This window comes from Pseudophryne corroboree, chromosome 3 (assembly GCF_028390025.1).
Source record: "Pseudophryne corroboree isolate aPseCor3 chromosome 3, aPseCor3.hap2, whole genome shotgun sequence".
NCBI classification, from domain to species: domain Eukaryota; kingdom Metazoa; phylum Chordata; class Amphibia; order Anura; family Myobatrachidae; genus Pseudophryne; species Pseudophryne corroboree.
Window position 1 is genome coordinate 503,207,171 of NC_086446.1, and position 144,179 is coordinate 503,351,349.

The window sequence follows — 144,179 nt, forward strand, 5'->3', positions numbered from 1 at the left end:
CAAGAATCCATAGTAAGTAAATCCTACGTGCAGTAGGCATTTTGCCTAGGGTGCACAGACACCTTGCACCAGCCCTGGATATGTGCCATGGCTATATTCAGTGTGTAATTGTAACTGTATCTAATTACTGTTGATAAAGCCTATAATTTATCCTATATTAAACACGCTAAAAGGTTAAGGGACTCAGTACGCTATTGGAGTATGTGGTACCGTAAGGGTACGCACTTAGCGTAGCGTACGCTTAGCCATGGACGAGACGCACGAGCGGCACGTTCGCTCACGGCTTAATGCGTAGAGGCAAGCACGCTATAGGCTGCCGACTAACGTAACGATACGCTATCAGCGTAGCGGACGCTCGAGACCACGAGGAGATCACAAGCGGCGCTGACACTCACAGAGTTAAACCTTTATAACTATACCATAAATAATGTACTTATACTGTAAACCTTTGTGCAGTGTTAGGGTGTAAATGCAACACAGTGTAACCTTGTTAGTTTAAAAGCTGTATGAGCGACTCTTACACTCTGAGAACCCTTTAGCAATATAATAAACACTCAAATACCGGTCTAAGGGTCTAACACCTTTTAAGGGAGAGAATGAACGTTCAATCGCAAAAGAATACACAATACAAGTTATACACTACCAAACTAACATAAAATACCTAACCGAGTTACTACACATTAAAATACAACAAAGACACAATTACATTTAAGGGGGAAGGAGAGAGAGAATGGCTTACAACAAAATAGGAGATAAATATGGTTGCAGAGAACTTACGCACAGGGGAAACAATCGCATGCGCCTTTCTGGATATCCAGCTCCCGATTATCAGTGATGAGAACCGTTGAGAAGAGTAGAGTGGGAGCTGGCCCAGGTCGGCTTGTCTTTATATACACTACACAAAGTACAGTACAATGGTCCCTACATTCTTATTGTTCATTGGACACAGGAATCCGTCTCCGCATTATAACAAAAGGTCATAGGTTGGTTCATACAGGTGGGCTGTGACTATTTCAAACTGCTCAAGTGGGAGGGAAACTCAGGTTTCCCGCCGCATGGGTAATAAACTGCGAATATAGCAAATGTCCATAAACTTCTTATGGCCATAACTATACGCACGAGCGATTAATCCGTTTCTAACCAACACCGGAATATTGCTAATTTAATACTCTTCCGATGGATACTAAACACCACTGTGTCACCCCTGTCTGACCCTTCGTATCAAACAAAGAGGGATCTCTTTGTCTCTGAACATACTACATTAACTACACTTTCAGATTCTATCAAAGGGACCATAATCTACAAAATACGTGGTATGACAGAAATATGTAATGCTCGAGTCGCCGCTAGACGCACACAAACTCTACCGTAAATGCGCATACCGTGCGCCTGCGAGTGCACGCGACTGCGAGTATACGCACACACGGGAGGGCTCATGCACGTGCAGCGGGCACACGCATGAGGTGCATATATGGCAATGTGCAGCGTGATATTTTTCTGACTTTGACAGTCCACCCTTTGGCAGTCACCAATAACTGCCACTTCCTAAAACAGTTCAAAAAGAGAAAAATACATGTCATGTATAAAACATTTCTATGATTGGGTAAGGGAGAAGAGAAGAAGGTGGGAAAAAGGTATGACCTAGTGAGATAGTAGAAGCATGTATGTATGAGTCCATGTTTGAGGGGTCATGTATCATCGTGCCGTACGTGTTTTAAATCAAGCTTCGAGGTATTGCGAAGTATACATTTGAATTCCTTCTTATCCCGTGGTACGGGTCTGTGGATGGGCTGTCAAACTTTACCGAGCTCTTTTCGGCTTTGGTTGCAACAAAATGGGGGAGCACATTTTAGTTGATTATACATGAATGGGGGGATATGTGAGTGCTGATATCTGTGCCTATATTCCCTATCGACTATGTGTGTCATTACCTGAAGGTTGTAGAGATGAAGATAAGGAGCAATTATGGTAAATGCAGTCATAAACTATGTGAGTTTAATATACATTTGTTGATTGAAGTCTTGTCTGGTGTCTTGTCTTGATGTACATGTTGACTGTAGTCTCTTTGGGCTTTTGCCAAAATTGCGAGCAAAAAGCTTTCTCAATGTCCATAGACTTACAAAAGTGTTGGGCTATCGTAAAATTTTAAAATTGCTAGGGATATTGGGGGTCTATGGCATTGTCCATCAATGGTCTGTGTAAAAGGTTGTCAAATTCTTCTTCCAAGCGGATGTCTTTGTACCTTGGAGGAAAACAAAGGAGAAACGGGTGAAAGAACTGGACCGTGGAATCACATTTTCATCACAACATTGTCTCAATGGTTGGGTCGTAAATCAAATCAGTCGTTGTTATTACAGTATCTTCACTTCTCAAACTCATCACTCGGGCGCTACGTTTACACTTTGTTAAAACCCGAACGCATCTAAATATCAGACTGACCAATATGATGACACCCAGAATACACAAAAGAAATTTCCCTACATCCTTGATAATACCTTGGGTCCATTCTCCTAAACCAGAGAACCAATTTCGTGGGTTCAACCATGACACCCAACCGGTCAGCTCATTACCCACAGCAAGGGTGAGATTGTGTTTCCTTCGGAACTCCCATTTTAATTGCAAAATGTCATCCATCTTTTGGTCTATGACCTCGGCTGGGTCCTCTGTGCTGTTTGTAATATACGTGCAGCACTTTATTCCATACTGAGTCGCTAGGGTAACACAATACCCGCCTGTCACAGCCGTGAGATAATTGAGAATCATCCTATGCTGAACCAGTTCTGTTTTGTAGGCTTGTAACTCTCTCCCAGTATACCTGAATGTGTCATCATACATTTCAGTGATATTGTCTAATAAATTTGCAAGCGCAGATATATATTTATAATTTATCACTCCTCTGGCGGTACGAGTGATATCTAACGCGATTAGGAATTGAATCCCGGTGGATTCATGGATCAGGTCAGAAGCCGGATGCTCTGTTCTTTCTATCAGGTGCCATTTAACGATGTGTTCGTAATGAGTGTGAGTATAAGGAGCTTGGGCACTGCGGTGAATATCCTTCATTTTAGTGTGGGATACGGTCATTACCTCAGGCAGTACTTTTCCAATATAACATAACCCTTCTGAGTTTGGGGCAAGCCACTTATACGCCTTCCTCCCGCATATGAAATATGCATCATCGGGGAGAACATATGGGACGGAGTAGGACATAACCATATTACACATTTTCCATATGAAATCTCCTAACCCTAATTCTCCCATCTGTTTAGTACACGTATCTGTTTGTACGATATGTGCACAGTATCCTGGTGATACTTCTCCAACTCTCATGATCCTACTTCCTAGGGTATACCTATATCGGAAATATTTTCCACTACCGGCTATGTGGCGTATAAGTTCTGTATCTGTTGGCATTCTATCGGCTCTGTATGAAAAGGTCATGGTTTGGTTATTCCATGACACTTCCCAATTTCCCGGCTTTCGGGGATTGGAAATGTTAAAACACACTAAGGACCTATCCACATGATATTGGTGGAGCTTCAAACTAGGAGGACTAGAGATATTAAACCTCTTGTCCACCGGCCTCCCACCACTTAACTCAAGTACCTCCCCTGTCGTTAAAGGAAATGGTACTAGTCATGACTTGCTGTGACCTTGAGGTACTTGAGAGCATACACAACAGTCTGTTTGGTTTAACACCTTACCCACTAATGAGTGATAGTCACCCAATGGATGCCGGTCCATGTTAATGTTAAAACTGGACTGACATTTCTTGATGCACCCATCCTCAACTAAGTTATCACAATGCCTACAGATGCAGTTTTCTTCAGCTAACAATCCTTCACAATTCCTTCTATTGTCAATGCTACCAGATCGTTTTCTGATACTCGCCTTTACTCGGTGATTATGTTGTTCTTGGAAATCTACGCCTCCATCTCTGTCATCAGAACCCATTCCAGAACCTCTCTCGACCTCCATGGTACTCTCGCCGGAACAGACTGCTCTGGTCAACATCATGGTCAACAGGAAAATCCGGATCACAGTCTCTTGGGGCAAGTCCATCTTATAGGAGGAAATGGAGAAGAATGAGAAGGGGGAAAGAAATAATTGAGGGAGGTGGGATGGGAAGTGGAGAAAAACAATAAAAGGGAACAGGGAATTGACAACTGCCTCCGATCTTATTATTCTCAATGCTCAGGTGCCGTCTCAGTCCTCCTGAAACAGACACTCCAGTGATACAACTTCCTCTACCGTCTGTTCTTTATCACGGGACCTCTCTGGATCAGCAACCTTCTTACAATGGGACGAATGAACCCAAGTCTCTCTCTCGGCAACCTTCAATGCTGTCGTGCTAATCAATAAGACTTGGTATGGTCCTTCCCATCTGTCAATAAGGCAACCTGAGCGTAGAAAATTCCGTATCATTACATAATCCCCAGGTTCAATGTCATGACAATTACTATCTGGCAGAACAGGAATCACCAACTTCAAATTGTCATTCTGATTCCTTAGCTGTTTACTCATCTTAACCAGGTATTTTACAGTCACTTCATTGTTACACTTCAAATCATCCTGAGGGTTAATCATAACATGCGGTTGTCGACCGAACAGAATTTCAAAGGGGGACAGATTAAGAGGGGACCTGGGAGTGGTTCTGATGCTGTATAATACAATGGGCAAAGCTTCTGGCCATGTCAATCCTGTTTCTGCCATAACTTTGCTCAATTTATTTTTAATAGTGCTGTTCACTCTTTCTACCTTCGCACTCGCCTGGGGGCGGTACGGAGTGTGCAGCTTACTATCAATTCCCATCAACTCACACATTCCTTGAAAGACATCACCTGTAAAATGAGTACCCCTATCACTTTCAATTATTCTAGGGATACCGTATCTACACACAAATTCCTGCACAATTTTCTTAGCAGTAAACATAGCGGTATTTGTGGCCGCAGGAAATGCTTCGACCCAATTTGAAAACACATCTATACAAACTAGTACATACTTCAAATTTCGACAAGGGGGTAATTGTATGAAATAAATTTGTATTACCTGAAAAGGGCCGCCTGTAGGTGGGATATGAGATGGTTCTGTTGGTATTGCCTTTCCGATATTCTTCCTCAAGCAGGTGAGGCATGTCATTGCCCTTTTTCCCGCATGGGAAGAGAATCCTGGGGCGCACCAATATGCTCTTACCAACTTGCACATCCCTTCCTTGCCTAGATGAGTCAGCCCATGTGCTGCTTCCGCTAAACTTTGAAGGTATGCTCTGGGTGCCACTGGTTTACCCTGCCCATCTGTCCAGAGTCCTGAGGACTCCTGGCCATATCCTTTTGCCCTCCAAACTGCCTTTTCCTGTGTGGAACACAAATTTTGCATTTCACACAATTTCTGTGTGTTGACGGTATTAAATACCATCAGTTGTGTGGTGTCTGTCTGTCTGGGGGTACCAGCTGCTAACTTAGCAGCTTCGTCTGCTCGGCTGTTACCAAGTGATACCGGGTCTTGGCTATCTGTGTGTGCTTTACACTTGATAACAGCCACTCTGTCGGGTTCCTGTATCGCTGTTAGAAGCCTTTTGATGTGAGCTGCATGCGCTACCGGTGTACCAGCTGCCGTCATGAAATTTCTGAGGCGCCATAGGGCTCCGAAATCATGGACTACCCCGAAGGCGTATCTAGAATCGGTATAGATATTGGCTGATTTGCCCTTAGCCAATTCACATGCTCTGGTTAGGGCAACCAGTTCAGCAACCTGGGCTGAGTGAGGTGGGCCTAGCGGTTCTGCTTCTATGGTGCCTTGGTCATCTACGACTGCGTATCCAGTACACAAGTCTCCCGAGTCCGTCTGTCTGTGACAACTACCATCAGTGTAGAAAGTAAGATCTACATCTTCCAGTGGGTTGTCACTGATGTCAGGCCTTGCCGTGAAATTTTGGGTCAAATATTCCATACAATCATGCATGTCTTTTCCTATACTAAATCCTCCTTCACCATTACTCTCATCCTCCACCCTTTGTGCCTGTCCAGGCACACCTGGGAGATACGTTGCAGGATTTAATGCGCTGCATCTCTTTATAGTGATGTTTACGGGGGCCATCAATGCCAATTCCCATCTTGTAAACCGCGCTGATGAGACGTGTCTGGTTTGAGCCGAATTTAGCAAGGCTGACACTGCATGCGGTGTATGGATTGTGAGGTTGTGTCCTAGCACTACATCTTCGCTTTTCGTTACTAGCAATGCTATCGCAGCGACACTTCGCAAGCATGTGGGGAGGGATCGCGTTACCGTATCTAGCTGAGCGCTGTAGTATGCTACCGGCCTGCTGGCATCACCGTGCTTTTGGGTTAGGACGCCTGCCGCGCAACCAGCACTTTCTGTTCCGTACAGCTCAAAGGGTTTCCCATAGTCTGGCATACCTAATGCTGGTGCCTGCGTTAGGCACTGTTTAAGTCTCTCAAATGCCATCTCTGATTCGTCTGTATGCGAAATCCGATCAGGTTTGTTTGATGAGACCATCTCCTGCAAAGGTAATGCTAGAATGGAAAAACCTGGGATCCAGTTACGGCAATACCCACACATTCCTAGAAACGTTCTGATCTGTTGCTGGGTTTGTGGCAGAGTCATGTCTCGAATTGCTTGAATTCTATCAGCGGTCAGGTGTCTCAGTCCTTGTGTCAGACAGTGTCCCAAATATTTTACTTTAGTCTGGCATAATTGCAACTTGTCTTTGGAAACCTTGTGTCCTGTGTCTGAAAGATGAAACAGGAGCTGTTTCGTATCTTTCAGGGACGCTTCCAGTGAATCTGAACACAGTAGTAAATCATCCACGTACTGGATCAATACTGATCCACTCTCTGGTTGGAAAGACTGTAAACAATCATGCAAAGCCTGTGAAAATATACTTGGACTGTCTATGAAACCTTGTGGTAATCGAGTCCATGTGTATTGGACTCCTCTGTATGTGAATGCAAACAAATATTGGCTGTCAGGGTGCAGAGGTACCGAGAAGAAAGCGGAGCAGAGGTCAATTACAGTGAAAAATTTCGCAGTGGGAGGGATTTGCATAAGGATGACAGCTGGATTTGGCACTACGGGGAACTGACTCTCAACTATTTTGTTAATCCCCCTTAGATCCTGCACTAGCCTGTAACCCCTCCCCCACTCTTTTTCACAGGGAAGATGGGACTATTGGCAGTGCTGGATGTTCTTACCAGAATGCCCTGTTGTAGCAAGCGCTCTATTACGGGGTATACTCCTAACTCCACCTCTGGCTTCAGAGGGTATTGTGGGATTTTTGGAGCTATCCTACCATCTTTTACTTGCACAACGACTGGAGCTACGTTTGCCATTAATCCAGTGTCTTGTCCATCTTTAGTCCAAAGTGACTCTGGTATCTGGGAAATCATTTCCTCTACCTTAGACGGACACCTATTTACAACAACAGTGTGTGACATTAATTTTGATGGGGAGTCTAGCATATCTTGTACTTCCTGGGCGTGGTTCTCAGGTATGTCTAGGAATACACCTTCAGGAGTACAATATATGATGCACCCCATTTTACACAATAAATCTCTTCCCAGGAGATTAGTCGGTGCTGTTGCAGCCAGCAAAAAGGAATGCTTGGTATGCAAAGGCCCTATTGTAATCTCTGCTGGTTTGCTAACAGGGTAGTGCTGTACTACTCCCGTTACTCCCATGGCTGGAATTGTCTTACCAGTGGTTCTCATGCCCACTGTCGAATTTATCACTGATTTGGCCGCCCCCGTATCTACAAGGAAATTTAATGATTTACCAGCTACATCAATTGTGATCTCGGGTTCACTTTCAAGACTTGCAATCAATTTCACTGGCTGCAGATTACAGGTGTGGCCACACCCCTATTGGGTATGGTGACCTCCCTGAATCGCGCTGGCAGCAATTACTTGTGGTGGGGGTAGATGGGAACTATCAGAGATTTGCCAGTCTCTTCTTGGGGGATACTTTTTTGTTTCCCCTGCATGTGGCTCATAGCTCCACTTCTGCGGTCCTTGATCCCAATGTCTCGTATCAGGTCGTTGTCTAGGGGATTGATATGAATTTTGCCTTTGTTTTGTTTTACAATCACGTGACATGTGTCCCTCTCTGTGACAACTATAACATTTTATACCTCTTGACTTACCCACAGGGGTCACAGTTCTGGGCTGAGGTGGTGGCCCAGTAGTAAGAGCTTGTATGCTTACAGCCATTAATTTATCACTCTGTGACTCCTGTGTCTGATGATATTCCGATCATGCCCAGCAGCAGCCTCTCCCAATGCATCCACCGACATACCTCTCCAATCAGGCCTAGTGGTTTGTATTCTATTCCTTAAAACCTCTTTTAGACCGTCCATTAATACTGAAACAGCTACTTCCCTGTGGTGTACATTAGTTTTAATGTCATCTATACCAGTGTACCTAGCCATATCCTGCAGAGCCCGGTGAAAATACTCTGGTGTGGATTCACCTTCTTTTTGTTTTATTGTAAAGATTTTATTCCACTTTACTACTGCAGGAAAATATACCCCTAACTGTAAGTTGATTCTCTTTACATTATCCTGATTATACTCATCTGTTAGTGGTACTTCCTCATCTAACTTGCAATCAGCGATAAACTTTAACGAATCAACATTGGGGGGTAAACATGCCCTCAAAACTGTCCTCCAATCTTTGTTATTTGGCTCTGCAGAATTTCCTAGCTCCCTAATATACTTTTGACATGCAACTAAATCTTTCCTAGGATCAGGGAACTCAGACATCATTGATCTTAATTCTGCTCGGGAAAAGGGACAGTGCATGGCGATGTTCCTGACAGGAGTTGCTCCTGAAGCTTCAGTTTTCCCATTTGGCACTGCTATTACCCTAACGGGATTAAGTCCAATAACATCATTCTGAGTAGATTCTACAACATGTGGTGAAATGGTTTCAGCATAGTGTATGGTGCCGTACTTATCAGTCGATACGACCTCACCTGTCCCTCCGCTAGGGGCCTTTGATACTAATCTTACGGGTTGGGTCGTGCCCACTGCTGTTTCTGATATGGTGGCTGCTAGGGAGAGTGCTGATATTGTTGTGGGCTCATCCTCTTGGTCACAATCCTGGGGAAAGTTCAAAACAGGGTACAACTTGCACGGATTAGTGTTAGCATTAATTACTTTGGTTACATTATCTTTAACTTCTATACATTTAACATGACCCTGAGTGCCATTCTCTGCAACCAATTTCTCTCCAGGTATGTATGGTGGTGGGGGTGCAGTGGCTATCAGTTTCCTGATAGGGTTAGATCCAGCGGCTTGCGCCAACCCCCTTTGTATTTCACCTTCCTGTTGCCACAATGTTAAATAATCATAATGTCTAATACGCCTTTTTGAAGATTTAATCAGGCAAACTCTTCTCCTTAAATTCTGTAATACTTCTGGGTTAAAACTACCTACCCGGGGAAACTTTTCCCCGTCATGCACAGTCATCCTTTCCCATTCATTGCACAACATTTCTGTGTGATGTCCATATTTCTCACACATGATATACCTTGCCGACCCGATTGGTCGGTTTACCAAATCAACCTGAACCTCGGTTGATTGCCCCTTACCTGAACAACTGGCCCCCATCTCTGCAGGTGCTGCTTTCACTACCTCTGACTTCAAATCAGGGTCTTCGGCAACCCTTACAAAAACCAAGATGCTCGGGGTAAGGCTGCGGTGGGGGTTTTGCAACGAGGTCCGCCCACTTAACTCCGCCCACGCTGGCCAATACGGCGACCAAAGTTCCCAGAGGTTCCGTACCCAACCTAGGGCACCTAAGTACGTCTACTTGCTCGGGCGTGTGGGAGTGTCTTACCCTCCCCAGCAAGTATCAGTCGCTGGAATGTCCCTGAGTGATCAGGCTACTTCCCTTAAAATAAAAAAAATTACACAAATCACGTTAACAATGTGCAAGTAGCGTTCTTCTGAATTCAAGACATGCTAATGCACACAATCACATGCGGTACAATCGTATCTGCACACAAGCAACTAATCTTATGTGCGGAACGATCAGTGGAATCGAAAATTTCGGCTGCGAATTCCTTCAGCAATGAGCTTCTTTGGCCTATATGGGTCTCGCACCAACCCTCTTCGGTTGTGCTCTCTACTTCTAGTCTGCTGTACCTGAACCTCCTGTTCTGTGACCTCCTGGTCTGTGACCTCCTGGTCTGTTATGTACAGCAGACTCTACTGCTCATTAATATGTCGAGACTAACAAGGGACGCCTCCCAAGCCACCCCACGATATCACTCTCGCTGGTGTACCTCTTTCTACTGGCCTATGGTTCCCACGTCCGTAATAAAAGAGAAATCTTATATATACACACTCTTACATTCGAACACTCTTATTTCTGTACAGAATTCCTTTCATTCAGTAATAGTCTAACCCAGAAGAATTGCAACAGAGAAAGTCTTTTCTTTTAACTTTAAACTTTTGGATTTGAGATAGATTTGTGTTATTTTCGCGTTACTTCCTTATCGCCTATTAAAACAATACTCTCGTGTGGTTTGTATTATGTGGGCGTATCCGTACGCTCCGTTGCGTAATATACGCTCCGTGCGTCGACCCTTGCGTTGCGTACGCCCTGCCCTTGTAAGGACACGTGTACGCAGACCAAGTACGTCCACAGTAACACACTACACGTTTATCAATGTGAATGATCTTTAACAGTAATCATTCACTGAACACCACCCAAATCTCCCTTGTATTTCTAGGCGAGACTGTGTGCGTGCCTTTTACAATTATTCCCTTAAATATTACTTTTTATCTTTTAACTATTAATAACAACAAATGTCTCAGCACGTTATCACTAGTGTGTGGCAATCAGGAGAATGAGGTACGGACAAATAATACTAAACAAGAAATACAGGTGTGTGTGCTTATGCGTACGTTCGCAAAACAGAAACTAAACAGGTTTTAAAAGACAATAACGTACTGTTCCTACCTTCCGGTTCCGGATTCCTTCAGCACTCCTTACTAAGCGAAGCAGACGCTTATCTGGTCAGCACTACGCTGAATATTACCTCCCGCCCTTTGCTGACCGATAATGTCTGCTGAAATTACCTAGTGCAGATATGTGAAGAGCGGGCGAGTCCCCAATTGATAAAGCCTATAATTTATCCTATATTAAACACGCTAAAAGGTTAAGGGACTCAGTACGCTATTGGAGTATGTGGTACCGTAAGGGTACGCACTTAGCGTAGCGTACGCTTAGCCGTGGACGAGACGCACGAGCGGCACGTTCGCTCACGGCTTAATGCGTAGAGGCAAGCACGCTATAGGCTGCCGACTAACGTAACGATACGCTATCAGCGTAGCGGACGCTCGAGACCACGAGGAGATCACAAGCGGCGCTGACACAGAGTTAAACCTTTATAACTATACCATAAATAATGTACTTATACTGTAAACCTTTGTGCAGTGTTAGGGTGTAAATGCAACACAGTGTAACCTTGTTAGTTTAAAAGCTGTATGAGCGACTCTTACGCTCTGAGAACCCTTTAGCAATATAATAAACACTCAAATACCGGTCTAAGGGTCTAACACCTTTTAAGGGAGAGAATGAACGTTCAATCGCAAAAGAATACACAATACAAGTTATACACTACCAAACTAACATAAAATACCTAACCGAGTTACTACACATTAAAATACAACAAAGACACAATTACATTTAAGGGGGAAGGAGAGAGAGAATGGCTTACAACAAAATAGGAGATAAATATGGTTGCAGAGAACTTACGCACAGGGGAAACAATCGCATGCGCCTTTCTGGATATCCAGCTCCCGATTATCAGTGATGAGAACCGTTGAGAAGAGTAGAGTGGGAGCTGGCCCAGGTCGGCTTGTCTTTATATACACTACACAAAGTACAGTACAATGGTCCCTACATTCTTATTGTTCATTGGACACAGGAATCCGTCTCCGCATTATAACAAAAGGTCATAGGTTGGTTCATACAGGTGGGCTGTGACTATTTCAAACTGCTCAAGTGGGAGGGAAACTCAGGTTTCCCGCCGCATGGGTAATAAACTGCGAATATAGCAAATGTCCATAAACTTCTTATGGCCATAACTATACGCACGAGCGATTAATCCGTTTCTAACCAACACCGGAATATTGCTAATTTAATACTCTTCCGATGGATACTAAACACCACTGTGTCACCCCTGTCTGACCCTTCGTATCAAACAAAGAGGGATCTCTTTGTCTCTGAACATACTACATTAACTACACTTTCAGATTCTATCAAAGGGACCATAATCTACAAAATACGTGGTATGACAGAAATATGTAATGCTCGAGTCGCCCGCTAGACGCACACAAACTCTACCGTAAATGCGCATACCGTGCGCCTGCGAGTGCACGCGACTGCGAGTATACGCACACACGGGAGGGCTCATGCACGTGCAGCGGGCACACGCATGAGGTGCATATATGGCAATGGTGCAGCGTGATATTTTTCTGACTTTGACACTGTATGTTACAGCAGTGTATGGCTGGAAAACACTGTAGCATAAAATACACTTGCTATTACACACAGAATATAGGCATGCTGCATATCATTTTAAACAGCAGATGCTGCTTGTGCGTCCTATTCGCAGTGCTTTATTTTAGAAGCAAAATTATGCGAATAGGACGCACAAGCAGCTTCTGCTGTTTAAAATGCTATGCAGCATGCTAATATTCTGTATGTAATAGCAAGTGTATTTACATACAAAATGTTATGCTACAGTGTATTCCAGCCAAACACTGTAACATAATTAGATACAGTCGCAATTACACACTGAATACAGCCATGCCACATATCATTTAAATCAAGATAAGCTGCTTGTGCATCCTAATACATCCATTTGTGTATCAGACACATTTTCCTGGGCAAAAGGTGCAAAAATGACATGTACACTACATGGACTATTTTCACAGATCAAAGTTTTTTTTTGTTTCTTTTTCTGTGTCAAAATGTATTGAAGCTTGTTTATTTATTGCAAATCTGCTTACAAAGTGTACTTAGAATTGATTTCCAATACTTTCATAACCAACTTGGCTAAAAAAAACACCTGTAAATTCTTGAGAGTTTTAGAGCTGTTTTGTGTCTGACTCGCAATATCGTCTCCATGACATTGACCGATTTGTATACTTGACGCGGCCAAAACAGCTGTTTCTGATTTTTTAGTGTGCTCTCTACTTTAGAGCCAAAAGCATCCGAAAAAGTCGCTTTGTGGCCACTAATACATTAGCCGACTATGTAAAATGCCATTATCGGCTCCCATTACATCCCGGCCCATATTTCCAGTACTGTCTTCTGAAATATGACACCAGCTTAGAAGACTCTGGCACAAAGACGCAGCGGCTGTGCTACTGTATCCTCCAAATAAGGCCCTTAGTGTAAATCCATAATACAGACGTTTCTGATTATTGTTCAACATTCTGGTGTTGACATGCTAAACTTCAACATTATGAGCATGTCAACATTTTAACCATGTAGACATTTGTCAATGTTGAGATTTTTCCTGTCGACCTAACATATATGTGCTGACATTCAGACTGTCGATATTCAGAACATGTTGACATTTTGGTGTTGACATTCTGAATGTCGATTTTTTTTATACCACACCCACAATGGAAGCTTTAATTCAGCTAGTATACCATAAAACTTGCTGGGTAACAGTTTTAAAGACTGGTGCAGAGGAAAGAGGTGGCGTAGCCCATAGCAATTCATATTCAGTTACTTTTATAACAAAGTTTAGAAAATTAAATCAATCCTGTGTTTGCTCTGAAAAATGCCACCTTTTTGAATATGTTCTGGTTTTCAGAAAAGCTGCTGATTGTAGGGAATTCATTTTGGGGGTATATTTACTACAGTGCAGGCTTGTAGAAGTGGAGATGTCGCCAATAGCAACCAAGCAGATTCTAACTATTATCTTCTAGAAGGTGCTAGATAAATAAGTAGAATCTGATTGGTTGCTATGAGCACCATCTCCACTTCTATAATCCTGCACTTTAGTATACAGTATATACCCCTTTGAGTGTACGGACTCAGTGGCAAATGCAGGATTTCTAGAGGAAGGTTTCCAAATGCAATTCACAATTTCTCATTCTGCTGAACATTGGAGTAAGTGCAGGAGACTGAGGGAGTGTTAAGGGCCCCATACACTAGAACGATAATGCCCGATTTCATCCGATTTCGGGCATTCGGCCCGATATATCAAGTGAAATCGGGCATTTTGGAGGTGTCTCTGATCCGATCTGATCTGTTGCGCGTTCCCGTGAGCATCGGATCCTCCAGATTGAACGTGCTGCACTCGTGATATGTCAGACCCCGCAGGCATGGCTGGGATGGCCCAAGATATATCGTATGCAAAAGGACAGCATACGATATATCTTTGGCGATCCTGCCGCCCGGGGGCTGCCGGGGTGATCGCCTGCAACATGTCAGACGGACATGTCGCAGTAGTGTATGGGGCCCTTTGAATATTGTAGTGACGACCCTGGACATTAATGAAAACAATGGGCTTTTTATACAATGGATACTGTATTGATATTTAACACTATAGATGGTCTCTAGTACATGCTGCATCAAACATATTTAAATGGTTTAAAAGTTAAACATACAATAATAAATAAATAAATAAATACACAAACATAATAGAACCCGTACTGCACTTTAAAAGCACACATTCTCCCACCTCATGGTAAGGCTCCTGTCTCTTCTTCCTGGTACCTACTCTCTGGTCCAGTGCACTGATTGAGGCTATTGTGCTGGAGATTTTTTATCAGTAACTCCCACAAGGAGTTTGTGGCCCTCTGTCTGGGTTTACTAAGTACGGGGACTGGAATACACTTGAGCAAGAACTGTGTATTCGCCGTGATGCATGCAGTAACGTATCTGTCAGACTGGGAAGGAACCGGATGGGAACAAGGGTACAGGAACAGAGAGGAACCAGACAGGAAGCAGAACACAGGAGATCTAGGAATCAGGAACTTAATGAGCTAGGAAATGCACTAGGAAGCCTATAATCTGAGGTGATGGGTTTGAAAAATGACAGGAGCTAGTTGGTTGTTACTTTATCACCGTGCTATTCATCACTTTTCAAGGCTTAGTACATCTGGCCCTAAGTGTACATAAAACACTTCGTGTGACTGCTGAGTAGAACTAGTCTGAGAAACGATTTGGTCACAATTATATGATATCTAATTAATGGATTTTTATGTTCGTGCTTATGGATAATACATTGAGGACACTTTGGTTGATTTGAGCTATTACGGGGAATGTTCACGTGGGACATTGTTTCCTTTTCTTACTCTACACAAGCTTTGAGATGGTTAAGTAAGGGTGCCTTTTGCCCCCTCTGCACATCCTGTTCCCTTCTGATTAGCTTCAATGGACAATAACATCATGAACACCACCGTGATGTTGCTGAGTGCCACCAACTTTATCTGATACAGAGATGATGGTTGTATAGGCCCATCCCCAGGAAGGCTCGACAGCAGGTGGGGAGAAAGGAAACACTTGTAATGGGCCAGTTCCTGTGTCCCTCTATCCCTTCTGATGTGGAAATGTGTCCCAGCACTGGGACAGCATGTGCACTCCCAGTATTAGGAATACATCGAGGATGGGTGACTGGTGCTGGGAACACCTATTGCATCGGAGAGTGCCATGGAAGCAGCGTTTTAAATTTGGCACCACAGCGGCAGCCAAGAAAAGACAGCCATGGTGAGCCAATCATAGATCGACCTGCCACTGACATGTAACATCAGATGCTGCTGGGTGGAAGAGCCAGAAGTGCGTTGGCAGGGAAAGAAGATACACAGGGAAGAGGCCATGGAAGAGGCCAGAAGATGCCAGGATCCAGAAATAAGAAGCACGGTGCCAACTGGAGGCAGAAGAGTGATGCAGTAGAGGAATGTAAAATAGCTAACAAAGCTCCCCACTACAACCTCTAAAAATGGTACAAGTAGGTCCTCTGTGAGGCCCACCTGTGTCCTACTCCCAAACACCAACCCCCTTCCCTCCCGGTCACTTTCTGCACAATTAAATAGGCTGTAAGCCTGAGCCCCATAACAAGAGTGATCTGGGCACCAGGCCCACATGACTCCAACTGGTCAACAATTAGGCCAAAAGGGTCTGAGCCTATATACAAATAAAGTGATATGGGCATAAGGCACAGATCAGCCTGTGCCCCATAGAGGCTGAGAGGTACAGGAAGGCTGGGCCACAAGAGGAAGGAGAGGATGAGAGACACAGGGGAATAGGGAGGCTGAGAGAAAGGAAGATACAGAGAGACATAGCAGGATGGGAAGGATGGTGCTGGAGAGTCACAGGTGAGAATTAGACTGTAGTGATACAGGTATGGAGTGAGGCTAAAGAGAGACAGGGGCGGGATATGCCAATGGCCGACCAGCCTGTACCTACCTCAGAGGGATAATGGGCCCCAAAATATGAGTTTACTGGGCTCTGAACTCAAGAAGTAAATTACTTTACCAACCCGCTATGAGGAGAGTGTTGAGGGATGTTGGATTAATTTAAGATGACAATCCCTGTATGTGGGTTAGATAACAGAGCATCTCAGATGGTTGCTATAGATTTTGAAACCTCAGACCAACTTCAGGAACGCAAAGCGTGAAATCTGCCAGTATACATGGAAAAGTCACATGTCTGATAAAGTGGTGTATGGAGGAGAGAATAGTAGTGTATGGATCACTAGGTAAGAACAGAGCATAGTAGTGTAGTTGTTGGTAGATAATAGCAGGGCAGTGTAGTGCAGAGGTTTCTAGGTAGGAGAAAAGTACAGTAATGAATTGATTCCTCCCCAGGTGTAGACAATCGTTGGTTCTTCAGTTGCTATACAAATGCACATCCCATCATGCATTTTAATTGCTGTGGAACTGTAAGTCTCAGCATTCCAAGCTAGTATATCACACTGCGAGTTGCAGTTCTGCAGCACCAGGTCACCTCCATGTTGCTAATGTCAGATCTATCTAAATATAATTTTATGAAACGCCTTCCATACAGAATGTTCACTTTTTAACACTTTACAGTGTTAACTAACACTGAATATTTTGACGTGGCCCTAGAATATGAATGATATTTTGTGAAACTGCTGCTGTTTGCCTGTCACTGTCTCCTTTACTGCTGTGATTGTAATGCTAACTACAAGCTGCTTTCATACATCATATTGATTATTTCTGGCTTGTGCATTTAACGTTAAATATTCAATCAGATGGCTAATTCTGCTCACAGGGAGTATCCACAGATTACCTCTCGCACACAGGAGGCATGCTCCGGCAGCGGAGATAATGCACCTTAATTACAACAACTGCTTGGGAAACACACTCTCCTTCTCTGCAGCATGTGACCTTCTACTGATTCATAATAATGAGGCACATTGCCAAGTGTCAGAACACGGTGGCACCTCTGATCTGCAAGCGACCTGCATATTAGTGGCAGTTGGAGGAGGTCATTGTAAACTGGACCTTTGCCCAATTGCGCTTGGCTTTTAGTGTTCACCTAAACCTATTGAAATAGGATAATCTATATAGCATTCTGACTTCGCTGTTCTTTGCTTCTAGTTTCATTAGGTCAATGGAGATGTGAGGTACACCAGGAATTGCGGAATTCCACATTTCTAATTAAGGCACATGTTGAATCTTAACAAACCAATTAGACTCTGCAAAAGGAGTAGCATCAATCTTTTTGCAATAAGACACGTTTCTAGTCTATGAAACTATTTCTGTGCTTTCATTAGCTTTGGACTGGAAAAAGGCAACAGTACAATAATTACATTTTCTGAATGCTTCTGACTATAAATCGTATGGGGAAAGAAGTACTGTTGTAGCACAAAACAGAAAAAGGGGGAATTAGAAAATAAGTACAAGTGTTGTCCTTGTTACAGAAGTCTGTAGAGTGGAGGTCATTTATGAAAAGCACCTAATACGCCAGTTCTCCTGCACTGTATTAGGGATGGGCATTAAAAAGATGGATTTTCACATCTGATGCATTGCGGCTCTTGGACCGATTCTGGAGATATGGGGCTAGATTTAGAGGTTGAAGCATTGGTGGTGTCAGAAGCAATTGACTGATGCTTTCAGTCTGCACATAAGTACTAGTCACCCAGCATATGTTCCACTAGTTCCTGCATATGATGCAGACTGTAATTGCACGCAGATCCATGCAATGCTGTATGGTAACAGGAGGGTGTCTAAAGATTAGGGGCGTGCACCGGGCTATTTTTCGGGTTTTGTATTTTGGTTTTGGATCTGTATTGCCTTTGTTTTTTTTGGACCTGTATTGGTTTTGCCAAAACCAGCCTTGTGGGTTTTGGTTTTGGATCTGTATCTTTTTGAAAAAAATCATAAAAATAGCTAATATAACAGAATTTGGGGGCATTTTTGTTCCTGCAGTATTATTAACCTCAATAATATTCATTTCCACTCATTTCCAGTCCATTTTGACCACCTCACAGCTCACAATATTGTTTTCATCCAGTTTAAGCAAAAGGTTGCACTGAGGTAGCTGGATGACTAAGCTAAGCGACAGCAGTAGGTGGCACAAACATTTGGCACTTACACTTCCAACATGGCACATCTAGTAAACAAAATGGCACTGCAGTGGCAGATAGGATGGCAGTTTAATAAACTATACAAATGTTTGTTGTCTACACTAGTAGACAGTCAGCATTGCTCCAAACAGCACATAATGCAAAGAAAAGAGATGCAAGTTGGAATTGTCCATGGGCCCTCTCACACTCTAGGAATAGTAATTAAACATTGTGGTTTAATTTCACCAACAGAGTCAGAAATAGGTAGAAGTATTTTTTATATCACACACCGGCAGTTACAGTGTCATACAAATGAGTCAGAAATATATATAATTACACAATGCAGTTGACCTTCACCGACAGCGTCGCACAAATGAGTTAGAAATATGTTGAAGTATTTTTTAAATCACACACCGGCTGTTACAATGTCACGCAAATGAGTCAGAAATATCTATAATTACACACTGCAGTTGACTTTCACCGACAGCATTGCAGAAATATGTAGAAGTATTTTTTATATCACACACCGGCGGTTACAGTGTTGCACAAATGAGTCAGAAATATATATAATTATATACTACGGTTGACCTTTACCAACAGCGTCACACAATATGTGTATGAGTAGGAAATAATATACTGCGGTCTTACTGGCAGTCTCACAGTACTTTTGAAAATAAAATAAAAATTGTATAGTACACTGGGGTACAGCACAAACTAAAAAAATACACATATTTACTTTTTCTAATTTTAATTTTAGGCTTTTTGTTTTTAGCTTTTATTATTTTCATTTTACACTGGGGTGGACCCCTGGATGGATGGGCAGATCACCCCTTTCAGATACAGCAGACAGAGAGAGCACCCCTTTTTCAGATACAGTATGCAGAGAGAGCACCCCTTTTTCAGATACAGCAGACAGAGAGAGCACCCCTTTTTCAGATACAGTAGACAGAGAGAGCATCCCTTTCAGATACAGCAGACAAAGAGCACCCTTTTATCAGAAACAGCAGACAGAGAGAGCACCCCTTTTTCAGATACAGCAGACAGAGAGAGCACCCCTTTTTCAGATACAGCAGACAGAGAGAGCACCCCTTTTTCAGATACAGCAGACAGAGAGAGCACCCCTTTTTCAGATACAGCAGAGAGCACCCCTTTCAGATACAGCAGACAGAGAAAGCAAAGCACCCCTTTCAGATACAGCAGACATAGAGAGCACCCCTTTAAGATACAGCAAACAGGGAGAGCACCCCTTTCAGATACAGCAGACATAGCACCTGCCCCACGCCAGACAACACAGTACTGGAGACGGACACGTCTGTCCAGTACACTCTTCACAGCTGGAGGGAAGAAGGCGCTAATGCACGGTGGCCTCACTTTGGGATCCGAGAAAGGCGGGAAATCCAGAGCTGGACTCAGATCCCGCCCCGGATCTCAATGTTCGGGGGTGGGTTCGGTTTTTCGGAGAACCGAACCCGCTCATCCCTACTAAAGATGCAGTTGTACTGACACCAGGACCACGTTCAGACAGAGAGTCTGCATCTCCATAAGACTAGAGCAGCGTAAGATGTTGCAACTGATGGCACATCTTCATATGCACAACAGCCGGTGGGCATCTCAGTAGGAAAACCGTCAGCTGTGACAATATAAAAACTCAGTAGCTGCTGCAGCAAAAGGCACATTTGCTGCTGCAACTGCGTCCACTCCTGAATCAGGCCTATAAAGTTTTAATAGAATCAATCCAAAAACCAGGTGCTGCAGCAGCGATATGCATACTGTACCTGGGCCACAGTGTTTCCTGCTCCAGTGTGCATGCATTTCTTTTTTTCTAACTGCACATGCACACACTAATCTAACTCTTAACTGCACATGCATCAAAATAATATTAATCTAGTATAACAGAATATCAGTATTAGTTTAGCAATCATTTTCTGCATTAAATGTGTACATGGCGAATCCGCATTAATCCACAAGATTGATGCGGGACCACCAATTGGCTGCTATCCCTACATTGTAATTTGCTAGGAAGATCTTCCCATATACTCCTCTTCCTGTGCAAACTACTCACCTGCAATCACCTATCGCAGCTACTTTGCTCCTTAACCACTTGCCTGGCATGATCTCATCAGATGTGACCACACCAGCAAGTGTTTTATCTGTAGAAAATAGGGTAAATATAGATACAGCACAAAGCCCTATGGAGTAAATGTCCATGATCTAAGATGCTGTCTGTAATGGCCTATTTACAATGGCCCAGTTGTAGTCAGAAAGTCCATATGAAAATGTCTTTTATCACCAGCTTTAGCCCGGAAATTCTTCTATATCCTTCAACACAACCGACTGTAACACTCTCTCCTCCCTCTGTTTCACTCTGGGACTGGGTATCTGTGATTTGGTAGTATTCATGCACTGCACAAACTCTATTATTGGTTGCACTTGTTAGGTGCACACTGGGTCTTCCTCTGATTTGTACACCTATTTAGGCTTACCACACTATCCTTTCAAACCGGGACACTCATGACTTGCACAGGTTCTGTGGCTGGCCTAAGCCTAAATAGGTGTACAAATCGGAGGAAGACCCAGTGGGCACCAAACAAGTGCAACCAATAATAGAGTTTGTTGATATTGTGTTTATTAAATTTATGTGAATAATTTTTATGAAAACACCTATTTTAGATTTATTTTTGAGCGCTGTTTTAACTTGTTATTGTTGTCGTAAATAAAAAGAGCTGTTTTGTTGAGTGAATTGTATTTGTCAATGTTGAAAATCACTTAAAAGTACACAATGGGGGTAATTCCAAGTTGATCGCAGCAGGATTTTTTTTAGCAGTTGGGCAAAACCAAGAGGGTCATTCCGAGTTGTTCGCTCGTTATATTTTTCTCGCAACGGAGCGATTAGTTGCTAATGCGCATGCGCAATGTCCGCAGTGCGACTGCGCCAAGTAAATTTGCTATGCAGTTAGGTATTTTACTCACGGCATTACGAGGTTTTTTATTCGTTCTGGTGATCATAATGTGATTGACAGGAAGTGGGTGTTTCTGGGCGGAAACTTGCCGTTTTATGGGTGTGTGCGAAAAAACGCTACCGTTTCTGGGAAAAACGCGGGAGTGGCTGAAGAAACGGAGGAGTGTCTGGCCGAACGCTGGGAGTGTTTGTGACGTCAAACCAGGAACGAAACTGACTGAACTGATCGCAGTTGCCGAGTAAGTGTGGAGCTACTCAGAAACTGCTAAGAAGTGTCTATTCGCAATTTTGCTAATCTTTCGTTCGCAATTTTGATAAGCTAAGATTCACTCCCAGTAGGTGGCGGCTTAGCGTGTGCAAAGCTGCTAAAAGCAGCTTGCGAGCGAACAACTCGGAATGAGGGCCCATGTGCACTGCAGGGGAGGCAGATATAACATGTGCAGAAAGAGTTCGATTTGGGTGGGGTGTGTTCAATCTGCAATCTAATTTGCAGTGTAAAAATAAAGCAGCCAGTATTTACCCTGCACAGAAACAAAATAACCCACCCAAATCTAACTCTTTCTGCACGTTATATCTGCCTCCCCTGCAGTGCACATGGGCCCTCATTCCGAGTTGATCGGTCGCAAGGCGAATTTAGCAGTGTTACACACGCTAAGCCGCCGCCTACTGGGAGTGAATCTTAGCTTCTTAAAATTGCGACCGATGTATGCCAATATTGCGATTACTAACTACTTAGCAGTTTCAGAGTAGCTTCAGACTTACTCTGCCTGTGCGATCAGTTCAGTGCTTGTCGTTCCTGGTTGACGTCACAAACACACCCAGCGTTCGCCCAGGCACTCCCACCGTTTCTCCGGCCACTCCTGCGTTTTTTCCGGAAACGGTAGCGTTTTCAGCCACACGCCCCTGAAACGCCGTGTTTCCGCCCAGTAACACCCATTTCCTGTCAATCACATTACGATCGCCGGAGCGAAGAAAAAGCCGTGAGTAAAAATACTTTCTTCATAGTAAAGTTACTTGGCGCAGTCGCAGTGCGAACTTTGCGCATGCGTACTAAGCGGATTTTCACTGCGATGCGATGAAAAATACCGAGCGAACAACTCGGAATGAGGGCCATGGTTTTGCCCAATTGCTAACAAAAATCCTGCTGCGATCAACTTGGAATTACCCCCAATGACAGCACATTTACGACAAATAAACATTTTTAATATTATTTATTTTCTTAAAATCAAACAAAAATACATTGATCTTTCAAAATAGTCCATGTACTGTACATGTCACTTATTCACAAAGGGATGCAATAGGACGCACAAGCAGATGCTGCTGATTAAAATGATACAGTATGTGGCATGCCTATATTCTGTGTATAATTGCGACAAGTGACCTGTACTTATGGTTTCATTCAAACTGAGTTGTAGTTGTGCGACTATTCGCACAACTACCACTCATTACACTAACATGCGGGGGGACGCGCAGCACAGGGCAAGGCCACCCCACATGCCAGATCCCCCTTCCCGCCAAGATGCAAGCACTTTGCTAAGCAGCGAAGCGCTGGCATGGTAAGGGTGGCCCCCTGCCTGCGCACAGCCGCCATGTTTCGGGTCGAAGCAGATGCGTGTGATGTCACGCAGCCGCCATGTCCCGCCCCGCAAACAGTCCGGACACACCTGCGTTGTTCGGGCTGTGGCCTTGCAATGCCACCCCCTAAACGTCATGCCGACGCTCCCTACTGCCCTGTGAGCATGTCCGCATGTCAATCAAGGCATAAGTGTGATCAGTGGCAGGATGGGCAAAGTGCCAACTGCCCCCATGGGTCAGCACATTGTAGACTGTTTGGCGCTGCAAGGGTAGTGTATAGCGCATGTACTATGGCCAGGAGCCATGCAGACTGTGCTCCCGGGTGCTCTGATTGATATTTTCTTGTCACTCACGCTGATCATAGCATAAGGGGGTAGGATTTCGTGGGACGTACCTCTATGCTCTCCTCCTACGGAGATGTCCGCTTACTCTGCCACGTACCTTGGGCCCACCTCTATCTCTAAACAAGCTGAGAAGCCGAGCCTCCAGTCCCTCCTACTATGTGCAGCACTGCCGGGGTCTACCTCTGGATCCTCCTTCCTGCACGGCACCTGTCAACTCTCAGCCAACCACTGCCACTGCCAGCTGTCTCACTGCAGCGTGGCAAGTCTCCACAGCACAGAAACACCTGGTAATGCTGATTGCGCAGTGCAGCTTTTACCTCCGCACTGTTAGGTACTGTAGCCACAGGAGACAACTGTCATTGGAGTCTCCTTTTAAACTGTCGGGGCTGAGCTCCCAGATGTCTCCCGCTCTGCTACACGGGGCTCCTGCTCCCTCACAAAGGGGCTGGTTTAGAGATGGAAGCAGCTTCGCATCCATATGCAGTGGACGCCAGTGACATGCTGTGGGGTGAAGCAGGTGAGGCAGAGCCTTTCCTGCCATACTAACGTTTGGTCCAGAGTTTTGACTGTCTAAAGTATATGAAAAATTCAAAGTATATATTGGAAATATCTTCTTTGTTTTATTCTAATTAGTTTTATAGTCAAAATTCTGGAGTAAAAAGTCTATGGCAGGAGAGGCAGAGCCTCCCCTACCTAACTTTTACGCACATCTCAGATCAAAACTCACCAAATTTCCATACGTTTATACTGCTGCACCTATGTATAATGCCCACATGCACCCTTTGGCTCATATATTGTGTGTATATCTGGCTCTGGTACTAGCCAGTGCCTCCTGATCTATTTACCTCACCATACGTCCCTGGTGGACCACAATCAGTGACGTGCGGCGGAGTGAGGCAGGTGAGGCAGAGCCTTTCCTGTCATACTAATGTTTGCGCCAGAATCTGGACTATATAAACTATATGAAAAATACAAGGAATATGTTAATAATATCTTATTTGTATTATTCTAATAATTTTTATAGTCAAAACTCTGAAGTAAAAAGTATATGGCAGGTGAGGCAGTGCCTCACTTGCTGACCTTTTCCGCACATCTCTGATTAAAACTCACCAAATTTCCAGGAGTTTATACTGCTGCACCTGTGTATAATGCCCACATGTACGCTTTGGCTCATATATTGCGTGTAACTAGCTCTGGTACTAGCCAGTGCTTCCTCAATGATTTACCTCACCCATCCCTGGGACAACTCCATCAGGACTGTGCACATGCACTGGCCACAGTGCACGTGCGCGACCATTCTCCGTGTGGCCGCATAAGGGAAGGATGCGGCAACAAGATGATTGACAGCGGTAGGCGTTCGCAGGGTGGCGATGCCATTTTCACAGTGATTTTCCTACTGCACATGAGTGAAACACTGGGAAAAAGTATTGAAAATAATGGGTGCAGGGTGTAAGATGTGGGCCACCCTGCACCATGGGGGCCCGTATGCACGGCACACACTGCACCCATTATAAATACACCAGTGACAGTGAGTAAATAAGATTCAGAGCCCATCTATACACAAACAACCACATTAGGCAGCACTCACAGTAGGGGCACATAGGGCCTGACTCTATGCAGGACGCGGTGGAGCATTGTTATTGGTGCATGCATCCCGATTTTGAACATAGTTGCAGTACAGACTTAGATGCATGATAGTGGAAACTCACTGTATGGGGCGTTCCTGGGTGGTGACAGGGAGGTGGCTAATCAGACTCAAGGAGATGTTGCACCTTATGGAAGTTGCGCATGTTTCGCTGACAGTAGTTGTGTGCTGTGATGCTGATTCATACACATAGGAGACCATATTCATACGGATAATCTGCACCTGCCATAGGGCTTCAATGGAGTAACCTATGTTGCGTCTCAAGTTGCACCAAGCTGTATTTGAGGAGCTAAAGACGCTGAGAGTGAGCATAATTTATTGCACATACGCATGCACAGACGTACACCCGGGAAGGTGTGTGTAGTGACGTTAGCATGATACTGCAGATGTGACTGCGGAAATAGACGCAAGGATAGCAGTAACTGCGCCTGACTCCGTGATTTCAGCTGAAATTGCCCTTATTTTTAAAGTGGCAATCATTTACAAAGCTAAATCAACTTGATTTGCCTTGTAAATGATTTTGCCATTTTAAAAGTATGGGCAAACTCGACTGAAATCTCGAACCTCTGCAAACTTGGACCCTATTGCATTTTCCAACTTGGATCTAGCTTTCAGAGAGGGAGGTGGTGGGGTATCAGTTCTGGATCTGAATTTTTTGTGCGTTAGGGGAGGAGGGAAGTTTTTGGCTCTGATTTTAATGTATAAAAGAAAACTAATGGTAATGATGACTTAGGGGGAAATGTAAAAGGGTGTGAGCAGTGCTTAAAGTGGTCCTAGAGAGGTGGTGAAACTCATACACTGTCCCTCCGGCGCCCATGCAATAAAGGGATTGCACGCATGTTAGGTGCGCACCCCCAAAAAGGGGTGTGGTCTCAAAAAAGAAAGAGGCGTGGCCACACAATAGTATCCCCAATTAAAATTATGCCACACAGTAGCACAATCTTATTCACATTACACCACATAGTAGTGTCCCTTATTCATGTTATAACACACATTAGTGTTCCTTAGACCCAAAGCCCACAGTAGTAGAACCCCTAATACACATAATGCCAAAAGTAGTAGCACCCCATAATACACATAATGCCCACAGCAGTAGCACCCTTTATACCATGCCCACAGTTGTAGTGCCCCTTATGCAATGTCCGCTGTACTGGTAGTGCCCCTTATATAGAGCCCATAGTAGTGGTGCCCCTTATGCAATTCCCCCAGTAGTAGTGCCCCTTATGTCCCTAGGAGTGGTGCCCCTTATGAAGTGCCCCCTTTACAATGCACTCATTAGTAGTGCCCACAGTAGTAATGCCCTTAATGATAATGCCCCCAGTAATTTAGCCCCCTGTAGTTATGCCCCCAGTAGTTATGGCCCTGTAGTTATACCCCCAGTAGTTTAGCCCCCAGTGGTAATGCCCCTGAGGTTATAACCCCAGTAGTTTACCCCCCTTTAGTTTATCTCCCAGTGGTAATGCCCCCAGTAGTTTAGCCCCTGTAGTTATGCCCCCAATATTTTAGCCCCTGTAGTTATGCCCCCAGTAGTTTAGCCTCCCTGTAGTTTAGCTCGTATAGTTTAGCCCCCAGTGGTAATGCCCCCTGTAGTTTAGCCCCTGTAGTTATAGCCCCTGCAGTTATGCCCCCTGTAGTTTAGCCTCCCTGTAGTTTAGCCCTCATGTAGTTTGCCGCATGTAGTTTGGCCCCCCTAGTAATAATACCCCCAGTAGTTTAGCCCCTGTAGTTTAGCCCCCATGTAGTTAGCCCCCTGTAGTTTAGCCTCCTGTAGTAATACCCCCAAGTAGTAATGCCTCCCCAGTAGTAATGCCCCCCAGTAGTAATGACCCCTAGTAGTTAGCCCTCTTGTAGTTTGCCCCCAGTAGTAATGCCCCCAGTAGTTATCCCCCTTGTAGTTTCACCCCAGTAGTAATGACCCCAGTAGTAATGCCCCCCAGTAGTTTGCCCCCTTGTAGTAATTCCCCCCAGTAGTAATGCCCCCCAGTAGTTAGCCCCCTTGTAGTTTGCCCCCCTGTAGTTACCCCTAGTAGTAATGCCCCCTAGTAGTAATGCTCCCCAGTAGGTAGCCCCCTTGTAGTTTGCCCCCTCCTGCAGTTTGCCCCCTCCTGCAGTTTGCCCCAGTAGTAATGCTCCCAGTAGTTAGCCCCCCTGTAGTAATGCCCCCCAATAGTAATGTACCCCAGTAGTTAGCCCCCTTGTAGCTTAACCCCTGTAGTTTGCCCCCTTGTAGTTTCCCCCAGTAGTAATTCCCCCCAGTAGTTAGCCCCCTTGTAGTTTTCCCCCCTGTAAATTGCCCCCAGTAGAATCATATGAAAAAAACAAACACAATACTCACCAAGTCCCGCATCCAACCGCTGCAGTCCTTCCGGCGTCTGCTCCTCGGCACTATGGGAGAGACATCATGACATCTCTCACATAGCGCACACTGACAGAGCCGGGAGCCAGAAGCTGGAGTTCAGTAGTGAGCTCCTGCCGCCGGCTTCCGCTGTGGAGAGAGAGCCGGGTGCCCACTGGTAACACAATCTCAGCGGGCGTCCGGCATCTCCCTGCGGCGCCGGGCACACATAGGGTTAGGTTAGCCGGAGGAGGCAGAACTGCGTTCCGTCTCAAAGTGGAACTGACGGGAACGCAGTTACACCCCGTTCCGGCTTATTTTAACCCTTGGTTGTGAGAATCAGAAAGTGAGAGATTTTGGTCAAATTCTCCTGTTTTTTTAAAGTAGCAATCATTTACATGGCAAAACCAGGCTGATTTTGCCATGTAAATGATAGCCACTTAAAAAAAAAAAAAAAAAAAAGGCGAATTTGACCAAAATCTCTCTTTCTGATTCTCACACCCTATTACATTTCCCCCTTAGTATTTATTACACCAATACAGGTTGAGTCTCCCTTATCCAAAATGCTTGGGACCAGAGTTATTTTGGATATGGGATTTTTCCGTATTTTGGAATAATTGCTTACCATAATGAGATATCATGGTGATGGGACCTAAATCTAAGCACAGAATGCATTTATGTTACATATACACCTTATACACACAGCCTGAAGGTCATTTTAGCCAATATTTTTTATAACTTTGTGCATTAAACAAAGTGTGTCTACATTCACACAATTCATTTATGTTTCACATATACCTTATACACACAGCCTGAAGGTCATTTAATACAATATTTTTAATAACTTTGTGTATTAAACAAAGTTTGTGACTGTGTACATTGAGCCATCAAAAAACAAAGGTTTCACTATCTCACTCTCACTCAAAAAAGTCCGTATTTCGGAATATTCCGTATTTCGGAATATTTGGATATGGGATACTCAACCTGTATAAGGTCATTATTATACGCATACATTATTGCTGTATTTGTAGTAGATTTTTTGTTTTTTTGTTTTCTACATATGGAGTGGAATGGTCCCTACTTTGTTTTACAGTCACTAGAGTGGTACCTGTATTGTGTATCTGCCACTAGAATAGTCCCAGCTTAGTCAGATGGGGCTCGTCATTGATGTATTTGTTTATAGCTCTTTGTTATAACAATTTTTATATACAGGTTGAGTATCCCATATCCAAATATTCCGAAATACGGAATATTCCGAAATACGGACTTTTTTGAGTGAGAGTGAGATAGCGAAACCTTTGTTTTTTGATGGCTCAATGTACACAAACTTTGTTTAATACACAAAGTTATTAAAAATATTGTATTAAATGACCTTCAGGCTGTGTGTATAAGGTGTATATGAAACATAAATGAATTGTGTGAATGTACACACACTTTGTTTAATGCACAAAGTTATAAAAAATATTGGCTAAAATGACCTGCAGGCTGTGTGTATAAGGTGTATATGTAACATAAATGCATTCTGTGCTTAGATTTAGGTCCCATCACCATCATATCTCATTGTTATATGCAATTATTCCAAAATACGGAAAAATCCCATATCCAAAATACCTCTGGTCCCAAGCATTTTGGATAAGGGATACTCAACCTGTATATATTTAAATAGCTATTTAAACTGCACTAACACTAGGCATTGGCAAACCAAACCTGCCACTTGCATGCATCTGCCCCCAGACTGAAAGTTGTTAGCTAGCCCCTGAGCAAGGTGTCGTTGCATCTCATTGTGCGGGCACGCGCAGTGCGGCTCCTGCGCGTGCACACACTGCAGAAGGGCTTCAGCATGCGATCGCATCGCAGATCCATCTCATGCTGAATTAGGCCCATAGGACCCTATTCAGCTTTCATTTGCAGTTTTGCCATCAGTCGCATGCTGGGGACAGCCCAGCATGCTAATGGCGGGCAGCGATGTGATCGCAATTCAATTGCAAAAGCATTGATTAAGGGAAGCCTGGTTGTGAAGGCAGTCAGGCTGCCACTATTTTCTCCATTGCAGTGGCCGCGTGTGATGTTGCACAGCCAATGGTGCCGAGAGAGGGGGAGGAGAGGGTACAAATTACTCGGGCCCAGGTGTGATGGAGGGGCCCAGTGAGGGCCCAGTGGGGGCCCCGGGCTTATTCCCCTTTAACTGGCAGATACAGCTCTCCTCCTAAGCCCAGCACACACTGCTGACTGCTGGGTTGGAGTGTGGCCATGGTGGTGCTTAAAATAAAATTTGGGGGGTATTTTTTCAAAAGGTGCATGACCACACTTACTGTGAATAGGCACGGCCCCTGAAAAGTACCTGGGCCCAGACATACTATCTATCTATATACAGTATATACGTGTGTGTGTGTGTGTGTGTGTGTGTGTGTGTGTGTGTGTGTGTGTGTGTATCTACCTATATATATCATGGCTGGCACTTTGTCCAAAATACTGCGCAATTTCCTGGGTGCCCTTAGTGGGATGACAGGTAGTATGAGTAGAAATACTGTGGCTCTCTAGGAACTTACTAATGTAACAGTATATTCTGGTGATGACCACTAATGTGCAAGTCAACATTTCAGTTTATTCAACTTTGATCATAGTAAGTCCTGAATTTTGTGTGGCATTTCTGCATATACTATATGTTTGTGTGTTTATATTTGTGTGTGTGTGTGTGTGTATACAGTGATTGCACTTACACGCTTTAGGGCATCTTTTATACCAAAATTACATGGAGGATCCATTTTCAGAAACTGATGGTGTTCCAGGGAATGCGCTCTGCCAGAGCCGGCCCTAGCCAATTTGATGCCCTAGGCAAAATTTTGACTGGTGCCCCCTAGCACCACCGCTAGTTCTGCATCTGACCCAGCAACACTAAGGCAGTGGGGCCCACCGGGGGGCTACCCTGTGCGCCAGTTCAACCCTGCATAATGCCCCACAGTAATGCCCATAATACACAATTCCACACAGTAATGCACCTTACACATATGCCCCACATTAGTAATGCCCATAATGCACGTAATTCCACACAGCAATTCATCTTACACATATGCCCCACATTAGTAATGCTAGCAGCTTTTTTTTTTTTTATAAAACTTACTTTTGCTTGCTGGCGTGCTTGCAGTCAGTGTGTGCGTCCATGCAGCTCCCTAGATACGTAACTGCGTTTTGTGAGATGGAGGTGGCAGAATGGCAGAGGGCACTTCTTCAAGGGATGTGACCTCACAGGTTATGCCGTCCTTTGTAAGCCTCATCCTTTATTTTAGCTTGCTGGTTGGACACAGATGGCAGCAAAGTCCAGATACTGCCATACTGGTTATACAAAAAGACCAGTATCAAACATGTAGCAACTGTCCATTCTCTTCACTGTTCAGTGTGTTTGCTGGTATCTGTTACTCCCGGCACTTGCATGCCCTTTATTTTATACTGCGGGAGCAATATGCTCTGCTCTCCAGTCTGACGCATCTGAAGGTCACGCTGCACCGACGTTTCATATAGAAATAGCACAACTTACTGACAACGTTACAGTGCTGGATGGCAGGGGAATTTTACGTCATGGACTGACTGAGAAATAAAGTGTGGGAAGAACACTGCCCATTAGAGATGGCTATTGACTCTCTGTCTCAACACAGTGACTCGAATCATCAGGAAGTATGAATGATTCGAGTCACTCACAGTTTACTGAGTCGAGACAGCTGCAGCAGTAGCCTCTCTCTGCCAGAGGGAGGAAACTCAGTGTGTCGTTGTGATTGGCCAGCGGCAATACCAGGTGACACACAGTGAGAGGGACGAGGGAGCAGTCACGGCTCACCAGTCAGTGAGTGCTGCGCTGCGCTGCTGTGCCTGATTCATTCATCCTGATTCCTGAGTCTGCCTGTGAGTCGAGACAGTTGTACACTGTGTAGACTCAGTGGATGGATCTGATTCAGGCAGCATTAGCCTGCAGGAGGTGGAGCCCCTGCGGTACAGTGCTCTCAGCTCAGTGCTCACTGTTCCTGCTCAATGTGATTGTGACTAAATTATATGTGTTTCATGGCTGTTAAACTTTCTCTCCTCAGCCAGAAGTAATGTGCATATTCAGTAACTAGTATGCAATAATTGGTTATTAATAATATATCAACATAGCACTGAATCTATGTTAAAGTTCCATTCTTTATTATGTCTATATATATATATATATATATATATATATATAGTATATATATTAGATATAGTATATATATATATATTATACAGAACTCCCCCTCAGTAAATCCTGCGTTTGCCCCTGCTTTGATGGATACAGCCCCTTAGTGGACACAGCCCCTTAGATAGATAGTATATTGTTAGAATAACTTAGAAGAAGCACACAGCCGCACAGCTGCTATAGAGTAGCTCAGCAAACAGCCAGCATGCAGTGAAATGGCGCCGAGTCCCCCAGGCTCATTATATGGAAGGATAAAAATAAGGAGATCTAGTCCCCAGTGGTATGCCAATCCCACTCTCCAGGCGCTGGTATTAGAGAAAAAATATATATACATATATATATATATATATATATATAAATAAATATATATATATATATATATATATATATATATAATATAAGTAAATAAAAATAAAAATACATATAAAATTAAAATATGAATATATTACAGGTTGAGTATCCCTTATCCAAAATGCTCGGGACCAGAAGTATTTTGGATATCGGATTTTTCCGTATTTTGGAATAATTGCATACCATAATGAGATATCATGGTGATGGGACCTAAGTCTAAGCACAGAATGTATTTATGTTTCATATACACCTTATACACACAGACTGAAGGTAATTGTAGCTAATATTTTTAATGACTTTGTGCATTAAAAAAAGTTTGTGTGCATACACACAATTCATTTATGTTTCATATACACCTTATACACACAGCCAGAAGGTAATTTAATACTATAATTTTACTAACTTTGTGCATTAAATAAAGTTTGTGTTCACTGAGCCATCAGAAACAAAATTTTCACTATCTCAGTCTCACTCAAAAAGTTCCGTATTTCGGAATATTCCGTATTTCGGAATATTTGGATATGGGATACTCAACCTGTAATAATATTTTAATAAACAGCAGCGTATGTTTTGAGACTTGGTTAGGGCCTCTAGCATAAACAAAATAGAAAAAATCTTTAAAACATCGCGCTATATGTTGGTTAAGTATAAACTGTATAAAATTAAAAATAAAGATACAAATTAAATAAAAATAAATATGGCTGTGAATTTATCAGAAATAAGGTCAGGAGACTGTCTATATATAATAAAATAACAATTATTTCATCCTAAACAATCCAGAAACTATAAAATTAAAGATAAATAATAAAACATGTATAAAAGCAGAGGAGTGTTAATATAACATCAAGCACATATTCGAATAGTATTATCATTTCAGAGAAGAAATCCCTGGTAAACGTACCAATAGATGATTAGAATAATGTAACAATTCTCTCAATATGTTGCAATAATATATGAATAGATACTTAAGTGTCCTTTTAGAGACAGTGCGCAACAAATGTTGCAGTTTCTCTTGCACGATCCACACACTTTAATACTGGCTTTAAATGCCGGCGTCCTGGCTATTATTGACAGTTCAAAATACAACTGTAGATGCAGAGCTGGCCCTAACCAATATGATGCCCTAGGCAAGATTTTGGCTAGTGCCCCCTAGCACCACCGCTGGTTCTGCCTCTGACCTTGCACCTCTTTCCCAGCACCATCACCCCTCACCCATAGCAGTCCTTGTACCCCCTATATTTTAAATAGGAACAGTTCGCACATTTGACGCACAGCCCAAAAAGGGGCATCTTCTTGCTGGGAAGGGGCATGGCCACACAATAGTAACCCCAATTCCAATTACGCCACACAGTACTGCAACTTTATTCACATTTTATCTTGCAATAGTGTCCATAATTCATATTACATAAGTATCACTTTACCTTATAAACGTTACTCCTCACAGTAGAGCCCCTTATTCACATTACATCACACTGAATTGCTCCTTATTCACATTACACCACACCTTATTGCTCTTTATTCACATTAGACGACACAGTAGTGCCCTTTCTATATGCAACGCCACATAGTAGAGCACCTTATACACATAATGCCACACATTAGTAATGCATTTATACACAATTCCACACAGTAATGCCCCTTACACATATGAGACACATTAATGTCCTTATAAACATAATACAACTTACACATTATGACAACCTTTATTAATGCCCTTTTACACATAATGTCCCTTACACATATGCAGCACATTATTAATGCCCTTATACACATAATGACACACATAGTGCCCCCTACACATTTGCTGCACATTATTAGTGCCCCTATACACATAACGACACACCTACAGTAGTACCCTGTTACACATATGCCGCACATTAAAATTGCCCTTATACACATAATGACACACATAGTGGCCCTTTACACATATGTTGCACATTATTAATGCATTTTTACATGACACACATAATGCTCCTTACACATATTCCGAACACTACTGCACAACCAACCCACTCACATGCACACAGCACTCACACTTCCACTAACACTGTGACCTCTGCCTCTGCTTGGATACAGATGTGTCCTCACAAATCTTGCATCAATGCTAAAGTCGGGCACCTTTTTTTAATGAAAATACATCTTATTTGCATTGCTATGTGGCTAAGACGCACAAGCAGCTTTTGCTGATTAAACTGATATGCAGCATGCCTATATACTGTGTGAGACTGTGGCTGTATCTGCATATGAAATGCTACATACAGAATATAGGCATGCCATATATCATTTTAATCAGCAGAAGCTGATGATGCCCCTAGGCACATCAAATGCCCTAGGCAATTGCCTAGTTTGCCTATGCCTATGGCCGGCTCTGTGTAGATGGTATAATTTATTTACCGCCAGTAGCTCCCACTGAGGTGGTGTATTTGTCCCTCCTCTCCCGGCGGTGAGGCTATCCCCCCGGGTGATGTAAATCGGATATCCGTACATGCTGGCTGCAGGCTCCCGCTGTTAATGTCATACACCATGATGGTGTCCGGCTAACAAGCTGGCGGGCGGGTAATTGGCTAGTCAGCAACAGCGGGAGAGCGGTACTGTTTGTAAAGGTGCGGCAGCGGGTTCTCGTGGATGAGCTGATTATTCCCGTGATAGTGGATCAATGCACTGCTGATTAATCAGGTGTAGCGTCAACGCGTTTCGTCCCACAATGCCTAGGGACTTCCTCAAGACTCTCGGGAGTCACGGGAATAATCAGCTGGACACCATCACGGTGTATGACATTAACAGCGGGAGCCTGCAGCCAGCACGTACGGATATCCGATTTACATCACCCGGGGCGGTGACAGCCTCACCGCCGGGATAGGAGAGATGGCAGCATCTTCACAGCGGGAGGAATCGGTGAGTTTCCCGACCTCATTCTATACTATGGATACACTGCTCAAAAAAATAAAGGGAACACTAAAATAACACATCCTAGATCTGAATGAATTAAATATTCTTATTAAATACTTTGTTCTTTACATATTTGAATGTGCTGACAACAAAATCACACAAAAATTATCAATGGAAATCAAATTTATTAACCCATGGAGGTCTGGATTTGGAGTCACACTCAAAATTAAAGTGGAAAAACACAGTACAGGCTGATCCAACTTTGATGTAATGTCCTTAAAACAAGTCAAAATGAGGCTCAGTAGTGTCTGTGGCCTCCTCGTGCCTGTATGACCTCCCTACAACGTCTGGGCATGTTCCTGATGAGGTGGCGGATGGTCTCCTGAGGGATCTCCTCCCAGACCTGGACTAAAACATCTGCTAACTCTTGGACAGTCTGTGGTGCAACGTGGCGTTGGTGGATGGAGCGAGACATGATGTCCCAGATGTGCTCAATTGGATTCAGGTCTGGGAAATGGGCGGGCCAGTCCATAGCATCAATGCCTTCGTCTTGCAGGAACTGCTGACACATTCCAGCCACATGAAGTCTAGCATTGTCTTGCATTAGGAGGAACCCAGGACCAACCGCACCAGCATATGGTCTCACAAGGGGTCTGAGGATCTCATCTCGGTACCTAATGGCAGTCAGGCTACCTCTGGCGAGCACATGGAGGGCTGTGCGGCCCCCAAACAAATGCCACCCCACACCATTACTGACCCACTGCCAAACCGTTCATGCTGGAGGATGTTACAGGCAGCAAAACATTCTCCTTGGCATCTCCAGACTCTGTCACGTCTGTCACATGTGCTCAGTGAGAACCTGCTTTCATCTGTGAAGAGCACAGGGCGCCAGTGGCGAATTTGCCAATCTTGGTGTTCTCTGGCAAATGCCAAATGTCCTGCACGGTGTTGGGCTGAAAGCACAACCCCGACCTGTGGGCGTCGGGCCCTCATTCCACCCTCATGGAGTCTGTTTCTGATCGTTTTACTAGACACATGCACATTTGTGGCTTGCTGGAGGTCATTTTGCAGGGCTCTGGAAGTGCTCCTCCTGTTCCTCCTTGCACAAAGGCGGAGGTAGCGGTCCTGCTGCTGGGTTGTTGCCCTTTTACGGCCTCCTCCATGTCTCCTGATGTACTGGCCTGTCTCCTGGTAGCGCCTCCATGCTCTGGACACTACGCTGACAGACACAGCAAACCTTCTTGCCACAGCTCGCATTGATGTGCCATCCTGGATGAGCTGCACTACCTGAGCCGCTTGTGTGGGTTGTAGGGAGGTCATACAGGCACGTGGAGGCCACAGACACTACTGAGCCTCATTTTGATTTGTTTTAAGGACATTACATCAAAGTTGGATCAGCCTGTACTGTGTTTTTCCACTTTAATTTTGAGGGTGACTCCAAATCCAGAACTCCATGGGTTAATAAATTTGATTTCCATTGATAATTTTTGTGTGATTTTGTTGTCAGCACATTCAACTATGTAAAGAACAAAGTATTTAATAAGAATATTTCATTCATTCAGATCTAGGATGTGTTATTTTAGTGTTCCCTTTATTTTTTTGAGCAGTGTACAACACCCGTTGCGGTGATAGCCTCACCACCAGGAGAGGAGGGACAAATACACCACCTCAGTGGGAGCTACTGGCGGTAAATAAATTATACCATCTACAGTTGTATTTTGAACTGTCAATAATAGCCGGGACGCCGGCATTTAAAGCCAGTATTACAGTGTGTGGATCGTGCAAGAGAAACTGCAACATTTGTTGCGCACTGACTCTAAAAGGACACTTAAGTATCTATTCATATATTATTGCAACATATTCAGAGAATTGTTACATTACTCTAATCATCTATTGAAGGGGTGGCCAGACTTTTGGAGTCGGTGATCTACTTTGAAAGCTGAAAACTTTTGTGATCTACCGAGGTGGGATAATAGCGCTCAAAAAAGGGGTGTGGCATAACAAAAAGTGGGCGTGGTATAACAAAAAAGGGACGTAGCCTTGCTGCACAGAGTGTAATGACTGTCTCGCACAAAATAACATATTGGCCCCTACAGGTAAAAACCGCAAACACATATGCCCCCACAGTGCCAGATACACATATGCCCCCACAGTGCCACGTGCCCACAGTGCCAGATATGCCCCCACAGTGCCAGATATGACTCCACAGTGCCAGATATGACCCCACAGTGCCAGATATGACCCCACAGTGCCAGATATAGATATGACCCCACAGTGCCAGATACAGATATGCCCCCACAGTGCCATGTGCCCACAGTGCCAGATATGCCCCCACAGTGCCAGATATGACCCCACAGTGCCAGATACAGATATGACCCCACAGTGCCAGATACAGATATGCCCCCACAGTGCCACATATGCCCCCACAGTGCCAGATATCCCCCACAGTCCAGATACAGATATGACCCCACAGTGCCAGATATGCCCCCACAGTGCCAGATACAGATATGCCCCCACACTGCCATGCCCCTACAGTGCCACATATGACCCCAGAGTGCCACATATGCCCCCACAGTGCCAGATACAGATATGCCCCCACAGTGCCATGCCCCCACAGTGCCACATATGACCCCACAGAGCCACATATGACCCCATAGTGCCACATATGCCCACACAGTGCCAGATATGCCCCCACAGTCCAGATACAGATATGACCCCACAGTGCCATGTGCCCACAGTGCTAGATTTGCCCCCACAGTGCCAGATATGCCCCCACAGTGCCAGATACAGATATGCCCCCACAGTGCCACATATGTCCCGACAGTGCTGCTCACCGATGTGTGTGGAGAGCTCAGCGCGCGCCTCTCCTGCCTGCCGCCATGCCTCTCAGTCTGGTCTGCGGCGGTGACGGCAGCGTGTATATCTCAAATCAGGCGAAGGTCCGCTAGCTCTCATTGGCTAACGAACCGGCGCCTGATTTGAGCTATACACTCCACCGTCACTGCCGGAGACCAGACTGAGGGGCAAGGCAGCAGGCAGGAGAAGTGCGCGCTGCGCTCTCCTCGCCTCAGGTGGATGGGCGGCAGATCGTGATCGACTGGTCGCATATCCGCAATCGACCAGTCGATCGCGATCGACTGTTTTGCCACCCCTGATCTATTGGTACGTTTACCAGGGATTTCTTCTCTGGAATGATAATACTATTCGAATATGTGCTTGATGTTATATTAACACTCCTCTGCTTTTATGCATGTTTTATTATTTATCTTTAGTTTTATAGTTTCTGGATTGTTTAGGTTGAAATAAATGTTATTTTATTATATATAGACAGTCTCCCGACCTTATTTCTGATAAATTCACAGCCATATTTATTTTTATTTTTATTTTATTTGTATCTTTATTTTTAATTTTATACTGTTTATACTTAACCAACATATAGCGCAATGTTTTAAAGATTTTTTCATTATATGGAAGCCAAGTCCCGCAAGAATCCGACACCCCAAGAAGATAACATTCGGCGCCAATGTCAGATCCGAGTCAGGCGGGAAACTCCAAGCCACGGCTCAGATGCGGCTTGGATGCCTGTGTTTGGAGTGGTCCAGAGTCTAGATAGTCCGGACCGCTCATCTCTAATTTACGCACACACAAACTTGTCTAAATACTTATAGATTTTTACATTTACCACTGTACATCATTATGCCCTAATACTGTAACTACTTAATTTACACATTTATTCTCTATTAAGCTTCAACTTTCCAATGGACAATGATCAGATAACTTTTTATACAGTACAAACGGGTATGTATTATTTTTGTTAACGTGAGATATATTTCTAGAACTCTCAGTATTGTTTACTTCCCTTTAGTGATGGTGAAGGTGTTTACATAATCTAATATGATATGTCTCCTAGGGTTTTGCATTGCCATGGTAACAAGCAGTTTTTTTAAACATCTGGCTCACATCTTGAACCATAAAAATACCATTGCAGTGTTCACATTTGCTAAGGTTCCTGAAAAGCATGTTACGGCAAAACACACAAAGAAACAGAAACTCATTAAATAGAAATGATTTTAAATAGCGTAAAATAGCATTTTAATAATTTATGTCCGAGATGTGTCCTTATTTTGCTTGGTGCCTTGGGACAAACAGACAACATGCTGCACATGGAAGTTACTTTTTAAAGACCTAAAAAATAAACAACTTCACCAATACTCTATTAAGTCATCCTCTAAGCTTAACAGACAAAATGGCACAAAGTTTAAAATACAGTGCATCCGGAAAGTATTCACAGCGCATCACTTTTTCCACATTTTGTTATGTTACAGCTTTATTCCAAAATGGAATAAATAAAGTTTTTCCTAAAAATTCTACACACAATACTCCATAATGACAACATGGAAAAAGTTGTTTTGAGATTTTTGCAAATATATTAAAAATAAAAAACTATGAAATCACATGTACATAAGTATTCACAGCCTTTGCTCAATATTTTGTTGATGCACCTTTGGCAGCAATTACAGCCTCAAGTCTTTTTGAATATGATGCCACAAGCTTGGCACACCTATCTTTGGTCAGTTTCGCCAATTCCTCTTTGCAGCACCTCTCAAGCTCCATCAGTTGGATGGGAAGTCGATACACAGCCATTTTCAGATCTCTCCAGAGATGTTCAATCGGATTCAAGTCTGGGCTCTGGCTGGGCTACTCAAGGACATTCACAGAGTTGTCCTGAACCACTCCTTTGATATCTTGGCTGTGTGCTTAGGGTCGTTGTCCTGTTAAAAGTAGTGATGAGCGGGTTCGGTTTCCGAGAAACCGAACCCCCCCGAACTTCACCCTTTTTAGACGGGTCCGAGCCATACTCGGATTCTCCCGCATGGCTCGGTTAACCCGAGCGCGCCCGAACGTCATCATCCCGCTGTCGGATTCTCGCGAGATTCGGATTCTATATAAGCAGCCGCGCATCGCCGCCATTTTCACACGTGCATTGAGATTGATAGGGAGAGGACGTGGCTGGCGTCCTCTCCGTTTATATAGTTATATACTACACAGTTGATCTGATTGCTTAGCTTATTGTGGGGAGGATTGGGGAGCAGCTGTTAGGAGGAGTACAGTGCAGAGTTTTGCTAATAGTGACCACCAGTTTTTTATCCGTTCTCTGCCTGAAAAAAACGCTCCATACCATATCTGTGCTCAGTGTGCTACATGATATATCTGTGCTGAGTGCTCACACTGCTTAATTGTGGGGACTGGGGAGCAGCTATAGCAGGAGTACAGTGCACAGTTTTGCTGACAGTGACCACCAGTATACGTTTGTCTGCCTGAAAAACACTCCTGTGGTGTCTTTTTTTTTTATACTATAAACGCAGTCTGCTGACAGTGTCCACCAGGTCCATTATATTGTATATAGCAGTACGGTAGGCCACTGCTGTACCTACCTCTGTGTCGTCACTCGTCGTCCATAAGTATACTATCCATCCATCTACATTGTATACCTGTGGTGTCTTTTTTTCTTTATACTATAAACGCAGTCTGCTGACAGTGTCCACCAGGTCCATTATACTGTATATAGCAGTACGGTAGGCCACTGCTGTACCTACCTCTGTGTCGTCACTCGTCGTCTAGTCGTCTATAAGTATACTATCCATCCATCTACATTGTATACCTGTGGTGTCTTTTTTTTATACTATAAACGCAGTCTGCTGACAGTGTCCACCAGGTCCATTATACTGTATATAGCAGTACGGTAGGCCACTGCTGTACCTACCTCTGTGTCGTCACTCGTCGTCCATAAGTATACTATCCATCCATCTACATTGTATACCTGTGGTGTCTTTTTTTTTATACTATAAACGCAGTCTGCTGACAGTGTCCACCAGGTCCATTATACTGTATATAGCAGTACAGTAGGCCACTGCTGTACCTACCTCTGTGTCGTCACTCGTCGTCCATAAGTATACTATCCATCTACATTGTATACCTGTGGTGTCTTTTTTTTATACTATAAACGCAGTCTGCTGACAGTGTCCACCAGGTCCATTATACTGTATATAGCAGTACGGTAGGCCACTGCTGTACCTACCTCTGTGTCGTCACTCGTCGTCCATAAGTATACTATCCATCCATCTACATTGTATACCTGTGGTGTCTTTTTTTTATACTATAAACGCAGTCTGCTGACAGTGTCCACCAGGTCCATTATACTGTATATAGCAGTACAGTAGGCCACTGCTGTACCTACCTCTGTGTCGTCACTCGTCGTCCATAAGTATACTATCCATCCATCTACATTGTATACCTGTGGTGTCTTTTTTTTTTAATACTATAAACGCAGTCTGCTGACAGTGTCCACCAGGTCCATTATACTGTATATAGCAGTACGGTAGGCCACTGCTGTACCTACCTCTGTGTCGTCACTCGTCGTCCATAAGTATACTATCCATCCATCTACATTGTATACCTGTGGTGTCTTTTTTTTTATACTATAAACGCAGTCTGCTGACAGTGTCCACCAGGTCCATTATACTGTATATAGCAGTACGGTAGGCCACTGCTGTACCTACCTCTGTGTCATCACTCGTCGTCCATAAGTATACTAGCCATCCATCTACATTGTATACCTGTGGTGTTTTTTTTTTTATACTATAAACGCAGTCTGCTGACAGTGTCCACCAGGTCCATTATACTGTATATAGCAGTACGGTAGGCCACTGCTGTACCTACCTCTGTTTCGTCACTCGTCGTCCATAAGTATACTATCCATCCATCTACATTGTATACCTGTGGTGTCTTTTTTTTTTATACTATAAACGCAGTCTGCTGACAGTGTCCACCAGGTCCATTATACTGTATATAGCAGTACGGAAGGCCACTGATGTACCTACTTCTGTGTCGTCACTCGTCGTCCATAAGTATACTATCCATCCATCTACATTGTATACCTGTGGTGTCTTTTTTTTTTATACTATAAACGCAGTCTGCTGACAGTGTCCACCAGGTCCATTATACTGTATATAGCAGTACGGTAGGCCACTGCTGTACCTACCTCTGTTTTGTCACTCGTCGTCCATAAGTATACTATCCATCCATCTACATTGTATACCTGTGGTGTCTTTTTTTTTTATACTATAAACGCAGTCTGCTGACAGTGTCCACCAGGTCCATTATACTGTATATAGCAGTACGGTAGGCCACTGCTGTACCTACCTCTGTGTCGTCACTCGTCGTCCATAAGTATACTAGCCATCCATCTACATTGTATACCTGTGGTGTCTTTTTTTTTAATACTATAAACGCAGTCTGCTGACAGTGTCCACCCGGTCCATTATACTGTATATAGCAGTACGGTAGGCCACTGCTGTACCTACCTCTGTGTCGTCACTCGTCGTCCATAAGTATACTAGCCATCCATCTACATTGTATACCTGTGGTGTCTTTTTTTTTTAATACTATAAACGCAGTCTGCTGACAGTGTCCACCAGGTCCATTATACTGTATATAGCAGTACGGTAGGCCACTGCTGTACCTACCTCTGTGTCGTCACTCGTCGTCCATAAGTATACTATCCATCCATCTACATTGTATACCTGTGGTGTCTTTTTTTTTTATACTATAAACGCAGTCTGCTGACAGTGTCCACCAGGTCCATTATACTGTATATAGCAGTACGGTAGGCCACTGCTGTACCTACCTCTATGTCGTTACTCGTCGTCCATAAGTATACTATCCATCCATCTACATTGTATACCTGTGGTGTCTTTTTTTTATACTATAAACGCAGTCTGCTGACAGTGTCCACCAGGTCCATTATACTGTATATAGCAGTACAGTAGGCCACTGCTGTACCTACCTCTGTGTCGTCACTCGTCGTCCATAAAGTATACTATCCATCCATCTACATTGTATACCTGTGGTGCCTTTTAGTTGTGCGCATTAAAATATGGAGAACAAAAATGTGGAGGTTAAAAAAATAGGGAAAGATCAAGATCCACTTCCACCTCGTGCTGAAGCTGCTGCCACTAGTCATGGCCGAGACGATGAAAGGCCATCAACGTCGTCTGCCAAGGCCGATGCCCAATGTCATAGTACAGAGCATGTAAAATCCAAAACACAAAAGATAAGTAAAATGACCCAAAAATCAAAATTAAAAGCGTCTGAGGAGAAGCGTAAACTTGCCAATATGCCATTTACGACACGGAGTGGCAAGGAACGGCTGAGGCCCTGGCCTATGTTCATGGCTAGTGGTTCAGCTTCACATGAGGATGGAAGCACTCATCCTCTCGCTAGAAAAAAGAAAAGACTTAAGCTGGCAAAAGCACAGCAAAGAACTGTGCGTTCTTCTAAATCACAAATCCCCAAGGAGAGTCCAATTGTGTCGGTTGCAATGCCTGACCTTCCCAACACTGGACGGGAAGAGCTTGCGCCTTCCACCATTTGCACGCCCCCTGCAAGTGCTGGAAGGAGCACCCGCAGTCCAGTTCCTGATAGTCAAATTGAAGATGTCAGTGTTGAAGTACACCAGGATGAGGATATGGGTGTTGCTGGCGCTGGGGAGGAAATTGACAAGAGGGATTCTAATGGTGAGGAGGTTTGTTTAAGTCAGGCACCCGGGGAGACACCTGTTGTCTGTGGGAGGAATATGGCCATTGACATGCCTGGTCAAAATACAAAAAAAATCAGCTCTTCGGTGTGGAATTATTTCAACACAAATGCGGACAACAGGTGTCAAGCCGTGTGTTGCCTTTGTCAAACTGTAATAAGTAGGGGTAAGGATGTTAACCACCTCGGAACATCCTCCCTTATACGTCACCTGCAGCGCATTCATCATAAGTCAGTGACAAGTTCAAAAACTTTGGGTGACAGCGGAAGCAGTCCACTGACCACTAAATCCCTTCCTCTTGTAACCAAGCTCCTGCAAACCACACCACCAACTCCCTCAGTGTTAATTTCCTCCTTACCCAGGAAAGCCAATAGTTCTGCAGGCCATGTCACTGTCAAGTCTGACGAGTCCTCTCCTGCCTGGGATTCCTCCGATACATCCTTGAGTGTAACGCCTACTGCTGCTGGCGCTGCTGTTGTTGCTGCTGGGAGTCGATCGTCATCCAAGAGGGGAAGTCGGAAGACCACTTGTACTACTTCCAGTAAGCAATTGACTGTCCAACAGTCCTTTGCGAGGAAGATGAAATATCACAGCAGTCATCCTGCTGCAAAGCAGATAACTCAGGCCTTGGCAGCCTGGGCGGTGAGAAACGTGGTTCCGGTATCCATCGTTAATTCAGAGGCAACTATAGACTTGATTGAGGTACTGTGTCCCCGGTACCAAATACCATCTAGGTTCCATTTCTCTAGGCAGGCGATACCGAAAATGTACACAGACCTCAGAAAAAGACTCACCAGTGTCCTAAAAAATGCAGTTGTACCCAATGTCCACTTAACCACGGACATGTGGACAAGTGGAGCAGGGCAGACTCAGGACTATATGACTGTGACAGCCCACTGGGTAGATGTATGCCTCCCGCAGCAAGAACAGCAGCGGCGGCACCAGTAGCAGCATCTCGCAAACGCCAAGTCGTTCCTAGGCAGGCTACGCTTTGTATCACCACTTTCCATAAGATGCACACAGCTGACAACCTCTTACGGGAACTGAGGAAGATCATCGCAGAATGGCTTACCCCAATTGGACTCTCCTGGGGATTTGTGACATCGGACAACGCCAGCAATATTGTGCGTGCATTACATCTGGGCAAATTCCAGCACGTCCCATGTTTTGCACATACATTGAATTTGGTGGTGCAGAATTATTTAAAAAACGACAGGGGCGTGCAAGAGATGCTGTCGGTGGCCCGAAGAATTGCGGGCCACTTTCGGCATTCAGGCACCGCGTACAGAAGACTGGAGCACCACCAAACATTCCTGAACCTGCCCTGCCATCATCTGAAGCAAGAGGTGGTAACGAGGTGGAATTCAACCCTCTATATGCTTCAGAGGATGGAGGAGCAGCATAAGGCCATTCAAGCCTATACATCTGCCCACGATATAGGCAAAGGAGGGGGAATGCACCTGTCTCAAGCGCAGTGGAGAATGATTTCAACGTTGTGCAAGGTTCTGCAACCCTTTGAACTTGCCACACGTGAAGTCAGTTCAGACACTGCCAGCCTGAGTCAGGTCATTCCCCTCATCAGGCTTTTGCAGAAGAAGCTGGAGACATTGAAGGAGGAGCTAAAACAGAGCGATAACACTAGGCATGTGGGACTTGTGCATGGAGCCCTTCATTCGCTTAACCAGGATTCACGGGTGGTCAATCTTTTGCAATCAGAGCACTACATTTTGGCCACCGTGCTCGATCCTAGATTTAAAACCTACGTTGTATCTCTCTTTCCGGCAGACACAAGTCTGCAGGGGTTCAAAGGCCTGCTGGTGAGAAAATTGTCAAGTCAAGCGGAACGTGACCCGTCAACAGCTCCTCCTTCACATTCTCCCGCAACTGGGGGTGCGAGGAAAAGGCTAAGAATTCCAAGCCCACCCGCTGGCGGTGATGCAGGGCAGTCTGGAGTGAGTGCTGACATCTGGTCCGGACTGAAGGACCTGCCAACGATTACTGACATGTCGTCTACTGTCACTGCATATGATTCTCTCACCATTGAAAGAATGGTGGAGGATTATATGAGTGACCGCATCCAAGTAGGCACGTCAGACAGTCCGTACGTATACTGGCAGGAAAAAGAGGCAATTTGGAGGCCCTTACAGAAACTGGCTTTATTCTACCTAAGTTGCCCTCCCTCCAGTGTGTACTCCGAAAGAGTGTTTAGTGCCGCCGCTCACCTTGTCAGCAATCGGCGTACGAGGTTACTTCCAGAAAATGTGGAGAAGATGATGTTCATTAAAATGAATTATAATCAATTCCTCCGTGGAGACATTCACCAGCAGCAATTGCCTCCAGAAAGTGCACGGGGACCTGAGATGGTGGATTTCAGTGGGGATGAATTAATAATCTGTGAGGAGGGGGATGTACACAGTGAAAGGGGTGATGAATCGGACGATGATGATGAGGTGGACATCTTGCCTCTGTAGAGCCAGTTTGTGCAAGGAGAGATTGATTGCTTCTTTTTTGGTGGGGGCCCAAACCAACCAGTCATTTCAGTCACAGTCGTGTGGCAGACCCTGTCGCTGAAATGATGGGTTCGTTAAAGTGTGCATGTCCTGTTTATACAACATAAGGGTGGGTGGGAGGGCCCAAGGACAATTCCATCTTGCACCTCTTTTTTCTTTAATTTTTCTTTGCAACATGTGCTGTTTGGGGACAATTTTTTTGAAGTGCCATCCTGTCTGACACTGCAGTGCCACTCCTAGATGGGCCAGGTGTTTGTGTCGGCCACTTGGGTCGCTTAGCTTAGTCACACAGCTACCTCATTGCGCCTCTTTTTTTCTTTGCATCATGTGCTGTTTGGGGAGTATTTTTTTGAAGGGCCATCCTGCGTGACACTGCAGTGCCACTCCTAGATGGGCCAGGTGTTTGTGTCGGCCACTAGTGTCACTTAGCTTAGTCACACAGCGACCTTGGTGCGCCTCTTTTTTTCTTTGCATCATGTGCTGTTTGGGGACAATCTTTTTGAAGTGCCATCCTGCCTGTCACTGCAGTGCCACTCCTAGACGGGCCAGGTGTTTGTGTCGGCCACTTGTGTCGCTTAGCTTAGCCATCCAGCGACCTCGGTGCAAATTTTAGGACTAAAAATAATATTGTGAGGCGTGAGGTGTTCAGAATAGACTGGAAATGAGTGGAAATTATGGTTATTGAGGTTAATAATACTATGGGATCAAAATGACCCCCAAATTCTATGATTTAAGCTGTTTTTTAGGGTTTTTTGAAAAAAAACACCCGAATCCAAAACACACCCGAATCAGACAAAAAAAATTCGGTGAGGTTTTGCCAAAACGCGTCCGAATCCAAAACACGGCCCGCGGAACCGAACCCAAAACCAAAACCCGAAAAATTTCCGATGCACATCACTAGTTAAAATATGAACCGTCGCCCCTTACTGTATAATCTGCAACTAAATTTGTACAGGCTCCATTTTTCAAGTGTGTTTTTGGCGGTGCCAACAGGGGGAATTTATCTGTAAGCTAAATAGTGTAATAAAGTTTTAACACCAGTTTAATTGTTAAAAAACAAAGCAAATACCCGTACATCAAAATAATGTAAAACTAGCTTATCTGATGTGTAGTAGATACAGTTCAGTCTCTGTTCCTCAACGCGTTTCGTCCTTATGGCATCTCAAGCCTGGACTTCATCAGGAGTATATATATATATTACACTATTTCAGCTACCTTCTTTCTTTTCATTGGTGATCATTGAGCATTAGAACTGGTGGAGGTTTTCATTTGAAGGATCCTAATATACTGCACTAGTAGGCGCTGTTTTCACCTTCTTTCTAGATCCATCAAAACAGACCGACTGAACACCGGTCACCTGGATTACGGCTGCCACCCTGTCAGAGGGAGTGTGGATTGGAGACAGAGAAATTGGACATTACCACTGTCTCTGGACTAAGACTCTTTATTTTCACTCATTTGGTGTAGCGCTAAGTACCACCTTTTCACCGATATATATATATATATATATATATATATGTGTGTATATATATATATATATATATATATATATACACACTGCTCAAAAAAATAAAGGGAACACTAAAATAACACATCCTAGATCTGAATGAATGAAATATTCTTATTAAATACTTTGTTCTTTACATAGTTGAATGTGCTGACAACAAAATCACACAAAAATTATCAGTGGAAATCAAATTTATTAATCCATGGAGGTCTGGATTTGGAGTCACACTCAAAATTAAATTGGAAAAACACACTACAGGCTGATCCAACTTTGATGTAATGTCCTTAAAACAAGTCAAAATGAGGCTCAGTAGTGTGTGTGGCCTCCACGTGCCTGTATGACCTCCCTTCAACGCCTGGGCATGCTCCTGATGAGGTGGCGAATGGTCTCCTGAGGGATCTCCTCCCAGACCTGGACTAAAGCATCCGCCAACTCCAGGACAGTCTGTGGTTCAGCGTGGCATTGGTGGATGGAGCGAGACATGATGTCCCAGATGTGCTCAATTGGATTCAGGTCTGGGGAATGGGCGGGCCAGTCCATAGCATCAATGCCTTCGTCTTGCAGGAACTGCTGGCACACTCCAGCCACATGAGGTCTAGCATTGTCTTGCATTAGGAGGAACCCAGGACCAACCGCACCAGCATATGCTCTCACAAGGGGTCTGAGGATCTCATCTCGGTACCTAATGGCAGTCAGGCTACCTCTGGCGCGCACATGGAGGGCTGTGCGGCCCCCCAAAGAAATGCCACCCCACACCATTACTGACCCACTGCCAAACCGGTCATGCTGGAGGATGTTGCAGGCAGCAGAATGTTCTCCGTGGCGTCTCCAGACTCTGTCACGTCTGTCACATGTGCTCAGTGAGAACCTGCTTTCATCTTTGAAGAGCACAGGGCGCCAGTGGCGAATTTGCCAATCTTGGTGTTCTCTGGCAAATGCCAAACGTCCTGCACGGTGTTGGGCTGTAAGCACAACCCCCACCTGTGGACGTCGGGCCCTTATACCACCCTCATGAAGTCTGTTTCTGATCGTTTGAGTAGACACATGCACATTTGTGGCTTGCTGGAGGTAATTTTGCAGGGCTCTGGCAGTGCTCCTCCTGTTCCTCCTTGTACAAAGGCGGAGGTAGCGGTCCTGCTGCTGGGTTGTTGCCCTCCTACGACTTCCTCCATGTCTCCTGATGTACTGGCCTGTCTCCTGGTAGCGCCTCCATGCTCTGGACACTACGCTGACAGACACAGCAAACCTTCTTGCCACAGCTCGCATTGATGTGCCATCCTGGATGAGCTGCACTACCTGAGCCACTTGTGTGGGTTGTAGACTCCGTCTCATGCTACCACTAGAGTGAAAGCACCGCCAGCTTTCAAAAGTGACCAAAACATCAGCCAGAAAGCATAGGAGCTGAGAAGTGTTCTGTGGTCACCACCTGCAGAACAACTCCTTGATTGGGGGTGTCTTGCTAATTGCCTATAATTTCCACCTGTATTCCATTTGCACAACAGCATGTGAAATTGATTGTCAGTGTTGCTTCCTAAGTGGACAGTTTGATTCCACAGAAGTGTGATTGACTTGGAGTTACATTGTGCTGTTTAAGTGTTCCCTTTATATTTTTGAGCAGTGTGTATATATATATATATATATATATATATATATATAGCATGATGGCGGCACTCCGGGACCGTGGTAACTTGAAAAAGTTATTTGTTCTATTAATGTTTCGGGAGTGCAGTCCTGAAAGTTGAAAGTCTAAAGCACTTAAGCACCTTTATACATTTAATCTAATAGGGAGTGAGGGATATCTGGAGAGATATATATATATATATATATATATATATATATATATATATATATATATATAGACACAGTATCCTTCCCCAAAAGTGGTTCTTTTTCACTTCGCAGCACAGGGGTCACCTTACCTGATAAAAAGTCAGCGATGCCTTGAAACGTCGTAAGATACCTGTCCCCCCTTATGGTTTTATTTGATTGACACGATGTTACCTTGATGTCACCATGTTTTGAATACAAATTATGATTCTTGCATAAGCCCATGGAGTGCCGCCTCATTTCCTTTGCTGCTAACACCTGAGCCACAGGTGGGGAAGGATACTGTGTCTGCATTATCACTAGGAAGGCACCCTGGCATTTTGTTTATTGTTTTTTCGTGAGTGCCGGATAACTTTTGTTCTATATATATAGATATATATATATTTATATTGTTTATTTACTTTTACACACACATCTGGAAAGCCCTAACACCCTGCAAATAGACTATGTACATACATACATATATACATGCACGCACACAGACAAAAAAATACATACAGTACATGCACAAGATCTTCTGCACTTGAAGCTGCTGGACGCACTCCTGTTACTGATACACACTACATCTGCACAGTTTAGTGCAGTCGACTGCCCGACGCCCTGGAGTTCAGTTCAGCCAACTGTCCGCTGCCCCCCGCAAAGCCTGCCCGCATCTACAGGCGGCCATATCAGTTACAGCCGCAGCAGGGGCGGATTGGGATGGAAAACCAGCCCGGGAAATCTCTGCAAGCAGCCCTAATGGGGGTGGGGTCTGTTGAGGGGTGGAGCCTAAGGGGGTGGACTAAACTACTGATTTCTAGTGTAAATAATAGGTGTCCCAGATTCAAGGGATTTTATGGCAAGCCTAAGCAATAAATATATATATATATATATATATATATATATATATATATATATATATATATATATATATATAGAGAGAGAGAGAGAGAGAGAGAGAGAGAGAGAGAGAGAGAGAGAGAGAGAGAGAGAGAGGAGTCTGTGTTTACAGGAGGATGCAGAGAGGCACTGGAACCAATGTCTGAGGACCAATCACTCTGCCCCATTCCTTACCCTGTGTGTCATGGGTGACAGTGGGACACATGTACGTGGGGAGACAGTGGGACACACGTAGGTGGGGTGACAGTGGGACACACATACGCGGGGAGACAGTGGGACTCATGTACGCGGGAAGACAGTGGGACACATGTCACGCGGGGAGAGAGTGGGGCACACGTCACGCGGGTAGAGAGTGGGGCACACGTACGCGGGGAGACAATGGGGCACACGCATGCGGTGAGACAGTGGGACACACATACATGAGGAGACAGTGGGGCACACGTACACGGGGAGACAGTGGGACACACGTATGCGGAGAGACAGTGGGACACACGCACACGGAGAGACAGTGGGACATTTGTATGTGGGGAGATACTGGGGCATATGTACACGGGTTGGCAGTGGGTCATGTATGCGGGGTGGCAGTGGGTCATGCACACAGTGGGACATATGTACGTGGGGTGACAGTGGGTCATGTCCGAGGGATGGCAGTGGGTCATGTACACAGTGGGACATATGTATGCGTGGTGGCAGTGGGTCATGTACGTGGGGTGGCAGTGGATCATCTATGTGGGGCGGCAGTGGGTCATACAAACAGTGGGCCATATGTACGCGGGGCGGCAGTGGGTCATGTACGCAGGGTGGCAGTGGGTCATGCACAGAGTGGGACAAATGTACTTGGGGTGGCAGTGGGTCATCTACGTGGGGCGGCAGTGGGTCATACACAGAGTAGGACATATGTACATGGGGTGGCAGTGGGTCATGCACAGGGTCTGCCAGTCACCATATTACTGTGCCCCAACCCATGCTTAGGCAATAACCTGAAAGACCTTTTGAAAGTGGAAGCGGCTGTCTCCCCACAGCATCCAGTCCTGCGGCTCACAAGGCTGTGTGTAGGAGTGAGTCGGCTCTCTAGGTGGCTGCCAGTGACTGCTGTTTTGCTATTCAGAGCAAGGCACACCGCTAGCTTATCCTGTATAGCAGTGGGTGTCCAGCACAACTTCAGACCCTCCAACATGACCCACCTCACTAGGTACAAAATGCTCTGCTCCTGGACTTTCCTCTTAATTTATGATTTCCATCACCTGTGTTGAACTAGTTAAATGATAAGAAAGCTGTTTCTTCACAGGTGATGGCAATAATAAATTAAGAGGGAAGTCCAGAAACAGAGCATTTTGTACCTAGTGGGGCGGGTCATGTTGGAGGGTATGCAACTTGCGGTAACTGGCGGCATCTGCTCACGGTGGGTGGTCTGGGGAACCAGCCATACTACTCTGAACTCTGGATGGCCCCGCCCCCATCTTTACTACAGCCGAAGCGGCCAGTGTGATACACTGAGCCCAGCGCTGGCTTTTATGCAGCCCGGCGGCCAGCCCAGGACACCGAGAGGGGAGGGAAGGTTGGCACATCAGAGCCAGCCAAGGGGAAGTGATCCGGCGTACCAACCCACCCATGCCTGAGCCGCTTGCCGCCGCTGCGGAGTCTCTGCATCCAGCTCCCCTCACCCGTCTCACTCATGCTGCTGTCAACCCCTGCCTGCAGCTCTACCGCGGCCCTCTCCTGTGAACAGAGAGCTGTCCCGAGCATAGCTACAGTTGTCACTATAGAGACAGAGCTGTCTCCGTCTCAAAGGGAAAAAAAAGACGTGGCACCTCAAGAGGGGTTTCCATGTACTCGGAAACCCCCCCTGCGTGTGCCACTGATAGTATCACTCTCAAGTGAAGAGAGGACCTGTGTGGAAGAGCACTGCAGCGCGCAGGGCCGGGTCCAGGGCTACCAGCACCTTGAGCGAGAAAATTTCGAAGTGACCCCCTCATGTGCACGTGGAAGGCACGCACGCTCCTGGAAAAGTGGGCGTGGGCTCATAACTGTATATTATCAAACTATAAATAAATATATTTTCACACCCCCTCTACACACACAATTAGCAGCCTTACACATAATGCCCACAGTAGTGTTCCTTAAACATAATGGGGGTAATTTAGACTGGATCGCTGCAGCGGCAGCTATCACAGTCTGAATCCCTTTGTGGAGTGCGCTAACAGCATCTCTGGACTGCGATCGCCTCTGCCTGAAGAGGTGTTGGCAGGGCGGGAGGGGGCATGCCAACGGTGTTAGAACGGCATTGGTGGGGCGTGGTCCGGACAACGCAGACATGTATGGACCGTTGTGAGCTGCGGTAGCTGTGTGACATCACACGCAGCCACTGGGACCCGCGACATGGCGAGTAGCGGCCTGCCAGCGCGCAGGAGCTGCACTGGCAGGGAGCTACTTGCCGGGTGCAAAAGCATCGTCGCCGTGTGTGAAGGATGAGGGGCAGATCCAGACATGCGAGAGCGGACTAGCGCTGTGCTGGGCGTCCCCCTGCATGTCTGAGAAACTGATCATAGATGTACTAAATTTAGCACATCTACGATCAGATCTGAACGATCCCCTACGTCTGCAGTATACTGTAAGATACATATAATGACCCCAGTAGTGCAGTGCCAGATATACATACGACCCCAGTAGTGCCAAATACACATTATATGTCCCCAACAGTGCCAGATATACATATGCCCCCAGTAGTGCAGTGCCAGATACACATATGCCCCCAACAGTGCCAGATACACATATGCCTCTTGCAGTGCAGTGTCAGATACACATTATATGCCCCCACAGTGCCAGATACACATGATATGCCCCCACAGTGCCAGATACACATTATATGCCCCTAGAGTGCCAGATACACATACTGTAATATGCCCCAACAGTGCCAGATACACATAATATACCCCCACAGTGCTACATACACATAATATGCCCCCACATTGTCAGATACACATTATATGCCCACACAGTGACAGATACACATTATATGCCCCCAGCAGTGCCAGATACACATATGCCCCCAGCAGTGCCAGATACACATATGCCCCCAGTAGTGCAGTGCCAGATACACATTATATGCCCTCACAGTGCCAGATACACATTATAGCCCCTACAGTGCCAGATATAGATTATATGACCCCACAATGCCAGATACACATGATATGCCCCCACAGTGCCAGATACAAATAATATGCCCCCACAATGTCAGATACACATGTGCTGCCACAGTGCCAGACACACATAATATGCCCCCAGCAGTGTCAGATACACATAATATGCCCTCACATAGTCAGATAAACATAGTATGCCCCCACAGTGCTAGATACATGTGCCCCCACAGTGCCAGATACACGTGCCCCCACAGTGCCAGATACACGTGCCCCCATAGTGTCTGATACACGTGCCCCCATAGTGTCAGATACATGTGCCCTCCACAGTGCCAGATACATATGCCACTACAGTGCCAGATACATGCGCCCCCCACAGTGCCAGATACACATGCCCCCATAGTGCCAGATACATGTGCCCTCCACAGTGCCAGATACATGTGCCCCTACAGTGCCAGATACACATGCCCCTACAGTGCCAGATACACGTTCCCCCCACAGAGCTAGATACATATGCCCCCCAGTGCCAGATATACATACCCCCCACAGTGCCAGATACACGTGCCCCCAACAGTGCCAGATACACATGTCCCCTGTAGTGCTGCTCACCTTCGCGTGCCTGTCCTGCTGCTCCCGCATCAGCCGCTGCTTCGGTGTGAGGTGAAGAGAGTGTAGCATGTGCCTCTCCTACCCCTCAGTCCCGTCTCCAGTGGCCACCTGTCTGAAATCAGCAACTAGTCTGCAGTAGCGGATCTTGCCACGGGCAAGCAGGACTTTTGCCCGGGGCGCCGCCTTCCGGAGGGTGCCGACGCCATCCAGAGGGCGCCGCACCATGGCAAGATCCGCTACTGTGCCCCCCGCTGTGTCCCGCTGTGTCCCCCGCTGTGAAGGTACTAGACGCTACGCATCTAGTTTCCCTTCGTGGAGAGGACCTTTGCTGTGTGGTGTGCGATGACGTCATCACGCACCGCACAGCATTGTGGGACTGACAGACGCTAAGGGTCATATTTGACCTCTAGTGTCTGTGTATGCTGTGCTATGGGAGAGACGTCATGATGTCTCTCCCATAGATCCGAGGAGAGGAGCGGCGCCGGCGGAGGTCTGCAGCGGTCAGGAGCGGGGTTTGTAAGTATTATTTTTTTGTGTGTGCAAGCGATGCTACGCTACAGGGGGCACAAATGGGGGCACAACTCTACAGAGGGCGTAACTGACCATGCCCCCTGTATTAAGCCACGCCCCTATTCTCCGCCCGGGGCGCCAAAAGACCTAGAACCGGCCCTGCCAGTCCGTCAGCCAGTCAAAGCTCGATGTCCGGCAGCAGCTGCCACAGACCATGAGCTCTGATTGGCTGACGGACCTGTGGCTGATTTAAAATTGTGGCTGGCTACCGGCCACCCTTAGGAGTCGGCGCCCAGTGCAGCCGCTCCTAAGGAATATGCATAGAAACGGCCCTGGCAGCGCGGGTGACCACTTGAGAGGAGAGAGAAAAAAGATGGAAAATGAGGAGAAAAGAGAACCAGAAAAATGTTGGTAAATCAAAATTCCAAATTAGAGACTATAGGCTAGATGTAATAGGGTGCGATTTTTAGGTCATTGTTTTGAGGCCAAAAGGTTGCACAGAGGTAGCTGGTTGACTAAGCTAAGCGACACAAGTGGGCGACACAAATACCTGGCCCATCTAGGAGTGACACTGCAGTGTCAAGACAGGATGGCAGATTTAAAACATAGGCTCCAAAAAGCACATAATGCAAAGAAAAAAAAAAGAGGTGCACCAAGGGCGCTAGATGACTATGCTAAGCGGCACAAGTGGGCGGCACAAACACCTGGCCCATCTAGGAGTGGTACTGCAGTGTCAGACAGGATGGCAGTTTAAATTCTAGGCCCCAAAGAGCACATAATGCAAAGAAAAAAAAAAGAGGTGCAATGAGGTGGCTGGATGACTAAGCTAAGCGGCACAAGTGGGCGGCACAAACACCTGGCCCATCTAGGAGTGGTACTGCAGTGTCAGACAGGATGGCAGTTTAAAAACTAGGCCCCAAATAGCACATAATGCAAAGAAAAAAAAGAGGTGCAATGAAGTAGCTGGATGACTAAGCTAAGCAACACAAGTGTGTGGCACAAACACCTGGCCTATTTAGGAGTGGTACTGCAGTGTCAGACAGGATGGTAGTTTTAAAAACTAGGCCCCAAAGAGCACATGATGCAAATAAAAAAAAGGTGCAAGATGGAATTGTCCTTGGGCCCTCCCACTCACCCTTATGTTGTATAAACAGAACATGCACACTTTAACAAACCAATCATTTCAGCGACATGACTGTGGCTGAAATGATTGGTTTGTTTGGGCCCATACCAGAAAAGAAGCAACTAATCTCTCCTTGCACAAACTGGCTCTACTGTGGCAAGATGTCGTCTCCATTCGCAGATTCCCCTCCCCACCCTTCAGTGTTTACATCCTCATTCTCACAGAGAAATAATATTCAAACAAAACCACATCATTTAGGTGTCAATGGACTGATTATGCTATTACCCAAAGTTTCTGAACTTGACAATGACTTATGATGAATGCGCTGTTGTCCGGATTTGTGGAGAAATAATTCCACACCAAAGAGGCGGATTTTTTGGTATTTTGCCCAGGTATGACAATGGGCTTTTTCATCCCATGGCCAACAACTGTCTCCACTGGTGCCTTATTCAAACAAACCACATAACCATCAAAATCATCATCGTCAACTTCCTCCGCAGCGCCAGCTACACCCATATCCTCCTCATCCTGATGTACTTCTACAGCATAGGTCTGCAAACTCAGTCCTCATTTCCCCACACAGTGCATGTTTTGCAGGTCTCCTCACAGAATCACAAGTGAAATAATTAACTCCACCTGCAGACCTTTTAAAATGTGTCTGTGAGTAATTAATACACCTGTGCACCTACTGGGTTACCTGCAAAACATGCACTGTGTTGGGTAGTGAGGACCGAGTTTGCAGACCTATGTTCTACAGTGACATCCTCAATCTCAATATTAGAAACTGGACTGGCGGTGCTCCTCCCAGCACTTGCAGGGGTGTGCAAATGGTGGTAGGAGCTTCCTCTTCCTATACAGTGTTATGAAAGTCAGGCCTAGACATCGCAACAGCAGACAGTGCCAGCACCCCTGTATTTTTACAACACCCCTGTAATTTTACAGCATACAAGACAGGACCAGTATACATTGATTTTCACTGCACCCTAGAATAATTACAGCATATAAAACAGGGCCAGTGTACATTGATTTTCACTGCACCCTAGAATAATTACAGCATACAAGACAGGGCCAATGTACATTGATTTTCACTGCACCCTAGAATGATTACAGCATACAAGACAGGGCCAATGTACATTGATTTTCGCTGCACCCTAGAATAATTACAGCATACAAGACAGGGCCAGTGTATATTGATTTTCACGGCACCCTAGAATAATTACAACATACAAGACAGGGCCAGTGTACATTGATTTTCACTGCACCCTAGAATTATTACAGCATACAAGACAGGGCCAGTGTACATTGATTTTCACTGCACCCCTGAATTTTTACAACATACAGGGCAAGTGTAATGTTATATGAACAGCAACACCCCTTTATTTTACAGCTTACAAGAGCAGTGTGCTTTTACTTTTTAACAACTGCACCTCTGAATTTTTACAACATATAGGGCCAGCAGCACCCCTATATTTTACAGCATACAGCCGTGTGCTTTTAATTTTTAACAACTGCACCCCTGAATTTTTAAAACATACAGGGCCAGTGTAATGTTATTTGAACAGCAACACCTCTATATTTTACAGCATACAGCAGTGTGCTTTTAACTTTTAACAACTGCACCTCTGAAGTTTTATAACATAGAGGGCCAGTGTAATGTTATTTGAACATCAACACCCCTATATTTTACAGCATACAGCAGTGTGCTTTTAACAACTGCACCTCTGAATTTGTACAACATACAGGGCCGGCAGCACCCCTATATTTTACAGCATGCAGCAGTGTGCTTTTAATTTTTAACAATTACATCCCTGAATTTTTACAACATACGGGGCCAGTGTAATGTTATTTGAACAGCAACTCTCCTATACTGTACAGCATACAGTAGTGTGCTTTTACCTTTTAATAAATGCACCTCTGAATTTTTACAACATACAGGGCCAGAAGCACCCCTATATTTTACAGCATACAGTAGTGTGCTTTTAATTTTTAACAACTGTATCCCTTAATTTTTACAACATAGAAGGCCAGTGTAATGTTATTTGAACAGCAACACCCCTATATTTTCCAGCATACAAGAACAGTGTGCTTTTAATTTTTAACTGCACCCATGAATTATTACAACATACAGGGCCAGCAGCACACCAATATTTTACAGCATACATGAGCAGTGTGCTTTTAATTTTTAACAACTGTACTTCTGAATTTTTACATCATACAGGGCCAGCAGCACCCCTATATTTTAAAGCATACAAGAGCAGTGTGCTTTTAATTTTTAACAACTGCACCCCTGAATTTTTAGAGCATACAGGTTCAGTGTAATGTTATTTGAATAGCAACACCCTTATATTTTACAGCATACAGCAGTATGCTTTTAATTTTGAACTGCACCGCTGAATATTTACAACATACAGGGCCTGTAGCACCTCAATATTTTACAGCATATAAGTACAGTGTGCTTTTAATTTTTAACAACTGCACTTTTGAGGTTCTACAACGTACAGGGAGAGCAGTACACCTATATTTTAAAGCATACAGGAGCAGTGTGCTTTTAATTTTTAACAACTGCACCCCTGAATCTTTACAACATACAGGACCAGTGTAATGTTACTTGAACAACAACACCCCTATATTTTATAGCATACAGCAGTGTACTTTTAATTTTTAACAACTGCACGCCTAAATTTTTATAAGCATACAGGGTCAGTGTAATGTTATTTGAACAGCAGCACCCCTATATTTTACAGCATACAAGAGCAGTGGGCTTTTCATTTTTAACAACTGCACTCCTGAATTTTTACAACATACAGGGCCAGTGTAATGTTATTTGAACAGCAAAACCCTATATATTACAGCATACAGCAGTGTGTTTTTAATTTTTAACTACTGCACCCCTGAAGTTTTATAGCATACAGGTTTAGTGTAATGTTATTTGAACAGCAACACCCCTATATTTTACAAAATACAGCAGTGTGCTTGTAATATTTAACTGCACCCTGAATTATTACAACATGCAGGGCAAGCAACATTTTACAGCATACAGGAGCAGTGTGCTTTTCATTTTTAACAACTGCACCTCTGAAGTTTTACAACATACAGGGCCAGCAGCACCCCTATATTTTAAAGCATACAGGAGCAGTGTGCTTTTAATTTCTAACAACTGCACCCCTGAATTTTTACAACATACAGGGCCAGCAGCACCCCTATATTTTCCAGCATACAGGAGGACAGTGGCCCTGCACCCTGTACATCACAGTGACAGCCAGGACAGCAACACCCATGTACAGCTGCAGCACATGAAACATCAGTGACAGCGAGGACAGCACCCCTAACACAGCACAGGTACATCACAGTGACTGCAGCAGCATCCCTGGAGAGCACACACTAACCCCACCCAACACCACCACCCACAGAGAGAGACAGAGGTCTGTCTCCCTTACTCTCTAAGTCCGGAGTGAAAAATGACGGCGATGCACAGCTGTTTATATTGATTCCAAAACTCATGGGATGATGACGTTTTACTTCATTCTGGTTTCAGAGTCTGGCGGGAAGTCCCGAGTCAGACTCGGATCCGGGCTTTGAGCATGAAGTTCAGTTGGGTTTGGTTCTCAGGGAACTGAGCCTGCTATCTCTAAAAAATACAGGGAAAAAATTGATTCGATGTTTCCCGTATTTAAACAACCAGCACTGGACTCTTGGAGCGGTCTTTGTTTCTAAAATACGGGGGACAAAAGAAGTAGGGGTCCGCCATATTTTTTAATCTAGCATCTGGCTCCACTAGCCATGGAGATGATGTCGCAGCCAGGGGACACTTTTGTATAGGTCCCTGTGGCCAAAGCATCACTCCCTCCAACTAGTCACCACTGGCCGGGGTTCCCTGGGGGAGTGGGGACCCCTAAAATAAAGGGGTACCCCCTCCAGGCACCCAAGGGCCAGGGATGAAGCCTGGGGCTGTCCCCAGTCTTGGAGAGAGATAAAGTGGAGAGATATTAAGGGGGAGATGTACTAAGCAGTGAAAAAAGGGAGAAGTGAGCCAGTGGAGAAGTTGCCCATGGCAACTAATCAGCAGCTCTGTATATTTTTATAGTATGCAAATTATGTTACTTCAATGCTGATAGGTTGCCATGGGCAAATTCTCCACTGGCTCACTTCTCCACTCTTATCACTGCTTCATGAATAGGCCCCTTTATCTCTGTCCACTTTACAGTATCTCTCTCAAGCAGCTGAGAGGGCCGGAGGTGCGGGAGGCCGGCTGACCGTGGAGTTTTTTTTAAAGGGGCAAACACAAGGTAAAATGATGCCTTGTAAGTGACTGCACCTTTAAAAAAATGTTGAGATTGGCCGGCATCCTGCACCTCCGGTGATCTCGGACTCCATTACATCCCGCCTGAAGTCTTAATACCTAGGGTCTAATTCAGAGTTGATCGCAGCAGCAAATTTGTTAGCAGTTGGGCAAAACCATGGGGGTAATTCAGAGATGATCATAGCAGCAAATTTGTTAGCAGTTGGGCAAAACGATGTGCACTGCAGGTGTGGCAGATATAACATTTGCAGAGAGAGTTAGATTTGGGTGGGTTATTTTGTTTCTGTGCAGGGTAAATATTGGCTGCTTTATTTGTTGTCATGTCACACACCCCCCCCCCCAGTTGACAGGCAACCCACCACACTCAGTACACTGCATTGTCCCAATTCATTCTGTTATTCTATCTCTGCAGTAAAGCAACTCTGCCATCCAGTGATGATTTATTTTATTTATTTATTTATTTATTAACAGTTTCTTATATAGCGCAGTAAATTCTGTTGCGCTTTACAATTTGAAATAACAATAACAAAATGGGTGATTAAAACAGTCAGAGGTAGGAAGGCCCTGCTCGCAAGCTTACAATCTATAGGGAAATAGGCATGTGTACATAAGGAAAGGTGCTATCTATTGCATAGAATGAGAAGACATGTGAGGATGTGTGTGGACTGTACAGAGTGGATGCAATTTGATGCAACATGATGCCATGGCTACTAGTGATGAGCGGGTTCGGATCCTCGGGATCCGAACACGCCCGAACTTCACCTTTTTTTTCACGGGTCCGAGCGACTCGGATCCTCCCGCCTTGCTCGGTTAACCCGAGCGCGCCCGAACGTCATCATCCCGCTGTCGGATTCTCGCGAGATTCGGATTCTATATAAGGAGCCGCGCGTCGCCGCCATTTTCACACGTGCATTGAGATTGATAGGGAGAGGACGTGGCTGTCGTCCTCTCCGTTATAGTAGAAGAAAAGAGTAAAGAGACTGAGTGACTTATAATTGTGGGGAGGATTGGGGACGGGGAGCAGCTGTTGGAGTACAGTGCAGGGTTTTGATTATACCACCAGTGAGTTTAATCCGTTGTTTCTCTGCCTGAAAAAAACGCTCCACCATATCTGTGCTCACTCAGTGTGCTGCACTGCTGCATGATATATCTGTGCTGAGTGCACTGCTCAGTGCTCACACTGCCTAATTGTGGGGACTGGGGAGCAGTTATAGCAGGAGTACAGTGCACAGTTTTGCTGACAGTGACCACCAGTCCAGTATACGTTTGTCTGCCTGAAAAACACTCCTGTGGTGGCTTTTTTTTTCTTCATACTAGTTTAGCAGTCTGCTGACAGTGTCCACCAGGTCCGTTATTATTATACAGTATATTTATTATATCTATTAGCAGTACGGTAGGCCACGGCTGTACCTACCTCTGTGTCGTCAGTGCACTCGTCGTCCATAAGTAATATAATACTATACTATAGAGATGAGCGGGTTCGGTTTCTCTGAATCCGAACCCGCCAGAACTTCATGTTTTTTTTCACGGGTCCGAGCGACTCGGATCTTCCCGCCTTGCTCGGTTAACCCGAGCGCGCCCGAACGTCATCATGACGCTGTCGGATTCTCGCGAGGCTCGGATTCTATCGCGAGACTCGGATTCTATATAAGGAGCCGCGCGTCGCCGCCATTTTCACACGTGCATTGAGATTGATAGGGAGAGGACGTGGCTGGCGTCCTCTCCGTTTAGAATTAGAATAGATTAGAGAGACACTTGATTTACTAATTTTGGGGAGCATTAGGAGTACTCAGTAGTGTACAGTGCAGAGTTTTGCTGATAGTGACCAGTGACCACCACTTTTATTTATAATCCGTTCTCTGCCTGAAAAAAGCGATACACAGCACACAGTGACTCAGTCACATACCATATCTGTGTGCACTGCTCAGGCTCAGGCCAGTGTGCTGCATCATCTATATATATTATATATCTGTCTGACTGCTCAGCTCACACAGCTTATAATTGTGGGGGAGACTGGGGAGCACTACTGCAGTGCCAGTTATAGGTTATAGCAGGAGCCAGGAGTACATAATATTATATTAAAATTAAACAGTGCACACTTTTGCTGCAGGAGTGCCACTGCCAGTGTGACTAGTGACCAGTGACCTGACCACCAGTATATAATATTAGTAGTATACTATCTCTTTATCAACCAGTCTATATTAGCAGCAGACACAGTACAGTGCGGTAGTTCACGGCTGTGGCTACCTCTGTGTCGGCACTCGGCAGCCCGTCCATAATTGTATATACCAGTGACCTAACCGTGGTTTTTTTTTCTTTCTTTATACATACATACTAGTTACGAGTATACTATCTCTTTATCAACCAGTCTATATATTAGCAGCAGACACAGTACAGTGCGGTAGTTCATGGCTGTGGCTACCTCTGTGTCGGCACTCGGCAGCCCGTCCATAATTGTATATACCACCTAACCGTGGTTTTTTTTTCTTTCTTTATACATACATACTAGTTACGAGTATACTATCTCTTTATCAACCAGTCTATATATTAGCAGCAGACACAGTACAGTGCGGTAGTTCACGGCTGTGGCTACCTCTGTGTCGGCACTCGGCAGCCCGTCCATAATTGTATATACCACCTAACCGTGGTTTTTTTTTCTTTCTTTATACATACATACTAGTTACGAGTATACTATCTCTTTATCAACCAGTCTATATATTAGCAGCAGACACAGTACAGTGCGGTAGTTCACGGCTGTGGCTACCTCTGTGTCGGCACTCGGCAGCCCGTCCATAATTGTATATACCACCTAACCGTGGTTTTTTTTTCTTTCATTATACATACATACTAGTTACGAGTATACTATCTCTTTATCAACCAGTCTATATATTAGCAGCAGACACAGTACAGTGCGGTAGTTCACGGCTGTGGCTACCTCTGTGTCGGCACTCGGCAGCCCGTCCATAATTGTATATACCACCTAACCGTGGTTTTTTTTCTTTCTTTATACATACATACTAGTTACGAGTATACTATCTCTTTATCAACCAGTCTATATATTAGCAGCAGACACAGTACAGTGCGGTAGTTCACGGCTGTGGCTACCTCTGTGTCGGCACTCGGCAGCCCGTCCATAATTGTATACTAGTATCCAATCCATCCATCTCCATTGTTTACCTGAGGTGCCTTTTAGTTGTGCCTATTAAAATATGGAGAACAAAAATGTTGAGGTTCCAAAATTAGGGAAAGATCAAGATCCACTTCCACCTCGTGCTGAAGCTGCTGCCACTAGTCATGGCCGAGACGATGAAATGCCAGCAACGTCGTCTGCCAAGGCCGATGCCCAATGGCATAGTACAGAGCATGTCAAAACCAAAACACCAAATATCAGTAAAAAAAGGACTCCAAAACCTAAAATAAAATTGTCGGAGGAGAAGCGTAAACTTGCCAATATGCCATTTACCACACGGAGTGGCAAGGAACGGCTGAGGCCCTGGCCTATGTTCATGGCTAGTGGTTCAGCTTCACATGAGGATGGAAGCACTCAGCCTCTCGCTAGAAAACTGAAAAGACTCAAGCTGGCAAAAGCACCGCAAAGAACTGTGCGTTCTTTGAAATCCCAAATCCACAAGGAGAGTCCAATTGTGTCGGTTGCGATGCCTGACCTTCCCAACACTGGACGTGAAGAGCATGCGCCTTCCACCATTTGCACGCCCCCTGCAAGTGCTGGAAGGAGCACCCGCAGTCCAGTTCCTGATAGTCAGATTGAAGATGTCAGTGTTGAAGTACACCAGGATGAGGAGGATATGGGTGTTGCTGGCGCTGGGGAGGAAATTGACCAGGAGGATTCTGATGGTGAGGTGGTTTGTTTAAGTCAGGCACCCGGGGAGACACCTGTTGTCCGTGGGAGGAATATGGCCGTTGACATGCCAGGTGAAAATACCAAAAAAATCAGCTCTTCGGTGTGGAGGTATTTCACCAGAAATGCGGACAACAGGTGTCAAGCCGTGTGTTCCCTTTGTCAAGCTGTAATAAGTAGGGGTAAGGACGTTAACCACCTCGGAACATCCTCCCTTATACGTCACCTGCAGCGCATTCATAATAAGTCAGTGACAAGTTCAAAAACTTTGGGTGACAGCGGAAGCAGTCCACTGACCAGTAAATCCCTTCCTCTTGTAACCAAGCTCACGCAAACCACCCCACCAACTCCCTCAGTGTCAATTTCCTCCTTCCCCAGGAATGCCAATAGTCCTGCAGGCCATGTCACTGTCAAGTCTGACGAGTCCTCTCCTGCCTGGGATTCCTCCGATGCATCCTTGCGTGTAACGCCTACTGCTGCTGGCGCTGCTGTTGTTGCCGCTGGGAGTCGATGGTCATCCCAGAGGGGAAGTCGTAAGCCCACTTGTACTACTTCCAGTAAGCAATTGACTGTTCAACAGTCCTTTGCGAGGAAGATGAAATATCACAGCAGTCATCCTACTGCAAAGCGGATAACTGAGGCCTTGGCATCCTGGGTGGTGAGAAACGTGGTTCCGGTATCCATCATTACTGCAGAGCCAACTAGAGACTTGTTGGAGGTACTGTGTCCCCGGTACCAAATACCATCTAGGTTCCATTTCTCTAGGCAGGCGATACCGAAAATGTACACAGACCTCAGAAAAAGAGTCACCAGTGTCCTAAAAAATGCAGCTGTACCCAATGTCCACTTAACCACGGACATGTGGACAAGTGGAGCAGGGCAGGGTCAGGACTATATGACTGTGACAGCCCACTGGGTAGATGTATGGACTCCCGCCGCAAGAACAGCAGCGGCGGCACCAGTAGCAGCATCTCGCAAACGCCAACTCTTTCCTAGGCAGGCTACGCTTTGTATCACCGCTTTCCAGAATACGCACACAGCTGAAAACCTCTTACGGCAACTGAGGAAGATCATCGCGGAATGGCTTACCCCAATTGGACTCTCCTGTGGATTTGTGGCATCGGACAACGCCAGCAATATTGTGTGTGCATTAAATCTGGGCCAATTCCAGCACGTCCCATGTTTTGCACATACCTTGAATTTGGTGGTGCAGAATTTTTTAAAAAACGACAGGGGCGTGCAAGAGATGCTGTCGGTGGCCAGAAGAATTGCGGGACACTTTCGGCGTACAGGCACCACGTACAGAAAACTGGAGCACCACCAAAAACTACTGAACCTGCCCTGCCATCATCTGAAGCAAGAAGTGGTAACGAGGTGGAATTCAACCCTCTATATGCTTCAGAGGTTGGAGGAGCAGCAAAAGGCCATTCAAGCCTATACAATTGAGCACGATATAGTAGGTGGAATGCACCTGTCTCAAGTGCATTGGAGAATGATTTCAACGTTGTGCAAGGTTCTGATGCCCTTTGAACTTGCCACACGTGAAGTCAGTTCAGACACTGCCAGCCTGAGTCAGGTCATTCCCCTCATCAGGCTTTTGCAGAAGAAGCTGGAGGCATTGAAGGAGGAGCTAACACGGAGCGATTCCGCTAGGCATGTGGGACTTGTGGATGCAGCCCTTAATTCGCTTAACAAGGATTCACGGGTGGTCAATCTGTTGAAATCAGAGCACTACATTTTGGCCACCGTGCTCGATCCTAGATTTAAAGCCTACCTTGGATCTCTCTTTCCGGCAGACACAGGTCTGCTGGGGTTGAAAGACCTGCTGGTGACAAAATTGTCAAGTCAAGCGGAACGCGACCTGTCAACATCTCCTCCTTCACATTCTCCCGCAACTGGGGGTGCGAGGAAAAGGCTCAGAATTCCGAGCCCACCCGCTGGCGGTGATGCAGGGCAGTCTGGAGCGACTGCTGATGCTGACATCTGGTCCGGACTGAAGGACCTGACAACGATTACGGACATGTCGTCTACTGTCACTGCATATGATTCTCTCAACATTGATAGAATGGTGGAGGATTATATGAGTGACCGCATCCAAGTAGGCACGTCACACAGTCCGTACTTATACTGGCAGGAAAAAGAGGCAATTTGGAGGCCCTTGCACAAACTGGCTTTATTCTACCTAAGTTGCCCTCCCACAAGTGTGTACTCCGAAAGAGTGTTTAGTGCCGCCGCTCACCTTGTCAGCAATCGGCGTACGAGGTTACATCCAGAAAATGTGGAGAAGATGATGTTCATTAAAATGAATTATAATCAATTCCTCCGCGGAGACATTGACCAGCAGCAATTGCCTCCACAAAGTACACAGGGAGCTGAGATGGTGGATTCCAGTGGGGACGAATTGATAATCTGTGAGGAGGGGGATGTACACGGTGATATATCGGAGGGTGAAGATGAGGTGGACATCTTGCCTCTGTAGAGCCAGTTTGTGCAAGGAGAGATTAATTGCTTCTTTTTTGGGGGGGGTCCAAACCAACCCGTCATATCAGTCACAGTCGTGTGGCAGACCCTGTCACTGAAATGATGGGTTGGTTAAAGTGTGCATGTCCTGTTTTGTTTATACAACATAAGGGTGGGTGGGAGGGCCCAAGGACAATTCCATCTTGAACCTCTTTTTTCTTTTCTTTTTCTTTGCATCATGTGCTGATTGGGGAGGGTTTTTTGGAAGGGACATCCTGCGTGACACTGCAGTGCCACTCCTAGATGGGCCCGGTGTTTGTGTCGGCCACTAGGGTCGCTAATCTTACTCACACAGTCAGCTACCTCATTGCGCCTCTTTTTTTCTTTGCGTCATGTGTTGTTTGGGGAGGGTTTTTTGGAAGGGACATCCTGCGTGACACTGCAGTGCCACTCCTAGATGGGCCCGGTGTTTGTGTCGGCCACTAGGGTCGCTAATCTTACTCACACAGTCAGCTACCTCATTGAGCCTCTTTTTTTCTTTGCGTCATGTGCTGTTTGGGGAGGGTTTATTGGAAGGGACATCCTGCGTGACACTGCAGTGCCACTCCTAGATGTGCCCGGTGTTTGTGTCGGCCACTAGGGTCGCTAATCTTACTCACACAGCTACCTCATTGCGCCTCTTTTTTTCTTTGCGTCATGTGCTGTTTGGGGAGGGTTTTTTGGAAGGGCCATCCTGCGTGACACTGCAGTGCCACTCCTAGATGGGCCCGGTGTTTGTGTCGGCCACTAGGGTCGCTAATCTTACTCACACAGCTACCTCATTGCGCCTCTTTTTTTCTTTGCGTCATGTGCTGTTTGGGGAGGGTTTTTTGGAAGGGACATCCTGCGTGACACTGCAGTGCCACTCCTAGATGGGCCCGGTGTTTGTGTCGGCCACTAGGGTCGCTAATCTTACTCACACAGTCAGCTACCTCATTGCGCCTCTTTTTTTCTTTGCGTCATGTGCTGTTTGGGGAGGGTTTTTTGGAAGGGCCATCCTGCGTGACACTGCAGTGCCACTCCTAGATGGGCCCGGTGTTTGTGTCGGCCACTAGGGTCGCTAATCTTACTCACACAGCTACCTCATTGCGCCTCTTTTTTTCTTTGCGTCATGTGCTGTTTGGGGAGGGTTTTTTGGAAGGGCCATCCTGCGTGACACTGCAGTGCCACTCCTAGATGGGCCCGGTGTTTGTGTCGGCCACTAGGGTCGCTAATCTTACTCACACAGCTACCTCATTGCGCCTCTTTTTTTCTTTGCGTCATGTGCTGTTTGGGGAGGGTTTTTTGGAAGGGACATCCTGCGTGACACTGCAGTGCCACTCCTAGATGGGCCCGGTGTTTGTGTCGGCCACTAGGGTCGCTTATCTTACTCACACAGCGACCTCGGTGCAAATTTTAGGACTAAAAATAATATTGTGAGGTGTGAGGTATTCAGAATAGACTGAAAATGAGTGTAAATTATGGTTTTTGAGGTTAATAATACTTTGGGATCAAAATGACCCCCAAATTCTATGATTTAAGCTGTTTTTTAGTGTTTTTGGAAAAAAACACCCGAATCCAAAACACACCCGAATCCGACAAAAAAAATTCGGTGAGGTTTTGCCAAAACGCGTTCGAACCCAAAACACGGCCGCGGAACCGAACCCAAAACCAAAACACAAAACCCGAAAAATTTCAGGCGCTCATCTCTACTATACTATCCATCCATCTACATTGTATACCTGTGGTGGCTTTTTTTTTTCTTCATACTAGTTTAGCAGTCTGCTGACAGTGTCCACCAGGTCCGTTATTATTAAACAGTATATTATATATATATATAACAGTACGATAGGCCACGGCTGTACCTACCTCTGTGTCGTCAGTGCACTCGTCGTCCATAAGTAATATAATACTATACTATCCATCCATCTACATTGTATACCTGTGGTGGCTTTTTTTTTCTTCATACTAGTTAAGCAGTCTGCTGACAGTGTCCACCAGGTCCGTTATTATTATACAGTATATTATATATATATATATATATATAGCAGTACGGTAGGCCACGGCTGTACCTACCTCTGTGTCGTCAGTGCACTTGTCGTCCATAAGTAATATAATACTATACTATCCATCCATCTACATTGTAAACCTGTGGTGGCTTTTTTTTCCTTCATACTAGTTTAGCAGTCTGCTGACAGTGTCCACCAGGTCCGTTATTATTATACAGTATATTATATATATATATATAGCAGTACGGTAGGCCATGGCTGTACCTACCTCTGTGTCGTCAGTGCACTCGTCTTCCATAAGTAATATAATACTATACTATCCATCCATCTACATTGTATACCTGTAGTGGCTTTTTTTTTTCTTCATACTAGTTTAGCAGTCTGCTGACAGTGTCCACCAGGTCCGTTATTATTATACAGTATATTTATTATATCTTTTAGCAGTACGGTAGGCCACGGCTGTACCTACCTCTGTGTCGTCAGTGCACTCGTCGTCCATAAGTAATATAATACTATACTATCCATCCATCTACATTGTATACCTGTGGTTGCTTTTTTTTTCTTCATACTAGTTTAGCAGTCTGCTGACAGTGTCCACCAGGTCCGTTATTATTATACAGTATATTATATATATATATATAGCAGTATGGTAGACCACGGCTGTACCTACCTCTGTGTTGTCAGTGCACTCGTCGTCCATAAGTAATATAATACTATACTATCCATCCATCTACATTGTATACCTGTGGTGGCTTTTTTTCCCTTCATACTAGTTTAGCAGTCTGCTGACAGTGTCCACCAGGTCCGTTATTATTATACAGTATATTATATATATATATATAGCAGTACGGTAGGCCACGGCTGTACCTACCTCTGTCGTCAGTGCACTCGTCGTCCATAAGTAATATAATACTATACTATCCATCCATCTACATTGTATACCTGTGGTGGCTTTCTTTTTCTTCATACTAGTTTAGCAGTCTGCTGACAGTGTCCACCAGGTCCGTTATTATTATACAGTATATTATATATATATATATATATATATATATATATATATATATATATATATATATATAGCAGTACGGTAGGCCACGGCTGTACCTACCTCTGTGTCGTCAGTGCACTCGTCGTCCATAAGTAATATAATACTATACTATCCATCCATCTACATTGTATACCTGTGGTGGCTTTTTTTTTCTTCATACTAGTTTAGCAGTCTGCTGACAGTGTCCACCAGGTCCGTTATTATTATACAGTATATTATATATATATATATATATATATATATATATAGCAGTACGGTAGTCCACGGCTGTACCTACCTCTGTGTCGTCAGTGCACGCGTCGTCCATAAGTAATATAATACTATACTATCCATCCATCTAAATTGTATACCTGTGGTGGCTTTTTTTTTCTTCATACTAGTTTAGCAGTCTGCTGACAGTGTCCACCAGGTCCATTATTATTATACAGTATATTTATTATATCTATTAGCAGTACGGTAGGCCACGGCTGTACCTACCTCTGTGTCGTCAGTGCACTCGTCGTCCATAAGTAATATAATACTATACTATCCATCCATCTACATTGTATACCTGTGGTGGCTTTTTTTTCCTTCATACTAGTTTAGCAGTCTGCTGACAGTGTCCACCAGGTCCGTTATTATTATACAGTATATTATATAAATATATAGCAGTACGGTAGGCCACGGCTGTACCTACCTCTGTGTCGTCAGTGCACTCGTCGTCCATAAGTAATATAATACTATACTATCCATCCATCTACATTGTATACCTGTGGTGGCTTTTTTTTTCTTCATACTAGTTTAGCAGTCTGCTGACAGTGTCCACCAGGTCCGTTATTATTATACAGTATATTTATTATATCTATTAGCAGTACGGTAGGCCACGGCTGTACCTACCTCTGTGTCGTCAGTGCACTCGTCGTCCATAAGTAATATAATACTATGCTATCCATCCATCTACATTGTATACCTGTGGTGGCTTTTTTTTTCTTCATACTAGTTTAGCAGTCTGCTGACAGTGTCCACCAGGTCCGTTATTATATTATACAGTATATTATATATATATAGCAGTATGGTAGGCCACGGCTGTACCTACCTCTGTGTCGTCAGTCGTCCTCCATAAGTAATATAATACTATACTATCCATCCATCTACATTGTATACCTGTGGTGGCTTTTAGTTGTGCGCATTAAAATATGAAGAACAAAAATGTGGAGGTTAAAAAAATAGGGAAAGATCAAGATCCACTTCCACCTCGTGCTGAAGCTGCTGCCACTAGTCATGGCCGAGACGATGAAATGCCATCAACGTCGTCTGCCAAGGCCGATGCCCAATGTCATAGTACAGAGCATGTAAAATCCAAAACACAAAAGATCAGTAAAATGACCCAAAAATCAAAATTAAAAGCGTCTGAGGAGAAGCGTAAACTTGCCAATATGCCATTTACGACACGTAGTGGCAAGGAACGGCTGAGGCCCTGGCCTATGTTCATGGCTAGTGGTTCAGCTTCACATGAGGATGGAAGCACTTATCCTCTCGCTAGAAAAAAGAAAAGACTTAAGCTGGCAAAAGCACAGCAAAGAACTGTGCGTTCTTCGAAATCACAAATCCCAAAGGAGAGTCCAATTGTGTCGGTTGCGATGCCTGACCTTCCCAACACTGGACGGGAAGAGCTTGCGCCTTCCACCATTTGCACGCCCCCTGCAAGTGCTGGAAGGAGCACCCGCAGTCCAGTTCCTGATAGTCAAATTGAAGATGTCAGTGTTGAAGTACACCAGGATGAGGATATGGGTGTTGCTGGCGCTGGGGAGGAAATTGACAAGGAGGATTCTGATGGTGAGGTGGTTTGTTTAAGTCAGGCACCCGGGGAGACACCTGTTGTCCGTGGGAGGAATATAGCCATTGACATGCCTGGTGAAAATACCAAAAAAATCAGCTCTTCAGTGTGGAAGTATTTCAACAGAAATGCGGACAACTGGTGTCAAGCTGTGTGTTGCCTTTGTCAAGCTGTAATAAGTAGGGGTAAGGACGTTAACCACCTCGGAACATCCTCCCTTATACGTCACCTGCAGCGCATTCATAATAAGTCAGTGACAAGTTCAAAAACTTTGGGCGACAGCGGAAGCAGTCCACTGACCAGTAAATCCCTTCCTCTTGTAACCAAGCTCGCGCAAACCACACCACCAACTCCCTCAGTGTCAATTTCCTCCTTACCCAGGAAAGCCAATAGTCCTGCAGGCCATGTCACTGGCAAGTCTGACGAGTCCTCTCCTGCCTGGGATTCCTCCGATGCATCCTTGAGTGTAACGCCTACTGCTGCTGGCGCTGCTGTTGTTGCTGCTGGGAGTCGATCGTCATCCCAGAGGGGAAGTCGGAAGACCACTTGTACTACTTCCAGTAAGCAATTGACTGTCCAACAGTCCTTTGCGAGGAAGATGAAATATCACAGCAGTCATCCTGTTGCAAAGCGGATAACTCAGGCCTTGACAACTATGTTGGTGTTAGACGTGCGTCCAGTATCCGCCGTTAGTTCACGGGGAACTAGACAATTGCTTGAGGTAGTGTGCCCCCGTTACCAAATACCATCTAGGTTCCACTTCTCTAGGCAGGCGATACCGAGAATGTACACGGACGTCAGAAAAAGACTCACCAGTGTCCTAAAAAATGCAGTTGTACCCAATGTCCACTTAACCACGGACATGTGGACAAGTGGAGCAGGGCAGACTCAGGACTACATGACTGTGACAGCCCACTGGGTAGATGTATTGCCTCCCGCTGCAAGAACAGCAGCGGCGGCACCAGTAGCAGCATCTCGCAAACGCCAACTCGTTCCTAGGCAGGCTACGCTTTGTATCACCGCTTTCCAGAATACGCACACAGCTGAAAACCTCTTACGGCAACTGAGGAAGATCATTGCAGAATGGCTTACCCCAATTGGACTCTCCTGGGGATTTGTGGCATTGGACAACGCCAGCAATATTGTGCGTGCATTACATCTGGGCAAATTCCAGCACGTCCCATGTTTTGCACATACCTTGAATTTGGTGGTGCAGAATTATTTAAAAAACGACAGGGGCGTGCAAGAGATGCTGTCGGTGGCCAGAAGAATTGCGGGCCACTTTCGGCGTACAGGCACCGCGTACAGAAGACTGGAGCATCACCAAAAACACCTGAACCTGCCCTGCCATCATCTGAAGCAAGAGGTGGTAACGAGGTGGAATTCAACCCTCTATATGCTTCAGAGGATGGAGGAGCAGCAAAAGGCCATTCAAGCCTATACATCTGCCCACGATATAGGCAAAGGAGGTGGAATGCACCTGTCTCAAGCGCAGTGGAGAATGATTTCAACGTTGTGCAAGGTTCTGCAACCTTTTGAACTTGCCACACGTGAAGTCAGTTCAGACACTGCCAGCCTGAGTCAGGTCATTCCCCTCATCAGGCTTTTGCAGAAGAAGCTGGAGGCATTGAAGGAGGAGCTAAAACAGAGCGATTCCGCTAGGCATGTGGGACTTGTGGATGGAGCCCTTCATTCGCTTAACCAGGATTCACGTGTGGTCAATCTGTTGAAATCAGAGCACTACATTTTGGCCACCGTGCTCGATCCTAGATTTAAAACCTACCTTGGATCTCTCTTTACGGCAGACACAAGTCTGCAGAGGTTCAAAGACCTGCTGGTGAGAAAATTGTCAAGTCAAGCGGAACGCGACCCGTCAACATCTCCTCCTTCACATTCTCCCGCAACTGGGGGTGCGAGGAAAAGGCTACGAATTCCGAGCCCACCCGCTGGCGGTGATGCAGGGCAGTCTGGAGCGACTGCTGATGCTGACATCTGGTCCGGACTGAAGGACCTGCCAACGATTACTGACATGTCGTCTACTGTCACTGCATATGATTCTCTCACCATTGAAAGAATGGTGGAGGATTATATGAGTGATCGCATCCAAGTAGGCACGTCAGACAGTCCGTACGTATACTGGCAGGAAAAAGAGGCAATTTGGAGGCCCTTGCACAAACTGGCTTTATTCTACCTAAGTTGCCCTCCCTCCAGTGTGTACTCCGAAAGAGTGTTTAGTGCCGCCGCTCACCTTGTCAGCAATCGGCGTACGAGGTTACTTCCAGAAAATGTGGAGAAGATGATGTTCATTAAAATTAATTATAATCAATTCCTCCATGGAGACATTCACCAGCAGCAATTGCCTCCAGAAAGTACACGGGGACCTGAGATGGTGGATTCCAGTGGGGACAAATTAATAATCTGTGAGGAGGGGGATGTACACAGTGAAAGGGGTGATGAATCGGACGATCATGATGAGGTGGACATCTTGCCTCCGTAGAGCCAGTTTGTGCAAGGAGAGATTGATTGCTTCTTTTTTGGTTGGGGCCCAAACCAACCAGTCATTTCAGTCACAGTCGTGTGGCACACCCTGTCGCTGAAATGATGGGTTCATTAAAGTGTGCATGTCCTGTTTTTACAACATAAGGGTGGGTGGGAGGACAATTCCATCTTGCACCTCTTTTTTCTTTCATTTTTCTTTGCGTCATGTGCTGTTTGGGGAGTATTTTTTTGAAGGGCCATCCTGCGTGACACTGCAGTGCCACTCCTAGATGGGCCAGGTGTTTGTGTCGGCCACTAGGGTCGCTTAGCTTAGTCACACAGCTACCTCATTGCGCCTCTTTTTTTCTTTGCGTCATGTGCTGTTTGGGGAGTATTTTTTTGAAGGGCCATCCTGCGTGACACTGCAGTGCCACTCCTAGATGGGCCAGGTGTTTGTGTCGGCCACTAGGGTCGCTTAGCTTAGTCACACAGCTACCTCATTGCACCTCTTTTTTTCTTTGCGTCATGTGCTGTTTGGGGAGTATTTTTTTGAAGGGCCATCCTGCGTGACACTGCAGTGCCACTCCTAGATGGGCCAGGTGTTTGTGTCGGCCACTAGGGTCGCTTAGCTTAGTCCCACAGCTACCTCATTGCGCCTCTTTTTTTCTTTGCGTCATGTGCTGTTTGGGGAGTATTTTTTTGAAGGGCCATCCTGCGTGACACTGCAGTGCCACTCCTAGATGGGCCAGGTGTTTGTGTCGGCCACTAGGGTCGCTTAGCTTAGTCACACAGCTACCTCATTGCGCCTCTTTTTTTCTTTGCGTCATGTGCTGTTTGGGGAGTATTTTTTTGAAGGGCCATCCTGCGTGACACTGCAGTTCCACTCCTAGATGGGCCAGGTGTTTGTGTCGGCCACTAGGGTCGCTTAGCTTAGTCACACAGCTACCTCATTGCGCCTCTTTTTTTCTTTGCGTCATGTGCTGTTTGGGGAGTATTTTTTTGAAGGGCCATCCTGCGTGACACTGCAGTGCCACTCCTAGATGGGCCAGGTGTTTGTGTCGGCCACTAGGGTCGCTTAGCTTAGTCACACAGCTACCTCATTGCGCCTCTTTTTTTCTTTGCGTCATGTGCTGTTTGGGGAGTATTTTTTTGAAGGGCCATCCTGCGTGACACTGCAGTGCCACTCCTAGATGGGCCAGGTGTTTGTGTCGGCCACTAGGGTCGCTTAGCTTAGTCACACAGCTACCTCATTGCGCCTCTTTTTTTCTTTGCGTCATGTGCTGTTTGGGGAGTATTTTTTTGAAGGGCCATCCTGCGTGACACTGCAGTGCCACTCCTAGATGGGCCAGGTGTTTGTGTCGGCCACTAGGGTCGCTTAGCTTAGTCACACAGCGACCTTGGTGTGCCTCTTTTTTTCTTTGCATCATTTGCTGTTTGGGGACAATTTTTTGGAAGTGCCATCCTGCCTGACACTGCAGTGCCACTCCTAGATGGGCCAGGTGTTTGTGTCGGCCACTTGTGTCGCTTAGCTTAGCCATCCAGCGACCTCGGTGCAAATTTTAGGACTAAAAATAATATTGTGAGGTGTGAGGTGTTCAGAATAGACTGAAAATTAGTGGAAATTATGGTTATTGAGGTTAATAATACTATGGGATCAAAATGACCCCCAAATTCTATGATTTAAGCTGTTTTTTTAGGGTTTTTTGAAAAAAACACCCGAATCCAAAACACACCCGAATCCGTCAAAAAAAATTCGGTGAGGTTTTGCCAAAACGCGTTCGAACCCAAAACACAGCAGCGGAACCGAACCCAAAACCAAAACACAAAACCCGAAAAATTTCCGGTGCACATCACTATTTTACATACAGCAGATTGCCAGGCCTCCACTCAAACACAATGCTCAATAAAGGCTCTCAAACACAGTGTTAACATCTAACGCTCAATAAAAAAAAAAAAGTGCTAACGATTCTACTGTATGTGCATGAAATGGAATCCTCTTACTGTGGTCAGCTTTGGTATAAGGAGATCGAGGTTGTTGTAGTGATATACCTTACATTGCATTTTAAGAGGATGTAACTACTGGTGTCCAGTGCCCTATATGTGCCTAGGGATTTCAGGGCACACAGTTCTTCTGACAGATCATGGGATGCTAAACTTCTGAGTATACTGCCGGAAATTATAGTGTGCCTTTGCTAAAGTTTGCTTTCAGCACTGAGTATAAGGCCTTCCTGTCTGTGGCTGTTTCCACCCTATATTTACATATGGCAACTTATTTTATTCCACCGATGTAAAATGTAAGATCTCCAGAAATTGTGTGTACGTTTCTAACAAAAAGTGACAATAAAGTAACCTTGCAGTGTGCAAATATTTTTACACAACCACCCACATTTTTCTTTATTACCTGTATATACTATATTGCCATCTGCATCTTCTAAGCCAATAAAAAAAAGTTAATTTCGCAGGCCATTTAGAAAATAAAAGTTGGCAGGAGGTTAGTTAGGGAGTAACCAAACAAAGCAGGATATGGTAAATATGGTGAACCTTTTGGCATATCTCCCAACTTTCTTCTTTATGAAAGAGGGACAAAAGGGGACATGACCTATAAAAAGGGGGCGTGGCTTAGCGGAGGAGCTTAGCCGAGCAGCGAGTGCAGGAGCCTCCCATCTGCCCCCCCCCCCACCACCGCGGGACACTGCGGCCCGCGTGTGGGACAGTCCCAAAAAAAGGGACTGTGCCGCGAAAATCGGGACAATTGGGAGGTATGCTTTTGGCCTAAACTGGATGAAAACAATATGAGCTGTAAGGCAGTCAAAATGGACAGGAAATGACTGGTAATGAATGTTGTTGAAGTTAATAATACTGTAGGAACAAAAACAGGCCCAAATTGTGTGATTTTAGCAGTTTTTATGATTTTTTGAAAAAAATACAGATCCCAAACCAAAACCATAACACACAAGGGCAGCTTTGGCAAAACCAAATACAGTACCAAAGCACGAAGGAGATACAGATCCAAAACCAAAACACGGAGGTCGGCGCACATCTCTACATTTACTGCACGATAAAAATGGGCTATGGGGCGTGGCCTGGAAGTCCTGGAGAGTGCATGTGGTTTTCAGAGCTCCTGATCAAATAACTCTCCTTTCAAGCTTTATACCCTCCAAGTCAACGCCAGACTGCCCTATATTACTTATAAGGAGCCTTAATAAGCTCTGGTAACTGCTGCAGGGGACCCGCGGAATCGGGGAGTGCTTTTAAGCACTCCCGCGGATTGCGGCCTCCCCCTCGGCCTAAAGCCTGGAGCTCGATTTTGGGGCTGGATCGCCGGAACGGGACGGACGGCCCACAAGCGCCCATCGCCTCACTACCTTCCTATTAGAGATCCCCAGCACACCCGGAGCCGCACCAGAGGAAGACACGCGCTACAGAGACCTTCTGCTCCCCCGCACGGCGGACGGCTCGTGACCTGACGGATGCGCCCGGAGCTCAGACCGCGGACCCGCCAGCCGGAAGGAGACGGGATCGGACGTGGGCGACGGGGTAAGGCGAGAGGTTGACTCTCCCTGCACCCCTAGCCCTAAGACCCGCTCTCCGGAGCCGCAAAAAGTTGAAGCCTAACCGCTAGGCCGGAGCCGGGACCTCGAGTGGGACGCCAGCCCGCCCACAGACCACAGACCCAACCAGCCCACCTGGGAGCCCCCTAACAAGCCCAAGAAAGGCCCCTCTCTTCTGCTCTCTCAGCAAAGGCACATTCCCAGGCCAGCTTTATCGCTGCTGACTGCTGCAGCCTATCCGGAGGGGCACTGAGGCTGCACGCTGTCCTCCCTCTATTGCTATCCCCACAGAGGTCGGAAATATTGCTAACACCAGAGCCTGCTGGAGACCCGCTCCGCCTCTACATAAGTGCTCACCGGAGCGAGCTCCGAATCCACCCGCTGACCCCCCCCTCCTCCGCTCCCAGCTGCAGCCCTCATCCACAGCTGAGTGGAGCTGCCCCGGTCACTGGCTGGTCCGTGCCCGGGACGCGCTTCCACGTTGATGAACGGGGGTCAATGTTATAAACGGCCTCCTCAGGCCATATTACACCCCCAGCCGGTGCAGGGATATCGTGGTCGCTTTCGCCTTCTTCCTCCAGCCAAATTTCTCCGCACCCGCAGAGCTCCGCCAGCCTCTAAGCTTCTTCTGCTTGCTGCCTGACACCCACACATCGCCATGTATCGCCCTGGACCTTTGTTTCCTACTACTCTACCAGAAGCCACCTGATGGTCATCTGATACCAGGCCACGGGGGATGACCGCGTCCTAAGAGCCATGTCGCCTTATGTATCCTGCTGATCCTGACACACCTTGAGCTACTTGCAAACACCCTCCCTAGTGTCCCCCTTCCGGAATATGAGACGCACCTCGAGATACTCTAGACGGAACAAAAACAACCAACCACGAAAAGTCACGAGATCTCAAACTGACCTGAGGCCCTTCCTCCACCCCACGATATCCCCGCAGATTGAGAGCCGCTCCTCCCCCCGCTCCCCTCCCTCTCCCTCAGCTTCTTCGACCTCGAATCCAGCTGATGAGATGGCTGACCTCACGGCAGCTAGCAGTCTTGAGCTCCGAGATATCCTGACCTTCATGAAGTCCCTTCCTACGAAGCAAGACCTTCAAGACACCATCAGGAACGAGCTCGCCTCCATCAAAAGCGATATAACACACTTATCTGACCGGGTGGTTACCCTAGAGGTTGACCAAGAAGCAAACGCTTCCTGTGTATCCCAGCTGAGAGACTCTGTCCTTGCCCAGTCCAAAGAAATCCGAGCTTTACAATCCAGAATGACGGATATCGACAACAGGGGCAGACGAAACAACATCCGAGTCCGGGGTCTCCCGGAGGAGGTTCCCCAATCTGGATTAGTGGACGCCCTGTCCAAGATATTTAACGAACTTTTGGGAACAAACTCGGATAATGTCATCACTTTCGACAGAGCCCACAGGGCCCTTAAACCAAGAGGCCTCGCCACTGACCGGCCTCGTGATGTTATCTGCCGGCTCCATTACTTCGCCCAGAAGGAGAAAATCATGTTTAAAGCCAGACAGCTCGATGGTATTGATTTCAATGGCAGCTCCATAAGCCTCTATCAAGACCTTTCCTGGTACACACTCCAACAGCGGAAATCCCTGAAACCCCTGACAGACGAACTGCGGAAACGTCAGATTCGCTACCGCTGGGGATTTCCCTTTCACCTTCAAGCCTGTTCCTCGGGGAAATGGTACACCATGTCCTCCCACACAGGCCTCATCCCCTTCTGCACCACCCTAGGCCTCCCTCCACTGTCCATTCCGGACTGGGAATTCCCTCTTTCAGATATACCTCCTCCTAAACGGGCTTCTAACGCGGAACCATGGCAAGAGGTTCGAGGCACTGGGAGGAGATCCCAGTCTACTACATCTCCTTCCAAAACCAACTAGCTGTAAAAGACCCTTCTGACTGATATTGCCATTCTTTCCAACAGACATGCTTGCTGCTAAAGCAATGTGGGAGGGTAGTTTTCATTCTTGAATGGGACACGACGGAGTTACATGTAATTTCCCAGTTATTTAAGGAGGTCGTTGATAAATGGCTAACATTCCTGCATATGCCGACCGGCGAGGGGAGGGGGCAGCGGACTTGTTCTCTGCCCTTGTCCCCCCTCTGGCCACCCCCTTTTTATCCCATTCCCCTCCCCCTTCTCTTGTGTCAGTTTAAATATGTTATTGCTGTTATCAGGGTTCAGGTCGCGGTTCACCCCCATTCCCCCTACAATACCCGCCTCTGACTATTTGTCGGTAGGGAGACTGACGAGATTACGGTTCAGTCTCTCTCCTGCGGGTCTTTTGCTGATGTTATTACATTGTTGTTATATTCCTTTCTCTTTTATTTCTTTTTCCACGCCTGCTCTTCCTTCTCATCCCTCCTCCTCCCTCCACTTTAAGGTTCCTACGAACAGGTTCTACTTCTTTCCGCCATGAGCACCCCGGGAAAGATTAAAGTACTATCCCTCAATGCACGTGGTCTCAACTCTCCGGAGAAGAGATCCAGTCTTTTACGTCTGTTAAGGTCTGAAAGAGCAGACGTTGCATTAGTGCAGGAGACCCATTTCAAGGTCGGGATTCGTAACCCCTCTATCACCAATCGCTACTTTCCAATAGCGTTCTACAGTAACACCCCCGGTAGCAAATCCATGGGAGTGGCTATTGTTTTCTCCAGGGACCTACATGTCTCGGACGTAGCCGTACACAGGGTGGTTCCGGGAAGGTTCCTTATCTTGACTTGCAAGATCTCCGAGCAAATATTCACCTTTGCGGTGATGTACGCCCCTAACCAGGCCCATTTATCCTTCTTTAACTCCCACCTCCCGAAATTAGATTCCTTGATGCAAGGTGTCACGATTTTAGGTGGTGATTTCAACTGGACATTGGACCCCAATAACAACACCTCATCCCAAACCTCTAGATTTGTAGCATCTAAATACCGCCGCGTTAAACACCTCTTCCACACGCAACAATTAGCCGACTCCTGGAGAACCCTTAACCCCTCAGGACGTGACTATTCCTATTACTCCCATCCCCATAGGGTTTATTCCCGCATTGATTATTTATTCCTCAGCCACAGACACCTCCTGCTTCTTCTAGATGCCACTATTGGCTCGATCACATGATCTGATCACGCCCCGGTGACCCTAACCCTGACCCTCCCTCACGGCTCTCACAAGCAATGGACCTGGAGACTCAATGAGTCCCTCCTATATGACACACTCTGTAAAGAAACCTTAGACAAAACTCTAGATGATTATATTGCCACGAACGTCACAGATGACGTCTCTCATCTTACCGTGTGGGAGGCGCATAAATGTGTCCTTCGAGGTAAGTTGATACAACTGGGCACCCACAAAAAGAAACAGAGACAGTCACTGATCACAGGTCTTTTACATAAAATCCACACCCTCGAGACATCCCACAAAGTATCCCTGTCAAATGTGACCCTGGTAGAACTGTCAGAAGCCCGCTCCCAGCTGAATAAGCTCCTCTCTAACAACATAATCCATTCCATCCGTAAATGTAAACAGAAATACTACCAGTGGGGCAACAAGCCTGGCCGAGTCCTAGCCCATGCTATACGAGCCCAACACTCTGCCTCTTTTATTGGCTCAGTGAAAGACGCCGGGGGGACTCCTAAATTTAAGTCACCCGAGATTGGGGCCTGTTTCGCACACTTCTACACCTTGCTCTATAATCTAGAGAACACATCCCCTGATACAGATCCCCGACTTCTACACCAAAACATAAAGGACTATCTGAAGTCCATCGACTACCCTGTTCTTCCACCTTCGAAGCTTAATACATTAGAAGCCCCCTTCACTACCCAAGAGATAGACCGAGCCATCTCCTCTATGGCGTCGGGGAAAAGCCCTGGCCCCGACGGCTTCACTATCGCATACTACAAGGTGTTTAAAGATAGATTGCTCCCTCTCCTGCTCCGTGCATTTAACTCAATTTCATCTGGCTCCCACTTATCCCGTGACTCACTTGAGGCCAACGTATCGGTGATACCAAAACAGGGCAAAGACCCTTCGGCCTGCTCCAGCTACAGACCCATCTCCCTCCTCAACGTAGACCTGAAAATCTATGCGAAGATTCTGGCAAACAGACTTAACGTACTGATCCCTCTCCTGGTCCATAGTGACCAGGTAGGTTTTGTGATGGGCCGAGAGGCCAAAGACAACACCACCAAACTCCTCAATCTTATTCACCTAGCGTCCCACAGTTCTATCCCCACCATTCTGCTCTCTACCGACGCCGAAAAGGCATTCGACAGGGTCAGTTGGAAATTTATGGCAACCATCTTAGAACACATAGGTTTAGGTCCAAATGCACTCACATGGATAATGGCCCTATATGACTCCCCGACGGCAAGGGTTCGCGTAAACGGCACCCTGTCGGACCCATTTACCATAACCAATGGCACCAGGCAGGGCTGCCCACTATCCCCCTTAATTTTCGTGCTATGTATTGAGGCTTTGGCCAGGTCCATTCGGGCTAACCAGGCTATCAAAGGTCTCACCGTAGGCGATGACGAATACAAACTAGCCTTATTTGCCGACGACCTCTTGGCCATAATATCACATCCCACTGACTCTCTCCCGCACCTAATGAAAGAACTAGACCTATTTGGACTCCTCTCTAATTTCAAAATTAATTATAATAAGTCTAGTGCTCTTAACATTTCCGCTCCTGCAGACTCCGTTACAGCCCTTAAACGCTCTTTTCCTTTCTCGTGGCAGCCTTCCCACATAACATACCTAGGTGTTAAGTTGAGCGCTAAAGAGTCCCAGTTATTCTCACTGAACTATCTACCCCTGGTGCAAACAATTCGGAATGACTACTCCAGATGGAATATGAAATTCCTATCCTGGTTCGGGAGGATAAACGTAGTTAAGATGAACACCCTCCCTAAATTATTATATGTAATGCAAACCCTCCCGATTCAAATCCCGGAGACCTGGTTTCGAACTATTTCATTCCTGATCCAACAATTTGTCTGGCAACGGAGGAGACCAAGGATGAGTCGCTCCCAATTGTCAAAACCGATTGTAAGGGGAGGCCTTCAGCTTCCCGACATAAAAAATTACTACCATGCCATCCTTTTGAATAGAATTATAGATTGGACGAGATACCGAGAGATTAAACAATGGGTGAAGCTGGAGGGTCTGTACGTACACCAATTCCCAGAAATATTCCCCTGGCTACCCTCCCCCACCAAACTGCTCAAGCCTCATCCCACCATTACTCCTACACTTGCTAAGTGGAAGTCAATGCGCACACTACCTTACATCTCTTCTAAATTCAGTCCCCTGACGTCCTTCCTGGCCAACCCTGAATTTGCCCCGGGACTCAACCCAGCCCACTTCTCACACTGGGCATCAACAGGTTTGTTCAGGGTCGGCCAGATGGTGTCATCAACTGGAGTTAAGCAGTTCTCGGACCTTAGGGCAAAATGGGACATCCCCCAACAGGACTTTTGGAAATTCCTGCAAATAAGACACTTCTTGATATCTAACTCTAGACTCCAGAAAGCCGCCAGAGAGATGATCCTTTTCGAGAAACTTTGTGTCGCCGTCCAGGACCCGACTCATACCATCTCCGCTCTTTACAGGATTGTCTGCAATGCCCAACCTTCTGATGCTACATCCTATGCTGTGGCATGGGAAAGAGACTTGGGCATCTCTCTATCGTGTAGAGACTGGGAAAAAATATGCTTAAAAACCCATACAAGCTCTGTTTGTGTCCAAGTAAGAGAGACTCAATATAAAGTCATGACAAGATGGTATAGACCCCCCTCCCTCCTCCATGCTATATACCCCTCCTCATCGGCACTCTGCTGGCGCTGCTCCTCCCCTTCAGGCACCCTTCTACATATTTGGTGGACATGCCCTCTAATACAGCCCTTCTGGCAGGAAGTTATACACATCTCACAGTTCATCCTTAAGACCCAAATTCCACATGACCCAGCATTCTGGCTTATCAATCATTCTACAATTCCAGTGTCTCAACACAAGCACTCCCTACTACGACACCTAAGCAATGCAGCACGTGCTGTGATCCCAGCCAAGTGGAGAGCCCACATTCCATCCACGAGTCGTGCATGGTTCACCAAATTGAACTATTTTATGAGAATGGAGGATCTGTTCCTATCATCGATAGGCAAATCTAGTGAATTCGACACCACATGGGCCCCCTGGTTGGAATACAAGACCTCCCAGGCTTACTTGGCCACTCCCTTGGATGGTAACAGATTTTTCTTCGCTACATTCCATAACCTTATTAAGTGGTAACTCCCCCCTCCCCCCCTCCCCTCTACGTTCCTAACTCCCTCCGACCTTCTCTTACCCTCTTCCTTTCTTACCCCACCCATCTTTCTACTTCTATCTTAACGCCTTCGGGCGCCCCTATTCTTTAACTCTTCTTATTCTATTATTCTACATATTCAAGAGTTGTGGGAACGCCCTCACGGATGCAGGCTAAATTTATCTCCTACATCACTAAGTAAACGCCACCCCTAACACACCTATGCTCCCACAGGGTTGTTTACTCTTCTCTTTGACATCTGTTTAACTCGACTTATATTTAATGCATCTGCACTGTTGATGTTGAGGTTTTCCTGCCTGTATTTGTGTGGGAACTTTCCCACTATCTGTTGATGCATCTAAAACCCTTGAATAAAAACTGATTAAACAAAAAATAAATAAAAATGGGCTATAATTGGATAGCCCGATATACTATTGCCCAATTTTACTCCGTTCTTGATGTGCAGTAAATTACCACATGCAATTGGATACTGGCCATAGATTGCTACTTTCAAAAAACTAACTACCAACATATTTAAAGCTGTAAGCATAAAAAGCGTGTGTTGGCAAAACTTAAACTCATCCTAAATAATAAAAGGCTAACACTGTTCCTCACCACTATAGGGAATTCAAGTGTTTTGCTCATAGGCGGTCAGAACATGGCGCCCAACGGAGCAATTCAAGTGTTGCTCCGTTTGGGTGCGCACAGCGGCCGGTGCCGACATTACTGTTAATGTTAATCCATCATTTTGACCGGCTGGCAACTAGTTTACATATAAATAGGAACTTTGGGGCAGATGTATTAAGCTTGGAGAAGTGATAAAGTGGAAGGTGATAATGCACCAACCATTCAGCTCCTGTCATTTTTCAAATCCAGCCTGTGACTTGAGAGTTAGGAGCCAATTGGCTGGTGCATTATCACCTTCCACTTTATCACTTCTCCAGGTATATAAGTGTAGAAATGAGCTGCGCAGCTCATTTCTACATGTTATACTCCATCGCTTACTGGAGGCACCGAGTAGGCAGCACTCTCAGTACAAATGTATAAATCCGGTTCCGTCCGTGGGGGTCCCATTGGCCTTGCTCACTACCATTGTGACTAATGCTAACAATTTGCAAACCCCATATTTGTGTTGGGCCCCGCTTAAAGCTGACTTACTAAAACCTACATGAGGCCACTCTGCATATTTTTCAAGGGCCACTTTAAGTTCCCAATCTGCCCCTGTCTGGCATAGAAGAAACGTGAATGATAAAGTAAAGTAAATGTACCAGGAGGGTATTGACAAGCCATTAGAAAGTTATTGGAAGATGGAAACCCTTTTTAACATTATCTTATACTGTGAATTTCTTAACCTGTTTCCTAGACAAAGAAATTGTCAATCATTAATTTAACTTGTTAATTAAGTGAAAGGGTGATATTATATTTTCCAGGAGATGTAGCAAGCCGCAGAGAGAAATAATGTTGGGTATTTACCCAAAGCAAATGATGCTTCTAACTACAGGATCATTTCATGTACTGTGCTTGATAAGTGACAGAAGATGATTGGGTGCTTTGAACATTTCCACTTTTTCAAGAGTGCTGTGTATAAAATATACAGTATGTCCAGCTGCTATACAGCAGGTCAGGAGCACCAGCAGGACAGTAGCGTAACAGTCATATCAGTAATAATTTGCGGACCCTGTGAAATTAGCATTCAGTAAAGACGGGAGACTCAGTCAATGAATACATAAAACATTTTTTAGTTTATGCTAAAATATAAAAATGTTATTATGAAGAATATTTAACAAATAATATCTGCGAGACATCTCCATAAACAGTCGGATTTGGAGGCTGCCCACAAATATTAACCAGCCCCTGAATGTATGTATTGGGAACTGCAATAGATATTGAAGATATCTGCTGTGTTCCTTCTATTGTGATCACAAAAGCAGCCACCAAAAGTTTTTATGGCAGTTGGTAAACTGCGAAACTTGCCAACCTCCAGAATGCAAAGCATTTCTGAGCTTGGTCCGGCAGCTAATGCCATTTCTAAATGACGTCTGTAGCCTGTGGGCTACATTATACAATTCTTTCCAGAAGAAGGATTCTTGGGATCCCTCTGCATTACTGTCTGCTCTCACATATGCAGTTTGATGAATGCACATGTGATGTAGCGCAGCTGGGGTCTAAACCCAGAAGTGATCGCATTAGCGATTATTTTACTTCTTATACATTGTAGGGACAAGCATGAGATTGATTATGGCATACAAGCTACACCTCTGAACTCACGAAGAGTCATCCTTCTGCACTCAGGAGAGGAAAACCCACCTTGGGAGGAAACCTCTGGGAAACCATGGCTTCAGGATTGCTCTTCCCTCTGGGCATTAAGAGGTGTACTAATAGAGGGATCAGAATGATATCCCGGCGCACGGGATCCTGGTGGTCGTAATACCAACGCCGGGTTCCCGGTGCAAAAAAGACTGACAGGGGGGAGTAAGGGGTGTTTTCCTCTCTCCTCACCTCCTTAACCCTCCCTGTCTATAGCCTAACACCTCCCCCCTTTAGGCCTAACCCTAACCCTCCTGTGGAGGTGCCCAATCCTAACCTCTGTCCCCGCTGCCTAAACCTAACCCTCCCTCCCCCACAGCCTAACCACCCCTGGGGGTGCCTAACCCACCCTGCCTGCAGCCTAACCCTAACCTCTCCCCACCTGCAGCCTAGATCTAACCCCCCTCCCCCATCCCCCAGGAGCTATGGGTAATAGAAGGTGTACAAGACTTACCTATACCTGCCAAAGGTCAGTAGCTTTGGCAAGTATAGGTTCTTTGATCAATTAGCATTTCAATCAGGTGACCAAATGTTCAGAGGTAGGCTTATATCTTATTCAGACATAGTATTTCTTAAGATTCAGTCAAGGCGGCACCTAGCATGGAATTAACTAAGTGTGGATTAACAGAGTGTGCTATCTGAACAGTAAAAAAAAAACAGTTGAACAAACATTGAGCAACATCAAGGAAAGGTAACTTTAAATTGAAACAATTTATTCCTACACCACTTAATCCAAAATTAACTCACAAACTACCACAGTATGTTCACCATACTACTGTTTCTTATTTCAATTCATGGAATTCTTACCAAATTTAACACATTCTACACTCACCCTACAACTCACCCCTCTGTGCACATTACAGCTTCTATTATCCACTCCCCTCTTCTACACACTCATGAACTTTATACTTACTTCTCTAGAAGTACTTTGACAACCACAATTGGCCACCATAATAAACACTCACAAACATCCACCAATATTTATCTCACTCTTCGGCTTTTATTAGCTGGTGACATATCGCCAAATCCAGGCCCCAACCACCTGTCCAACTCACACTTAGCTGTTTCAAAACAACATAGAAATCCATATAACTTCTTAAATATCACATGCCACCTATACCCCTCTAAGTCACTAAAATGTGCCTTATTGAATGCATGCTCTGTTTGTAACAAATTAACATCCATCCATGACCTTTTTATCTCTCACAACTTTAATCTGCTGGCTATAACAGAAACATGGATCACACAATCAGACATAGCCTCCCCTGCAGCACTGTCACATGGTGGTTTCCACTTCACACACATCCAGGCCTGGTCATAGTAAAGGTGGTGAGGTTGGAATATTACTGTCCCAATTTTTCACTTACACAGTTCTACCTCAGGCTCAATCACTCGCATTCACATCATTTGAAGTTCACTCTATTAGGATTTGCACCCCCTTCCCTCTGCGTGTTTCAGCTATCTATTGCCCTCCTGAGCAACCCAAACAACAATTTCTAGAAGATTTTTTTCTCTGGCTCCCACACTTCGTATCCTCTGACATCTCCACCATCATTATGGGCAATTTCAATATAGCTGTTGACAGTCCACAATCTGTTCATGTCTCCAAACTCCTCTCTCTAACCTCCTCTCTTGGCCTCACCCAATGGTCTGACTCCTCTGCTCACCAGGAGGGCCACTGTCTTGATCTTGTGTTCACCAGGCTCTGCTCAGTTTCTGAATTCATTAACACTCCTTTCCCTCTCTCTGATCACAACCTGATCACCTTCTCAATCTCTTCCATTACTCCAAATGCTATGACACTAAAACCAAGCAAGCCTCCTCTAACCCGCAGAAATACTAACAAAATAAATTTTCAACAACTTTCCACTTCTCTGCAACAACTGCTCTCACCAATTTCTACATTTACCACACTTGAGACTGCTGTATCCCACCTGCACCAGACTCTAGACTCCAGCTACCCATCACATTCCACGTAGGCTTAGATGCCAACTGTGGCACTCTAAATCAACAAGAAACCTACAAATACTGTCACGTAAAGTAGAACGTCAGTGGCGTAAATCTCAGAATCCAAGTAATTTTCTCACATATAAATCCACCTACCACTCCTGTTTCAGGCCCTGGACACTGCCAAAAAAAAAACGTAATTCCAATCTCTTATCTCTTCTCATGCCACCAACCCCAAGCAACTTTTTAATACATTTAAATCCCTTCTGTACCCTCCCTCACCTCCCCCACTAGCTACTATCCGTGCACAAGAACTTGCTTCCTACTTCAAGAATAAGACTGATAAAATACGAGCTGAAATGGTATGCTCTAACTCAGCCAGTGACCTGCTCAATTCCCTCCCTGAACCCTCTAGCACTTTCTCTTTATTTGATCCCACAAGTGAAGATGAAGTATCAACACTCCTTTCATCCTCCTACTCTACTACATCTCCTCTTGATCCTATACCCTCACAAGTCAGTAATACTTTGTCTCCTGTGCTTATCCCAACCTTAACTAAAATCTGTAATCTCTCTCTCTCTCTCTCTCTCTCTCTCTCTCTCTCTCTCTCTATCTACTGGCATCTTTCCTTCTCTGTTAAAGCACGCAGTGATTACTCCCATTCTGAAAAAAAAACAAAAAAAACACAATTCTGACCCAAACACTCTCTCTTACTACCGTCCCATTTCTCATCTCCCATGTCTCTCCAAGCTACTTGAGAGACTTGCCTACACTCGCCTTACACACTTTCTTAACTCCCACAACTTACTGGACCCACTTCAGTCAGGCTTTTGTGCCCACCACTCCACAGAGACTGCACTGACCAATGTAGTGAATGATCTGGTCACTGCTAGATCGAAAGACCATTACATACTTCTTATTCTTCTAGATCTCTTTGCTGCTTTTGACACTGTTGACCACTCTCTTCTCATACAAACACTAGAATACCTAGGTCTTCAGGACACAGCCCTTACTTAATCACTCTTTCAGTGTTAATTTATCTGATTCTACCTCCTCTTCTCTACCTTTATCAGCTGGAGTACTCCAAGGCTCAGTCTTAGGTCCTCTGCTTTTCTCAACCTATACCTCATCTCTTGGTAAACTAATCAGCTCCTTTGGATTTCAGTTTCATTTGTACGCTGATGATACTCAAATCTACCTATTCTCCCCAGATTTTTCAATATCTGTATTGGTTCATTGCCTGTCTGCCATTTCATCTTGGATGTCATCTCGTCACCTCAAACTCAACATTTCCAAAACAGAATTATTTTCCCACCAGCCAATAGTAGTTACCAACCTGATATCTCCATAACTGTTGACAATGCAACTATTCACCCTACCCCACAAGCTCGCTGCCTAGGTGTCAACCTTGACTCTGACCTGTCCTTTGTTCCACACATTCAATCTGTCTCTAAATCATGTTACATGCACCTACAAAGCATATCTAAAATAAGTCCTTATCTTACACAAGACACTGCAAAAATTCTAATCCATGCACTCATCATCTCCAGCATTGATTATTGTAATAGTCTCCTTACTGGTCTTCCCAAACATAGGCTTTCACCACTACAATCCATTTTAAATGCAGCTGCGAGGCTAATCTTCCTTGCTAGACATTCTTTGTCTGATGATCCGCTCTGTCAGTCCCTCCATTGGTTACCGGTATTCTACAGTGTTAAATCTAAAATACTTTTACTTACATACAAGGCTATTAACCAAACTGTACCATCATACATCTGTTCACTCATCTCAAACTTTCTCCCTACCAGGCCTCTCCGCTCTGCACAAGATCTGTGTCTCTCATCCACATGTATTACTTGTTCCCATTCAAAATTACAGGATTTTATCCGGGCTTCCCCCACTCTGTGGAATGCCCTCCCACACACAATAAGACTCACCTTTAGTCTCCAAACATTTAAATGTTCCCTGAAAATTAATCTCTTCAGACAAGCCTATCAAATTCCAGACCCACCCACATAACATTCAATGCTTCCCTATCTAATTACATCCTCTCTGTACAGTCTACATAACCTCCCATATTTTGTCTTCCAACATTGCTAGGTTATCATATCATACAACCCATTAAGAACCTAGCAATCTAGTGGACCATTATGCAATAGGTAGCATCTATCCTTGTGTATCAATGCCTATTTCCCTATAGATTGTAATTGCAAGCAGGGCTTTCCTACCCCTATGTCTGTCTGCTTTTGCCTAGTTTTGTTCTATAACTGTTGTTCTAATTGTAAAGCGCAACGGAATATGCTGCGCTATATAAGAAACTGCTAATAAATAATAACAAATAAAGTGATCGTTGCTCCAATCTTTTGCCATTAGCAATTGCATCGTAGTCTACCCTGAGTTAGTCTGAGCAGTCATAGGCTGAGCAAGTCTAATAGACACAGAGGGCTCTCCAGCAACAACACAGGTCGCAATGGGTAATTTATACATGCGCACGGAAAGGTGTTTGAACAGAACTGACATGCCTGTGTACAGTTAGCCATCCCCATTACCACCCCAAATACCGACTTCCTGTCAATCACTTTGCGATGGGATCCTCTATGTGAGCTTGATCTCATCTTGTGTGCAGTGCAGCTTACATGCATGCGCAGTGAAAAAGCATTGAGCCACTTGCATGCAACAGCAACTTTGCATCCACATCTGAATCAGGCCCCCTGGGTGGTAAGGAAAAGGACTCTAGGAAAAAGGGCTATGTCACCTTTATTTTATGCAAAGATAGGGATTCATTGTTACAGCTCTATTTCACATAATTTATACCATTGTGTTCTATTTCATCATTTGGTTATTCTATGGGGGAGATGTATTAAGCCCTGTAGAGTGATAAAGTGGATAGAGATAAAGTACCAGCCAATTAGCTCCTAACTGCCATGTTACAGGCTGTGTTTGAAAAATAACAGATAGTAAATGATTGATTGTTAGATTTTTCTTCTCCACTTTACAACTCTTCCAGGCTTTGTATATCTGCCCCCAGTTCATTGATAAACAGGTCAGCCATTTCACTATCTCCAGAGGAGCGGATTATCCAGTTTTGACATTAAGGGAAACAAACAGAAAAAAATAGGGGCATTACTACTGTGGGCATTATGTGTATAATGGGCACTACTGTGTAGCATAACGTGACTAGGGCGCTACTGTGTGATGTAATGTGAATAAGGGACACTACTATGTGGTTTACTATGAATCAGTGGCACTACATGTGGTGTAATGTGAATAAGATTGTGCTTTTGTGTGGCGTAATTTGAATTGGGGGTACTATTGTGTGGCCACACCCCTTCTTTGTGAGACCACACCCATTTTTTACAGGCTGTTCGCTATCACTTTACAAAGGGCTCAAATTTATAATTTGCAGGGGGCATCGAACACCCTAGCACCACCTCTGCCCCCACACCATCTGTATGTCCCATACTGAGCTGCCCCTTTCTGCATGTTTTGTATTGTCCGCTCTCCTCCACCATAGTCTCTGTTTTGTACTGTGCTCCCAATACCCCCACTACATACACAATTACACAAGTATGGTAACTAACCTCCTGCATGTTATCCTCCAGTCCTTGCTGCCTCTGCGACCCCTCTTGTCGTCTTCAACTGACACTTTGCAGATCTCTTTGCCGGTCACCCGACACTCTGCAAATCTCTTTGCCAGAACTTTACCAGATGATGATCTAAACCAGAATTTCTTGGTCAGACATCAAATGCGTATAATTGTACTACTACATTTTGCTGCGTACTTTCAATTTTATTAATTTGCAATTCATCTATTTTAGTGATTTTTTTCATCCAAAACCAAGATCCTGTCTCATAAAGACCCAAGTTACCTGCTCCAGGTTTCATCTTCCCTAGTGCTAAGACCATGTTAGTATCATACAGTACCCACAGTGTGCAGGTTACAGTCATAATGATAAAGCTACTGTAACTATCCTTTATATTAGAAATTACATTATGTGTATAAGGGGCACTACTATTGTGGACATTGGGCCTAATTCAGACCTGATCGCAGCAGCAAATTTGTTCTCTAATGGGCAACACCATGTGCACTGCAGGGGGGAGGGGGGAAAAACATGTGTAGAGAGAGTTAGATTTGGGTGGGTTATATTGTTTCTGTGCAGGGTAAACACTGGCTGCTTTATTTTTACACTGCAATCTAGATTTCAGTTTGAACACACCCCACCCAAATCTAACTCTCCCTGCACATGTTATATCTACCCACCCCCCTGCAGTGCACATGGCTTTGCACATTAGAGAACAAATTTGCTGCTGCAATCAGTTCTGAATTAGGCCCCTTATGCACATAAGCGGCACTACTACTGTGGGAATTATGTGTATAAGCGGCACTACTACTGAGGGCATTATGTGTATAAGTGGCACTACTACTAAGTGCAACATGTGTATAAGGGGCATTACTACTGTTGACATTATGCAAGTAAGGGGCACTACTGGGGGCATAATGTGTATAAGCAGCACACTACTGTGGGCATTATTTGTAAGGGCTATTACTACTGTGGACATTAAGTGTATAATGGGCACTACTGTGTAACATAATGTGACTAGGGGGCGCTACTGTGTGATGTAATGTGAATAAGGGATACTACTTACTACTCTTTGGCGTACTATGAATCAGGGGCACTACATGCAGTGTAATGTGAATAAAATTGTGCTTTTATGTGGTGTAATTTGAATTGGGAGTACTATTGTGTGGCCATGCCTCTTCTTTGTGAGATCACACCCCTTTTCAGGCAGCTCGCTGTCACTTTACAAAGTATGAGAGGGCTCAAATTTATAATTTGCAAGGGGGCGCCGAACACCGTAGCACTGCCCCTGTCCCCACACCATCTGTATGTCCTATACTGAGCTGCCCCCTTCTGCATGTTTTGTATTGTCTGCTCTTCCCCACCATATTCTCTGTTTTGTACTGTGCTCTCAATACCCCCTACCACACACGCAATTACACAAGTGTGGTAACTTACCTTCTGCATGTTATCCTCCAGTCCTTGCTGCCTATGCGACTCCTCCCGTTGTCTTTAACTGACACTTTGCAGATCTCTTTGCCGGTCACCTGACACTCTTCAAATCTCTTTGCCAGATTATGATCTAAAAAACACAAAAGACTATCCTTAAGCATAGTACTAGTTTAAGTACAATAAACTGTCCATGAGTCAACCAGTTTCCCAATTTTTCTTAAACCAAACAACATACTTTCAAATGTATCAATATCCCATTTATCTATTTTATTTACTTTTTCATCCCAAAGCCAAGATCCTGCCTCATAGAGACTTATCTGTACGCTACATTTTTATTCCTAAATATGTCATTTCTTCCTACACTTCTCCTAATTATGTTTGTGTACCTATATTCCCTCTTCTGTCTATCTTGTCTTGCCTTTCAGCTGGCTATACTGCACTCTTCTATCTTCCTTACCCCCCTCCATCATACCCTCCTATGTAGGACTCACATCCTCCTTCCTGTCTTACTGCATGGTAACTGGAAACTTCAGCAGCTGTAGATAGAATGTTACAGGATGAAGCATTGTGATGTCACAGGCTAGTGATGTTTAGTGAGGAGCGGGTTCGGTTCCTCGGAATCCGAACCCGCCCGAACTTCACCTTTTTTTTTACACGGGTCCGAGCGACTCGGATCCTCCCGCCTTGCTCGGTTAACCCGAGCGCGTCCGAACGTCATCATCCCGCTGTCGGATTCTCGCGAGACTCGGATTCTATATAAGGAGCCGCGCGTCGCCGCCATTTTCACACGTGCATTGAGATTGATAGGGATAGGACGTGGCTGGCGTCCTCTCCGTTGTATTAGAAAAAAAAAAAACTGAGTGACTTAGTTTTAATTGTGGGGAGGATTGGGGACGGGGAGCAGCTGTTAGGGAGTACAGTGCAGGGTTTTGAGTCTAATCCGTTGTTTCTCTGCCTGAAAAAAAACGCTCCACCATATCTGTGCTCACTCAGTGTGCTGCACTGCTGCATGATATATCTGTGCTGAGTGCACTGCTCACACTGCCTAATTGTGGGGACTGGGGAGCAGTTATAGCAGGAGTACAGTGCACAGTTTTGCTGACAGTGACCACCAGACCAGTATACGTTTGTCTGCCTGAAAAACACTGTGGTGTTTTTTTTTTCTTTCTTCATGCTAGTCTGCTGACAGTGTCCACCAGGTCCGACCGTTACACAGTATATTATATATATAATTAAGCACTAAGCAGCAGTACGGTAGGCCATGGCTGTACCTACCTCTGTGTCGTCAGTGCACTCGTCGTCCATAAGTATAAGTAATACTATATTATCCATCCATCTACATTGTATACCTGTGGTGTTTTTTTTTTCTTTCTTCATACTAGTTTGTTTAGCAGTCTGCTGACACTGTCCACCAGGTCCGTTATACAGTATATCATATATATATAAGCACTAAGCAGCAGTACAGTAGGCCACGGCTGTACCTACCTCTGTGTCGTCAGTGCACTCGTCGTCCATAAGTATAAGTAATACTATACTATCCATCCATCTACATTGTATACCTGTGGTGTTTTTTTTTTCTTTCTTCATACTAGTTTGTTTAGCAGTCTGCTGACAGTGTCCACCAGGTCCGTTATACAGTATATTATATTTATATATAAGCACTAAGCAGCAGTACGGTAAGCCACGGCTGTACCTACCTCTGTGTCGTCAGTGCACTCGTCGTCCATAAGTATAAGTAATACTATACTATCCATCCATCTACATTGTATACCTGTGGTGTTTTTTTTTTCTTTCTTCATACTAGTTTAGCAGTCTGCTGACACTGTCCACCAGGTCCGTTATACAGTATATTATATTTATATATAAGCACTAAGCAGCAGACCGGTAGGCCACGGCTGTACCTACCTCTGTGTCGTCAGTGCACTCGTCGTCCATAAGTATAAGTAATACTATACTATCCATCCATCTACATTGTATACCTGTGGTGTTTTTTTTTTTCTTTCTTCATACTAGTTTGTTTAGCAGTCTGCTGACACTGTCCACCTGGTCCGTTATACAGTATATCATATATATAAGCACTAAGCAGCAGTACAGTAGGCCACGGCTGTACCTACCTCTGTGTCATCAGTGCACTCGTCGTCCATAAGTATAAGTAATACTATACTATCCATCCATCTACATTGTATACCTGTGGTGTTTTTTTTTTTCTTTCTTCATACTAGTTTGTTTAGCAGTCTGCTGACACTGTCCACCAGGTCCGTTATACAGTATATTATATTTATATATAAGCACTAAGCAGCAGTACGGTAGGCCACGGCTGTACCTACCTCTGTGTCGTCAGTGCACTCGTCGTCCATAAGTATAAGTAATACTATACTATCCATCCATTTACATTGTATACCTGTGGTGTTTTTTTTTTCTTTCTTCATACTAGTTTGTTTAGCAGTCTGCTGACACTGTCCACCAGGTCCGTTATACAGTATATTATATTTATATATAAGCACTAAGCAGCAGTACGGTAGGCCACGGCTGTACCTACCTCTGTGTCGTCAGTGCACTCGTCGTCCATAAGTATAAGTAATACTATACTATCCATCCATCTACATTGTATACCTGTGGTGTTTTTTCTTTCTTTCTTCATACTAGTTTGTTTAGCAGTCTGCTGACAGTGTCCACCAGGTCCGTTATACAGTATATCATATATATAAGCACTAAGCAGCAGTACGGTAGGCCACGGCTGTACCTACCTCTGTGTCGTCAGTGCAATCGTCGTCCATAAGTATAAGTAATACTACACTATCCATCCATCTACATTGTATACCTGTGGTGTTTTTTTTTTCTTTCTTCATACTAGTTTAGCAGTCTGCTGACACTGTCCACCAGGTCCGTTATACAGTATATTATATTTATATATAAGCACTAAGCAGCAGTACGGTAGGCCACGGCTGTACCTACCTCTGTGTCGTCAGTGCACTCGTCGTCCATAAGTATAAGTAATACTATACTATCCATCCATCTACATTGTATACCTGTGGTGGCTTTTAGTTGTGCGCAAAATATGGAGAACAAAAATGTGGAGGTTAAAAAAATAGGGAAAGATCAAGATCCACTTCCACCTCGTGCTGAAGCTGCTGCCACTAGTCATGGCCGAGACGATGAAATGCCATCAACGTCGTCTGCCAAGGCCGATGCCCAATGTCATAGTACAGAGCATGTAAAATCCAAAACACAAAAGATCACTAAAAAAATGACCCAAAAATCAAAATTAAAAGCGTCTGAGGAGAAGCGTAAACTTGCCAATATGCCATTTACGACACGGAGTGGCAAGGAATGGCTGAGGCCCTGGCCTATGTTCATGGCTAGTGGTTCAGCTTCACATGAGGATGGAAGCACTCATCCTCTCGCTAGAAAAAAAAAAGACTTGCGGCAAAAGCACAGCAAAGAACTGTGCGTTCTTCGAAATCACAAATCCCAAAGGAGAGTCCAATTGTGTCGGTTGCGATGCCTGACCTTCCCAACACTGGACGGGAAGAGCTTGCGCCTTCCACCATTTGCACGCCCCCTGCAAGTGTTGAAAGGAGCACCCGCAGTCCAGTTCCTGATAGTGAAATTGAAGATGTCAGTGTTGAAGTACACCAGGATGAGGATATGGGTGTTGCTGGCGCTGGGGAGGAAATTGACAAGGAGGATTCTGATGGTGAGGTTGTTTGTTTAAGTCAGGCACCCGGGGAGACACCTGTTGTCCGTGGGAGGAATATGGCCATTGACATGCCTGGTGAAAATACCAAAAAAATCAGCTCTTCAGTATGGAAGTATTTCAACAGAAATGCGGACAACTGGTGTCAAGCTGTGTGTTGCCTTTGTCAAGCTGTAATAAGTAGGGGTAAGGACGTTAACCACCTAGGAACATCCTCCCTTATACGTCACCTGCAGCGCATTTATCAGAAGTCATTGACAAGTTCAAAAACTTTGGGTGACAGCGGAAGCAGTCCACTGCCAACTAAATCCCTTCCTCTTGTAACCAAGCTCCTGCAAACCACAACACCAACTCCCTCAGTGTCAATTTCCTCCTTAGACAGGAAAGCCAATAGTCCTGCAGGCCATGTCACTGTCAAGTCTGACGAGTCCTCTCCTGCCTGGGATTCCTCCGATGTATCCTTGAGTGTAACGCCTACTGCTGCTGGCGCTGCTGTTGTTGCTGCTGGGAGTCGATCGTCATCCGAGAGGGGAAGTCGGAAGACCACTTGTACTACTTCCAGTAAGCAATTGACTGTCCAACAGTCCTTTGCGAGGAAGATGAAATATCACAGCAGTCATCCTGTTGCAAAGCGGATAACTGAGGCCTTGACAACTATGTTGGTGTTAGACGTGCGTCCGGTATCCGCCGTTAGTTCACAGGGAACTAGACAATTTCTTGAGGTAGTGTGCCCCCGTTACCAAATACCATCTAGGTTCCACTTCCCTAGGCAGGCGATACCGAGAATGTACACGGACGTCAGAAAAAGACTCCACAGTGTCCTAAAAAATGCAGTTGTACCCAATGTCCACTTAACCACGGACATGTGGACAAGTGGAGCAGGGCAGACTTAGGACTACATGACTGTGACAGCCCACTGGGTAGATGTATTGCCTCCCGCTGCAAGAACAGCAGCGGCGGCACCAGTAGCAGCATCTCGCAAATGCCAACTCGTTCCTAGGCAGGCTACGCTTTGTATCACCGCTTTCCAGAATACGCACACAGCTGAAAACCTCTTACGGCAACTGAGGAAGATCATCGCAGAATGGCTTACCCCAATTGGACTCTCCTGGGGACTTGTGGCATCGGACAACGCCAGCAATATTGTGCGTGCATTACATCTGGGCAAATTCCAGCACGTCCCATGTTTTGCACATACCTTGAATTTGGTGGTGCAGAATTATTTAAAAAACGACAGGGGCGTGCAAGAGATGCTGTCGGTGGCCTGAAGAATTGCGGGCCACTTTCGGCGTGCAGGCACCGCGTACAGAAGACTGGAGCACCACCAAAAAAACCTGAACCTGCCCTGCCATCATCTGAAGCAAGAGTTGGTAACGAGGTGGAATTCAACCCTCTGTATGCTTCAGAGGATGGAGGAGCAGCAAAAGGCCATTCAAGCCTATACATCTGCCCACGATATAGGCAAAGGAGGTGGAATGCACCTGTCTCAAGTGCAGTGGAGAATGATTTCAACGTTGTGCAAGGTTCTGCTGCCCTTTGAACTTGCCACACGTGAAGTCAGTTCAGACACTGCCAGCCTGAGTCAGGTCATTCCCCTCATCAGGCTTTTGCAGAAGAAGCTGGAGGCATTGAAGGAGGAGCTAAAACAGAGCGATTCCGCTAGGCATGTGGGACTTGTGGATGGAGCCCTTCATTCGCTTAACCAGGATTCACGTGTGGTCAATCTGTTGAAATCAGAGCACTACATTTTGGCCACCGTGCTCGATCCTAGATTTAAAACCTACGTTGGATCTCTCTTTCCGGCAGACACAAGTCTGCAGGGGTTCAAAGAACTGCTGGTGAGAAAATTGTCAAGTCAAGCGGAACACGACCTGTCAACATCTCCTCCTTCACATTCTCCCGCAACTGGGGGTGCGAGGAAAAGGCTACGAATTCCGAGCCCACCCGCTGGCGGTGATGCAAGGCAGTCTGGAGCGACTGCTGATGCTGACATCTGGTCCGGACTGAAGGACCTGCCAACGATTACTGACATGTCGTCTACTGTCACTGCATATGATTCTCTCACCATTGAAAGAATGGTGGAGGATTATATGAGTGACCGCATCCAAGTAGGCACGTCAGACAGTCCGTATGTATACTGGCAGGGAAAAGAGGCAATTTGGAGGCCCTTGCACAAACTGGCTTTATTCTACCTAAGTTGCCCTCCCTCCATTGTGTACTCCGAAAGAGTGTTTAGTGCCGCCGCTCACCTTGTCAGCAATCGGCGTACGAGGCTACTTCCAGAAAATGTGGAGAAGATGATGTTCATTAAAATGAATTATAATCAATTACTCCATGGAGACATTCACCAGCAGCAATTGCCTCCAGAAAGTACACGGGGATCTGAGATGGTGGATTCCAGTGGGGACGAATGAATAATCTGTGAGGAGGGGGATGTACACAGTGAAAGGGGTGATGAATCGGACGATGATGATGAGGTGGACATCTTGCCTCTGTAGAGCCAGTTTGTGCAAGGAGAGATTGATTGCTTCTTTTTTGGTGGGGGCCCAAACCAACCAGTCATTTCAGTCACAGTCGTGTGGCAGACCCTGTCGCTGAAATGATGGGTTGGTTAAAGTGTGCATGTCCTGTTTATACAACATAAGGGTGGGTGGGAGGGGACAATTCCATCTTGCACCTCTTTTTTCTTTCATTTTTCTTTGCGTCATGTGCTGTTTGGGGAGTATTTTTTGGAAGGGCCATCCTGCCTGACACTGCAGTGCCACTCCTAGATGGGCCAGGTGTTTGTGTCGGCCACTAGGGTCGCTTAGCTTACTCACACAGCTACCTCATTGCGCCTCTTTTTTTTCTTCTTTGCGTCATGGGCTGTTTGGGGAGTATTTTTTGGAAGGGCCATCCTGCCTGACACTGCAGTGCCACTCCTAGATGGGCCAGGTGTTTGTGTCGGCCACTAGGGTTGCTTAGCTTACTCACACAGCTACCTCATTGCGCCTCTTTTTTTCTTCTTTGCGTCATGTGCTGTTTGGGGAGTATTTTTTGAAAGGGCCATCCTGCGTGACACTGCAGTGCCACTCCTAGATGGGCCAGGTGTTTGTGTCGGCCACTAGGGTCGCTTAGCTTACTCACACAGCTACCTCATTGCGCCTCTTTTTTTCTTCTTTGCGTCATGTGCTGTTTGGGGAGTATTTTTTGAAAGGGCCATCCTGCATGACACTGCAGTGCCACTCCTAGATGGGCCAGGTGTTTGTGTCGGCCACTAGGGTCGCTTAGCTTACTCACACAGCTACCTCATTGCGCCTCTTTTTTTTCTTCTTTGCGTCATGTGCTGTTTGGGGAGTATTTTTTGGAAGGGCCATCCTGCCTGACACTGCAGTGCCACTCCTAGATGGGCCAGGTGTTTGTGTCGGCCACTAGGGTCGCTTAGCTTACTCACACAGCTACCTCATTGCGCCTCTTTTATTTCTTCTTTGCGTCATGTACTGTTTGGGGAGTATTATTTGGAAGGGCCTACCTGCCTGACACTGCAGTGCCACTCCTAGATGGGCCAGGTGTTTGTTTCGGCCACTAGGGTCGCTTAGCTTACTCACACAGCTACCTCATTGCGCCTCTTTTTTTTCTTCTTTGCGTCATGTGCTGTTTGGGGAGTAGTTTTTGGAAGGGCCATCCTGCCTGACACTGCAGTGCCACTCCTAGATGGGCCAGGTGTTTGTGTCGGCCACTTGGGTCGCTTAGCTTAGCCAACCAGCGACCTCGGTGCAAATTTTAGGACTAAAAAAAATATTGTGAGGTGTGAGGTGTTCAGAATAGACAGTAAATGAGTGTAAATTATGGTTATTGAGGTTAATAATACTATGGGATCAAAATGACCCCCAAATTCAATGATTTAAGCTGTTTTTTAGGGTCTTTTGATAAAAACACCCGAATCCAAAACACACCCGAATCCGACAAAAAAAATTCAGTGAGGTTTTGCCAAAACGCGTTCGAACCCAAAACACGGCCGCGGAACCAAAACCAAAACACAAAACCCGAACAATTTCTGGTGCACATCACTAGTGATGTTACAGGCTAGGTGTGATGTCACAGTAGCCAGCAGCAAAGCTACCAAGTTACAGCTATGTTACATATACATTTTTATACTTCAATTATAACTGAATTTACATTAATTTCTAGTTTAAAAAAATATGAGACTAGTGTAGAAAATGAACTATAAGGCGATGTACAGAGTGCCTCAATTTATAGGTAAAGGGAAAATATAAGTGAAAGGAAATTCTGGAGTAAATCTCCACTTATATTTTATAAGGAAATAAAGCTCTCTATCTAACAGGCGGAATTAATAATGTTTAATTACATGTGTGTGTGTGTGTGTGTGTGTGTGTGTGTGTGTGTGTGTGTGTGTGTGTGTGTGTGTGTGTGTGTGTGTGTGCATATATATATACACACACACACACACATATATATATATATATATACACGGATAAGGGAGGGAGGCGGCACTCAAACAGGCTTGTATTGCAGTATAAAAAAGGTCAATTTATTCCGACATGTTTCGGGGTAATCACCCCGTCCTCAGGGTCATCATACTATCTATGATGACCCTGAGGACGGGGTGATTACCCCGAAACATGTCGGAATAAATTGACCTTTTTTATACTGCAATACAAGCCTGTATGAGTGCCGCCTCCCTCCCTTATCCGTTCATTAGAGGTCTTCGCCTCCAGGAGGGCACCGCAGCATACACCATCTTTTCAGAGTGAGTGCCGAGCATACAGCATTTTAAAGGTATATATATATATATATATATATATATATATACACATTTCCAAAGTCAGCCGGCACTCTCAATCAAAAAGCAGCTTCCTCCGGTGCCAGAATAGGTGAAAAGATATGCATCCAATAAAAACGGCCCTCAGAGATAATATAATGAAAAGCTGGATGTATTAACGTTTCGGAGCAGCAAGCCCCGTCCTCAGAATAACCACATGTTTCTGTGGTTATTCTGAGGACGGGGCTTGCTGCTCCGAAACGTTAATACATCCAGCTTTTCATTATATTATCTCTGAGTGGCGTTTTTAATGGATGCATATATATATATATATATATATATATATATAGTATGGACGGGAGTTGGAGCCGGAGGGGACATCACATGTGAAGCTGAGCCGGCCCCAGCAGGCTGTCAGCACATCCTGATTGGATTGCTGCCGCTGGGACCAGCACCAGCTCACACCCTCTCCTCTGTCAGTCACAGTCACACTCACAGTGCATAGTGGCGCCGCACACGTGACGTGACTGAGCAGCACGGAGAGAGAGTCGAGGAGCTCAGTCAGTCCAGCCCCAGCTCCAGGCCAGCGGACTCGGAGACATTTCCCCAATCAAAACTTATGTAAGAGAGCCGCTGGCAGCTGGCTCGCAGCAGTCTGTTGGGGGGGTCTGAAGTCCAGGGCCGCCGTATAGTGTCGGGGGGTCGTCTTTTCAGAACTTCTGACTCAGAAGTCCAGGCCTGCACCGCTGCACAGTGTCCGGGGGGGGGGGAGAAGACTGGTCTGAAGTCCGTGCATCTTCCTCTCTGTACTCGGACTGTACTGTAATGCTGTCCCCTGAGTGTCCTTGAAGAGTGACTGGAATCAGTTGATCCCTGAGCTTATAATAAATACCATTTTCTATATCAATTCCCTGGTATGTATGTATATATATGTGTATATATATATATATATATATATATATATAGTGGTCGAAGTGGAGCGGTATGGCATACCGCCACTTCTTCCACTGACCCCATATTTTTTTTTTTTTTATTAAATGAAAGAGGGTGCAGCAGGAGGCGAGGGAAGTGGCCATCCTGCTGCACATGGTGCTCCCGTCCCTGCTCGGCGGCTGTGTAGAGCGCTGGACTAGCTCACAGCCGCCCAGCCGCTCACTACCGTCAGCTGCCCACCGCTCACCGCCACCAGCCGCTCACCGCCACCAACCTGCACACCACCGCCCACCGCTCCCCACCACCTGCCACCAGCCGCTCACCGCTGCCAGCCGCCCACCCTCTCACAGTTGCCAGCCGCTCACCCGCTCACAGCCGCCCACAACAAATGGGGGTCAGAGGGACCTCACCGCACCAAAGGCCTCCTTATCACCGCCGCTGCCCATGGGTGCCTCCGCCGACCACAGTCAGGTAATGTTCCCCTGCTTCCCTGCTGTCACTCTCTCTCTCCCTGCTGTCACTCTCTCTCTCTCTGCTGTCACTCTCTCTCTCTCCCTGCTGTCACTCTCTCTCTCTCCCTGCTGTCACTCTCTCTCTCCCTGCTGTCACTCACTCTCTCCCTGCTATCACTCTGTCTGTCCCTGTCCCTGAATTGTGGATCATACCATGTGCTATAATGTGAATTTCAGCTCATTCAATGTGCTATAATGTGAATTTCGTCTCATTCAGTGTGCTACAATGTGAATTTCGGCTCATTCAGTGTGCTACAATGTGAATTTCGGCTCATTTAGTGTGCTATAATGTGAATTTCGGTTCATTCAGTGTGCTATAATGTGAATTTCGACTCATTCAGTGTGCTATAATGCGAATTTCGGCTCATTCAGTGTTCTACAATTGAATTTCGGCTCATTCAGTGTGCTATAATGTGAATTTCGGCTCATTCAGCGTGCTATAATGTGAATTTCGGCTCATTCAGTGTGCTATAATTGAATTTCAGCTCATTCAGTGTGCTATAATGTGAATTTCGGCTCATTTAGTGTTCTATAATGTGAATTTCGGCTTATTCAATGTGCTATAATGTGAATTTCGGCTCATTTAGTGTGCTATAATGTGAATTTTCGGCTCATTCAGTGTGCTATAATGTGAATTTCGGCTCATTCAGTGTGCTACAATGTGAATTTCGGCTCATTCAGTGTGCTACAATGTGAATTTCGACTCATTTAGTGTGCTATAATGTGAATTTCGGCTCATTCAGTGTGCTATAATGTGAATTTCGGCTCGTTCAGTGTGCTATAATGTGAATTTCGGCTCATTCATTGTGCTATAATGTGAATTTTGGCTCATGCAGTGTGCTATAATATGAATTTCGGCTCATTCTGTTAGGTTCCTGGTGCTCAGAACAAGGGAGATGTTATGAAGCGAGTCCAGAGCACCAGGACGTAATGCTGGGAAAGGGGAATGGAAAGGGAATAGCCCCTGGCGCCCTAACTCCGTTGTCTCGCCCGTGTGGTCAGAAATCCCCTGCGAGACTATGGTTGCTTGAGCCCATGGCAGCCGCGTTTGAAGGGCGGATTATGTCTGCCCAACTCCGATGCCCCCTCAGGTCTTAATGGGAGACAAAGGGAAATCCGAGACAGGGTGATAACAAGGGGCCCTCTGACTAAACAACCAGGCCAGGGGCTACAAGCTAACTGACTAAACCTGAGGTATGTGCGGTAACCCGCCAGGGAAAAGGACAACCAAAATCCACTAGTCCGTACTCCTACCCAGCACCGCTGGATACCAGAGTGGATCTGTGGGAGCGGAATCCTCAGCAAAAGCTCCGGAACACAAATAATAAGAGATAAATAATTAAGCGGCCCAAGCCGCAACACACGGCTACGCCGTGACTCACGAACACCACTGGATGTTCAAAGGTGCTCAGTCAGGACTCCAGGAACAGATGACGACTTCCGAGTACAGGACAACTGAGAACAGGAACGACCGGATACAGCAGGACTGGAAACACTTTCAGCAAACAGATTCAGCATTCAGGAAGCTCAGGAACTAGCAGGAACCAAGCTCAGAACTCAAGCAGACTGAAAACCCAGAAATATCACCAGCATCTGCGAACTGCAATCAGCCAGCATATAACAGAGAGGCCTAATTAATAATCCAGTGCAGCTGGCCTATTGCAGGACTCCAAGCTGACAAGATGCAATTAGCAGCCAGATGAGGCTGAACACATGGGAACAAGCTGCAATTGCACAGACTCACCAGCGGCAGCAGACAAGAGTAATCTAAAACAGAGCAATGGGAAATCCTTGCATGCAAGACAACTAAATAAACTTAAAATAGAAATGAACCACTACCTGTGGTTCATAACAGTATCCCCTCCTTAAGGGTGAGCTCCGAGCACCCCATGACACCCACGGGGAACATAAACAGAAGTATAACATAAAATACATAACAAAAATGCAAAACAGGAATGAGCCACAGCCGTGGCTCATAACATTACCCCCCCCTTGAGGAGGGGTCAAAAGACCCCAAAATTCAGACTATCCAGAGCAAGGGATACAAAAAAAAAAACCTGACACACTGGTCTAACAGACAAGAAAACAAAAACAAGCTGTAGCAACAACTTGTAACAGTGCCCTCCCCCTAACGGTGGCCACAGGACACAAGACAAGGAGGAAAAAAAAAAATCTCTTTTTTTTTTTTTTTAAATCAAGGCAAGAGTCAAAAAATTATTTCTTTTTCTTCTTCTTCTTTTTACAAAGCTCTTTAGGTCTGACCAAGGTAATTCCCCAAACATTGTCTGAACTGATGGTACCACCCAGCAAGGCTGCGTTCAAATCAGAGACAGGTTTCTTACCCTTGGGAGCTGAACTTTCTGGTAAAGTACTATTATTAGAAGAAGAAGAAGTCATAAAAGCACATCCTGCAGTCAAAACATCGGGCTGGGACTCTTGTGCAGAGTTTACAGTATTTGGTGGACTCTCAGCAGACAAGACGGGTGACTTAGAGGAACCTGAACCAATTTCTTTGGAACCGTATCTTTTAACAATTGCATCACAGAATGCTAGGGGATCCTGAAGAATGGGATCTTCAGCTTTCATTAGGCTGGTTGCCCACTCAGAAGGCTCTCCTCTAAAAGAATAAATCAGATAGAGCCCAAGGTTTTCTGAAGTGATGCCCAGAAATGGTCTAGACAACATAATAGTGTAATAGTGTTTGAAAAGCGCCAGAAATTGGGCGAAGTCCCCATCAAAGGTTATGGATGTTGAGATATCAGAGTCAGGATCTGTTTCCTTCTCATCTGACTGACTGGAGTGCTTTGCTAGGACCTGGTCACTATTGACCTTACTCGAGGCTGAGACTCTCTGAACCCCACCCGGGGCTGAGACTTTCTGAACCCCACCCGGGGCAGTGACTTTCTGAACCCCACCCGGGGCAGTGACTTTCTGAACCCCACCCGGGGCAGTGACTTTCTGAACCCCACCCGGGGCAGTGACTTCCGGGAACCCCGCTGGGGCAGTGGCCTCCGGGAACCCCGCTGGGGCAGTGGCCTCCGGGAACCCCGCTGGGGCAGTGGCCTCCGGGAACCCCGCTGGGACAGTGGCCTCCGGGAACCCCACTGGGACAGTGGCCTCCGGGAACCCCGCTGGGACAGTGGCCTCCGGGAACCCCGCTGGGACAGTGGCCTCCGAGAACCCCGCTGGGACAGTGGCCTCCGAGAACCCCGCTGGGACAGTGGCCTCCGGGAACCCTGCTGGGGCAGTGGCCTCCGAGAAACCCGCTGGGGCAGTGGCCTCCGAGAACCCCGCTGGGGCCAGCACCTCGGATTCTTTTACTGGGACCGGGCCGTTGGCCTCCCTGACTGGGATCGGGCCATCGGCCTCCCTCTCTGAGGGGTAAATTTACTAAGATTCGTAATTTCCGAAAAAAGGTCAAAGTTCAATCACGAATGACATCGACAGTGTAAAACTGCAACTTTTTGAATTGATTACGATGGATTTACTAAGCTGTCGTATTCGGGTTTTTCTTTTCTTCCGATGTCGATGTCATTCGTTTTTTTTTACCTATTTTTACGGCAGTGATTAGCAAAACACTGCCGTTTTTTTTTACAATCAATCTCGGCCGGATCTGTGTGATCCGTGCTGGGGTTCTTATTTTTTTTTTTTTTAATTAAACAATGTAAAATCCCCAAAAAAAAAATGCGTGGGGTCCCCCCTCCTAAGCATAACCAGCCTCGGGCTCTTTGAGCCGATCCTGGTTGCAGAAATATGGGGACAAAATTGACAGGGGTTCCCCCATATTTAAGCAACCAGCATCGGGCTCTGCGCCTGGTCCTGGTTCCAAAAATACGGGGGACAAAAAGAGTAGGGGTCCCCCGTATTTTTAAAACCAGCACCGGGCTCCACTAGCTGGACAGATAATGCCACAGCCGGGGGTCACTTTTATACAGTGCCCTGCGGCCCTGGCATCAAAAATCCAACTAGTCACCCCTGGCCGGGGTACCCTGGGGGAGTGGGGACCCCTTCAATCAAGGGGTCCCCCCCCCCCAGCCACCCAAGGGCCAGGGGTGAAGCCCGAGGCTGTCCCCCCCCCATCCAATGGGCTGCGGATGGGGAGGCTGATAGCCATTTGTGATAATGAAAAGATATTGTTTTTAGTAGCAGTACTACAAGTCCCAGCAAGCCTCCTCCGCATGCTGGTACTTGGAGAACCACAAGTACCAGCATGCGGCGGAAAAACGGGCCCGCTGGTACCTGTAGTACTACCACTAAAAAAATACCCAAAAAAACACAAGACACACACACCGTGAAAGTATAATTTTATTACATACATACACACATACATACATACTTACCTTATGTTCTCACGCAGGTCGGTCCTCTTCTCCAGTAGAATCCAAGGGCTACCTGTTGAAGAAATTCTACTCACCAGATCCAGTGGTCCAGGCTCCTCGGCAAATCCAGGGATAATCCACGTACTTGAATAAAACAAAAAAACGGTTGCCCGACCTCGAACTGAAAGGTGACCCATGTTTGCACATGGGTCACCTTTCCACGAATGCAAGAAACCCACTTTGCCTTCTGACTAAGTGGGTTTCTTCAGCCAATCAGGGAGTGCCACGTTGTAGCACTCTCCTGATCAGCTGTGTGCTCCTGTCCTCACTGACAGGCAGCACACGGCAGTGTTACAATGTAGCGCCTATGCGCTACATTGTAACCAATGATGGGAACTTTCTGCCCTGCGGTTGACCTAAAGTGACGTCACCGCTGAGCAGAAAGTTCCCAGCATTGGTTACAATGGAGCGCATAGGCGCTACATTGTAACACTGCCGTGTGCCGCCTGTCAGTGAGGACAGCAGCACACAGCTGATCAGGAGAGTGCTACAACGTGGCACTCCCTGATTGGCTGAAGAAACCCACTTGGACAGAAGTCAAAGTGGGTTTCTGGCATTCGTGGGAAGGTGACCCATGTGCAAACATGGGTCCCCTTTCAGTTCGTGGTCGGGACACCGTTTTTTTTTATTTATTCAAGTACGTGGATTAACCCTGGATTTGCCGAGGAGCCTGGACCCATGGATCTGGTGAGTAGAATTTCTTCAACAGGTAGCCCTTGGATTCTACTGGAGAAGAGGACCGACCTGCGTGAGAACATAAGGTAAGTATGTATGTATGTATGTGTGTATGTATGTAATAAAATTATACTTTCACGGTGTGTGTGTCTTGTGTTTTTTTGGGTATTTTTTTAGTGGTAGTACTACAGGTACCAGCGGGCCCGTTTTTCCGCCGCATGCTGGTACTTGTGGTTCTCCAAGTACCAGCATGCGGGGGAGGCTTGCTGGGACTTGTAGTACTGCTACTAAAAACAATATCTTTTCATTATCACAAATGGCTATCAGCCTCCCCATCCGCAGCCCATTGGATGGGGGGGGGACAGCCTCGGGCTTCACCCCTGGCCCTTGGGTGGCTGGGGGGGGGGGACCCCTTGATTGAAGGGGTCCCCACTCCCCCAGGGTACCCCGGCCAGGGGTGACTAGTTGGATTTTTGATGCCACGGCCGCAGGGCGCTGTATAAAAGTGACCCCCGGCTGTGGCATTATCTGTCCAGCTAGTGGAGCCCGGTGCTGGTTTTAAAAATACGGGGGACCCCTACTCTTTTTGTCCCCCGTATTTTTGGGACCAGGACCAGGCGCAGAGCCCGATGCTGGTTGCTTAAATATGGGGGAACCCCTGTCATTTTTTTCCCCATATTTCTGCAACCAGGATCGGCTCAAAGAGCCCGAGGCTGGTTATGCTTAGGAGGGGGGACCCCACGCAATTTTTTTGGCAAAAATAAGCACTTTCCCACCCCTTCCCACTGATATACATGCACGGATCTCATGGATCCCTGCATGCATCTCAAATCACGGAAAAAAAAAGCAGGTCTGTTTTTTTTAGGACTTTTTACGAGTTGTAATTTTTCACGGCAGTGTTTTGTGTTTTTTTGCTTTGCACTTCTTAGTAAATGACCGAGATTCATATCTAAACAGGCGTAATTTGACCGATGGTGTATTCATTCGTAATTTTTTACCTGAACTAGCAAAAAATTACGAATGCCCTCATCACTGCCGTGATTAGTGTTTAGTAAATGACCGAGATTAACCGAGATGACACTTTGAAGAAAAAACGGCATCTCGGTCAAAATCGGGAGCTTAGTAAATATACCCCTGAGTCGATAATTATCGAAAGTTCTCCCGGGACTATGACTTCCGGGACTTTTGCTGAAGCAATAACGTTCAGATCCTCCACTAATGCTATGCTTCTTAAGTTCTTTCCTGGGGAAGCGACTTCTAGACCCTTCTTTGGGGCTGCGTCTCTCGAGACCCCACTTGGGGATATTACTTCAAAGATCCCTTCTGGGGTTTTGCTTCTCGAGTTCCCCTCAAGAACTATGGTTTTAGAGACCCTTTCTAGGGTTGCGCTTTTCAAGTCCCTACCTGGGGTAACAGCTTCTGAGACCCCTTCCGATATGGACACCTGAACTATAATATTTGATGTCCCTCTATAAGCTAGGGCATCAGGTACCGCTCCAGCACTCTGGGCATCGGGTACCGCTCCAGCACTCTGGGCATCGGGTACCGCTCCAGCACTCTGGGCATCGGGTACCGCTCCAGCACTCTGGGCATCGGGTACCGCTCCAGCACTCTGGGCATCGGGTACCGCTCCAGCACTCTGGGCATCGGGTACCGCTCCAGCACTCTGGGCTACGGGCACCACTCCAGGACCCTGGGCTACGGGCACCACTCCAGGACCCTGGGCTACGGGCACCACTCCAGGACCCTGGGCTACGGGCACCACTCCAGGACCCTGGGCATCGGGCACCACTCCAGGACCCTGGGCATCGGGCACCACTCCAGGAACCTGGGCATCGGGCACCACTCCAGGAACCTGGGCATCGGGCACCACTCCAGGAACCTGGGCATCGGGCACCACTCCAGGAACCTGGGCATCAGGCATCACTCCAGGGACTTGCAACTCCGCTTCCACAGGAACCTCAAGAGAGGAGAGAAACATTCTCTTTTGATTCCTGAATCTATAATGGGGCTCCCTTGCCCAAGGACCCCAATTATAGGACAGAGAGCTTTTTTGTGTGGGTTGTGTGACAAGTGCCTCTGCCACAGTAGAGACAGGAGTAGGTCTTGTATCATGACTCAACTTGGCCAGAGGGCAAGACTCGTCACCACACTTTGGCTTGCGCAACTCACAGGTCTGCAGATAATGGCCTAAACCCCCACAATATAGGCATAAGTTTAAGTTTCTGCGACGCAGACGCTCCTCTTCTGAGAGCCTGGGCCGCAGAAAACTTTTAAACCTTTTCTCTTCAATTAGACCAGAGGATTCTCTTGTCACCATACTGTGAGCAAGAGTCTCTTTAGAGATAGATGTACTCTCAACGACTTCTGGCAAAATGAGCAAGATTTTAGTCAGAAGGTTTTGCAGTTGCTTTAGGGATTGCTGCAAAACTTCTAGTCGCTCTGGTCTCAAAGCACTGAATACAGAGTTCAGAGCTGCGAGAGATGCCTGCAGGGCTTGCATAGTAGACATAGGAGGATTTAAAACTAGACGAGACAAGACAAGACAAGGCAAGACAAGGCAAGGCAAGGCAAGGCAAGGCAAGGCAAGGCTAAATTTTGCTAAACAAAACAAGACTTTTTTTTTTTTTAAACACCGGACTGGATTCAAAACACCGGACTGGATTCAAAACACCGGACTGGATTCAAAACACCGGACTGGATTCAAAACACCGGACTGGATTCTAGACTAGACACTGGACTGGGCCAAAAAAGAAAAAAAAGTTTTATTTCTTTTTTGTGGTATGGCTGGTGATAATGTTAGGTTCCTGGTGCTCAGAACAAGGGAGATGTTATGAAGCGAGTCCAGAGCACCAGGACGTAATGCTGGGAAAGGGGAATGGAAAGGGAATAGCCCCTGGCGCCCTAACTCCGTTGTCTCGCCCGTGTGGTCAGAAATCCCCTGCGAGACTATGGTTGCTTGAGCCCATGGCAGCCGCGTTTGAAGGGCGGATTATGTCTGCCCAACTCCGATGCCCCCTCAGGTCTTAATGGGAGACAAAGGGAAATCCGAGACAGGGTGATAACAAGGGGCCCTCTGACTAAACAACCAGGCCAGGGGCTACAAGCTAACTGACTAAACCTGAGGTATGTGCGGTAACCCGCCAGGGAAAAGGACAACCAAAATCCACTAGTCCGTACTCCTACCCAGCACCGCTGGATACCAGAGTGGATCTGTGGGAGCGGAATCCTCAGCAAAAGCTCCGGAACACAAATAATAAAAGATAAATAATTAAGCGGCCCAAGCCGCAACACACGGCTACGCCGTGACTCACGAACACCACTGGATGTTCAAAGGTGCTCAGTCAGGACTCCAGGAACAGATGACGACTTCCGAGTACAGGACAACTGAGAACAGGAACGACCGGATACAGCAGGACTGGAAACACTTTCAGCAAACAGATTCAGCATTCAGGAAGCTCAGGAACTAGCAGGAACCAAGCTCAGAACTCAAGCAGACTGAAAACCCAGAAATATCACCAGCATCTGCGAACTGCAATCAGCCAGCATATAACAGAGAGGCCTAATTAATAATCCAGTGCAGCTGGCCTATTGCAGGACTCCAAGCTGCCAAGATGCAATTAGCAGCCAGATGAGGCTGAACACATGGGAACAAGCTGCAATTGCACAGACTCACCAGCGGCAGCAGACAAGAGTAATCTAAAACAGAGCAATGGGAAATCCTGGCATGCAAGACAACTAAATAAACATAAAATAGAAATGAACCACTACCTGTGGTTAATAACACATTCAGTGTGCTATAATGTGAATTTCGGCTCATTCAGTGTGCTATAATTGAATTTCGGCTCATTCAGTGTGCTATAATGTGAATTTCGACTCATTTAGTGTTCTATAATGTGAATTTCGGCTCATTCAAAGTGCTATAATGTGAATTTCGGCTCATTTAGTGTGCTATAGTGTGAATTTCGGCTCATTTAGTGTGCTATAATGTGAATTTTGGCTCATTCAGTGTTCTATAATGTGAATTTCGGCTCATTCAGTGTGCTATAATAAACACCCATTTTTTTGGCGCTCAGTACCTCTATAGGGCACTCTCTGTCTGATTGGTCGCCGCTTAGCCCCGCCGGGAGTGCACACAGACGCTCTCATTCTAGTGAATGGGGCGCGTGCGTGTCACGGACACGTGCGCGCCCCAGACGCGGTGATAGGCCCAGGCACAGACGGAACTCCATCTGTAATGTAAGGGGGCATAAGTCAGAACAAAAATATAGTGCTATGGATTGTTTGAGGTAGGGGGGCCCTAAATCGGTATTTAGCTTAGGGCCCCATGAGGTCTAAATCCGCCTCTGTATATATATATATATATATATATATATATACACGCACATCTTGAATCCGGCACTCTATGTTTGCTTATAAGAAAACAAATTACTGGCTCCGATGCCCTCAAATTCACACTGCGCAGCAGCAGTGTTACTTACATACACATGTACTTCAGCGGCACTCGGAAATAAAGACAGTGAAACTGGTCTCCTGGTCAACGTTTCAATGCTCAACTCATTTTCGTCAGGTCCTGACCAGTTTCACTGTATCTATTTTTGAGTGTCGCTGAAGTGCACGTTGGTATTGGGCAGTACGGATGGTGTAGTGGTTAGCATTACTGCCTCACAGCACTGAGGTCATGGGTTCAATTCCCACCATGGCCCTAACTGTGCGGAGTTTGTATATTCTCCCCGTACTTGCGTGGGTTTCCTCCGGGTTCACCGGTTTCCTCCCACAATCCAAAAATATACTGGTAGGTTAATTGGATCTTAACAAAATTAATCCTAGAGTTAATGTGTCTGTGTGTGCATGTGATAGGGAATATAGGTTGTAAGCTCCACTGGGGCAGGGACTGATGTGAATGGCCAAATATTCTCTGTAAAAGCGCTGCGGAATATGTGTGCGCTATATAAATAACTGGTAGTAAATAAAATAAATAAATATATATATATATATATATATATATACACACTGCTCAAAAAAATAAAGGGGACACTAAAATAACAAATCCTAGATCTGAATGAATGAATACTTTGTTCTTTACATAGTTGAATGTGCTGGGCATGCTCCTGATGAGGTGGCGGATGGTCTCCTGAGGGATCTCCTCCCAGACCTGGACTAAAGCATCCGCCAACTCCTGGACAGTCTGTGATGCAATGTGGCGTTGGTGGATGGAGCGAGACATGATGTCCCAGATGTGCTCAATTGGATTCAGGTCTGGGGAACGGGCGGGCCAGTCCATAGCATCAATGGCTTTGTCTTGCAGGAACTGCTGACACACTCCAGCCACATGAGGTCTAGCATTGTCTTGCATTAGGAGGAACCCATGGCCAACCGCACCAGCATATGGTCTCACAAGGGGTCTGAGGATCTCATCTCGGTACCTAATAGCAGTCAGGCTACCTCTGGCGAGCACATGGAGGGATGTGCGGCCCGCCAAAGAAATGCCACCCCACACCATTACTGACCCACTGCCAAACCGGTCATACTGGAGGAGGTTGCAGAAAGCAGAACGTTCTCCTTGGCGTCTCCAGACTCTGTCACGTCTGTCACATGTGCTCAGTGAGAACCTGCTTTCATCTGTGAAGAGCACAGGGCGCCAGTGGCGAATTTGCCAATCTTGGTGTTCTCTGGCAAATGCCAAACGTCATACACGGTGTTGGGCTGTAAGCACAACCCCCACCTGTGGACGTCGGGCCCTCATACCACCCTCATGGAGTCTGTTGCTGATCGTTTGAGTAGACATATGCACATTTGTGGCTTGCTGGAGGTCATTTTGCAGGGCTCTGGCAGTGCTCCTCCTGTTCCTCCTTGCACAAAGGCGGAGGTAGCGGTCCTGCTGCTGGGTTGTTGCCCTCCTACGGCCTCCTCCACACCTCCTGATGTACTGGCCTGTCTCCTGGTAGCGCCTCCATGCTCTGGACACTACGCTGACAGACACAGCAAACCTTCTTGCCACAGCTCGCATTGATGTGCCATCCTGGATGAGCTGCACTACCTGAGCCACTTGTGTGGGTTGTAGGGAGGTCATACAGGCACGTGGAGGCCACACACACTACTGAGCCTCACTTTGACTTGTTTTAAGGACATTACATCAAAGTTGGATCAGCCTGTAGTGTGTTTTTCCACTTTAATTTTGAGTGTGACTCCAAATCCAAACCTCCATGGGTTAATAAATTTGATTTCCATTGATAATTTTTGTGTGATTTTGTTGTCAGCACATTCAACTATGTAAAGAACAAAGTATTTAATAAGAATATTTCATTCATTCAGATCTAGGATGTGTTATTTTAGTGTCCCCTTTATTTTTTTTGAGCAGTGTGTATATATATATATATATATATATATATATATATACATACAGTGATCGCGCTGAGCAAAAAAAAATTGGGGTCCTACTCCACTATTTCTGGGTCCCATCACATATTATGGGGGTGGTGAGGGCAGGCAGCAGTTGGAACAATGTTGAAGGGAAAGGAGGGTATTAGGGATAGATATATATATATATATATATATATATAGAGAGAGAGAGATATAGAGCTATAGATACACACACACACACACACACACACACACACACACACACACACACACACACACACACACACACACACACACACACACACACACACACACACACACACACACACACACACACACACACAGTGTGTTCTTCCCAGAATTATTTTCCAGCTGGGCGGCATCAAGAAATCACCGGGTGGGGGCCTTCACACATTTTTTTAAGTGCTTCCAATTGCTGTGTGGATACAAATTATTTTTTTACTAGCTCCCAGATACTTCCTTCACTTGCTGGCTACACAGAACGCTCCCCCAGTAACAAACTAATGACGTGTCTGAAAGTCATGCCATGCTGACGTCAGTGTGGCGCAGCTTTTGGAAGCGTCACTGTCCTGAGAGTGGGCTGAATTAAATAGTTTTGACCGCGGCCACCACTAGAGGGCGCCCAACGGCAGCAATTCAATTGTTCTGCAGTTCGGCCGCCGGGCGACAGCGGAGGAACCCTTTTTTTTTTGCAACCTCCTGAGGTGCAAGTAAACGTGTCCAAACCCGGCACTTTGAGCGTCCACATGGGCGTATGGACCCCCAAAGCAGGAGTTTAGACGGGTTTAGCCGTTTTACGCACCTAAACCCTGTCTGTTTGGCCGCGACATGCGCAAAGTGTATGGGCGCCCAAACAACAATTGAATTGTGACAAATGTTTGGGTGTCTAAACAGTCCTGTTTAGTGCGTATTTTGCGATCACTGTATATATAGTGTATATTATACAGTATATATAGTATATATTGGGAGATATATATATATATATATATATATATACACATATATATATATATACACACACACATACACACACACACACACACACACACACATACCTACCAACTGTCCCAATTTTTGCGGACAACCCCGTTTTCATGTCAGTCATGCTGCAGCATTTGGGGGCACTGCAGTCCCTGAAGCAGGGACGTGCAGTCAGGGGAGGCAGGGGAGGCAGTGCCTTCCCTGTCATAATCATTAAAATAATATAAAGAAAATACTTATGATGCGCTGTCACTGCCCCCTGATCCTCCCCGCCGCTCTGTCACATCGCGCTGTCACTGCCCCCTGCTCCTCCCCGCCGCTCTGTCACATCACGCTGTCACTGCCCCCTGCTCCTCCCCGCCGCTCTGTCACATCGCGCTGTCACTGCCCCTGCTCCTCCCCGCCGCTCTGTCACATCGTGCTGTCACTGCCCCCTGCTCCTCCCCGCCGCTCTGTCACATCGCGCTGTCACTGCCCCCTGCTCCTCCCCGCAGCTCTGTCACATTGTGCTGTCACTGCCCCCTGCTCCTCCCCGCCGCTCTGTCCCGCCGCGCTGTCACTGCCCCCTGCAACTGCCTTAGGCTTGTTGCGCTGATGCGCTAGCTGAAGGGGATCTGGTAAGCTAAGGAGGGCTGGGTTTGCTTCTCCCGCCGAGGCAAACCCAGCCCTCCCTCCTCTGTGTGCATGGATCAGTGTGGTGGCCATTTTCAACCAGCTCCGCGGTATGTGAGGGGGGACCAGCGCGATCAACTCCCACAGCATCAGCCCCCAGTAAGTAAAATTGGCACAAAAAAAGCAGAGATCAAAAATGTGCCCTACCTGGTGCAGTGTGTCTCAGTGCTCTCTACCTGGTGCAAAGTTTCTCAGTGCTCTCTACCTGGTGCAGTGTGTCTCAGTGCTCTCTACCTGGTGCAAAGTTTCTCAGTGCTCTCTACCTGGTGCAGTGTGTCTCAGTGCTCTCTACCTGGTGCAAAGTTTCTCAGTGCTCTCTACCTGGTGCAATGTGTCTCAGTGCTCTCTACCTGGTGCAAAGTTTCTCAGTGCTCTCTACCTGGTGCAATGTGTCTCAGTGCTCTCTACCTGGTGCAAAGTTTCTCAGTGCTCTCTACCTGGTGCAATGTGTCTCAGTGCTCTCTACCTGGTGCAAAGTTTCTCAGTGCTCTCTACCTGGTGCAGTGTGTCTCAGTGCTCTCTACCTGGTGCAGTGTGTCTCAGTGCTCTCTACCTGGTGCAATGTGTCTCAGTGCTCTCTACCTGGTGCAATGTTTCTCAGTGCTCTCTACCTGGTGCAATGTGTATAACGTGCTCTCTACCTGGTGCAATGTGTATAACGTGCTCTCTACCTGGTGCAATGTGTATAATGAGCTCTCTACCTGGTGCAATGTTTCTCAGTGCTCTCTACCTGGTGCAATGTGTATAACGTGCTCTCTACCTGGTGCAATGTTTTTCAGTGCTCTCTACCTGGTGCAATGTGTATAACGTGCTCTCTACCTGGTGCAATGTTTCTCAGTGCTCTCTACCTGGTGCAATGTGTATAACGTGCTCTCTACCTGGTGCAATGTTTTTCAGTGCTCTCTACCTGGTGCAATGTGTATAACGTGCTCTCTACCTGGTGCAATGTTTCTCAGTGCTCTCTATCTGGTGCATTGTGTATAACGTGCTCTGCCTGGCGCAAAGTGTAGAATGTGCTCTATCTGGCGCAATATGTATAACGTGCTCTACCTGTCGCAGTGTGTATAGGAGGTTCTACCTGGTGCAGTGTGTATTAGCTGCACTACTCTGTGGTGTAATGTGAATTGCCACTATTATGTGGCCGAGCCCCTTCCCCACGAAAAACAACGCCCCTAAATTTTTGCAGCGCGCTTTCGGCGCGCACTGTCCATTCTTTGGCATTTCAGAATGGGAGGACCAAGCATTATAGTATGTACCTAATTTTGCCCTTCTAACTGAAAAATGTGCCCTCCCGAATGAAAAATGTGCCCTCCCCGTGATCAGCACCCTGCCCTAAAAAAATCCTAGAGTGAACACTACTAGTTATACAGTGTTATACAGTGTTATACAGTGTTATACAGTGAAAGAAAGGCAGGGGCACTCAGATTTTATGAAAAAACTATAATGATGCAAAGTCACAGCATACCAGCGTGTCAGGGCTATGGGCCCCAAAACATTGATATGCTGTGACTTAAAAATACTTATGAACACAGTATAACATGCACACAGCATAAATACATACACACACAGTATACATGCATGTAGCATACATGCACAAAGCATACATACAGTATACATGCACACAGAATACATATATACACACAGTATACATGCACACTGCATACATACATACATACATACATACATACATACATACACCCAGTATACATACACACAACATACATACACAGTATCCATGCACACAGCATATATACACAAACAATATACATGCATACATACACACCATACACACACACACACACACACACACACACTATACATGCAAGCAGCATACATACACACACAGTATACATCGTATACATGCACACGGCATACATAAATACACACAGCATACATGCACACAGCATACATACATACATACATACACCTAGTATACATGCACACAGCATACACACACACACACACACACACACACACACACACACACACACACACACTATACATGCACACTACATACATATACAGTATACATGCACACAGCATACATACATACATACATACATACATACATACATACATCATACACACACAGTATACATGCACACAGCATGCATACATACATACATACATACATACATACATAGTATACAGGCACACAGCATGCATACATACATACATACATACATAAACAGTATACATGCAAACAGCATGCACATATACAGCATACATACATCCATACATCCATACACACACACACACACACACACACACACACACACACACACACACACACACACACTATACATGGATACAGCATACATATATACACACACAGTATACAATTACACAGCATGCATACATACAGCATACATACAAACACAGTATACATGCACACAACATGTATACACAAACAGTATACATGCATGCATACATACGCAAATGTGGAGATGTGCCCCGTTTCCCAGGGCACATCGGACCGGCAGGGTGCAGGGGATCTGCATCCCCTGCAGTTCCTGGCTGTGGGCAGCGCTGGGGCAGCTTGTCTGTCCCCAGCGCCTGTCAGTGTGTGGCGGCGGCGGGTGTCTGGTGCAGGGATCGGATGTTTCCCTGCACCAGGCTGTCGGCTGCGGAGGCTTTCAAATGTTGGCGCCCTCCGGGAGCCAATCGCGGCTCCCGGAGCGGCGGCCAAACGGAGACGGGCGCGGCGTGCCAATCGGCGCTCGCCGCGTCATAGGCCCCGGCGTCTGACGTCAGACGCCGGGTGGGAGCCGAAGAGAAGAAGCGCGCGGAGGAGCGCAGAAGAGCCAGACGGGGAGCCGAGGTGCCGTGGACAAGGAAGAAGACGGCGGCCGTGGGGAGAAGAGCTCCGGTGGCCGCTGAAGAGGCCGGAAGACGTCGGCCTGCTGGAGGAAGATGTCCAGCGGCGGCTGGACGTGGGGAAGAGACGGCGGCGCCGCTGGCCAGGACGGGTCAGCAGCAGAAGAGAGTGCCGGAGACCCCCGGAGCAGGTGAGGCCTCAGTGAGGCTACTCTCACCCCCTCCCCCTTTTCCTCCCTAGACCATCAGGGACGGGCATTAGGCCCGGGGGCACAATTCAGGCACTAGGCCTGGGGCTCAGATAGGAGATTGGGGCCACCATTTGATTAGGTGGTTTGGGCATTAGGGCCAAGCCACCCTCTCCCAGCGCAGTAGGTGGGCACTAGGCCCGGGGGCACATCAGGCAATAGGCCTGTGGGGACATTAGAGGGCATTAGGCCCTAGTGTATTTTGGCCAATTAGGGTAACATAAGGTGACCCTGGGAACCAGGCCCAGGTCACCCAACGAGGGACAAGTTAGGTGGGCGCTAGGCCCGTGGGTGAAGTCAGGCCTCCGGCCTGTGTGCAGTCAGGGGGCGCTAGGCCCAGTGAATAAGTGCCCCGAGGTGAATAAAGGTGGCACTGGGCACTAGGCCCAGGCCACCCTGAGGTGTTAGGTAGGCAGGTCCGCTTGACCTGAGCCCCCGGAAGTGTACAGGAGGTGGGCAAGCTGTGTGGCGCCCACCCCCTTCCAGCGGTAGGTAGGGATTTAAAGGGACAGCACCGTTTGATGATGTACTCTGATTAGTGTGTTGTTACCGTGCAGGGCAAAATGTTGTTTTAGAGTTTGTTGCACCACTTACACTTGAGCCAGTTTGAGGGCTTTGTTATGCAGCTAGTGTAGCGGACGCACACTAGATTAGAGTTAGGCCCTGCACGGCTGTTTCTCTCTTTGCCTCCTTACAGGGACCTGTAAGTGGAGAAGATCGGAGTACAAGATGTAGGACGGTGAGTAACATCTGTCTGTGTGTCCCTATCTGTCTCCCTTCCTTCAGGGCGAACGGTGAACCTTGCACGCCAGTGCAAGGTAGAATTTCCACCTGGTGCGAGAGTGCCAATAGGTGAAATTCGGGCTCTGAGGCGGACGCCTGGGATGACCCTCATCTAGCCCGAAAGCACTATTTTCCTCGGATCCGGAGGGCGTTTCGGTCCACAGTCAGGAGGACCGCACTTAGCAATCTCCTTCCTCCTAGGTCATCGTGTCCGGGTCCGACGGAAGATTTGCCAGGTCCGTTGAAGGTTCCGGTACTTGAAGGTGAGAGAGAGCGGCGCCTGGTGAGTACCAAAACTACACCTGCACGGCAGCAGGCACCACCACACGCACAGCCGCACCTCTTACACACACATACAGTACACACACACACAGTATACATTCACACACATCATTAAAAGGAAGCACAGCTCCCACTCCCATCCACATGCTACTCATACTGCTGCAGTAATAGGAACAGCATGTAACTCTCCCAGCAAGAATATTTTATTGCAGACAACAGGCCTCTTCTTCACCCCCGAGATATGTGACACGTGACACGCACCTGGAGTCAGGGACAGCATCATACACTGCTACTATCTGTCCAGTGCCCCCTCACTAGGATTTGTCTCTCACAATACTCCACATACTGCCTGAGATGTGCTGCACGATGTCGCTGCAGCTCCCCCTACAGGCACCCAGCAGCCAGTTTTTCTCACTGTTAGTGTAAGGAGGGAGCTGCTGCAGCCGCGTGGGTGCAGTCTGCCTTAGCTCCTCCTTACGTTATATACGCACACACAAAAATATCGGTTAGCAGTGCCGATGGATCGCCGGCCAGGTGGGGTTTCTAGGTACTCGGAAACCCCTCTGCGTGCGCATATGCAGTACAAGAAAAAGAAATGTGAGTGCGCTGTCAGCGGCAGCCTGTATGGGGGAGGTCAGGCCCCTTAGAATTTCCACCTGGTGCGAGAGTGCCAATAGGTGAGGCAGGCACCACCACACGCACAGCCGCACCTCTTACACACACATACAGTACACACACACAGTATGTATGCCCAAAGAATATAAAGATATACTGGCTGTGATTCCAATAAAGGGACCATCCAACAATTTGGATAAAAAGTTAATACAACAATATATTATACATTCATTAAAAATTAGAGTTATCACAACTCCAGAACTCTACTAGATTAATATCAAAGAAAATGACCACTTAAATCTCCGCCTGAAATTTAGATTCTTTGGGGACTGCACTTGAAAGACCGGGTAATACCAACACTTAAAATGAACTAATGGCTATATTGAGGAATGAGCCCTAGCCAGAAGTTGTGTGCACAGCATGTATTCTGAGTGAGATTTAAATGGTCCTTTTCTTTGATATTAATCTAGTAGAATCCTGGAGTTGTGATATCTCTCATTTTTAATGAATGTATGATACATTGCTGTATTAACTTTTTATCCAAATTGTTTTATGGTCCCTTTTTTTGGAATCACAGCCGGCGCCAGTATATCTTTATACTCTTTGTGCGCATATGCAGCCCCACAAGCTCTGGAGACTCTGGCTATGCAGAGGGAGCCGGTTGCTATGGGGCAAAGAAAGACAGCTCTGAGAGGGATTGGCAGTCCAGTGTGTGCAGCAATTTAGGCTGTTAATATCTGGTCAGCTGCACCAAGGGAAAGCCCCAGCACAACTCAGCGGAGAGCCCCAGCACAACTCAGCCTGCAGGAGGGGGAGTCTGGCTGTTACAAGTGTGCTGAGGACAGGGAGAGTAGCTCCTGTCCGGGTACTGCCAGCAGCAAAACAACTAAAATATTACAAATGTAAGTAAAATAAAAATACATCTGCCCCTTTGTGTCTGAAAGTGTTATTCTCATTTGACACAAAATATCTCTATGTTATAAAAGAACTTAAGCTTAATCAAATTTTTATTGGTAATCCTGGGCATACATAGTCAGATAAAATTCCTGTCCGGCCAACATATATCTCGGAGTATATGGCCATGACATTTGGGTTTCTCTCATGGGAAGGAGACATTTCCCTGTTCCTCCTCTCTGAAGGAACAAAGGAAATGTTGTTGAAGAGCATACATTGACCGTTGCGGACGACTTGTAACTTAAAATATATTGCATCAGACGGACATGTTGGGCGATTCAGCATGTCTGACTGATTGATATTTTTGGATTGGTTGCGCATATACACTATACTATTATAGCTGTAATGCCCAGCATAAGGGCATATTTATCAAAAGAAATTTGCATACCCCACAATCTCCTGGATGTATCTTGGGGAGGACCACAGTAGAGACAGGAGATAAGAAAAGTTGCAGTGGGGTCTGCTATTTGTGAGATTTCCCAAGCTTCTTTGCATCCCTCCCAGCTGTCCCCCACATACAGTATGGCTGGCCAGGTTCAAACCCAGAAGCCACGATATACAGTAGCATAAGCTATTACTCTGCTTCCAGCCAGGAGTGCTTTATGTAGAAGCCTGTATCCAGGCGTGACATTTTTGATAAATTCAAGTAAAAATGTTTGTTTTTACTTCGTGAATTTAGTTAATAATATCAAAACACATTTGCATTAAAATGCAGGGTGCGATAAATAGGGCCCTAGATCTGGACCTCTTTGCCATTACCTACAATAGTCTTAGTAATGTCTTTGCCACTGCTTGTTTAGCCTGTATGGTACACCGGTTTGTGGTTACAGGGCCTTATTCAGCATTGATCATAGATGTGCGCAAAATTGCACATCTACGATCCATTACTCTGACATGTGGGGGGACACCCAGCACAGGGCATGTCCACCCCGCATGCCGGATTCAGCCACCCCTCCCCCACACACATGCAAAAGCATCGCATGGCGGCGATGCTTTCGCATGTTTAGGGTAACCCTCTGTCTACACAGCCTAGTTGCAAAGGCAGGTGGCTATCTGCCATGTTTCGGGTTGCAGCGGCTGCTTGTAACACCATGCAGCCCCCGTGGTGTGCCACGCATACGGTCGGGACATGCCTGCGTTGTCCAGACCGCATCCCCCCAACACCGCTGCGATGCCCCTTAAACGCTTTGCAATGCCCCCTCCCACACCACGAAAGCCTCTACCTGTCGCATCTCACTGTGTGCGCACGCGCAGTGCAGCTTCTGTGCGCACACTTCACAGGGCATCAGCATGCGAATGCTGCCGCAGCAGCATTATATGATGAATTAGGCCCTAGGCCCACTATCCAGTAGCAGATTTTTCCCCCAGTAAAACCTTTCAATAGGAATCCAATGCTATGCTAAATGCCAGAAATAATGTGCTTCTAGGGTCTGCAGACTACTGTATGCAACCCTAGAAGCTGTTTTACTGCAGATGCACATGGGCAAATATTGAGTGACTCAAATATCCTTGTCCGCATACTGTGCCTTGAACTAAATAATTAACAAAGCAAAACTCACATATATCAATTATACAGTTATAAATCCATTAGGTTTTTGTTTGTTTTTTATAATAGTGACTTGGTGTTCTATAATAATTTTCCTTAATAATGTTAAGAAAATTATTTTAGAACACTATTATAAAAAAAAAAAAATCAATGCATTTATAGTAACATAGTAACATAGTATTTGAGGTTGAATAGAGGCAAATTGCCCATCGTGTTCAACCTGTTTTAATTTGTGATGATTCTACATACTTGCTAAATAATGTTTTATGACTAGTTAGCTACTATAACTCATGTTACCCCCGGATTAACCACGTTGATATTTTAAGTATTATAACCTTGGATAGCTTTTTCATTCAGAAATGTATCCATTCCTTTTTTAAATCCAATTACAGAGTCCGCCATTACCACCTTCCCTGGCAGTGAATTCCACATCCTGATTGCCCTAACAGTGAAGAACCCTTTCCTCGGTTGCGTTCGGAACTTTCTGTCCTCCAGTCGCAGCTAGTGCCCACGTGTCCTAAACTGTGTTCTTTTAATAAGTAATTCCTCTGATAACTCTTTGTGATGTCCCTTTACATATTTGAAGATATTAATAATATCTCCTCTTAGGCGCCTCTTTTCTAGTGTATACATATTCAGCCTAGTAAGTCTTTCCTTATAGTCCAGTCCTTCTAGGCCTTTAATAAATTTAGAAGCTCGCCTTTAAACACTTTCGAGTTCACTGATGTCTTTTTTATACAATGATGCCCAAAACTGAACACAATATTCCAGGTGCGGACGTACCAATGCCTTATGCAGCGGCATGATTACATCCGAGTCCCTTGTCTCAATTCCCCTTTTTATGCACGCTAGCACCTTACTTGCCTTCTTTACTGCGTTTTGACATTGTGTATGGTTATTAAGCCTATTATCAATGAATACCCCCAAATCTTTTTCCAACTCTGTTTCCCCTAGGCGTTCCCCATTTAATATGTAGGATGCAAGTTTGTTTTTAGTCCCAAAATGCATAACCTTGCATTTGTCTGTACTGAACCTCATTTTCCATTTAGACGCCCAGAGTTCAAGTTTAGATAGATCATTCTGCAAGGACTCCACATCCAATTCTGAATTAATTGCCATACACAGTTTAGTATCATCTGCAAAGATTGATACTGTGCTTTCCAGGCCTATTTCTAGGTCATTGATAAATATGTTGAACAGTAGTGGTCCGAGTACGGACCCTTGTGGTATTCCGCTGACTACTGGGGACCAGGTTGAGGACTTCCCGTTGACCACTACTCACTGTACCCTGTTATCCAACCAGCTGCTTATCCATGTGCAAATAGTTTTTCCTGGGCCAATCTCCTTTAATTTGATCATCAGTCTCCTGTGAGGAACTGTATCGAAGGCTTTTGCAAAATCTAGGAAGACCACATCCACTGCTTTTCCTTGATCAAGATTATTGCTCACTTCCTCGTAGAAGCTAATTAAGTTAGTCTGACATGACCTGTCCCTCACAAACCCATGCTGGTTCTTGCTAATAATCCTAGCGGACTTTAGATACTCCTGTATGACGTCCCTTAGAATTCCTTCCAATATTTTCCCCACTATAGATGTTAAACTAACTGGTCTGTAGTTTCCCGGAAGATTTTTGGATCCCTTTTTAAATAATGGCACTACCTCAGCTATACGCCAATCCTTCGGTACCATGCCTGATCTAATTGAACTATTGAAAATCAAGTATAGGGGTCGTGCTAGTTGTGAACTAAGCTCCATAAGAACCCTCGGGTGAAGTCCATCAGGACCAGGTGATTTATTAATCTTAATTTTGCTTAGTCTCTCCCGAACTACTTCTTCGCTAAAACAAGTACCTAACCATGAATCATTACTGCCACAATTGTTATACTCTACTCCCACCATCAGTTCTTCATTGGTGAATACTGATGAAAAGAATTTGTTCAATATTTCCGCTTTTATTTCGTAATTTATCACTTCTCCTAATTCATCTTTTAATGGACCTATATTCTCCTTTTTTAACCTTTTACCGTTTATGTATTTAAAAAACTTTTTAGGATTGGTTTTACTCTCTATAGCGATTTGCTTTTCATTTTCCATTTTAGCTGCTCTTATTGCTTTTTTTCATTTCTTATTACACTCCTTGTAATACTTGAAAGACTCCTCCTTTCCATTAGATTTAAATGCTTTGAAAGCCCGCTTTTTTTTAATCCATTTCTGCCTTAACCTTCTTGTTAAGCCACATCGTTTTGAGTTTAATACTCCTGCGTTTACTGCCCATGGGAATAAAGTTATGAATATTGCTATCCAGCAACCCTTTTAAAACATCCCACATTTCCGAAGTGTTCTTGTTATTAAACAGAACCTCCCACTCTATGTCGTTAAGTGCACCTCTAAGCATACTGAAATTAGCCTTCCTAAAGTTAAAAGTTTTGGTGGAAACCCTGTAGCTATGTTTCCTGAAACTAATGTCAAATGTGATCATATAGTGATCACTGTTACCCAAAGTCTCCCCAACTTTAGTGTTTGATATAATGTCCACATTATTAGTAATTACTAGATCCAGGGTAGTTTTACCCCTAGTTGGGTCCTCGACTAATTGAGACAAGTAGTGATCCCTAAATATATTTAAGAACTTGCTGCCCCTCGCTTTAGCACATGAATCGTTACTACAGTTTATATCCGGGTAATTAAAATCCCCAATGACAAGGATGTCCCCCAATCCCGCAGCCATTTTGATTTGCTGCAATAGTTGTTCTTCCTCATGTATGCTAATATCCGTCTGTTTGTAGCACGTGCCTATGACCAGTTTTTATTGCATCAATTCCCCCACTTGAGATTTCTACCCATAGTGACTCCACATTATCGTATATAGATAACTTCCTTTAGGTATGGTTTAAGTGATGGTTTAACATAAAGACATACACCTCCTCCTCTATTGTTAGCCCTGTCCCTCCTAAAAAGAGAATACCCCTCCAAGTTAGCAACCCAGTCGTGAGAGTCGTCCCACCATGTTTCCGTAATACCTATAATGTCATACTCAGCCTTTGATGCTAACAATTCCTATTCCCCCATTTTACCTGCTAGACTTCTTGCATTTGCAAGCATACATTTTAGTTTATCGGTTCCTTTATTTGTTTGTTTTCCTAAAGATTTCCCATCCTGGTTAACTAGTGCATCCGTAGAGTTACTGATACAGACTGTCCTTCTCGCTCCCTCTCCAACCCCACTGTACTTAGTATTGCCCACCTTACTTTTATCTTTGGTCAACCCAATGTTCCCATCTAAAATCACCGCCCTGACATAAGTATTTTCCCTTAAGTCCCGTACAACATTTTCTATAGTCTGTAATGATGACACATAATTGTTATTATTTAATGCTTTAGAAATACCTTTCTTAACACCCTTAATAGAACCTATGTAAATACCCTTACCGGTTGTACTTTCCCTCCCCCCTTCTCCACCCCCATTTATCTCACTACCACCATACTCGCTGCATGACGCTGCATGACGCTGCATACTCGCTGCATGACCCATAGTTTCTAGCTAAACCCTCCCCCCAGGCTCCTAGTTTAAAAGCTCCTCCAACCTACTTTATAACACTACAATTGCTAATATTTGTGTCTGATGTGACTTATTTTTAAGCAGCGGTACCTATTGTATATAATATTGCCCCTTGAACTACCCTATCGTATATAATAGTGACCCTTGAACTACCCTATCCATAGCACACGCCTACATTGGGCTTGATTCTGAATTGGATGCAGTGATAATAGTCGCACAATTTGTTTCGACTGCACGTGTCTAAATCACTAAAGATGCACTACGCATGCGTCTCATGGTGTGTGCGCACAGAGGCACAGTAACAATTAAGACGCACAACCTCAGAAATGTACTGGAAATGTTAAAATAGATGCACTGTCCTATGGATGTACTATGGGAGTGTTGCCGTATGCCATGGCTGAAGGTCATTTCAAGTAGGTATGTGGTGTATTGTATGCAGCCATCAGTAGCTAGGCACTTGCAGCCACCCTTAGGCCTAAAGGTAGGAATGGCAACTGATCCTAACCATAAGTCATCCTAGAAGATATTCATCAATTTAAATAGAGTTTTATGGAGACTCAAGTGATGTTTCTCCTCCCCCTGCTGCTGTTTTGTATGCAGACTGTCAAATGTAATGACTTTGCTATGTCTGTTTTACATTTTCATCACTTTACTAATTTAGTGACAGTGCGTGTTATAGCCTCTTCTTGAACTAAAAATTAAACTACACAAAACATTATTTACAAAAAATATATATATATTACTATAATAAGTAACTATTATATAAAGGGATCAGAGAGCTCATTAAGCGCTCTAATCCCTTTATATACAGTAATAGTGTCTCTGAACACTGCAGAGAGGAGCAGGGCCACAAAGCAGCTAAGGTAGCAGTCATATTGGGCCCAGCAGGTGAGCTGTCCTTTCCCGGCCAATCCTGCTGCTGATGCCCAGTTGCAGCTGCCACCCCATTAGTTATGCCAATGGTAATATCTCTAAATATAACACAATCAGGAGTAGATGTACACCAAGATTTCTTCTCTAGGGGGGAATGGCTTAATATTGGGAACTTTAGAAGTCCCACATAGTTGGAAGGCAAGAGAAACTTGTGTGAGTCGAATCATGTCCAGGCTCGAGTGTCACAAATTCAGAATGCCTGCTCACCTCATCCCAGGGCCGGAACAAGCCCTGGTAGTCCCTTAGGTAGTGATGGCCATTGGCTGCTCTACCATCGATGGTCGAGGGCTTTACTCAGGGCCATATGTAGGGGTGTGCGAGCAGTGCCCCATGGTCTCTGCATCTGGCTAGCAGGGTGCTCAAGCCAGGATCTCTGCTGCACCGCCAGCCAGCGAGACTTTTATACACTCAGGGCAACCACGCTGCAGTCAGTGCAGCCCCACTGAGTGTCCTGATGACACTCCGGACAGTGCTGTACTTACCGGCACTGGTGACTCTTTCTTCCTGACATTATCAGTTGGAGCATAATTGGGGGTGCAGTACAGCTCTGTTACGACACTGGCTTTAAACCATCATCAGAAAACCATCACCTTATAATCCTGAATATTTGCCAGTGTCTGCCTATTCTACCTGTGTCTGCATTACTGAGCGCACCTGGAAATCTGGATTATGGGTTAAATTTACTAAAATGGGAGTTTTATTTAAGATGGGATGTTGCCCATACTAACTAATCAGATTCCAGGTATTATATTCTAGAAGGCGCTAGATAAATAGTTGTAGAATCTGATTGGTTGCTATGTGCAACATCCCATCTTAAATAGAACTCCCATCTCAGTAAATTTACTGCTACCTGTCATTGCTTGTGCACAAACTACCCTGTGTCTGTATTGCCAATTTGAATTCTTTATTGTTCCTGTTTTTTCCATTCATTAAACACTTTCACTAAACAAGTTTGACCTCTTTGTCTGGTAATGTTTCAGCCAAACCTCTAGGGGTTAAACGTAACAGCAGTGGCAAACGCAGGATTTGCATGGGGGGGTTTCCAGAACTGGGCGGAGCCAATCACGGGGGTGGGGACTGAGGTGATCCAGTATATGCTGGGTCCGTAAAACTAGTGTGTGTGTGTGTGTGTGTGTGTGTGTGTATATGTATATATATATATATATATATATATATCTACACACACATATATATATATATATATATATATACATACATACACACACACACATACATATACACGGGTGGTCTTCAGTATGCCGGCGGTCGGGCTCCCGGCGAACAGCATACCGGCGCCGGGAGCCTGACCGCCGGCATACCGACACTTATTCTCCCTCATGGGGGTCCACGACCCCCCTGGAGAGAGAATAAAATAGTGTGGCGCGCGTAGCGTGGCGAGCGCAGCGAGCCCGCAAGGGGCTCATTTGCGCTCGCCACACTGTTGGTAAGCCGGCGGCCGGCCTCCCGGCGCCGGTATGCTGGTCGCCGGGAGGCCGGCCGCCGGGAGATCGTAGTGAACCCATATACACATATACATAGCATATTAAACATGCATATATATATATATATACACACACACATACAGTACACATATATATACACATGTATATATATATATATATATCTATCTATCGTGTGTGTGTGTGTGTGTGTGTGTGTGTGTTTATATGTATGTATGTATGTATGTATATACATGTGTACATATGTAGGCACATGGATATATATGTACTATAATTAAAATAAAGTAAACTTTTATTGCACTTGCAAGTGCCACCAGGAAGACAGCAGGCTGCAGAGGACGCTAGACAGTCATTAATAATGCTAAAAAAAAAAAAAATTTTTTTTTTTTTTTTTTTAGTGGAGGGGGGTTTCTGGGTACTCGGAAACCCCCCCTGGGTGCGCCACTGAACAGCCACCAATAACAAAAACAGTTGTAAAACCATTGATGGGCATCCCTAGCCTTAGGCTGCACCCTCTCCGCTAGGGATTGGTATCATGCCAATTTGTACCATGACAGGCATGAGATGGGTGAAGCATCCTTGGGTCCTCAGACTGGATGTGTGGCACTTGGCTATGACATCATATCCAAGTGACACACTTTCAATGCAACACTGATACGGAATGACAGCAGTTAGTAATTTTACTTGTTAATAGCTATATGATGGTGCCATGGAGGCATTAAAACTACTGGTGAGAGATGTTACCACTACCTAGGTTCTCGGTTCAAATATTAATGGTGATGGCTTTTGTCTCCACATCTTTTATGCAGAACACATGGAGGCAGAGGTGGAACGATCATTTGTGCAGCAGGTGCATTTCACTGGGGCCCCTGAGGACTAAGGGGCCCACTGCTGCCTAGACCAGCAATAAGTTATCCTATGGCTCCCCTGCATAACATTTTGAGCAATGTCGGATGAATGGCCCAGTGCAGAGAGGAGGGTGGGCATCTCCGTTTGAGGGACCTGCCCCTTACCTTAAGGAGGCACGGCTGACCTTGTGTGTTCCGGACTGATAGAGGAGTCCTGCTACCTATTAGTGCTGATGATAACAGCTACATACTGTCTCTAATGAGCAGACGGCTGTACATTTGCATACCTCCCAACATGACCCTCTCCAGGAGGGACACAATGCTCTGCTTCTGGACTTCTCTCTTAATGTATGATTGCCAGCACCTGTGTTGAACAGGTTAATGGATAAGAAAGGTGTTTCAGCACAGGTGCTGGCAATCATAAATGAAGAGGGAAGTCCAGGAGCAGAGCATTCTGTCCCTCCTGGAGAGGGTCATGTTGGGTGGTATGCATTTGTTCTGATTCACTGCTGTCTGTGAATAAAAGGCAGCTCACAACTGGTGTAACTGTCACTGTCAGAGTCTGCCTGACTGAGTGTCAAACTGAGGAAAGCACAAGGGGCTGGGGCCACTGTCACTGACAGAGCAGAGGCTGCTGTGTTGCTGCTCCCACCAAGGTATATGCCCCCTGTTCTCCACAACATGCAGAAAATTGTGTTTGTACTCCTGTCACCCACTGTTTCAAATAGATCATTGCAGGTAAGTATCCACGTCTTATACAATTCAATTAATAAATGCACAATAGTCCCTAAAGTCCCACAGAACATTAATAAATATGGATTTACCTAGTGTATTTCCCAAAAAATAAGGGATGACAGCCAACCTTATGCAGTTGCACTGAACATAAAATAAATAACAAACAAAGGGTGCCTCCTAGTGCAATATTTAAGTACAATTACCAAAGAGCTCTAAACAATATAATGTGGTCCCATATCAATGGGTATATAAAGCTTGTCCATACTGTATGTGGTACCCCAGTCCCAGCAGGGACCCCTGCATGATTTCCCTAGAGACCTCTGAGATTCCCTCAGACTATTCAAGATCCTGATAACACAGGGTTAATTGAACAAGAGGGACACTAGGACCCAGGGAAGGCAGACTCAGCTTTGTAAAGCATGAAGAGAAGAAGCCCGCTGTGTTGAAGACCCCTGACCTGAGCGAAGAGAGTGTGCTGAGTGTGGCGGGAAGGAGCAGCAGCTGCAGCGTGGAGAGCACGCAGGAGAGTCAGTTTGTGGACACACGTGGCGCGGACCAGGAGTGATGCAGCTGCGGTGTTCCCGCAGCGAGATAAGGGGTCAGAGCTGAGTGCGGCAATGCATAGCGCCCACACTAGCGTGACCCAGGATTGGAGACAGCCAAGCAGCGATCGCTTCCACAGAGGCCTACTACGCACAGGCAGCTGCCGTGCGGGCGCATCTAGACGAGACTACAGTGACCAAGGGATACTGTGTGAGCCAGGGACCGCAACATCCAGCTCGAGCTGGCAACTTGGGAAGGTATTGGGCACCCTCACAACCACCGCAGGTTTGAGCCAGGGTCACTGGGCATCAGCACCGCCACCACAGATTTGAACCAGGGCTATTGGGTACCCCCTCAGCCACCGAAGAACTGAGCCAGGGCTATTACAAAGACACGTGTCTCCCCTCCTCTCCTTCCATACCTCACATTAACATTGGGTTACCTGCCCAAAGGCAGATTCTGCTACCCAGCAACGGTGAATGGGACAGTGACTGTGGGTGTAAACCCTATTTACAGAAATAGAGACTTAAATCCCTGTGCAAAGGTCAGGTTTTGTTTACCACACACTTGCAAGTGTTAGTAAAAAAAGGTATACTGTAGCTATCCTAAAATAGTGAATGGGGCATACTAATATTAATTGCACTGTTGTGATATGTTATATAAGCTATAAATAAAGTAACTCACTTGCTGTTGATGAAACCACTGTACTAAACGTGTTGTGTTTGTTACAAGTGCAGAAGCATTATTGAAGTGACCTGTTTATTAACCAGATGTATGACAGCATAGAGAAATTCAGGGGTTCTCACCACAGTGACATAGTACACATCCAGATTGTAACATTTGTGGAATAATAAAAGACCCTGATTGCATAGCCCAAGTGTAACTTGCTCCTTGAGTCCCCAGCAGGTGTCTGAACTGCCAGATAACAAGAACTGGGGTATTCCCCACACCAATAAGGTAATTACATCTACACACGGGTCGTGTGCACTGTGCACCACACGGATGTGTAAGTCGGAACTTCTACACTCAAAAAGGGGGCATGGCTTCGAGGGGGACGCCTCCTGTTTTTGTCACTGTGGGGATATGCCCAGCACTATGGGAGAGGCTGGCCATGGCCCCTCTCCTGTCAACAGACATGCATGCATACAGCTTCTATCCACCACTTCTAAGCAGAGCAGGGAGTGACAGGGAGTCCCCCAAATATGCAGAACAGCGTCCAGAAACGGGACTGTCCCGCGAAGATCAGGAGAGTTGGGAGGTATGGCTTGTCTGATATTTAAGCAGACCTCTAGGAATGAGTAAATTACCACAATTGGCCAACATCTTCTTTTATTTAAGTCACCGAAGACAAAATACTGTATAAAAAATACACAGTGCAATAATAGTAGACAAAACATATAACAACAACAATAGAATATACAGCATTAGGCATACTATAAAAACAATATCACTGATTCTGATTTGTATTTAAAGCAAAAAAGTAAATAAAAATAAGTAATTGTGCAAAACTATTTATTTATTATTACTATTCATTACCAGTTATTTTTATAGCGCACACATATTCCGCAGCGCTTTACAGAGAATATTTTGGCCATTCACATCAGTCCCTGTCCCAGTGGAGCTTACAATCTATGGGGGTCATTCCGAGTTGATCGCTAGCTGCATTCGGTCGCTGTGCAGTGATGAGACAAAAAAGGCAATTCTGCGCATGCGTTTGCGGTGCAATGCGCACGCGCGACGTACATTTACAACGGCCGATGTAGTTTCACACAGGGTCTAGCGAAGCTTTTCATTCGCACTGCAGACCGCAGAGTGATTAACATGAAGTGGGCGTTTCTGGGTGTCAACTGACCGTTTTCAGGGAGTGTTCGAAAAAACACAGACGTGCCAGGAAAAACGCAGGCGTGGCTGGGCGAACGCAGGGCGTGTTTGTGACGTCAAAACAGGAACTGAACAGTCTGAAGTCATTGCAAGCGCTGAGTAGGTATTGAGCTACTCTAAAACTGCACAAAAAATCTTTGCCGCCGCTGTGCGATCCTTTCGTTCGCACTTCTGCTAAGCTAAAATACACTCCCAGTGGGAGGCAGCATAGCGTTTGCACGGCTGCTAGCGAGCGAAAAACTCAGAATGACCACCTGTATTCCCTACCACATGTACACACACGCACAATCACATTATGGTTAATTTCGTTGGGAGCCAATTACCCTACCTGTATATTTTTGGATTGTGGGAGGAAACTGGAGTACCCGGAGGAAACCCACACAAGTACGAGGAGAATATACAAACTCCACACAGTTAGGGCCATGGTGGGAATAGAACCCATGACCTCAGTGCTGTGAGGCAATAATGCTAACCATTACACCATCCATACTGCCCAAACTATGCAGCAGATATAACGTGCAGAGTGATTTAGATTTGGGTGGGGTGTCTCCAAACTGAAATCTAAATTGCAATGTAAAAATAAAGCTGTCTAACATTTGTGGGCTACAGTACATGCAGAAGCAGTCACCATATACCCGGCACAGAAAAAATATAAATGTATTTGCTCCCCAGATTACTCAGAGACCAGGCTATCACTGCTGATCCACTAAAGGTTCTCACCTAAGTGAATTCCTGCTACACCTGAGTATCTAGATTTCACTTTCAAGTAGTCGACCCATGAGGATTGGTGGACGACTCGAATAGAAAGCCCCTCTGATACTAAGGGTTTTTTATATCACTGTGTCGGTTATCCATATCCGCTTAGTTTTGATAATACTTACCATACAATTAAGATGTACCCCTGATAAGACGAAACGCGTATGGTATTCTAGTTCTTCCTTTATGATGTCACCTCTGAATATATATTGAGGAAAAAGAGGAGACTGTAGAGAATTACCTACCATTGTCTACGACATCTTAAACGGAAATACACTAAGGCCCTCATTCCGAGTTGTTCGCTCGCTAGCTGCTTTTAGCAGCATTGCACACACTAAGCCGCCGCCCTCTGGGAGTCTATCTTAGCATAGCAACTTCGGAATGATCCCCTAAGTGTGGAGCGACTTATTACTCCTTTTACAAATGAACCATGGACTTTGAACTTGTTTTTATGTATATATAATACATTTTATGATGGAACATGTTGCCACCATGTTTTGACTCTTAAAGGTGTGAATCATAAGTGCCTTTTGTAACACAGGGTGTTGACTCAACCCTCAGGCGCCAGCTCACCTATTGTTGTATATTTCTTTTGTCAGTTCCTCCTAGCAAGGAACTTAGGTGAATTAGGCTGCCAATCATAAATCTTTATCACCACATTAGCTATACCCAAATAGTGCAGAGAGAGAGTATTCTTTGTATATATATATATATATAAACTATTAAAGTCCAGAAGTGAATCGCACACACTTATAAAAGCTCCAGGGGTGCCAGGTCAATTCATTTAGATACAATCCATTCCCTGTGTTTCCCAAGATGGTCTAACACATGGAAACCAGCACACCACCAAATAGCAAAAGTGAAAAAAGTTTAATGTAGTAGCAGCATAGTCAGGCCTTTAGAATGCAAAGCTTATACTCATCAGAGTTGTATGGAAAAAGTCCATGGATAAACGTACAGCCATCCCAACGGCCCGTTTCGGTTGTCACACCTTCATCATGGGGTCAGCTACTTGTATATTTCTTTTGTCAGTTCCTCCTAGCAAGGAACGTAGGTGAATTAGGCTGCCAGTCATAAATCTTTATCACCACATTAGTTATACCCAAATAGCACAGAGAGAGTATTGTTTGTGTATATATATGTGTTTGTGTGTGTGTGTGTGTGTGTGTGTGTGTGTGTGTTAGTATATATATATATATATATATATATATATATATATTAGTGATGTGCTCCGGAAATTTTTCGGGTTTTGTGTTTTGGTTTTGGATTCGGTTCCGCTGCCGTGTTTTGGATTCGGACGCGTTCTGGCAAAACCTCCCTGAAATTTTTTTGTCGGATTAGGGTGTGTTTTGGATTCGGGTGGTTTTTTTACAAAAAACCCTCAAAAAACAGCTTAAATCATAGAATTTGGGAGTCATTTTGATCCCATAGTATTATTAACCTCAATAACCATAATTTACACTCATTTTCAGTCTATTCTGAACACCTCACAATATTATTTTTAGTCCTAAAATTTGCACCGAGGTCGCTGGATGACTAAGCTAAGCGACCCAAGTGGCCGACACAAACACCTGACCCATCTAGGAGTGGTACTGCAGTGTCAGGCAGGCTGGCACTTCAAAAAAATAGTCCCCAAACAGCACATGATGCACAGAAAAAAAGAGGTGCACCAAGGTCGCTGGATGGCTAAGCTAAGCGACACAAGTGGCCGACACAAACACCTGGCCCATCTAGGAGTGGCACTGCAGTGTCAGCCAGGATGGCACTTAAAAAAAATAGTCCCCAAACAGCACATGATGCAAAGAAAAAAAGAGGCGCAATGAGGTAGCTGTGTGACTAAGCTAAGCGACCAAAGTAGCCGACACAAACACCTGGCCCATCTAGGAGTGGCACTGCAGTGTTAGACAGGATGGCAGATTTAAAAAATAGTCCCCAAACAGCACATGATTCAAAGAAAAAAAGAGGTGCACCAAGGTCGCTGGATGGCTAAGCTAAGCGACCCAAGTGGCCGACACAAACACCTGGCCCATCTAGGAGTGGCACTGCAGTTTTCTAGCGACCAAGTCCGGCTTGGTCGGGTGTTCGTTTATTTTTTTTGCCAAGTACGAGGATTTATATCTGGACACTGGATTGAGGTGAGTATAATTTTATTCACAGGTACCCCGGATCGTCGGATCAGGAGACGTGGCAGTCGGCGGGTCAACATAGGTTAGTATGTGTGTGTCGGCAGGTGTGAAATAAAGTTTTACTCTCAAGGTGTGTGTCTCCTGTTTTTATTTGGGTATTTTTTTTCCAGTAGTTCTACAGGTACCAGCGGGCCTGTTTTTCTCCGCATGCTGGTACTTGTGGTTCTCCAAGTACCAGCTTGCGGGGGAGGCTTGCTGGGACTTGTAGTACTACAGGAAAAAACAATATTCTTGTCATTTTCTCAAGGCTTTCAGCCCCCCATCCGCAGCCCTTGGATGGGGGGGACAGCCTCGGGCTTCACCCCTGGCCCTTGGGTGGCTGGGGGGGGACCCCTTGATTGAAGGGGTCCCCACTCCTCCAGGGTACCCCGGCCAGGGGTGACTAGTTGGATATTGAATGCCACGGCCGCAGGGCGCTGTATAAAAGTGACCCTCGGCTGTGGCATTATCTGTCCAGCTAGTGGAGCCCGATGCTGGTGTAAAAAATACGGGGGACCCCTACTCTTTTTGTCCCCCGTATTTTTTGCACCAGCACCAGGCGCAGAGCCCGGTGCTGGTTTTAAAAATACGGGGATCCCCTGTCCATTTTTCCCCCGAATTTTTAGAACCAGGACCAGCTCGAAGAGCCCGAGGCTGGTTATGCTTTGGAGGGGGGACCCCACGTAATTTTTTTTCGGGTTTTTACCCGGTTTATCCTGTTTTTTAAAAGTCGGAACAAAACCCGTCAAATCGGCCGTTTTTCGTCAGCGGGACTGTCGAATCCATTTTTTATTGAATATGGTCAATTTCGGCACCCACTTGCCGAAATTAGACGGTCGAATTGTGTCGAATTAAAAAACGGCCGAAAAATTGCCGCGATTCGCCGCTAATTGCATATACCCCTATATGTCCATCAAATGGGGAGATCAGCAGCAAACCGTCCCAAGGATATAAAAATAGCTAGAGAACTTGAAGAAGTCCAGACTTGATGGACGAAACGTGTTGGTACTGTTTGCTGCTGAACTTCTTTGATGGACAGATAGGCGTTTGAACTTTCTAAATCCTGTACGCATGTTCTCTAGCTATTTTTCCTTGAGTAGCCCAGCCAGAGTCCAGACTTGAATCCGATTGAACATCTCTGGAGAGATCTGAAAATGGCTGTGCACCGACTTCCCATCCAACCTGATGGAGCTTGAGAGGTGCTGCAAAGAGGAATTGGCGAAACTGACCAAAGATAGGTGTGCCAAGCTTGTGGCATTATATTCAAAAAGACTTAAGGCTGTAATTGCTGCCAAAGGTGCATCAACAAAGTATTGAGCAAAGGCTGTGAATACTTATGTACATGTGATTTCTTAGTTTTTTATTTTTAATAAATTTTCAAAAATCTCAAAAAAACTTTTTTTTACCTTGTCATTATGGGGTATTGTGTCTAGAATTTTGAGGGAAAAGTTAATTTATTCCAGTTTGGAATAAGGCTGTAACATAACAAAATGTGGAAAAAGTGAAGCGTTTTATATATATCTTATATCTACATATACAGGTTGAGTATCCCATATCCAAATATTCCGAAATACGGAATATTCCGAAATACAGACTTTTTTGAGCGAGAGTGAGATAGTGAAACCTTTGTTTTTTGATGGCTCAATGTACACACACTTTGTTTAATACACAGAGTCATTAAAAATATTGTATTAAATGACATCCAGACTGTGTGTATAAGGTGTATATGAAACATAAATGAATTGTGTGAATCTACACACACTTTGTTTAATGCACAAAGTTATAAAAAATATTGGTTAAAATTAGAGATGAGCGCCGGAAATTTTTCGGGTTTTGTGTTTTGGTTTTGGGTTCGGTTCCGCGGCCGTGTTTTGGGTTCGACCGCGTTTTGGCAAAACCTCACCGAATTTTTTTTGTCGGATTCGGGTGTGTTTTGGATTCGGGTGTTTTTTTCAAAAAACCCTAAAAAACAGCTTAAATCATAGAATTTGGGGGTAATTTTGATCCCAAAGTATTATTAACCTCAAAAAACATAATTTACACTCATTTTCAGCCTATTCTGAACACATCACACCTCACAATATTATTTTTAGTCCTAAAATTTGCACCGAGGTCGCTGTGTGAGTAAGATAAGCGACCCTAGTGGCCGACACAAACACCGGGCCCATCTAGGAGTGGCACTGCAGTGTCACGCAGGATGGCCCTTCCAAAAAACCCTCCCCAAACAGCACATGACGCAAAGAAAAAAAGAGGCGCAATGAGGTAGCTGACTGTGTGAGTAAGATTAGCGACCCTAGTGGCCGACACAAACACCGGGCACATCTAGGAGTGGCACTGCAGTGTCACGCAGGATGTCCCTTCCAAAAAACCCTCCCCAAACAGCACATGACGCAAAGAAAAAAAGAGGCGCAATGAGGTAGCTGACTGTGTGAGTAAGATTAGCGACCCTAGTGGCCGACACAAACACCGGGCCCATCTAGGAGTGGCACTGCAGTGTCACGCAGGATGTCCCTTCCAAAAAACCCTCCCCAAACAGCACATGACGCAAAGAAAAAAAGAGGCGCAATGAGGTAGCTGACTGTGTGAGTAAGATTAGCGACCCTAGTGGCCGACACAAACACCGGGCCCATCTAGGAGTGGCACTGCAGTGTCACGCAGGATGTCCCTTCCAAAAAACCCTCCCCAATCAGCACATGATGCAAAGAAAAAGAAAAGAAAAAAGAGGTGCAAGATGGAATTATCCTTGGGCCCTCCCACCCACCCTTATGTTGTATAAACAAAACAGGACATGCACACTTTAACCAACCCATCATTTCAGTGACAGGGTCTGCCACACGACTGTGACTGATATGACGGGTTGGTTTGGACCCCCCCCAAAAAAGAAGCAATTAATCTCTCCTTGCACAAACTGGCTCTACAGAGGCAAGATGTCCACCTCATCTTCACCCTCCGATATATCACCGTGTACATCCCCCTCCTCACAGATTATCAATTCGTCCCCACTGGAATCCACCATCTCAGCTCCCTGTGTACTTTGTGGAGGCAATTGCTGCTGGTCAATGTCTCCGCGGAGGAATTGATTATAATTCATTTTAATGAACATCATCTTCTCCACATTTTCTGGATGTAACCTCGTACGCCGATTGCTGACAAGGTGAGCGGCGGCACTAAACACTCTTTCGGAGTACACACTTGTGGGAGGGCAACTTAGGTAGAATAAAGCCAGTTTGTGCAAGGGCCTCCAAATTGCCTCTTTTTCCTGCCAGTATAAGTACGGACTGTGTGACGTGCCTACTTGGATGCGGTCACTCATATAATCCTCCACCATTCTATCAATGTTGAGAGAATCATATGCAGTGACAGTAGACGACATGTCCGTAATCGTTGTCAGGTCCTTCAGTCCGGACCAGATGTCAGCATCAGCAGTCGCTCCAGACTGCCCTGCATCACCGCCAGCGGGTGGGCTCGGAATTCTGAGCCTTTTCCTCGCACCCCCAGTTGCGGGAGAATGTGAAGGAGGAGATGTTGACAGGTCGCGTTCCGCTTGACTTGACAATTTTGTCACCAGCAGGTCTTTCAACCCCAGCAGACCTGTGTCTGCCGGAAAGAGAGATCCAAGGTAGGCTTTAAATCTAGGATCGAGCACGGTGGCCAAAATGTAGTGCTCTGATTTCAACAGATTGACCACCCGTGAATCCTTGTTAAGCGAATTAAGGGCTGCATCCACAAGTCCCACATGCCTAGCGGAATCGCTCCGTGTTAGCTCCTTCTTCAATGCCTCCAGCTTCTTCTGCAAAAGCCTGATGAGGGGAATGACCTGACTCAGGCTGGCAGTGTCTGAACTGACTTCACGTGTGGCAAGTTCAAAGGGCATCAGAACCTTGCACAACGTTGAAATCATTCTCCACTGCACTTGAGACAGGTGCATTCCATCTCCTATATCGTGCTCAATTGTATAGGCTTGAATGGCCTTTTGCTGCTCCTCCAACCTCTGAAGCATATAGAGGGTTGAATTCCACCTCGTTACCACTTCTTGCTTCAGATGATGGCAGGGCAGGTTCAGTAGTTTTTGGTGGTGCTCCAGTCTTCTGTACGTGGTGCCTGTACGCCGAAAGTGTCCCGCAATTTTTCTGGCCACCGACAGCATCTCTTGCACGCCCCTGTCGTTTTTTAAAAAATTCTGCACCACCAAATTCAAGGTATGTGCAAAACATGGGACGTGCTGGAATTTGCCCATATTTAATGCACACACAATATTGCTGGCGTTGTCCGATGCCACAAATCCACAGGAGAGTCCAATTGGGGTAAGCCATTCCGCGATGATCTTCCTCAGTTGCCGTAAGAGGTTTTCAGCTGTGTGCGTATTCTGGAAAGCGGTGATACAAAGCGTAGCCTGCCTAGGAAAGAGTTGGCGTTTGCGAGATGCTGCTACTGGTGCCGCCGCTGCTGTTCTTGCGGCGGGAGTCCATACATCTACCCAGTGGGCTGTCACAGTCATATAGTCCTGACCCTGCCCTGCTCCACTTGTCCACATGTCCGTGGTTAAGTGGACATTGGGTACAACTGCATTTTTTAGGACACTGGTGAGTCTTTTTCTGACGTCCGTGTACATTCTCGGTATCGCCTGCCTAGAGAAGTGGAACCTAGATGGTATTTGGTAACGGGGGCACACTGCCTCAATAAATTGTCTAGTTCCCTGTGAACTAACGGCGGATACCGGACGCACGTCTAACACCAACATAGTTGTCAAGGACTCAGTTATCCGCTTTGCAGTAGGATGACTGCTGTGATATTTCATCTTCCTCGCAAAGGACTGTTGAACAGTCAATTGCTTACTGGAAGTAGTACAAGTGGGCTTACGACTTCCCCTCTGGGATGACCATCGACTCCCAGCGGCAACAACAGCAGCGCCAGCAGCAGTAGGCGTTACACGCAAGGATGCATCAGAGGAATCCCAGGCAGGAAAGGACTCGTCAGACTTGCCAGTGACATGGCCTGCAGGACTATTGGCATTCCTGGGGAAGGAGGAAATTGACACTGAGGGAGTTGGTGGGGTGGTTTGCGTGAGCTTGGTTACAAGAGGAAGGGATTTACTGGTCAGTGGACTGCTTCCGCTGTCACCCAAAGTTTTTGAACTTGTCACTGACTTATTATGAATGCGCTGCAGGTGACGTATAAGGGAGGATGTTCCGAGGTGGTTAACGTCCTTACCCCTACTTATTACAGCTTGACAAAGGGAACACACGGCTTGACACCTGTTGTCCGCATTTCTGGTGAAATACCTCCACACCGAAGAGCTGATTTTTTTGGTATTTTCACCTGGCATGTCAACGGCCATATTCCTCCCACGGACAACAGGTGTCTCCCCGGGTGCCTGACTTAAACAAACCACCTCACCATCAGAATCCTCCTGGTCAATTTCCTCCCCAGCGCCAGCAACACCCATATCCTCCTCATCCTGGTGTACTTCAACACTGACATCTTCAATCTGACTATCAGGAACTGGACTGCGGGTGCTCCTTCCAGCACTTGCAGGGGGCATGCAAATAGTGGAAGGCGCATGCTCTTCACGTCCAGTGTTGGGAAGGTCAGGCATCGCAAACGACACAATTGGACTCTCCTTGTGGATTTGGGATTTCAAAGAACGCACAGTTCTTTGCGGTGCTTTTGCCAGCTTGAGTCTTTTCAGTTTTCTAGCGAGAGGCTGAGTGCTTCCATCCTCATGTGAAGCTGAACCACTAGCCATGAACATAGGCCAGGGCCTCAGCCGTTCCTTGCCACTCCGTGTGGTAAATGGCATATTGGCAAGTTTACGCTTCTCCTCCGACAATTTTATTTTAGGTTTTGGAGTCCTTTTTTTTCTGATATTTGGTGTTTTGGATTTGACATGCTCTGTACTATGACATTGGGCATCGGCCTTGGCAGACGACGTTGCTGGCATTTCATCGTCTCGGCCATGACTAGTGGCAGCAGCTTCAGCACGAGGTGGAAGTGGATCTTGATCTTTCCCTAATTTTGGAACCTCAACTTTTTTGTTCTCCATATTTTATAGGCAGAACTAAAAGGCACCTCAGGTAAACAATGGAGATGGATGGATTGGATACTAGTATACAATTATGGACGGACTGCCACGGTTAGGTGGTATAAAAAAACCACGGTTAGGTGGTATATATTATAATAATAATACAATTATGGATGGATGGACTGCCTGCCGACTGCCGACACAGAGGTAGCCACAGCCGTGAACTACCGCACTGTACACTGGTTGATAAAGAGATAGTAGTATACTCGTAACAACTAGTATGACACTATGACGACGGTATAAAGAATGAAAAAAAAACCACGGTTAGGTGGTATATATTATAATAATAATACAATTCTGGTCGGACGGACTGCCTGCCGTGTGCCGACACAGAGGTAGCCACAGCCGTGAACTACCGCACTGTACACTGGTTGATAAAGAGATAGTAGTATACTCGTAACAATTAGGATGACACTATGACGGTATAAAGAATGAAAAAAAAACCACGGTTAGGTGGTAGGTATATAATAATAAATAATACAATTCTGGTCGGACGGACTGCCTGCCGTGTGCCGACACAGAGGTAGCCACAGCCGTGAACTACCGCACTGTACACTGGTTGATAAAGAGATAGTAGTATACTCGTAACAATTAGGATGACACTATGACGGTATAAAGAATGAAAAAAAAACCACGGTTAGGTGGTAGGTATATAATAATAAATAATACAATTCTGGTCGGACGGACTGCCTGCCGTGTGCCGACACAGAGGTAGCCACAGCCGTGAACTACCGCACTGTACACTGGTTGATAAAGAGATAGTAGTATACTCGTAACAATTAGGATGACACTATGACGGTATAAAGAATGGAAAAAAAAACCACGGTTAGGTGGTAGGTATATAATAATAAATAATACAATTCTGGTCGGACGGACTGCCTGCCGTGTGCCGACACAGAGGTAGCCACAGCCGTGAACTACCGCACTGTACACTGGTTGATAAAGAGATAGTAGTATACTCGTAACAATTAGGATGACACTATGACGGTATAAAGAATGAAAAAAAAAACCACGGTTAGGTGGTAGGTATATAATAATAAATAATACAATTCTGGTCGGACGGACTGCCTGCCGTGTGCCGACACAGAGGTAGCCACAGCCGTGAACTACCGCACTGTACACTGGTTGATAAAGAGATAGTAGTATACTCGTAACAATTAGGATGACACTATGACGGTATAAAGAATGAAAAAAAAACCACGGTTAGGTGGTAGGTATATAATAATAAATAATACAATTCTGGTCGGACGGACTGCCTGCCGTGTGCCGACACAGAGGTAGCCACAGCCGTGAACTACCGCACTGTACTGTGTCTGCTGCTAATATAGACTGGTTGATATTTAAAGAGATATTAGTAGTATACAACAATACTATACTGGTGGTCAGGCACTGGTCACCACTCCTGCAGCAAAAGTGTGCACTGTTAATTAATATAATTGTACTCCTGGCTCCTGCTAACAACCTGCAGTGCTCCCCAGTCTCCCCCACAATTAATTATAAGCTTTTAATTTATACATTGATGACTGTGCAGCACACTGGGCTGAGCTGAGTGCACACAGACTGAGTCACACTGTGTGACTGACTGTGCTGTGTATCGTTTTTTTTTTCAGGCAGAGAACGGATATAGCAGAGAGAAGTGAACGGATATATTATATTAAATAAAAGTTAACTAGCAACTGCACTGGTCACTGACTGTGGTAAACTAACTCTGTCTGCGACTCTGCACAATCTCTCTCTCTCTATCTAATCTATCTCTATTCTAATGGAGAGGACGCCAGACACGTCCTCTCCCTATCAATCTCAATGCACGAGTGAAAATGGCGGCGACGCGCGGCTCCTTATATAGAATCCGAGTCTCGCGATAGAATCCGAGCCTCGCGAGAATCCGACAGCGTCATGATGACGTTCGGGCGCGCTCGGGTTAACCGAGCAAGGCGGGAAGATCCGAGTCGCTCGGACCCGTGAAAAAAAACATGAAGTTCGGGCGGGTTCGGATTCCGAGGAACCGAACCCGCTCATCTCTAGTTAAAATGACCTTCAGGCTGTGTGTATAAGGTGTATATGTAACATAAATGCATTCTGTGCTTAGACTTAGGTCCCATTGCCATGATATCTCATTATTGTATGCAATTATTCCAAAATACGGAAAAATCCCATATCCAAAATACCTCTGGTCCCAAGCATTTTGGATAAGGGAGACTCAACCTGTATAGATAACCCTAAACCCCCATAACCTACCCCCCCCCCCCCGCAACCTAACCCTCCCC